Source organism: Pan troglodytes, chromosome 10 (genome assembly GCF_028858775.2).
Source record: "Pan troglodytes isolate AG18354 chromosome 10, NHGRI_mPanTro3-v2.0_pri, whole genome shotgun sequence".
Lineage (NCBI taxonomy): Eukaryota > Metazoa > Chordata > Mammalia > Primates > Hominidae > Pan > Pan troglodytes.
In genome coordinates, this window is record NC_072408.2 from 78,346,834 (window position 1) to 78,491,012 (window position 144,179).

The following is a 144,179-nucleotide window of genomic DNA, read 5'->3' on the forward strand; positions in this document are numbered from 1 at the left end:
CCATCACCCAGGTACTGAGGAGAATACCCAATAGTTAGTTTTTTAACCCTTGTCCCCCTCCTGAGAGGTGGGATTTTTAAGCGGTGATTAAATCATGAGGGCTCTTCCCTCATGAAGAGATAAATGCTGTTTATTTGGCCCCCTTCTGGGCTCTCTCTCACACTCTTGTGCTTTCTTGCCCTTCTGCCTTCTGCCATGGGATGACAGAGAAAGAAAGTCCTTACTAGATGTGGCCCCTCAATCTTGAACTTCCCAGCCTCCAGAACCATAAGCCCAATAAACTTGCATTGTTTATAAATTACCCAGCCTGTGGTGTTCTGTTATAGCAACATAAAATGAACCAATACACCTGGGTTCCAATCCCAACTCCAACTTTCAAAAGTTGTGTGATCCTGGCAAGTTTCTTTAGTTCCCTTTCTTCAGAGTGCTCATCAGTAAAATGGAGTTGATAAAATCATATTATACTGTATCTGTCAGCAAAGTTCACTTTCCAATTGCTATTGGCTGCATGTTTGTGTCCCTCCAAAATTCATGTGATAAGGATATCCTTATCCCTGAGGTCATGGAATTAGGAGGTGGGGCCTTTAGGGACATGATTAGGTCATGAGGGCATAACCCTCATCAATGGGATTAGTGCTCTTTTAAAAGAGACCCCAGATAGACAGCCCTTCCACCAAATAAGAACACAGATAGAAGGTACCATCTATGAAGAGTGGGCCCTTAGCAGACACCAAATCTGCCAGCTTGGACTTCCCAACCTCCAGAACTGTGAGAAATAAATGTTGTTCATAAGCCACCTAGTTTATGGTATTTTTGGTATAGCATCTTGAATGAACTAAGACACAAATTAACTATAAAAATAAAAAAAAAGTAATATAGGTCATGGAGCTATATTAATTATAGGAAAGGTTTTATTTTCATTGGAGGAATATGCTGTTCCTGTATACCTGATACTTATCTAACTTCTCAAATTTTACATCTCCATTTCATAGTAAGAAAATGATCTTGCTTGATGTTCTGGTTAAAACTTGCTAACAACTGAGAGGTTTATTGGAAGCAACAACGAGGAGGTGACCCACAAAAAAGAAAAAGAAAAACTTGTACTTTTTACCCAAGACTTTTGTCCTAAGAAGAGCAGAATTGGCCCTCTGGGGGTACAGATGGCCTTTGATCTAAAGTGGACCAAATGTCATTTCTTCAGATTAACATAATTTTATTTGCCAACATAACTTTATTTCTCAATGGCAAAATAAGAATTCCTGATATGTTGTTTTGTTACAATTAGATAAAGATTGTTTAGCTGATTTTACACTCTGCAATCTCTGGAATATTCAGAGATTTTTCTCTGAATACCTTTGTAATAGAAGGAAAATTTAAATATTTTTAATGTATGACTGGAGCTATCTATCCCAGCCAAATTTCAGTGGAGATTGACGACTCTTCTATACAATTTATTTTTCTAATTTTAAGAGTTTATGGACCATACGATGTACAGTGTGTTGGGCTGGTTATGTGCTTGGTTAAGTATGGAGAATTGCAGAGAGTAAAGCTGCACACAGCTGATTAAGAAGCATCAGGATAAAGAGAAATGGATGCAAGCCTATTGATAAAAGGAGTTATCCCAGCATTTGGTTATACACATCATTCATTGCTTCTTTGGCTCTAGACCAAAAAAAAAATGAGTTTTGACATGGGAAAGTCAGTAAGCCTAGTAGATATGGCCTGTTTCAAAGAGTTAGTTTGACCACTCTCCAGCAAAACATCTTTCCCCAATTTTGATACAATTATGAATTAAAGAACTGATAAGACTACTCTTCATTAATTTTTTTGAAATGTAAAGGCAGTCGCAACTGAATAGGTATTCTTTGCTTTCATACTCCCCTATTTCCCCCATCCAAGCAAGATTAAAATCCATTTCTGATTGGATCAGTAGCCCTAGAAGTAATGTGAATATGGGTGTGAGATCTGCAAGTCACTCATTGTTTCACTCCCTCCTCTCCATAGAGACTGAAGAGGCTCCCAGCTGTATAAGCTGCACCTGGAGCTATTGAAGAGTCTGGTTGCACAAAGCAAAGTGCTTTTCCCATCACTGTAGTAGCCAGGCTCCAAGACAACCTCCCAGTGATCTTCACTCACTGGTATTCACACCATTGTATAATCCCCTCCCATATTGTATTAGGTAGGTTTGGTCTGTGTGACTAATAGCATATGGCAGAAGTGACAGTATGTTGATATGGTTAGGTTTTGTGTCCCCACCCAAATCTCATCTTGAATCATAATCCCCATAATTCCATGTCAAGGAGAAGATCAGGTAGAGGTAATTGAATCATGGGGGCCATTTCCTCCATGCTGTTCTCGTGAGAGTGAGTTTTCACAAGATCTGATGTTTTTATAAGGGGCTCTTCCTCCTTTGCTCAGCACTTCTCCTTCCTGTCGCCTTGTGAAGAAGGTGCCTTGCTTCCCCTTCTCCATCTGCCATGATTGTAAGTTTCCTGAGGCTTCCCCAACCATGCTGAACTGTGAGTCAATTAAACCTCTTTCCTTTATACATCACCCTGTCTCAGACAGGTCTTTATAGCAGTGTGAAAATGGATTAATACATATGTCATTTCCAGGATTAGGTTATCAGACCAAAACTTCTGTTTTTTTCTCTCTCTCTCTCTTAGCCCACTAAGTCTGAGGGAAGCTAGTTGTCCTGCCATGAAACCACTCAAGCAGCCTAGGGAGACATTTATACGGTGACATCTATATGGTGACAAACTGAGGCCTGAAAACAACTGTATGAGCAAGCTTGGAAATAGATCCTTCAGCCCCAGTGGAGCCTCAGATGACTGACTGAAGCCCCAGCCTATAGCTTGATTCAACTTCATAAGTGACCCTTAGCCAAATCACGCAGCTAAGCACAGACACTGTGATATGTGTTTGTTACTTTAGGTTGGTAAGTTTTGGGATAGTTATGCAGCAATAGATAACTAATACAATCTTCCTGTGAGTAAGCAAGGAGTTATAGTTCACTTAAATTTCAAGAGCACTTCAATATTTAAAACTTGGGAAGCCAGAAGTATTCCTTAGCATCAGTTTTGGAGTAAAGAGCATTGGTAAGGATGAAATTTAGTGGTTAGTTTTGTGTTTCTGAAACCTGGCAGGCACACACCGCATAATGCAACAGTAAGCCTAAAGAAAACTATGTAACTTGTTGCTACTGTATCACAGACATTAAGACAGATGTCCCAGTGATTTGGGACCACATTTCTTTATTCTTTTGTATTTTAAACAATGGAAATCCATGCATTTCTCTCTGGCCTGGAGCAGTGCTTCTCAAATTTTAATGTGCACGAGATCACCTTGGGATCTTATTAAAATGCAGATTCTGATTCAGTGGGTCTGGGTAGGGCCTGAGACTCTGCATTTCTAACAAGCTTCCAGATGACCCTGATGCTGTAGATCCAGAACCACACTGAGCGGCAAAGGCTTAGATCACTATAATCTTTTTAGCACATTCCCTACACCAGGGAAGCTCCAACTGAAAAAGCCGTATTTTCTTTTCATCTCTCTGCAAGTGCCATCCCATCCATCAATACTAGTTTCCAAACCTTTATTGTAACTTTCTTTTGCCAAATAAAGGTTCAAACTCAATTATTCCACTTTTTGTCTCTACTTGTTCTTCTTCCTCTAGTGAAGTTTTATCAAGCAATGAGACCCCACCACTAATAAGTCATTTTTTTCCTTTTTTTTATTTTTTGACAGAGTCTTGCTCTGTCACTCAGGCTGGACTGCAGTGTCACAATCTTGGCTCACTTCAATTTCCGCCTCCTGGGTTCAAGCAATTCTCCCACCTCACCCTCCTGAGTAGGTGGGACTACAGGCGCAAGCTGCCATGCCCGGCTAATTTTTGTATTTTTAGTAGAGACAAGTTATGCAGCAATAGATAACTAATACGATCTTCCTGTGAGTAAGCAAGGAGTTACAGTTCACCATGTTGGTCAGGCTGGTCTCGAACTCTTGATCTCAAGTGATCTGCCCACTTCAGCCTCCCAAAGTGCTGAGATTTACAGGCATGAGTCACTGCACCTGTCCATCCTTTTCTTATTATTATGAAACACTACCCTAACCCACATTTCCAAGCTTTCTATCCTCAAATACCTTCTACTATCTCACATTTCTTATGGCTAAGCCCTTTACTAGTATGCTCTTATTTTATCCTGACAACTTCAAGTGAAATAAGCACTAGTAGTAATCCCATCTTAAAAATGAAGAAATGTTGACTTAAGAGTTAAGTGAACTTTCTGCTGATTATACAGCCAAGTTTTCTATCCAAGAAAAATCCAAAAAGAATTTAAGCACTATGGCTATATTCATTTCCCTCCTGCAACTTCTCAGCCCTACCCCCTACCTATCTAAATATGCAATTCTCTCGCTTTCATACCTCTCAACTTAGATCACAATTCATACAATTGTAAGAACTCATACCATCTTTTGTCCTCATTGTCCAATGACTTAATCAGTGATGTTACATTCTGCAGGCATACACCCACAAATGTGTAAATTTAGTGTTTTCAGAGGACAAGAACCTATACTGAGTCTCAGAAGCTCAATTTTTAGTTTTTAAATTTTTCTTAGAGACAAAGTCTCATGTTACCCAGGCTAGAGTTCAGTGGCTATTTACAGATGTGATCATGGCACACTGCCTCCTTGAACTGGGCTCAAGTGATCCTCCCACCTTAGCCTCCCGAGTAGCTGGGACTACAGGTGTGAGATGCTGTGCAGAGCCAGGTCAGTTTTTCAAATGGGCAGAAGAGGTAGTCAGTGAGAATGAAAAATTTGAATGCCTGAAGAATTCATGTTATCTGATTTCAGACACAACGAATCCTGCTATTACCAAGAATATGTCTTTCCTCACCTCTTGGCTCTGCTTTCCTCTTGGGCCTCACTTCCAGTGGGCTCTTAACAGTGCTGTGTCAAGGCAACTACCCCACTGTTCCAGGCTTACATTCCCCTAACTTAGTGTAGCTTAGTAACAAAAAGAAAGCGCCTCTTTCTCAATAATTCCCTCAAAGTTCTCAGGATTGCTTCTCAGTGGACCAATTTTACTCTAGGGGATTTTTAGGTTGCAAATTAAGGGCATGCACTCGGAAGTCAACTTCCTGGGTTTGTCATTTACTATCTTTGTGACCTGGCTAAGTTAATTTCTCATGACTCAGTTTACATTTGTAAAATGGAGATTACAGCAATATCTCATAGGGTTGTTGTGAAAATGTAAATAAATATTCCTTGAGCACTTACAATGGTGTGACAGACTAACATCTCAACAAAGTGTTGTTATTAAATGACCATTTATTAAGTTTCCAGACCAGCTAGGTCTGGGAAATGTGCTTTCAGCTTCCCTATTCCAAACTCAAGATTATAGAGTAGAATTAGAGAACTAGAAGAGATTTTAGAGGTTCACTATTTAAAACTTTTTTAGACCTCCAAACAAGCTAGGTTGAAGCCACTAACTTCACTTTATAGTCTGTTTACTCCACTTGATGGTAGTGTGGCAGATATTTAGTTGTTCCTCAGATACGTATTCCCTTTCATACTTGAATTTATGCAGTCCACATAGCTACTCGAAATAAAGACTACATTTCCCAGCCTCCCTGCAGTGGCCATGTGTCTATGTTCTGAACAATCGGACAAAAGCAAATGTGGCATGTTCAGCTTCTGAGTCCTCCTAAGAAGAGAGGCGGGTCATGCTTCCCTTCATTTTTCCTTCCTGCTAAACAGAATGTGAACAAAAAAGCTTGGGTGTGGAGCAGCCATCTAGAATCATCAGGACCACCAGCCCACGTGGTGCTGTTGTGCAATTTAGAAAAACACCAACCCTCCCCATAGAACTTGGGTTCTTAATGGTCCCTTTGTGTGAATTTTAAAAAGGCCACCCTTCCTCCATGCCGACTCAACGAGTGCCTTCAGGTGCTTGATGAGTTGATCATGGGATTAATTTCATCCCCTGCTATTTCAGTCTTTTGGCCATGTATCCTTGTACAGGACATGACTTAACACAACCATAGGTAGCACCCCTTTTGGGAAAGGAGGTCACACAGGACAAACAGATAGGTGTCTAGGTCTCTGTTACAGCGGAGTATCATACAGTCAGCCCTGGTCCACCCTACTTAAACTTTTAAGCCACTGCTATTTTCATCTGTCAATCCTAATATAGAAAGGGTCATTCACACTGAATTGTAAGCCTTGGATTTTACAACTGGCTATTTTGACTCACATCCTTTCCTCCCCACCCCCAAATTAGATATTACTTTTATTTAGAACAGCATTAATCACCAAGTGAACACTACCAATGACCCCTTGTTCTGCATTCTGTGATTTTTCACCACTGGGCCACAGCTTCAGCCAAATTTGGTCTAATTATGGTAAAATTGTGGTTTAAAAAATCCAGCAATTCTTTTCTCTTAAAAGTATGTTCCTGGAGGATTATCTTATATGCAAACTCTATGCAAGTCCTCTTGCCTGGTTAGGTCATTTTATGACTGCTGCCTACAAAATAAGTAAACTTAATTGGTCAATATTCTCATGTCCTTTTATAGGCAACTCCAAAAAAGTGTGGAAAGTGGCTTGGATTATCAAGATACTCTCTACACTTAAATTCTGAGTACTGAACTAAGGGGTAGTTTTTAATCCTCTATTTCACCACAAAGGGAATCCAGCCAACATGCTGAGAATCCTCAGAACTGAAAACAGAAGCAGACTAAATTTTGATTCCTTTTGACTTTAAAACCTAAAGACCATGTTTTTAAAGAGATGAGGTCTCTCCATATTGCCCAGGATGGTCTCAAACTCTTAAACTTGAGATCCTCCTAACTTGGCCTCCCAAAGTCCTAGGATTATAGGCATGAGCCACCAAGCCTGTCTCAAGACCATCTCTTAACTGATATTTTTATCTGTTATTTTGGTAATGCCAGGAATGAGCCACTGAATTTAGACAGCAACTTTTTTTTTTTTAATAGAAACATGGTCTCGCTATGTTGCCCAGGCTGCTCTCAAGCAATCCTCCTGTCTTGGCCTCCCAAAGTGCAGGTATTACAGGCCTGAGCCACGGTACCTGGCCTAGACTACAATTTTCTGTTGTCTCTCTTACAAACAGCAACTAATTCATGCTTGAGCATTCGTAGAGTTATATGCTCTTCATCAAGTGACAGCAATGAAATTCTGTCCAGGGCTGGGCATGGTACCTCACATCTGTAATCCCAATACTTTGGGAGGCCTATGCAGGTAGACTGCTTGAGGTCAGGAGTTCAAGACCAGCCTAGCCAATATAGTGAAACCCTGTCTCTACAAAAAAAAAAAAAAAAAAAAAAAAAAAGCCAAGCACGATACTGTGTGCCTGTGATCCCAGCTACTCATGAGGCTGAGGTGGGAGGATCACTTGAGCCCAGGAGGTCGGGGCTGCAGTGAGCAATGACTGCACCATTGCACTCCAACCTGGGTAAGAGACCCTGTCTCAAAACAAAAAACAAAAACAAAAAAAAGAAAAGAAATTAGGTCCAGAGGAAGCAAACTATTATTTTGTAGCATCTCTGCTTTCAAAATTTTGGAACACGATTCCAAACTCAAAATACTTCTTTTTTTTTTTTTTAAGGGTAATTCCTATTATTTGATCTCAACACCCCTGAGGTAAGTACACATATTCCCCATTTTGATGCAGAAAGAGAGACGGGGGCAGTGAAATGGCCTGTCACAATTACATAGCTAGTTTATGGTAGAGCTGAATCTAATACCCAGATCTTTTAAATACACGCTTTTTCATCACTCACATTGGTTCACACTTCTCAATTTCCTGAAACTATTTCTTTGTAGCTCCATTTCAACCAGTATGAAATGCCAAATCTATCTCCTGGCAATCTCATAAATTTCACTGTATGATGTGCCAAGTTAAGTGTTTGTTTTGGCCTTGGCAGCAGATGCCCTGATTATGTCCACTAATGCAAACAGCTCACCAGTCTATCACTCTTCCTAATTGATTCAGCTCCTTTACACCGTTGGCTATCATTCTCTTTCATATGGCTTACTTTCGCTAAGTAAGAACTTTTGCAAGATTTAAGCTGCTTGATCAACCAAACATTATAAACCTACCTTTGATTTCAGCAGACTTGATAATCAGTCTTGAGGCTTTCAGATTCCCAAAAGGCAAATGTATATACTTTTTAAGAAAGGCTATGCAGGCCGGGCGCGGTGGCTCACGCCTGTAATCCCAGCACTTTGGGAGGCCGAGGCGGGCGGATCACGAGGTCAGGAGATCGAGACCATCCTGGCTAACACGGTGAAACCCCGTCTCTACTAAAAATACAAAAAATTAGCCGGGCGTGGTAGCGGGCGCCTGTAGTCCCAGCTACTCGGGAGGCTGAGGCAGGAGAATGGCGTGAACCCGGGAGGCGGAGCTTGCAGTGAGCCGAGATCGCGCCACTGCACTCCAGCCTGGGCGACAGAGCGAGACTCCGTCTCAAAAAAAAAAAAAAAAAAAGAAAGGCTATGCAAATAGTTTTCATGTTTTATTTAAAATTTTACTTAATTCATAGAAGATGGCCCTTGAAAAGTCATATTTGTTTATAGATTGGATAGTCTTCAAAATTTATTAGTCTTGCATAAAATAGTCATGTTATTCTAAGGTAATTGAAATACAATTAACTCACATATTCTTAACATTCTATTCACTGTTTTGTATTGTTTTGTTCTTAAACTGGAGGGAAAATTCAGATCCATCACAGCACCCACCACTTAAGAGTCATATTGGCTTCAGATATTCTGGCACCTCTGTGTTCTTGATCAAACTAGGAAGCACACATTCCTCTAAGCTTAAAACTTTTTTGTTATTGTTGTTACTCAACAGAGTCATTTTATTCCTGGCTTTAATTAGCTTTACATTGGTTGCAAACATCTCTGGTATTGGGTCAAATAGAAAAATCACTTTAAAGCAGTGAAGACACTTTGGGCCATCTTTTTTTTTTGAGACGGAGTCTCGCTCTGTCGCCCAGGCTGGAGTGCAGTGGCACTATCTCAGCTCACTGCAAGGTCCCCCTCCCGGGTTCACGCCATTCTCCTGCCTCAGCCTCCTGAGCAGCTGGGACTAGAGGCGCCCACCACCACGCCCAGCTAATTTTTTGTATTTTTAGTAGAGATGGGGTTTCACCGTGTTAGCCAGGATGGTCTCCATCTCCTGACCTCATGATCCACCCGCCTCGGCCTCCCAAAGTGCTGGGATTACAGGTGTGAGCCACAGCCCCTGGCCCACTGTGGGCCATCTTTGGGTAGTTCTGTGTAAACAGAAAAATAACCATGACTCTTAAAATATAATGGATCAACACCATAGGAAAGGTTAAAAAAAATTAATGGAAAACCATGTAGACTGGAATTGAAATAGTGCTCTGCAAGTTGTAGATAATAAATGTTGAAAGTAACATTTTATTCATGCATTACCCAAGAAGTTAGAGAGAGAGAGGGAAAAAAGGAAAAGCTAGTAGCAGCAGCTGCAATTACAATCAGACTTTGGATATCAAGGCGTTTAAACTGGGTCTTCTAATAGGATTACTCCTAGTCAGTCATGCTCATGTGGATTTTGAAGCACAGGGTGCCCCCAAAGGCACTCTCCTCTGAACAGTTAGGCTGCTATGGAGTTTTACACATCTGTTACCATGTTTAATGAATTTTCAGTTGTGAATGAATTTGGAAAGTTAAAGCTTTTCAGAACGTTTTTAAAAAATGCACAGGTTTCCAAATGTACAGATAGAAGTGACACAATTTTTGAAAATATTATTGAGCTCAACTTTTCCTCCATTTTATCCCTTAGCCCAATGATTCACTTCCATTCAGGGAGCCTTTCCCAACTTCTAACTCAAGTTAGGATAGATACCCTTTGAAGATGCTTCCTTGGCATACGTTCCTCTTCTGTTAGAATGTAAAAGGGGATCCCTTTACTCTTCTCTGTATTGAGATTGCCTAGCACAGAGCTCAAATGGATTCTGAAATGAAAAAATGCCTGATTCTCTTCATGAGGCCTCTGAAAAACATGTTGTGGGGTCCCTCTTGTGAAGGTCACCAAATGAGAAGTGGAGACAAACTCCATATCCATTTTACCATTTGTGGAAGACAGAGGCAAGTTTCCATTATCTACCTCAAAGACATCAGAAAAAATTGAAAAATCTTTTCACATTTATCATAATCTAAATCAAGTAGTACTGAAAAAGTAGTGAGGAAGGTTATGTGAATGATGGTGGAAGATGGGAATGAGGACAGGATGGAACAGCACGTAGAAAGATGGAACACCTGTAGAAAGAGAGCATTCTGGTGGCATATGGAATAAACCCCTCTATCCCCCAAAAAGACGAAAGAAAGAAAAAGCTCTTTTTCAGCTTGACTCTAACACCTGCATTAAGAAGCATCACAGCTTGGAAAGATACAGTCCTAATTTTGAACAAAAAAGAAACAATATCAGAAATGTTAATCAGAACTTGCCTTTTCTTGACCAGCTCTTGTTCAAAATGTTCTGTATAATAATTACTGTTAATATGCACTGAAGGGCAATGATACACCTGCAGGCATAATCCTCAAACCTGAAAGGTCATTAAAATTGTATTTCCCCATTCTTCCCTCACATTAATGTTAACATAGACATGAAAGCAGACTTGAGGAAATTACGACTTATCTGTGAACACATGACAGCTTTAACCAAGAATATTGGCCCTGCTTTGTATTCTAGCCACATGTTCCTACTTTTTCAACAACCTTGAAAAATAAATATTTGAACTACAATCTTCAATAAAGTCCCTCTACATTTGTTGTCAGTCTTAATCACTTTTTTCTTGTCTGCTTAGTGCCTTTAGCTCTTAGATGTTGCACCTGGAGATTCTTGCTTACTTTATGATGTAGGTTTATACACCCTTTAATTGAAAGCAAACCGCCTTAGATAATAGAGTGAAAAACAATGTTACAAGGTCCACTTTCCGTTAAAAGGTAAATAGAAATATTAGGCTGTTCTCTAAAATGAACAAAAACACATAAAAATACATCATAATCTACCACTCCATTTCCTTTATCAGAGATAAAATCCCACAGCCTAAAAAGGCCTCTTTTGTGTGCATGTTTTGTCCCCCAGCAGGGGTGGCGGATACAAGGGACTGCAGTTCTCAATGACTAGTCTTTTCTCTGTCCAAAAGAAAGACTTTAGTCACACAGTATGTGAAATCTTTTTATATTCATGTTTCTACAATAACCATAAAAACTTTAACCCAAATTTGTTTAATACTTTAATTATCATGTACTGAAAGTACTTCATTAAAAAAAAAAAGTAAAACTGATAATGGAAGGATGACAGGAACATACACCTCACCCTTAAGCAGTGTGTGTGATTTTTTTTTTACGTGAAGGTTAAAGTTGAGTTTATAAACTGACAGGAAAAGATATCAGAATTTATCTTTAAGGCAATATCATTTGTATAAGGTACCTTTAAATAGCAATATGACAATGGATCAAAGAGGAAACAGGGCCTATTCCTACATGACTGTGCGGAACATGTGAATGGCCATCCCTAGAGTTGTTAGTGTACAGCCTCCATGGACGGACCCTGTGACTGCATGCACTGAGTGGAGTTCTACATACACCAATGCAAAGAACTCATTAAAAAAAACACAGAGACAAAATAGTTACTGCTGATGGAAATATTAATGCAACAAAAGTTCAGGCTTAGCACTGTCTCCTAAAAACTTCTGAGACATTTCAGTTAACATAAAAACTGTTACACTATGTATGGAGGCACACACTGGAAATATTTTACTAAGTACCCAACAACTGTTTTCAAAAAATCAGAGGAGGAAAAGCTTTCAAAGTTATATAAAGTTAAATGCATACAGTGAGTAGATATCTATTCCTCTGGGATTACTATCTTCCACCCACATTTTTTTTGGTTTTAGGGAAAAACTAGTAAGCCTCCAGCTTTCTTTTTGATTAAATGAAAGACACTAGACAAATGGATTCCATTCTTGGCCCCATCAAACAGCACTTACTAGCCAAATCGCCCTGTCTGGTAGGCACAGAATAGGGACTCAAAATATGGTTCTATTTCTAGTGAGCATTATACAAATGTAAACATGTACAAGTTTCCTAGTATTTCATGGGGTTGCTGCTCTGCCTCTAACAGTTCAAGCACATGTAGTTCTAAGATCAGATTTGTGCCAGTGTGCGTTGTGTCATTAACATTTTTCCCGCCAAGGTTAAAACAACCAAATATAAACTGAAAACAAAATAAAAAGCAAGGTCTCCTTTGCATTCAATCACACTGATATTCAACATAAGATGGCATGTCACTAGGCAAATCATTCAAACTACAGTTGGGAGGCACTTTCTAAACACTGAGAATTTGAGAACAAGGAATTTAATGGTAGTGCAAACCTCTCTGTTCACTGTCCTCACAACAGTATCCATCTTCTCATGAATTAAAAAGTCATTAAATTTTTTTTTTAATGGGAAAGCAGTTTCAAGATAAAAAAGTATTGCTATAAGTTATGGTGAATATCCGTATCTCCGACTTCAACCCTTTCCCACCAGTGTGAAAAGTGAATAAAGACAGCAAGAGTTTTTAGAAAGTTAACTTATATTAAAAAAGTATATAAACAATTTTAATACTACAAAGTAGTATTTCAATACAAAGCAGTTCAAATATTAACTGTTCTTTAAACTGTTAAACTTTATTATAAATTAAAATTTCTTTACAAAAAAATTGCACATAATATTTGACCACTCTTAGGTTCTGATGCACTGGCATTTGCAATAGTTTCTTTAATCTTCAAGTTAAACAGTCTCGGCAAGGAGTCCAGAACGTAGAAAGGGTAATAAACAACCCTGATAGAGCATTCAAGTGCAACTAGCAGACTTGTGGCCATGGCAGTTACACTTTCCTTAAGATGGACTGCTATAGTTTTAAATCCTGAAATGAAGAATCTCAAAAAAATTTAAAAAGGAAAAACTAAAAGGGACTGCCTGCTTTTTTACTGTAAACACAGCCCTGGATATTAAATCCCAAACAGGAATCTCTCAGGCATCAGAGAGTGTCAAGTGAATCAGGAATAACACAAAATAAAGGAATGGGGGAGAAAATAAAAAAAAACAAAGCAAAATTAAAATAAATGTCAGTCACTTTGAGGAACTATACTTACGTATATGATGTTATGAGAATCTGGCAGGGCCTAGAAGCAGGCCAAACAGGAAGTTCATTTATCCAACCGAAGAGGATCATGTTCATTGCTTCCGGTTTTGAGGACAGGATATTGTAGGGAACTTGATATGATCAATAACGCTTGTCTGCCTTACACAGACCTTAGCCAGGGATCAGCCTAATCTTGAAGAATCATTCAAATAATTTTGGCAATTATTATAAGGACTTAGAACTGACTGCACCCAGTGTTCAGTGATTCTTGCTTTCTGTTTTGTTACTGTTTAAATTTAAGAGCTCATTTAGGCTGACTCCAATCTCTTGGCACTTGGAAACTAGTTTTCTCAGGTTATCAGTTTTACCTCCTTCTGATGCTTCAAACAAGAGTTGCTGTAAAAGACAGGGAAGCATAGAAGTAAGACTTAGCTAGAGTTTGAGCATTACCACATCAATGGATATGGCACATGCAGAAAATTTACAGGAAAACATCGAGATAAAATAAAAGATAAAAAGCATTACATCTTTCCACAGTGATGCACAAAGAGGTAACTTCTGTAAGGCTCTCTGATATAAACGGTGGACCTGTAAGATAGATATACACACAATTCCATCAGAAAATATAATGAAAAACACCTTCATAATTCCATCTGTTTAAAGAATGGTAATTCACAATAACATCTGAGACAAAATGGTTATGCTGAGGTTTTGGAGTTTCCGAATATTTGGTGCTCTTAAAATGTTAACTACTTTTGTTTCCCCACTTGGTTCTTAGTGTGCATGAAATGTTAACTTCTGTGCTTTAATTCTTTTAAATTGAGAAGTCAACAAAAGAGACAGAAAAACTTTTTAAAAGTGACCCATCTGAGATTCAACCATGGCTTACCTCTCTTTGTCCCTTTAGAACAATCTCAGCAGCAATGGCTCTAAGAGAAAAAAAAAAAAAAAGAAATATAGAAAAAGGAAAAGAAAAATTTATATATCTTTGAACAAAATGAAACACCACCACTGGCAGAATACTGACTGTGGGAATCTGAGTACAAAACTTCCTGAAAGTTAACAGGCTAAACTTCCAAGGAGGAAAACCTATAGTGAAAAGAAAAATTCAACAATTTTTATCAACTTTACAAGAAAAAAGCAGACCAGTGTTTTGAACATAAATAACGTTCACAGGAGAAAAAAAAACAACAACAACAACAACAACAAAAAAAACACCTCATAATTACTAGTCAAAAATACCTAGCACTAACATCTTTAAAAGAAAGAAGAAATCAGACTACAATAGGGTAGACACACCACCATTTCAAGAGGTGGTCTTAAAATGTCTGTAGCAGATTTGTTTGATAACAGTACTGTTACCTAAATGTTGTCCTTCAAAGAAAATTAAAAGTCTACGCTTTTTGCTTTTAGAGGCTATTCTTAATGAGTACTCACTCTCATTAAACCTCAGTAAATGCTAAAAACAAATCTAAATTAAGAATAGCAATCTGTCCAGGAAAAAAAAAAAAAAAAATATATATATATATATATATATATAGATGTCATTTCAGATTTACCTGTCTGGAGCAAACCTTATAAATAAAAGCAATAGCTATAAAAACATGTACATGATTGTTGCATTACATTTTCCAGGTGGCCAGGCATGTTGGGATATTATATGTAAACATCTTGGCTTGAAGTTTCAGAATCTGAACATTGCTTTCTTCCCATTCGTGTTGAAGTAACCTGTAAAGTACATTCAGGAAAATGAACAAAGCATTGCAAGTGTAACGAACCCCAAATGTGCTCTATGAGCACAATGACGAAGTATAAATTTTGATTAGTTAAATTCCATCAAGACTACCCAGCAAATATTTTAGAATGCCTCTTACAAAAATTACCCTGGGACAGGAATGTGCAAACTACGAAGAGGTCAAGTCAAGATCTATGCTCATCTTACCAAACTACACTAAGGTCCATGTATTTCTATAGGACATGAAAGCATTCCCGCCAAATAACAGTCCCTGTTTCCCACCCCAATTTTTTTTTTAAAGTAATGGCTTGATAGTAATGCAATTTCCTGGTATTTTTCTTTCTTAGAGTATGATCAATCTTGAATGTTTCTTGAACTAAAATGCATGTATAGTAACTATAAAAGTTCTTTATTCTCCTGGAAAAAAAGAACAGGGATGACCAGAGGAAATAAGTATCAAAACACAGATGTAGGGATTTACCAACAAAATAAACATGTAAACTACCTATATTCTAAAATGCCTATCACAATAGAAAATCATGTCAAAATATGACATTTTCTATTTCACGTTTTATCAAAGGTGTTTCATAATTAACATTTCTGTAATGAGCTTCTACAGATTGGCAGGCTTGCTAAGAAAACTGTAAAATACTACCATTATGTTTGTCTCAACCTTAGTTTTTAAACTTTTATACGATTTTCCCCACATACATGCTAAATGAAATGTAAATCCTTTAAAACATAAGGGAACATTTCATAAATATTTTAGGCATCTTATGATCCATAAAACATTAAGATACAACTGATGCAGTGGGAATGACTGCAAACGTGGAAGCCAGTGCATTAGCATGCAGGGTACCTTTTTGAATTAAAAAGCATAATTCTTGCGGATGAAAGTGGATTTGCTGTATCAGAGCAGAGAAACTACAAAGAAAGGCTGAGAAATCTCGTTCTGATTGAATATATGAAATCCCTAATCAGTGCTTCAAAAATGTGGTGTGAGGGCTCAAGGTCAGGAATCTACATTTTAAATGAGCATCCCAGGAGATTCTAATGTTTGCCAATATTTGAGAGCAACTGACCTAGGTGAAAATATGAAAACATCTTAAATAATATTCCCTTGCCATGGAAAACAAGCTTACTGCTTATAATGCACATGCTAAGGACAGATGGTGTGTGTTTAGGGAACACAGATGAACTTTACTTGAATGGAATTATTTGCCCCTTTGTAACCTGAAGTTTTCTGAAGCGACCAGAATTTTTACACTGACTTTTGAATGAATAGCTAAATATTGGCTTAACAACTCTGAAATTAAGCAGTATATATTCATGAGGACATAGTGGAACAACAGACTATTTTTATCAAGTTTTCAAGAATAATCTTATATAAAGAGCCTATTCCATTAGGCAGAGGACCAAAAGAATGTTAAGTTTTTCTTACCTCAATGCAAGTCCAGAATTAGCTGGCATAATTGAACAAAACCGTTCCAAGGTTTTGGAATGCTGGGTCTTTGGAACACAGCTCAAATAAAAGAAAATAACCTGTAAAGGTTGAGGGGGGCGAAAAATGAATGCAACCAAAATGTGAAATCCAATTACCTATGTGTTTTAACACGAAAACCAAAATGGTCTTTAAGATATGAATGTATAAATTATAATAATGTATGATGTGAGTTACAGTTCCTACCATTAATTTTATTAGTGACTTTCCAAATATGAATTAGGAAATATGGTCTAGTGATGAGAGCCATGGGCAGAACACTGACAAGAAGCCAGGAGTCTGGGTTTTCATTCCTGAGTCTACCTTTACTTGCTGTATAGCTCGGCAAGTCATAGGGCTAATAATACCTGCCACATCTTGCTCATGGAATGCCCGTGTGTAAATGACTTAATGTCCATAAAGTGGTTTGAGATCCTGGGATAAAGAATGGCATAGAAGTACAAAGCATAATAATTGGTTATCCTGATTAGCAACAAAACCACCCCACCAAAAATAAATAAATAAAACATATATATGTTTTAGTCTACAATGAGCTTTAGCAAGGAGCTTTTTAGCCTATAACGCACTGAATAAAAGTGGTGTCTGAAAAAAATTTTTTAAAAAGATAATCACAAAACTATATCATTAATTAGATTCTACTTTTAGAATTATAAGCAGCACCTAATTTTAAACTTTCTTATGCCTTGTGTATAGCTATATTTGCTCGACAAAATATTAACAAAGAGAGCAGCTACAATGTATAAGTCCATTCTTATTTATTTTGAAGTTACTAAATTTTTCATTCAGTAGAATTTTCAACTACTCAAGCAAAACATTACAGGTATTACAATAGAATCTTTCATTTGACGTGTTTTTTCATTAATATGTATTACACCTTAATATCCCTTCAATTTTGCTTCAAATGTTAAATTTTCATAACCATAACATAATTAATGCACATTTTAATTGTGCCTTAAAGGGCTCTATTGCTAGACTCTGAATAGATAAATAAGAAACATAGTCAAGAATAATAGTGAATGTTAAGAAAGTAGTCCTAGGAAAAGCTCTCTTGATATAAAACAGGAGTTTTGCTATCATTTTTAAAGTCTCTTTGTTTTACACAAATATCTAAAGAAAAAATTTTGAGTTCTTACCCGATTATGAAATTCATAGTTGGACCAGTAATCAGCACTGCTAAAAGGAATGGGGTATCGGGCAGGGACTGTAACCAAACATCTATTCACTAAATCAGTAAAAAATTTGAATTCTTGAACTTTGTTTCTGGATCCAGCAGCTCTATTATTCGCAAAGACAAGATAACTGCCAAAAGAAAAATATTATAATTTAGAATAACTAAGACAATAGTTCTCTCACCAAGAAAGCTGGTCACCCCTTTCCCGATCATACCCCTTTATCCCCAAATCCCATTCTTATCAAGAAAACCTAAACTTACTCCATCCATATCTTCTGTACTATATCACATCTCATAGCCACCCCTAATGCTGCCTCATATGCCTCCACTGTTTCTTTAATACTTGATTGAAGAGGATGACAAAGGCTGTTTAAAAAATGAAGGAAAACATATGTCTATCATTCATTTCCATCAGGTGAAGGAATGACAAAGTATTTTAAACATTACAGATGTTATTACAATAGAATCCTTCTTTTGACCTTTCTTCTCTAGTATATACTAAACCTTAGCATCTCTTCAATTGTGCTTCAATGACTTTAACATCAAGTTAATTATAACAAACACAGTGTAATTCAGTAATAAATAGCAAATGCAGGCCTAGTATGCAATATCTCTCCACAGTGGATGTCTCACCAGTAAATCAGCCACAAATAAGGAACTTGGTGGTTAAACATATCATCATCAAAATTCCCTTTACATAAACGAGATGGAATGTCAATTGGTCCTGGAATATTTAAGAGATACCTGAAAAAAAAAAAATCCAAATATTGTTTTAAATTACACCTACCCACACATGAATTACACACATATTTTTTAAAATCGTTAGCTTCACTTAAATTTCATTGAAATATTTTTTTAGAAAGCAATAGACTTTCTTTTCATAGGTATACCATACCTCTTTGGTCACATCTCTAGGATTACACATTACTCAAAATGCTTTTTTTTGTTTGTTTGTTTGTTTGTTTTTGAGACAGAGTCTCGCTCTGTCACCCAGGCTGGAGTGCAGTGGCATGATCTCAGCTCATTGCAACCTCCACCTCCCAGGTTCAAGTGATTCTCATGTCTCAGCTTCCTGAGTAGCTGGGACTTACAGGCATGCATCACCACACCCAGCTAATTTTTGTATTTGTAATAGAGATGGTGTTTCACCATGTTGGCCAGGTTGGTCTTGAACTCCTGGACTCAAGTAATTCTCCTGCCTCAACCTCCCAAAGTGCTGGGATTACAGGCAAGAGCTGCTGCGCCTGGCCACAGTTTTATTATTTTATACCTATATGAAAAACTCTCCTCCTAAAATGAATTTTTTATTCTATCCCCAAGATTAAACAAAACACCATAATCCTCTAATTAAACCTAGTTTAAAAAGAACAAATGAGTCTACCAAGTATCTGAAATTTTCCAATGAAATCTGTACTTTCTTGTTAAAAAAAAGATTTACAAGGCCTGGGGCTGTGGCTCACACCTGTAATCCCAGCACTTTGGGAGGCTGAGGCCGGTGGTTCACTTAAGGTCAGGAGTTCAAGATCAGCCTGGCTAACAACTTGGGTGAAACCCCAAGATCTCTACAAAAAAATACAAAAATTAGTCAGGTGTGGTGATGCACACCTGCAGTCCCAGCTACTCCCGGGCTGAGGTGGAAGAATAGCTTGAACTCAGGAGGCAGAGGTTACAGTGAGCTGAGATCACACCATTGTGCTCCAGCCCATGTTATAAAGTGAGACCCTTTCTTAAAAAAAAAGATTTACTAAACCTTATATCTGAAAGTAATCTCTCTCACATACAGCCATACACACATACAACCCATTTAAGTTTAATTTTAGACATGATATCAAAGTGTATTCTATAACACATTAGCCTGTAAGGTACCTGTCAAAAGATCTATGATCAAATAAGGTTGGGAAATACTACAAATTATAGCCCCTTCTTGAAAAGCCACAATACTTACTAGGATTATAAGTCAATCCCAGTGTCTCTAAGAAGTCAATCAGTATAGAATTCTACTTGACTAAGTCCATCTTCCTTCCAATGTACTTTAATTTGTGTGTATGATACTTACCACCATCTTTAAGAACAATGTTTTTAAAGGAAATACATTGATCGCAAAAATGACAATCTAGTATAACTATTTATCTTAAATTTTTAAATAATTGCAAGGGAACAAGTCTTAATGAATTAGACGGGCTGTATGGGGGGCAAACACAAGAAAGAGAAGAAATAGAACATCTAGAAGTTAGGTTATCATCCTGACTTTGCCAAGACAAGCTACATCACCATGAGTTAATCCCTTAACTTCCTCACTGAAAACTGAGATGGTCAGAAGAGATGACTTCAAATCTAATCTACTTAAGACTATAATCCCTAGTTTAACTTTACTAAAGTAAATGAAATCCCTAAATTAATTTTTCTGGCTATCTACTTAATCTTCAAATTGACTTGAAACACATGAAAATTACCCTATCTAGTTCTTTCTGCCTGCCATCTTTATACTAAATGTCACATAGAGAGTTGACAGAATTCAACTCCAGGTAAAAATTGTAGTGCTAAGCATTTTGCTTAACAATTTCTACTCATGAAATTTTAAAAGTATTTTGAACCAATTAAGAGCAGATTTCTCCTATTAATAAACGTTGACAACTTATGAATTTAAAAAACGTATATCAATATACAATAAGTATGGCAATGCCAAAAATTGTCTCATCTATCGTCATTCTCCTAATATCTGATGAAAAAGACTCTCTAACAGAAATGCACAATCTTTGTGTAACCAAGAGTTTCACTATTGTCTAAATAAGCTATAAACAGGATACCTTTTTCTCTTAATTCTCAGTGAATTATGACTATTTGCACAAAGGAATTTAATAAAGATGACTTAGTAATGAGAATATATTTGGAGACAACTCATTTTCAAATTTTTACTGATGCTTATTTATTCTGCCTAATTAAGCTGGCATCAAGAAGATCTGAAGATCTTTCATTAGTTACCAAGGCAGAAATTGGTAGCATTTTCTTTTAAACTAAACCAATTATCTCTGTGCCCAAGACCAGAACCAGCAAGTCTCTAAAGAGTTTGGTTCAGCCTTGAATTAGTCCTTTGCCTGAGCTTGAGATGTTAAAGCAAACTAATTTAAACGAGGAAGAAACTGAGTATGGAGAAGCTGAAAAATCTCTAAATCCCTTATGGAAGTTTAATTATTTTCTATTAATTTGCATTTAAAATTATTTCATTTGTAATTATTTGTAAATATTAATCTGGATGTAACAGAGCAGAAAGAAGGGCCCTTTGGGAAGGGCACTAAAATCGCTATGGCAATAAACTGGCTACCATAAGAGGACATATATAAAGACTCAAGTCTGGGAGGGAATAGTGTCCCCAAATCTTAAATAAAACTGCCATGTTCACAAGTTCTAGGGTGGACCGGGCGCAGTGGCTCACACCTGTAATCCTAGCACTTTGGGAGGCCAAGGCAGGCGGATTGCCTGAGCTCAGGAGTTCGAGACCATCCTGGGTAACACGGTGAAACCTGTCACTACTAAAATATAAAAAAATTAGCCGGGCGTGGGGGTGTGCGCCTGTAATCCCAGCTACTCAGGAGGCTGAGGCAGAAGAATTGCTTGAACCTGGGAGACGGAGGTTGCAATGAGGTGAGATCGCACCACTGCACCCCAGCCTGGGAGACAGAGCAAGATTCCGTTCTCTTAAAATAAAATTAAAAAAACAAAACAAAACAAAAAACAAGTTCTAGGTTGGATAGATCACTTACTTAACAAAATTTGGGCTTTAAGATTCTATTTTCGCTCATCTGTATTTTCTACAAGAAATTTTTTGGGGAGATATTCAGCTTAGGTCTTTCTTCTCTTGTTCTTCCTAATACAAAATAATAGAGTATGTTGTGATAAAATATTTTCCTTTTGATGCTGTTTTACTTATGATCGGCAAACCATGCCTATTTTTGTAAACAGTTATACTGGAACACAGTCATAACCATTCACTTGCATTTCATCTATGGCTGGTTTCTCAATAAAGCAACATAGTAGAGTAGTGGTAATAGACTACATGGCCTGCTAACCTAAAATATTTACTTTCTGGCTCTTAAGAAAAAAGTTTGCTAACCCCATAAAGAGATGAGGAGGACAAAGGAAAGATAATTTTAAGAGCCTCCCCCCCAAAAATCATTATTCAAAATCTGCCATGACCTCTTACTGTTGGAATAGGAACTCTCAGGAAAGACAGCAAGCACAGCTCTATATGAGCTATTAAGAAATTAATGGTTGAGAAAAGAATCCTCTGAAACGTCTTACTCCATAACATTTCAGAGGCTAGAGCAGTTCTCTTCAGAATTAAAAAAAGAAAAAGGCGTATTATTTATATTCACTTTGATGACCTATCAAATAAATGAAAATACATTTTGTAAAAAATCATTGAGATTGCCTTGGGATAATTAAGTGCTATAATATTAAGTACTAAAATTAACAACAATAACGATAAAGTAAAAGAATGAGTTACTATGGTGTTAATATATGCCTTACTTTGTACAGTGTGTTTAATCCACAGAATGTTAAAGAATTTTCCATCTTGCCTCCATTTTTATTGTTCTATTTATTCTGTTTCGAGTATTCTGTTAAGTGGGTATTCAAGTACTAAAAAGTCAGTCTAAAATGTCATCATATAAGAAAAAAACTGTAATCTTTCTACTGAACTGTGCTCTCTCTCATTCCTCTACAAACTAAGAATTCTACAACTTACCGAAACAGATCCAAGTTATTATACTTCTCAAACCCCGGTTTAAAGAAGGATGCAATAAATTTCCGCAAAAATGGAAGAAGATTATCGCCTCGATTCTATTTTAAAAAGAGGGAGGGGGATATATATCAGGCTTACAATGTTTAATTAAAATGTCACAAGGGAGAAAAAAAGCCTTAAAAAAGTACTCATTAGATTAAGTTTCTTGGGTGGGTAAGGGGCGGAGGGGATAAGTTTGAGACACACTCAGAAAACTTTTATTATATTTTACTCTCTGAATTAAGTTCAACTAATAATTAAACAGCTTAACTTCTAGTATTACCATAGGCTCATATTTCATCCACCAATTATGTATTAGCCATCTAGCACCGTGGTAGGCGTTGGGCTGCAAATATGAGTAAACATGTTCCTTGCCTTCAAGAAGTTTAGTATAGTATATATTAAAGCAGCTAGGAATAAAATTACAAAGCACTGTAGTAAGTGCTATGGCAAAGAGAGAAGGAACACCTAACACTGCTTGCAAAGGGTAAAAGGACCAGGAAACACTTCCTGGTGAGGCCAATAGCAAAATTTGAAACATAAAAGCATCATATTTAAGAATTATGCATCATTTTTACCTGTAAGATGAAGAATTTGCACATATGATAAAAAACCTCTGCATTCTGAGGATTTTTTTCAAATGCAGTAAGCCACACTGCTCTGGCTTTGTCATGCTGATTTGTTTGCAAATATAATGCAACAAGGGCTTCCAGCAACTGGCAGTTAATAGGACATGATTCCAATAAAGATTTACAAAGCTCCATTGCAGCCTCATACCTTAACAAAAAAGAAAAAAAAAGGCTAAAGACATGAAAAGATCACTTTTTAATATAAGGTTAGCTGCTTGGCAATTAAGTTGTACCTCTCCAGGAGTTGGTGCAGAGCAATCATGTTTGTGTAAAGTGGAAGGCAGGCCTCTATTCTTTCCTCAACAGCAAGGCTCTCATCTGTGCAAGCTTTCACTGCATCTACCCAAAAACATCATAACAACATGAATCACGTCAATCATAAAAATAAAATATTTGACTGTGTTACTTCAACTCTGAGAGACCAATGGGAAAAGATGACCCCTCCCTTTGATTACCCATCCATCATCTTATTCACCTTTACTGAGCTGGCTTTTACTCAAAAGGAAGTAATTCAAGTAATCTCCAAAATCCTAAAATTCAATTCCTTACCCTCAACTTTCCTGGTAAGAATAAAGCCATCCCATATGAGCTTTTGCATCTATCAGTGTTTTCATTTAAACAAGTATCTCTGCAATTATCCTAAATTCTTTAAAATCCATCTCAACAACAAAAAAATTACAGAATAAATTATCTTTTCATCTTTCCCTGACCACTGCAAAGGAGGTCTTGCTCTGCTGCCCCACAGCCATTTGAATGTCTCTCCAAACTAGATCCTTTCCTTACTCCATCAAAACACACTTTTCCCCTTGTAAAGAGTTCTTTCTTGATCTTTTTGCCACTTATTAAACGGTACAATGTTTTACTTTGCCCAGCTGTGACCATTTCCTCCTTACCCAATGGTACCACAGCTTCCCAGATCTGTGGAGTTTAAAAGTGAATGCAATCACTTTGAAACTGTCCTCTTGAAGTTCATTCATAAGGACTCATATCTAACCAAACATAAAAGCTCACCTCTACCTTCATTTTATTTAACATTTGACAGTGTTCTTTCCCTTCTTTTTAATTTCTTCTTGCCTCTGCTTCCAATATTGTTTAAATTTCCTCTTAGTCCCATTTTAATGACTCTACTCTCCCTTTCACTCCTTACTGTTATGCTCTTAAATCTCATTTCCTCAGAAAAAATATCTCATAGCCTCAACTACTGCATAATTTACTTGAAAAGCACATTATAAAAACTGTAAAGCACCCTGTAACACAGTAACTTCTATGTGAATAACACTCAAATCCACTTATGTATTGATAATTGTCCAATTAAGGTCCACTTCCTTTTTTTTTTTTTTTTTTGAAATGGAGTCTTGCTCTGTTGCCCAGGCTGGAGTGCAGTGGCACGACCTTGGCTCACTGCAACCTCTGCCTCCTGGGTTCAGGCAATTATCCTGCCTCAGCCTCCCGAGTAGTTGGGATTACAGGCACACACCACCATGCCCGACTAGTTTTTGTATTTTTAGTAGAGACGGGGTTTCACCACGTTGGCCAGGCTGGTCTCAAACTCCTGACCTCAAGTGATCCACATGCCTCAGCAGATTATCAAGTGCTGGGATTACAGATGTGAGGCACCGCGCACGGCCAAGGTCCACTTCCTTATTTCCTACCGCCAACAATCATTTCCACTTGAATGACCAATTACAATCACAAATACTACTCCTACCATCAAAATCAGTCTTCCCAACTTACCAGTTTTCTATTAATGACACTTTCCTTTTCCCAGTCTCAAAACCCTGAAATCTTTGTTTACTCCTCCTCCTCTTCCCTGACATTTAATCTTCAACCCCCCTGCCTCACCCCCACGTATTTCCATGTGATAACTTAAAATATCTCTAATATCCTCCTTACCAGAATACTTTTCTTGTACTTCAGTTACTGCCATCAGCTTCTGGTTGGTTTTCCTACCATTGGTATAATTTCTCTTCAAGCACATTCTCTTTCTTAAAGAACCTCTACTGCCATCAAGTCTACCACATTTTCAAGATTCTTGACAATCAAGTATCATTCTACTTATCAAGCTTAATCACTACTATTGTCCAGCACAGAATTCTCAGTCTGATAAGACCTATCCCTTTTCCCAATCTCACTTCAAATCCATTGCATAAATTCCCTTCTACCTGTTGCTTTTTGTTTATTTAACTCCCCTAACAGTAATGTCCTTTCTTTTCTCTCCTTCCTTCACAGGGTATTTAATAAGCACTTAATAATTTGCCAGACATCCTTACAGGCCCTTAGGAGTAAAATGATAAATAAGACAAGGGTCCACCCCATCTCTGACGAGACCCACTTTGTCATACTGATAGCCATGCTTCGACATCTAGCTCCAGGTCCCCATTCTTCTATGAAGACTTCCTTGATCATGCCAATCTATAATAATCTCTTCCCTTTGGGTTCATGGCCTGTATCAAATAATTCTATAAATCACAGATCCTAGTCTCTTTTTTTTTTCTTTTTTTTAGAGACTGAGTCTCACTCTGTTATCCAGGCTGAAGTACAATGGCATGATCTCAGCTCACTGCAACCTTCGCCTCCTGGGCTCAAGCGATTCTCATGCCTCAGCCTCCCGAGTAGCTGGGAATACAGGCGTGAATCACCACGCCCGGCTAAATTTTGTATTTTTAGTAGAGATGGGGATTCATCATGTTGGCCAGACTGGTCTCGAACTCCTGACCTCAGGCGATCCGCGCACCTTGGCCTCCTTGGCTGGGATTACAGGCGTGAGCCACTGTGCCCGGCCCTAGTCTCTTTTACGTAGCATACAATTTAGACTATATACTAACACACAGTTATATGGCCTTGTATGTTTAATAATTATGACAAATGTATAGATTTTATCTTCTGACTAGGCTATATACTTCCTTCAGGAAGAGGCTTTATAACTTGTAATGTGTTCCACAATAGTCGTATCATTTAATATAGAGAAGCAACCAAACTCACTAACTGATGGAGAAAATATTAATTGGTTGAAAAGATAGAAATCTTTAAACTTCCACCTTAATGGACTGCTAAAAAAAAAAAAAGTACCTAGTTCTCTGATTTAATCAATTCATCAAACTTACATAATTTATTTTCTCTACACATTTAACAGATATCCTTTGCCACAATCAGAAAGACAAACAATGTAATATCATGCAGTTATTGGTTTTCAAAGATGCCAGTGTCCATCTTCTCTGATTCAATAGTTAATTTGCCTAATAAATTGTGAAACTAAAACTTGCAATAGAGATACAAATTTATTCCACTTAATTACAGAGAATCACAATAATGGGTAGTTAATGTTCTAAACACTGATGTTATAACAGTTGATATTACAATTTATAAACTTTATACTTACCTTCAAAAACTGCTAACAACATGTCAGGATTAGTCTTTACATCTTGAACAGCTTGCCATGGCATTACAAATGATTCAGTGTTAACAATTCTTGAAGGATTATCATTAGATGGATCATAAAATTTTGAAGGGAGAATGTTGAATTCAATAAGATGTATGTAGGCCAACCATGCCAAACATCGATCACTGGTTTTAAGGTATTCAGCTACTATTCCATCATTAGCAGATTTCAATGCATTCTAGGCAAAATTTAAAATTTTTTGATAAAAAAATTAGAGATGTCAGTACCAGATTAACATAATTTTTACTATGCTAAAGTTTATGAAATAATAAAAAGGTCACATTTATTCGTACATTTTAAGTGTCCTGATACTTAAAATCTAATAAGACAAAGACAAAACAGTAAAAAGAAAAAAAATCTTTTAAACCACACCCATATAGATTATTTTCATCAGACTGATTTTTTTCCTTTATGGCTTGAATCTTTAAGTTTATCTGCGGATACTTAACATAAAATATTTTCATTGAAAACTTATAAAAACTCTAAAGATATTACACCCATCAGGCAAATGAGGAAATAAAGTCATAAACTTACCCAATGTCACATGACTTACTAGTAAGTGGAAAAACAAGGATTCAAATCCAAATCTTGTGCTTTCAACCATTAAATAATGCTATGGATAACGGTGTAGACCTTTTAAACTTTTTCTGCAAAATGCAATTAAATGCTGTACCAAGTGCTTACCTGTAAAATTGCCAGTGCACTTTGGCATCTTCCAGTAAATATGTGCAGCTGAACTCTAAACAAAAGAGCCTCTAAAAGCTGAAAGGACAAAATATTGGATGTTTCCTGCGTGGCTGCTCCCATCAGAAACTCCAACATTCTCTCACATACGTAATCCTTTTCTTCAAAGGTACTTTCTAGGTGTAGAAACTGCCCAAAGGGCCTTTATATTATTAATGTTGCCTTTCAGGAATAAACCAAAACTATAGACTTTTCACATTTCATTAAGAAACCATCTCATAGTAAATCTTCAACTTCTGCAAAAAGGATTATTGTAAAAATGTATAACTCCATCTTCTAGTACTACAACGTAGACTCCCTCTTCTATCACATATCGAAAAGTGGAATCAGATGAAAACTAAAACAATACAGATATACTCTTAGAGATATCACTGAAGCAATTTCATTTCTCTTTTCCCTGACTTAAAAGGTAAATCGCAGCAAGATCATGATGAATATCCAAAAGTACACATTTATTATCACATACAATTTGTGTTGCTTAGGTGTGTGACTGTATAAAAGTTTTGAGAATAGATTTGTATTAGAAATGTGCTGGACGCGGTGGCTCATGCCTGTAATCCCAGCACTTAGGGAGGCCAAGGTGGGTGGATCACGTGAGTTTGAGACCAGCCTGGCCAATATGGTGAAACCCCATCTGTACTAAAAATACAAAATTTAGCCAGGCACGGTGGTGCATGCCTGTAGTCCCAGCTACTTGGGAGGCTGAGGCAGGAGGACCGCTTCAACCCAGGAGACGGAGGTTGCAGTGAGCCAACATCACACCATTGCACTCCAGCCTGGGTGACAGAGCGAGACTCCGTCTCAAAAAAGATTTAAAAAGAAAGAAAGGAAATGCATGACAAAACACATTAAAGACCAAGCAATTTCAAAGAAAAATATTACATCTTTTGAATATTCCACACCCTATAAAATCTTGTAGTGATAACAGCATTCACTTAGGTACAATGCTCTAGGTTAAAAAAAAAAAAAAAAAATCAAGCATGCTTTACTATCCAAATCTGTTCACTACCTGAGTTCAAAGAGTAAGAAATAGAGTAGCAAGTTTATTAAGCGGTATCATGTTATCCAAATCTATTTGGTTCACAACCTCAGTTGGTAAGTAAATGACAGATTTGACAGCAATAGATTTATTTAAAAATTTATCTGAAACTAATGGCTCCCAAGTTCAGGTGATAAAAGTTCAGGTGAATATTTATTTTATTTCTCAAGTGGATCAATTATAATTTTAAGTCTGGGTAAAAAACATCCCATTCTTGGCTGGGCATGGTGGCTCACATCTATAGTCCCAGCACTTCAGGAGGCCCAGGCAGGAGGATTGCATGAGCCCAAGAGTTCAAGACCAGCCTGGGCAACAGAGCAAAAACCCATCTCTACAAAAAATCTAAAAACTATCCAGGCATGGTAGCACGCATGTGTGGCCCCAGCTATTCAGGAGGCTGAGTCCACGAGGACTTGGGTCCAGGAGGTAGAGGCTGCAGTGAGTCACGACTGCACTACTGCACTCCAGCCTGGGTGACATAGAGAGACCCTGCCTCAAAAACTGACAGCCAAAAAAACCATCTCATTCTCTTGGAGAAAGAGGAAGAGGCCATTTTTTCTCAATCAAATGTTTTTAGCTTGGCAATTTTAGATATTAGTGTGAATTACAGACTGGGATTATTTCTATAAGCAATGGAAACAAATAATAAAAAGACAAAAATGTTTCCTGGCAGTCATTATAATTTTATAGAGGCAATTTAAGATAAATTTAAAAGAAACAATTTTTTCAGGTGTTTTGCAAAAGCTACACTTAACTTTGCCCAAACTAAAACTGTGTAAAAATAGGTAAGTGTGAAATTTTTAATAATTTTACATTTTTTCTTTACCAATAAAGTTAACAACAACAACAACAAAAATCACCTCTTCACTAAATATTTTCTTCTTGCTTAGTCTAAATTCTGATCCAGAAGTGGCTTTGTGGTTACTAGAAACTGAAAGTAAGGTTATTATGTCTACATTCAGATAAAGCATATGCTCTATTAAGCTACTTATCAATTTTTAAGATGATCCAAATAATTATACACACACACACACACACACACACACACACGTACGTTATCTTTTCTACTCACAGTCCAAAAGCTTTGATAATCTGGAGCATATTCAACAGCTGTTTCACACATTTCCTGCACCTCGTCCTTGGTTCCTCTTTTTGAGAACAATCTGAGGTAATGGCACCAAATTTCTGGATTGTCTTTGTTATTTTCCAATGCTCGCGCCAGAACATTTAAAGCAGAATCCAAGGATTCTGAGCACTCCCTGTATATATAAAAGAAAAGGTGGAAGTGCTTTTTAGAACCTGCTTGAAAATTTAAATAGGGCTAATCCAATGAGTCAATTTTAAAATTCCATTTTCTACGAGAATTTACCAAGAAGTCAGGATCACTTATGAAAAGGGGTACTAGATTTAAGATTTTAAATCACATGCCTAAAAGTTTCTGATTTTCCACAGACCCAACAATTTTTTTAAGTGAATGTTCAGTAAGCATTTACCACAGATAAAAGTACAGTGTTATAAAACCACTAAGATTATCAACTTCAAATGTGCTTTATGTCCATATTCAGCAATACCTTTTATGATTTACACCATTTGGGAATGCGAAAAGTTAAACAACTCTCTCTCAAGGCCAGCTACTGCAAGTACAAAATATCAAAGCTTTCAGTATAATAGTTCTTTTCAACGGTCAAGGGCTTGCTATCTCTTGGAGAAGATAATTCTTTCTCATGATCCTATTCATAAAATAATGTATGGTTCTTTTGGCCTTCACTCAGTAAATGAGTCAGAAAAGAAAACACTGTAACTTACCCCATTAACATGGAAATGACACACAGGAAAGTTAAATAAGCAACACATCCAGGCATGTGTGGGTTTATTAGCACTCTGCAGCACTGCCTTATTTAAAAGCTTTAAGATAGTCAAATATTTCAAAGAAATGTGTAAAAAAAAAAAAAACCCTTGAATTATTGTAACTATAAAGTTATAATTATGAAAAGATTATTCTTGGCTTATTTCTACTACCAAGAAGTTAGAAGATGCCATTTGCAATACAAACTATTGGTTGTATAAGTTATTACCATTTACCTTATTTAAATACATATAATTTAATATGACACAGAGACAGAAAGAAAATTCACCATAATTTGGAGGTTCTCAGATAAGCTTTAAATATCCTTACAAATTAACAAAATTTAACCTGTTCCACCATTATTTTATCATAATTTTATTAACAAACTATGACTACTATGATTTTTTAAAAAAACAATCAACCATTCCACTAGTCAGAATTTACTGTTTTAACTAATCCTACTTTGAAATAAGAGCCTACTGGAGTAAAAAACTTTAGTATAATTTATTACCCATACACTGAGCCATGCACACAAACTCAAGATCTAATCTTAAACTTGTCTAATAGCTTTTAAACAATAAAATGCTTTTGTCTTTGTCAAAAAACAAAGACTCCATTGATACTAGGAAAGAAACCTGACTGATTATCATAGGTAAAAAAACCTCAAACATAAAAATATAAATGTGCAACTGTTTACACAAAGATTTGAAGTTGACCTACCCCTCATTTTGATTCAAGTACTTGTACGCAAGCTTGAGCCAAAGTTGTACATGAGAAGGATTTTCAAGCACGCTTGCTTCTAAATTAGCGATGTCATCAGTCTCATTTGTAAAGTATCTGACATCATCTGGAGTGACAACTGTATCCAGAGCTGGAACATTTATTTGGTTCTCTGGCTGGAAAGCTATTTAAAAAAAAAGTATTATTAGCTTCACATTTTCTTTAGTCCACAGATGCAAGAAAAAGAAAACAATTTGTCTCGTCTTTAAAGTAACTTAAAAACCTAAAGATTCTAATGACATGTACTAGCTCACAGCTTTAAGGTAGAGCTATGACATAATTTATCACCCAAACCAGGACCCTTCTGAGTGGAAAGAGGTGCTACTAAAAATTACACCAGAACAAAAGGAGTAATTAGGACTCTGCTATTTTAAGGCTAAGTGACATTACCTTTTCAGTCCACTTAACAGTAACTATGATTCAACTGCTTTTTCATTATTATCAAATGAATTCACATTTGTTAAACTGCAAATTATAATTAAGAAATTAAAAGTCATAATTTATAAAGATTATTCTACTATATCTAAACTAGAAAAACAGTGTTACGTTAGTGTAAATAAGTACATAATAGCATACATCTCTTGGATACTTGCTAATTCACAAATAATGCAAACTTGAAATTAGAAAGTAAAATGTGCCTAACATACAGGCACTCATTCATACATTATTTTGTTCATTAGTTCATTCATCATTTGTTCATTCTCATCTTTTGAGCCTTCTGCATGTCAGAAAACATATTCAAAGATGAAGTAAAATAGAACACCTGCCCTTAAGGAGGACACAGGCTAGGCAGTGGTTCTCAAACGGGAGCTACCTTCCCCACCAACTAATGTATGTTTGGAAATATCTGAAGCAGTCATAATTATTAACTAAGCAGTGCTCCTTGCATTTACTGGAGAGGAGCCATGAACACAAATATCCCGCAATTTCAGAGGCAATCCTGCACAGTGAATTAACTGTACTGTCTAAAAACCCAATGGCATCGTTTTTAAAAAAAATTTTTTTTTAACCAGGCAGGCTGATACACCAAAGGATTAGCAAAGTGTTAAATAAAGATGGAACACCACAATTTAATAATTCTGGATCTCAAATTACATAACTTCTTACCATACTTAATTGGTCCTGTAGACTGTTCCTCATCACTACTGAAGCTATTATCTGAAATAGGTTTTCTCCAAAACTTTGGCTTCCACTTTCTTTTATCTTTGTAGGTTGTAAATGGAGGAGCTAAAGTAGATAGGAGAAGATTGTTAATTGATATAACTAGTTTTGTTTTTGTTTTAACATTTTGAAGGATACTCAAATAATATTTGAAAAGAACTACATTCACTCCATCTTAGAAATGATATGTATTTTTTTTTTTTTTTTTGAGATGGAAGTCTCACTCTGTCACCCAGGCTGGAGTGCAGTGAGTGCAGTGGCGCGATCTCAGCTCACTGCAATCTCTGCCTCTCGGGTTCAAGTGATTCTCCTGCCTCAGCCTCCCGAGTAGCTGAGGCTGCAGGCACACGCCACCACCACCCGGCTAATTTTTCTATTTTTAGTAGAGACGGGGTTTCACCATGTTGGCCAGGCTGGTCTCGAACTCCTAACCTCAAGTGATCAGCCCACCTCAGCCTCCCAAAGTGCTGGGATTACAGGCGTGAGCCACCGCACCCAGCCTGAAATGATATGTATTATATTAAGAACATAATACCAACAAAATTTCTGTCATACAGAAACTAAAAAGTCCTTTTCAGAAAGAGATACAGTACACACACACACACACACACACACACACACTTATATATGTACTTACTATGACCTTTACTTTCATTGATATTGCTAACAAGGAGAACAGCCATCTGGTCCATTGACATTCGATCTTTGTTTACTCCAAAAAGTTTCTCAACATATTTTTCTGAAATAAGAGCAATGCAATCTTCATGATAAATATCAATTACAGAGACTAGGATAATTAAAATGTATGACGTGAACTAGTTTAAGAATTAAAGGCGATTATATGGTACTAGTCAATAACACCTATGGCATTTGAAAGGGCAAAGCCTGTATTATCTTAACTACTATGGCAAATCCTACCACATCATATACCCCATTTGGGATTAAAAAAAAAAAAGTAGTTCCTAAAATGAACTAAGTAATTAAGTTAAAGTCCCAAATTGGGAGCAATAAAATAGATTCAGTGACATTACAATCACTCTGGGCTGTGATAACACCAAATTTAGTAATTATTATTTTCTTTACTTCCAAAAGATTTGTAGCTTGAGGTTTATTACTTGGCACCAAATCTGAGAAAAAGCTTAATAATATTTGCTCACAAGTGTATGAAGTCTTATTTCATTATAGAATTGGAAACAACAGCCATTGTAATTTCCAGCCTTCCTCTGTTTTTTGAAAACAGTAAGTAAAAACAGGGTCCTATGTTAAAATCAATAGCAAAGTTTCTATACAAATAGCTTAATATTTTCTTTTAAATAAATGGAACTAAATATTTAAATGAGCTCTGTCCAAAGAACTTTCTGAAATGTTGGAAATGTCTTAAATCTGTGCTGTCCTACTGGCATGCACTTGCCACATGTGGCCATTGGGTACTTGAAATGTGGCTAGTATAACAGAGGAAGTAAATTTTTACCGTAATTATACTGGATACAGCAAATCTAGATAAAGTATTATGGGTAAATATACTGAATTATAGTAAGTATTTTACAATGTCAACAACTAATATAGAATTTTTAAGTTGCCCAAATTCAATTTTCATTTGGGAGAGAATAGGAAGTCTTTAAAAACCTGCTGAAGCAGTAATTTCTTCATTAGTACTTGTCTCTGCACAACCAATCAAAGACAGATTATATGACAGAATGTCCTGGAATAACTGTTTTCGGCTAAGTGTATAGTCTTGTATATGCTGCCTAAGATAAAAAAAAACACAGAAAAGATAATCATGTACATATCAAAGTTAAGCAAACAAGACCATTTTCCAAATTACAAAATGTTCACAAAAACTACTCACCATTGACAATCATCATCATTACATGTTCCTGTTAAATCAAAACGGCAGAAACACTGATCCGGTTCAATCATATTACTGTATGATACTGAGCTCAGGGGAAGTTTTTCCTTGGTTCGATAATATGGACTAAATCTAAGATGAAGAGAGTGAACAGGTATATTATGCCCAACAAACATTCCTCAGAAAACTAAGAAAACTTTAGTTTTTCTTTCTCAAGTTAAAATTTCCATGCTTACTATTTATGAGCTATTTATCTAATTAAATTAATGCCAAAATTAATTCGAGAAAAGACCCAGAATATCAAGTGATAGAAACAAGCTGCTTTTATACCAAGAACATAAAATAGTTTAAACAGAAAAAAAACCTTGTATTCTAAAAGTAGTTTCTCACCACATAATAAAATACTATATAATACCGGTATTTCTTACACACATTACCAGCCAAGACAAGAAAATCTGGAAAAAGTCTATATTACCTGGAAGGTGCTTTACAATTTTAAGATAAAAACATGCAACCCTTTAACATTCTCACAACTTTTAAAAGTCTAAAAACTTTGGGGGACCCACAAAGTTAATCATATGAAAATGTCTAAATAAATTTTATGAAGGCTGGCCAATGCACTTCTTAGACTGAATAACAGTAAAATTAAAAATCAAAAATTAAAAAAAACCTCTAAGATTCCAATTATTTTTCCTAAAATTCCTAACAAACAGAAATCCAAAATTCTCCACACTTCTACCAATAGCCAGAAACTGGAATTTGATACGAACTGATAAATCCAAGAGTGTGGTTTGAGCCCAATGGCAGGACACTTAATTTTTATGTTCCTTAAAAGGGTAAGTCTGGTTATCAATAGCAATGATTCAATTGCTTTTTCATTATCATCAAATATTCAAGATAAAATATTAAAAACCAAACAGAAATCCTGAAATTCAAGCTTATTGAATCTTTCTTTTATACCTGTAGGACTTAAAAACTAGAAGAGGACTATGGTAGGGTCTAAAAGGACATGGCTTCACTTCCATTGTTTTACTTTGTGCTGTGACAAAATCCACATCTACAGAAATCTCCTGCAAAAGAAAATAATAATTCTGTAAGGCAAATAAGGCTGGGGTGAATTCCAGATTTTAAAGAAAATATGAAATGTTCAGTTACCTGACCATGCAAAACCTTCTCTGTAATGCCTGTGGTGGTTTTTAAAATCAGCTGTTTTAGGCTGTCAGCTTTTGAATACAATTTTTGCAATTCACCAATTTTTAACCCTAGAAAAAGTTCTGGTTTTTCTACAGTATTTTTATTAAGTTTGTTTATGCATTCTTTGTTAGCAGTATCAGTGTGCTTAAGGTTAGGTTTAGTAAAATAATTGGATTCTAAAAAAGATCTTCTTCGCTCTCTGCTTGAACCAGACAAAATTTCATCATCAACATCATTTTCTTCAGTGTCCAGGGTTAATTTATCTTGTGTCAGATCATGAAGTGAGGGTTGAGGTAAAGAAAATTCGGGTTCCTCTTCCACAACTGGAGAGATATTTTGTTGTTCCTTTGCTTTAAGGGCACGGGCTTCTTTTAATTTTTGAATTTTCAGGGCATATTCATATTCCAGCTTTTGTAACCGTCTTTTCTCCATAGCAATTAGTTCTGCTGAATGCTTTCTTGGACTTGATACTGGAGAACTGTCCAGTCTCATCATTTTGTTTGGCTAAGGGAGAAAAATGATACACATATTTTACATCACTGTGATTTTATAAACAATTTTTGGTAAGATAATTGTGCTATCCCCACCATACAATGCCAACATTATAAAACTAAATCAATATGGAGAATAAAACAGAGTTTAACATAAGTAGCCAAAAGTTTTGCTAGTTAATCTATGACTTATGAAAAAAACAAAGTCAAGACAAAATAATAAAGTAGACATCCAAAAATGTGGATGTCATTTAAAAACAAAGCTTTAATCTTAATCTCTTGGAATTTACAGCAAAGAGTTACTTTATGTATACATCTTACCCTTAAAACTATCATAAAAACTTTCTGCTTTCCAAAAGTAAAATATTTCTATAAAACCCTCACCCCAAAGCGATCTTGTTCCAGTTTACGTTTTCCTATTTCTTTACTGGCCACTGCCTTTGCCCGAGCAAGCTCTTCTCCATATTTTAGAGTCAAAGCTTTCTTAATTGTAACACGCTGTTGAACTCTGTGAATCTGAAAAATATAGAATAATCCTGAAAATGTAAATGAAAACCTTAAAACAGGAAATTTCTTCTTCTCAAACACCGCGGCTTTTGAGCATTCAACTAAAAATAAAAATATTCCAATATTATTTCTCAACAAGAAACTATAGGTTATGCATATTTTGCTGGCTTTAGTATACAGTGGTTTGTCTTACAGAAAATTTGGCCTATAAAAATGTGTAGTAAACAGGAGACTATAGTATTTTAAAATAATTACTTGTTCCTGAAGCTTCTTCAAAAACATTCTGTTAACATTAAGAATTTTTTCAGTTGCTTGAAGCTGTTCTGTAAGTTTTGTAATCTTTGCTTCAGCATTTCTAACAGATTCTTTCTTCTTAGCTTCTTGTTGCACTAAATTCTTTAAAACAGATTCATCTTTCATCAAGAGAATCCTAAACGAGAAATAACAAAATTCTTGTTAATGTTTCCCTACAAGAGCAGACTGTCAGAATAAAAAATTTTTCAAAGTAATAACACAATTTTTAAAAATGCATCTACGAGACACAGATAAAAATGTAAAGGGATGAATATTTTTATATTCATCACACAGGTATTTAAATTAACATTGCTACACTGATAATAGTAACTATGAGACTGATCTTTTAAAAAAAAATTTAAGCCTGAGGTAACGCGAATTACTGTTGAAAACTTGTAGTAAATATTCAACATTGGGCCAGGCACAGTGGGAATGCATTTCCCTAGTTCAAGCGATTCTCCCGCCTCAGCCTCCCAAGTAGCTGGGATTACAGGCATGCACCACCATACCCAGCTAATTTTTTTGTATTTTTAGTAGAGACAGGGTTTCACCATGTTGGCCAGGCTGGTCTCAAACTCCTGATCTCAAGTGATCCACCCACCTCGGCCTCTCAAATTGCTATGATTATAGGCGTGAGCCACCGCGCCTGGCCGGTATTTTTATTTAAACATTAATTTCATTACTTTATGTAAATGTAGTATCATTCAACAAAATGATAGACTTCTACATTCTACAAAGTTTAAGTGAGAAAATGTATAATCTTATAGTACGCTTATTAATAACATACACCACAAAAATGTATTTCTCTACCACAGGAACAATTAGATATGTGAAGATAACAAGGCTCACCTATGTTTTTTCAGTTTTGATTCTGCATCTGTAACCTGCTTAGTAACCATTGCTATCCTGCCAATACCATCAATTTCCACATCAGAGTTTGCTGGGGATGATGAACTTGTCTTCAGCTGATCTGATTTAATCAAACGCTGTTTCTCACGGCTAAAATTATCAAAAAGGATATATGCATTACACCCAAGAATAAACTTAAACTATTTTTAAAATGTATTCTATTTCATGCAGTAACAATATTAATCACACCGACTAATAATAAAGATGATGACCAATATGCAAGACCCAAGTCAGCATTCAAAGTTGATAGTGGAGTCCTTCTCTTTGAGTGTTTTCATCTTTTTTCTAAGCTGGTTATGTCCTAGCACATCACTCTATTCAAGTGTATGTATGACCATCCAGCACCATCTTCTGTGTGAGTTATAAAACATTAACTCTGTATCTTGGATAAAACTACCATCACTCATTTCCCAGTGCCAAGAAACTCCATAAGAGAAGTTTTGAAAACATCACATACTGTTAATGTTAATTACATAAAATTACACTTACTTGGCAATCTCTTCCTTTAACAATCTATATTCAATCTTCTTTTCTTCAGGCAAAGCCTCCGGTGTTCGCAAAGGATCATTTTCTTTTTCAGATTTTGGAGGTACTTTCGGTTTTGAAGCTTGCTAAAAAAAAAAAAAAACATTTGAAGTCAACTAGATCATCAGCTTTCCAAAATTCCATACTAAGATTTATATTTTACATTGCAACCCAGTGTATACTGAATTTATTTAGAAATACCTGAATGTCATCATTTTCTATTCTTTTTTCTAAAACAATGTTGGTTGATAACTACTAAATTGTATACACCACCAAGTAGTGAAGATCTACAGTCTGAAAATCATTGAATTAAATCACAGCTAAACAACTACTGAAATAGGGAAAAAAACAATAAAAGTTGTACTTAGAGAATACATTTTAATAAAAACTGTTTTCTGGTAACACAACACAACTCTAAAACAACAGTCTCCTTACTACACAGAACAATTATCTAACCAATTTTACTATTTTGAAAAAGGAAATACTTAATAGGAAACACAAATAATGGAAACTTTTAATAGTAAAATCAATCTACATTGATACATGCTTCATTATATAAAGTCCTAATAGCACAAATACTTAAAATATTTCCACAAATCAATGTTATTAAAAATCTATAACTTTATGGTTTAATTTTCAGGAAAAAATAAACTTTACTGATCATCAAAAGGTCATCTTTCTTTCCACCTTTAATTATTGCACTTACCTCAGCAGTTCGTCTTGCTTCTTTAATCATGGACTCTAATCCACCAAAAACACTATTTGTTGACTTGGAAGCCTCTCCATCAGATTCACTATCATCTGAATCATTTAGTGTTACAACCACTGATTTATGCTTTGGAAGCTGCAAAGACAATATATTTATTACTCGTGATAACAAAAGGATGTCATTTAACCTTGTTCAATTTCAATCCACAAAAATAATGGGCTCCAAGTAGACAGTCTATGGCTCCTTCTAGGGTTGTATTACATAATCCACTGAGTCGACCAATACTGGTTATATGACTGAGACATAAAATGTTGTATATTCTTTAAGACTTTCTATTCTATAATTAGTCTCATTAAAATTTTATTTTCACTAACTTTCTATTATAAAGAACCACAATGCAATTTAAATTAACTCTTTTAAAACCAAAGAAAAATTTTGTTAATTTTACATAATAATTATCAAAATTCTGTACTTTGTGGTTACATATAGAGGGTAAATTGCCAAAACTGGCTTACCTAACAGGAAAGATTTCAACTTGTCTTTGTTCTATTTATTTTACTTTGAAGCCATTAGAAAACAAGGTAGAAACAAACTATCATTTCAACCTCCTTAATAAACATCATAAATAATTTCTTCCATCATAGTGTAGTCATTGGTTGGAAAACATACACAAAGTATACAAAGAGATGGGAGAAATAAAAAACATGCAATTTGTTAAAATTTTGACTCCAAAAAGATAGAAAATCTGAATGAGCCCATTTCTACAGAAAAAAAGCTGAAGAAATGTCAGAGGAAAGTACACCACTCTGATGAAAACAATACCTCCCCCAACACACTATCACCAAACTCTACCAGTTTTCAAGTGAAGGTGTTGCTCTCATTTTATCATTAATAAATTAAAAAATAAATTTTAAAAATGTGTATTCATATGTGAATATATGTGTGTATATAAATAAACCAAGGGGTAGAAAACAGGACAGCTAAACTTCTTAGAAATTTATCATAACTGTTTGAATAAAAGTAGCATTAAATTTTTGTTTTTACCGAGATCACAGTTCGTGGAAGACGGGGTCCTCTGTGAAACTTTGGATTCTGTATCCTAGGCTGAGACACTGTGTTAATACTGACTATTGATAGATTGCTTCTTGGCACAGGATGTGAATTGTTCAGAACTGGAGGTGAAGGTGGGTCACTATTACTGGATGTTTCCTACATAAGGAAGAGAAAGACATTAAACATTCCTAAATAAAAATAAATTTCTGCCACCTTTAAAAATCTTGAGCATGTTAGAATTATCCCCACTTTGCTGAAAAGCCCAATGATGCCCAAGTAACCAGAAAAAAGTAGGACTACCGTAAAGCTAAGCTCAAGAGCACCACCTAGAGGTTTAGGTACCTAAATTACCTCTGGCTTAAAAGCTCTTTTATTTGCTAGAGATTTAAGTAGTTCTTCTCGAAGCAGCATTTCTTCCTCCTCTTCCTCATCTGCAAAAGGTGGTTTTGGAGGCTGTTCTGGATCTTCAGGTGGGAGAGGTGGTAATGGTGGTAGAGGAGGTAGAGGTTCAAGAGAAACACACAAGCCTTCCACATAAGGCTGGCTCAAAGGTGGCAGAGACTATTTTTTTAAAAAAGAAAGAATTACAATGCAAATTTTATCAACTCAAATGCTTCTCTCTGCAGCAATATTAAACTAGAAAAAAATAAACTTTATATTATTATTTTAGCTGTAAATATAGTAAGCTAAGTATATGTTAACCTCAAAACAAACCAGAAATCAATAGCCAACCATGAAAAAGTGTTATTTTTACAATTTTAAAAAAAATCAACAATATTTGAAACATTTATTAACTTCAAGGAAAATTACAGAAACTTCTCTGTTCCCATTCTTATGTCCATTTAGCATTCTAGAAGATATAGATATCAAACTATACAGGGTCCTTCCTTCTAGATGACTACCTGAAAGCAAGTAGAGGTACTGAAACCCAAGACATAATATTTCAGTAAAAAATAAAAATTAGAAACCAAGGGATTCTGTGAATAATAGTCCAGAGTACTTTAATCATTAATTAAGTATCAAGAAGAATCACCACTACTCTCTTAAAATGGCTTCTTAAAGAATATCTATAAAGGAAACTAATTTTACACAAATCCCTAAATTTGGGTATGTATTTGCATCAAAGATCTTCCACTATTTCCCTTGGCATTTAGTTCATTTATTCATTCCCAAAAAGAAAACATTACAACGAAGAAAGTGCTGTTTTCTCTCTCACTATCGGCTCTAATATTCCCCTCACCATATATGTACTAGAAAGACACTAGACGTCTTTCCTGAAACGGAAAGGTTCCCTCTTACACCGACTGAGAGATACTCAATTTGATCTCTAGGTACTCTCAATCTAAAAATAATGTCAAAACTTTTAATGTGTGATTCCTCTACTTTCTTTTTTTCCTTTTCCTTTTATTGTTTTTATTTTTTTGTTTTATTTTTAGTGGGAGGACTGGAGATGGGGGGAAAAGAAATTAACTTCATAGAAAATGCTTTTCTTTTGCTGGATTTTCAAGTTAAAAATAACCATTTTTATGAAAAGAGGAGAAAGGAGAGTATTAATTTTTAGAAGCATCCTAATGCATGTAAATTCCAATTCCCTAAAAAAGAGACAGTCCAAAACAGTAGATAACTTCTGTTTTTGAATAAATTTTCTGAGTAGCTACTATCTGAGAGTAAAGTCAAGAAGGAAACATGATAGGTACCGAAAAGTCAACATGAAATTAAAAATTAGATATGAAAAAAATCTACCAAATGGATAGCTTGCTGGTATAATCAACTGTTTATTCTACGTATTTCATTGCTATTAATTCTGGTAAGCAATTCTGTTTTTTTAAGCCCTCTTCAAACCTAACCATTCGTTTTTAAAAACAAATTAGAAAAGACAAGACAAAATAATTTTCTTAGAAATCAATTCTGACTTACAGAAACCTGAGGTGGTGGAGGCAAAGAAAGAGATGGTGCTGGAGAAAAATATCCCAATGAACATTCAGAGAAAAATGGCGGTTGCACTGGTGAAGGAGCTGTAAAAAAATTTTTTGTTAAGAGTTTAATAACAGAAATACTTCATCAGGAATATATTAAGTTTATGTTATGTTTGAAGAAATACATCTAGGTGGAGTGCAAATTAGATTTTATCAACCTCTGATAAAATCTTTAAACCCCTCATGAGTCCACCTCCAGCCATTTAAAATTGTCATATCATCATAAAGTCAGCCATTCACTTTAAACTAATAATTAGTCCCTCAAAACTCTCACTTTGTTCCACTTTTAACCTAATGATGAGAGCAGGGAATAGAGCAGGAAAAGACAGAAACATACTTTGAAAAAACAAACAAACAAAAAACACAAGCATATTTTTTAAGAAATAATGAAACAAAAAATTCCCTTAAATTCTGCCAAAGTGCCCTAGCCAAAGGAAAACAATGATGTGGTGACTTCATTATTCCCTTCTTGTGGAGCAAAAGAAAGTTGAGGACATGGACCATATAAGCTGTGTTGAAAGTAAATAAAACTAGGAATGAGAAGAATTACTTAGTGTATTTAGTCAATAAGGTGCACATTTTTTCACATTTTAATTTTGAAATAATTACAATTGATGCATCTCAGCATTTTTCTTCCTTGGTAGCAGATAAAAATAATTGTGTATTTTATCTTCAATGACTTGTTAGGCTCACTGAAATACAGCAGTTTCAAAGACTACTCTTACTACCCTACCCACTAACTATATAATCAGAGAAAATCTAACATTTCTTCTTTATCCCAGTTGTCTCACAAGTCAATACATTATTATCCACATGCCTTATATGGGGTTGACTTGAGTCCCAAATGAGATAATCTGAATATACACTAATCTTTGGAACATTTTACATAGCGCTGCAGATGTGGCTGCTGTGTCACATTTGTGTTATTAGGTGGCAGAGAGAAGAGAGGCTATGTCTATGCTCAGTGTTCTGCCCCATGAACATTTGAATGTTTAATAGTCAGACACTTGATGGTGCTATTGTTTTATGGACTTGGCATGTTTTCCCTTCCTAGTATCTGGGAGAGAGGGTGGACCTAGTGAGTGCAGTGATCTCCGAGGAAAGCCCTCCAGGCTGCACTATCCTCATCCAGATTTAACCAGCCCTGACTCACTGCCAGGTGCCAGGAGAGGCTTCTGAGGACTTTCTGACCTTTGTGTTGGGTCAGCCACTAGGGGGTCTGAAAGGACAGTGGGAAGGTAGAGGGTGCCCTCAGCAAGAGTAGCCTTCATTCATGAATTTTAGAAACTAGTGGTAGGAAAGATGAAGTCCATTATGTGCTGGTTCATGCTACCCACCATGTCAGGATCATCCAGGAGGACAAAGAACTAGGAAAGTGTTTGCTGGTGTTTGATTCAGTTAATAGTATTAACAGTAGCCACTTTTACTATGCTCTTGATTCTGTGTCAAGCTTTCTTGTTATTTATTTTTGAGACAGAGTCTCACTCAGTGCCCAGGCTAGAGTGCAGTTTTATTGTGCTCTTGATTCTGTGTCAAGCTTTCTTGTTATTTATGTATTTATTTTTGAGACAGAGTGTCGCTCAGTGCCCAGGCTAGAGTGCAGTGGCACCATCTCAGCTCACTACAACCTCCACCTCCCAGGTTCAAGCGATTCTCCTGCCTCAGGCTCCTGAGTAGATGGGACTACAGGGGTGAGCCACCACTACTGGCTAATTTTTGTATTTTTAGTAGAGGCGAGGTTTCACCATGTTGGCCAGGCTGGTTTCGAACTGCTGACCTCAGGTGATCCTCCTGCCTCGGCCTCCCAAAAGTTCTGGGATTACAGGTGTGAGTCACCGTGCCCAGCCATTCTTGTTTTTTAACACAGGAAAGAAGTTGACAGAACTTGTGACTGGCTTACAGTGTGAGCACTGGCCAGAAAGACCAGGTGGACTGGCCCCAGCCCAGATCAAGATGCAGAGGCCAAGATGTGGGCCTTGCCCTGTGCCAGAAGGCTGGTTGGAACAGAGGTGCAGATATAGGCTCCACCTGCTCTGGGACCACCAGTGGTGCTCAAGGTATTTGCAGCCTCAGAGCTTGGCTTTCCACAAGTCCACCCACCCCCAAGGCCATGCAGCTGCAGTTTCTGCTCTGCTTTCATTACAGGGAACGGGCAGGCTGGCACTGGGATGCCCACTGCCTCTGGCCTCTCTACCTTGGTGGCACTGTGTGCTCCAGCTGGCCAGGGGCAGCTGCCGGGACCACCCCATCATTTTAGTATTCTGATTTTTAAGTTGTTCTGCCATTGTGGTATCCTAGTGAAAAAAAATAAATAACCTTCTGGCAATTTCTGAACTGCCTGAAACCTCAGATCCTAAACTAGTTTTTTACTGTATTTGAATTCTCTTGGTTTTTTTTTTCCCCCGCCCGGCGAAAAACTCTATATGGAAAACATTCTTTTTTAATACAAGATAAAGTGAATTAAAAGATGTTTTTAATGCACATTTCTTCAAATATAATATGTCTGTGTTGGCAAAATTTGAGAAAAAAATTGATCTTGAATGGAAAAAAATACATATATATAAATATCCGCAGTTAACATGGCCAAAAATTAAAATTTGACAAAGCCGCGTAGAGAGTATGTTCTCTATATGTTTCACAAAATCATTTAAAAAGCATAGATTATAAAGTTATTTTATAGAAATAAAGTATTAATAATATTGTCAATACTTGGGAATTATAATGAATCATCTCCAAGAATCTGAAAATAAGAAAATTAAAGATTGACCAAAGCAAGTTAAATTGTGTTATCAAAACATAATATAATGTAAGACTATCAAACACCAGCTTAAAGTAACAACCTGAAAAATGAGCATTTTGGTAAACACTAGCCAAATACATATTTTGTTTTGTCTCTAGTCTAGATACACCAAAGTAGGATTCCAGTTTTGATTTGGTCTCACTATGTGACTATAGAGAGAAATACACTGATCATGTGTTCTTCCAAATTCTCCAGTTCCTGGAATGCCAACTGCGTTCTGTTATCTGCCTCAGTCTTAAGTGTTTTAAATTATTTGTGAAGGAATAGGTCTCTCACAGCCAATCACCCCTGAACATCAACAAAATCAAGTCTCTGGCCCTCAAAGATAAGTCAGATTCTAGACTATGCAACCTAAAGGAGAGTTACAGCCCTGACCAGTTCTAACCAGCCTTTCCTGAGATGCCACTAGTACTATCACTTTCTGTCTCAAAATTTCTACAAATTATCGTACTAGAAAGAGACAGGAAGCCAAATAGCAAAAAAGGAATTTTGTTCTTTGACTAAAGCAGAAAGTATCTTGGATATAAAGATCAAGAGTTTGTTTTTTCAAAGAGTAGTGTTCTCATCTTTCCCATTCTTCACTTTTTATTTTTTGAGACAGAATCTTGCTCTGTCACTCAGGCGGGAGTGCAGTGGTACGACGTCAGCTCACTGCAACCTCCACCTTCCAGGTTCAAGAAATTCTCATGCCTTAGCCTCCCAAGAAGCTGGGATTAAAGGCACATGCCACCACACCCAGCGAATTTTTGTATTTTTAGTAGAGACAGGGTTTCACCACGTCAGCCAGGCTGGTCTCCAACTCCTGGCCTCAAGCAATCTGCCCACCTCAGCATCCCAAAGTACTGGGATTACAGGCATGAGCCACTGCACCCGGCCCAATCTTCACTTTCTAGAGCAAACAGTTAACAGAGTTTAAACAATGTCTTATTTATTTATTTTTTAATTTAAAGGCTATCTAGAAACACTCGGAAATAAAGGTTAATATTACTTATTTGAGGTTTGCTCTCTAAGTATTTACAACAACAAATAATGTCTATCGCCATACAGTTCATCAGCAAATCTCACTTTCATTACACATTTCTTTCAAGGTTTTGAGTACCATAATGACTATTCTCTATTTAATACATGTAAATACACAAAGGTTTCAAGTTTTGGCTCATACCTGGAGAATTGGTTTCACTATCTGTATCCATAGCAACTTCTTCATAGTTATCATACTGATAAATGCCTCCTCCACTATCAGTAGGTTGCTTATCTAAGGATCGCCTCAGGTCAGGATCTGAAGACTAAGTATACAACACTTTTTTAGTTTCAAAGCATTTTCTGTCTTGGGTTACAAATCACAAAAGAACTGATAGTTATCTTCTATGGAAGAGTATCAAAAATCATGGTGATTCAGTTAGATGTGCCTATCACATCTTTGGGAAATTCAATTTAAATGATAGCTACACTGGTTGACATTTTATAACTGTATAATCAGATAGAAAATGGAATTTCCAAAGTACGAGCTATACAGACGAAATCCCCCATTGTTAGCTGAGCCACTAAATAATTAGCTCTTCCTGTATAAAATGACACCAAACTCTTGTACACTTATGACTTCTGTATGATTAAGAAACTAGAGGAATACAAAAACAAGTTTTATGTCATCACGACTACATACAGAATATTTCCCCAAAAATTCAAAAACATTTTAATTATAAATAAATTAATGATACCTGAAAGCTATAAATTCTGGGTAAATGTGTTTATCTATTGTATGTTGTTTTCTTGTCTACTTCTTACTATGTTTCACTCAGAGACAGTTTATAATAAACTAAAAACTCACAAAATCTCTCGAGAAGGAGGTAAAGAATAATGTGCAAATAATACCATATTTATCTCTAGAAAAAGATTCTATTGGCCTGGCGCGGTGGCTCATGCGGTCGGGAGTTCAAGACCAGCCTGGCCAACATGGTGAAACCCCGTCTCTACTAAAAATACAAAAAAATTAGCCAGGCATGGTGGTGGGTGCCTGTAATCCCAGCTACTCGGGAGACTGGGGCAGGAGAATTGCTTGAACCTGGGAGGTGGAGGTTGCAGTGAGCCGAAACATGCCATTGCACTCCAGCCTGGGCAACAAGAGTAAGACTCCGTCTCAAAAAAAAAAAAAAATTTCAAAGTATAAATATTTACAATATTCCTTGCTTAAGCAAACCTAACTCCAATTAACGAATTTACTCTTTAATATCCCTCTACTCTTCATTAATACATTCTCAAGTATATTCTTTTTGGGCTTTTTTCTTCTTTTTGGGTGGAGAGGGTAAAAGAAGGGAGGGAGAGAGAAAAAGACAAGACGACAAGTATATTTATATACATAGTAAATGTTCAACAAATGTTTGACCACTAAATACAAAATAGCCACATGCACTAAGGTTATTACTATATCATGATTTAACATTTATTAAAATAGTCCATACTAGTCATGACACACTTCTCAATCTACATTACTAAACAATGAAAAACTAATGAAATTCTACCCCTGTACTTAAGAAACAGCCATTTTCAGAATAAGTTTTCACCACAATTTAGTAATCCTACTTTCATCTAAACAGAAAATCGTAAAAAACCTAAAAGCAGTCTCTGCTAATAATAATTTTAGCCTTCTTCTTCCAATATCTACAACTATAAAAGATGCTTTCCCAATTATAACCTACCTTCCTTTTTTCCAAGAGTTACTTATAAAATAAACTTCCTTATTTGACAGAATCTATGAAATATGACTTTAAGGAAACTTAGAGTAACGTTTTGATTTTATATTTTTGCATTTCTTACTTTACTTCTTGATCTCCTCTTGCCACCAACCAATTTCATGAATCGATTGTACTGTTCTTCCTGATTTGAGAGATCTCGAATTTTTCTGATTTCTTCCTCTCTTTTCCTTCTCTCTTCTTCTTCAGCTTGTTTCCGCTGATCCTCTTCTTTCTGTCTTTCCTGTTCTTTTTGTTGTTGTAGTTTCTTCCATGCCTTTGTTTGCTGCTTCCTCAATGCTTGTTTAGCTTTAAATAAAAAACACATAAACATTAGCATCTGTTAGGAGATAAAAGAAAAATAAGAGTCTTAAAAAATATTTTCATTATTGATTAATCAGTGATGATGCTCCTAAGTTGTTTATATAAGATTGTCTTCCATTTTAGGGCCCTGTAATTCCCCAAACTCAAAACTCTGAATTAAAATCTCAAAACTATACTTACACATAAATTCAACTAAAAGAATTTAACAGGCAGTGGCTCACGCCTGTAATCCCAGCACTTTGGGAGGCTGAGGCGAGTGGATCACCTGACGTCAGGAGTTTGAGACCAGTTAGCCCAACACGGCGAAACCCCGTCTCTACTGAAAATACAAAAAATTAGCCAGGCATGGTGGTGGGCGCCTGTAATCCCAGCTACTTGGGAGGCTGAGGCAGGAGAATTGCCTGAACCTGGGAGGTGGAGGTTGCAGTAAGCAAAGATCACGCCACTGTACTCCAGCCTGGGCGACAAGAGCAAAACTCTGTCTCAAAAAACAAAAGAAAACAAAACAAAACAAAAACACAAGAATTTAATAAAAATGATCACCTGTAGTGCTAACTTTTTTGGCCGAATGTGTTTTTGTACTTGTTTTAACTTTTTGCTGTACAGTTTTCGTCTTAGTCAACTTTTCTTTGCTTTCTTTCATCACCTGCTGTTCTTTTTGTTGCCATTTTTTACTGGCTGACTGAAGAGCCAAAAGGCGAAGCTGTAATTCAGATAGTTCCTCTTCATCTTCACCAAGTTTCTTTAAAGCAAAAAGAAAGAGCTAAAATTTTTTAATTCTATTATTTAGCTTACACATTTCATCAAGTCAAATCCTTTATAAGATAAAAATTTGAAGTGTGAAGGCAAATATGACAAGGCAAATACAGATAAAATAAGTAAACTAATTTACTTCCCACAGCCTGAGACTCTAATGTAATTCCTAAAATACGAATAGAAGATGAGTCTGCAGAAGGTATGTGTATATATGTAATGTAGGGTTGGTAAGGCGGTACAACTGATAGAACACGATAATGCAAAAAAGAAAAGAGTTAGTAGCTAACATTTAAAAGGGCTTCCCAAACCGGAAAGAGTAAAAGTCTGATGGCAGCAAACGCAATGAAGAAATCAAGACCCAGGAGAGGTAAGGAAAGAAGAAGGAAGTGGTTCCCTGATCATGTGATTTGCTGGCCTCACCAGTAATAGAGAACAACAGACACACTGAATGTCAAGATTCAAACTTACAAATTTTCTTTTATGTGTATATTTTTTAATTCTTTAAATTACTATTGAAGGGAAAAATCTATAGAGATTTGCTTACAGCTGACTGTTATGTGTTCTAAGGCTACAGATATTTATCTGAATATTTTATATATTTTGAACAGACAAGACTTTTCTTCAGGAAAGCTAAAACAGGACAATAATGTTAAAAGCAGATGTCTGAGAACTTTTTTCCAATTGAAATAACTTTTGCATTTCACTTTCGAAATAGTTTAAAAAATTAATCTATTCTCCCCATTATAGCAAAAATAGAACTGAAAAATGTCAGGCTCCCTAGAGGTTTTTAATTAGAGTCCATGGACTTTAATAAGGGGTGGGAGGATAGCTTTGGCTTCCCCACCCCTGAAGTTAAACACAAACTCTGTTTTTTCTTTATGTATGTGCACGGAAGGGAAAGGAAGAGTCAAAAAAGATTCCAAAAGATTAAGGCCCACTTATCTAATAACTTTTTCTTATAGGTAAATTGTAATTATATTTTCTCTTAAAATCCAACTAAATTCTTTCTATTGTTAAACATAAAGAAAATAGTGGATACTAACTAATGATTTCACCTGAATATGAACTACTATAAGCCCTAAACTACTGTCATACACTTCAGTACTTCAGTTTAACCAAACCAAGACAGTTACCTTTTCCACTGTTGGTAAGTACATGTAAGCAATAATTTTAAAATTATTATGGTTCTTTTTTAAATTCTACGTCACTTAAACATATCAAATTCTATTACCTAGTACTGAAATTCTAGAGCTGTGCTGTTCAATATGGTAGCAATGAGCCACATGTGGCTATCTGAATTTAAATCAACCAAAACTGAATTTAAAAATTTGTACCTAAGCCACACTAATCACTTTTCAAGTTCTTCATAGCCACATGTAGCTAACAGCTACTATATTGGAGAATTCAGCTATAAAACATTTCCATTATTGTAGAAAATTCTATTAAACAGTACTCATGTAGAGAGTTTAACTAAAATAAAGCTATTCTCACTGTTCCATTGAGACAAAGTCTTTTTGTTTTCTTCTGTTTTAAATTATTTAATTTTTTTCAACTTGGGATCTCACTATGTTGCCCAGGCTGGTCTCAAACTCCTGAGCTAAAGTGATCAAACTACCTCAGCCTTCCAGAGTGCTGGGATTACAGGCATAAGCCACCACGCCCAGTGACACTTTTGATTACTTTTTGCAACTACTCTCTTTGGAATGAAAGAAACCACTGATTCTGTCACCCACCTATATGCTACGTGAGGTAGCTACTTGAACAGCAAGAGCACAGAGCAAAGCTCGTTAGTTCCCACTAGTCAGACAAGCTCATTATATTACTTGCTCTGACACTTAATTCCTATGTAACTTTAGGCAAGTCACTTAATCTACTCAAATGACTCTTACTTCATCTACAAAATGTATATAATGTCAACTTGATTCATAGGGTTATTGTGAGGGTATTAAAAAATGTGTATGTGTACGTTATATTATCATTTCTAAATTCAGGGCCATCTTTTTCCTAAAGCTCCTAGACTATTTAAATCATTTCAATTTATGCAAAAAAACAAACTGAAATCTCAAAAGAAAAAAACTACAGATATTTCAGATCTCTAATTCAACAAATTGAAAAGGCTTGGGTTATTGAGTGCCTGTTATACGTCAAACACAGTGCTTGAGGCTTCTGTGTTTCATTCTACTGAAACCTCACAACAACCCAGATAACAGAAGACATTAAGTTCAGTTTGTAGAAAAGAATATAGAAGCAAGCAAAGGCTAAATAGTTTATACAACGTCACTCAGTTAACAAGAAATGGAGGTAGAATTTGACACCAGGTGAAGGTCTACCTTACTCCAAAAGCTTACCCACACAGGATAACACACAAAAAATGGAGAAAATATCTGGATCAAAATTAAAGGTTTCAAAAAACAAATGATTAAAAAAAAGATCCCGTATGAATATATATAACACTTTAATTAAACATAATTTGCAGAACCCAGGGAAAAGAGACTGCAAGATGTCGATCCAGAATTTCTTTAAGGCTTATGTCCAAATGGAGTTATAGGAATGATGAAAGAAAATAAGTGAAAGTAAGATAGACTTCCCTTACAAAAGAACAAAATAAAGCAATGCAAAAATGGGTCTTACAGAGATGATAGTCTCACAAAGCAGTATCTTACCTTTTCAGACAGAATATCTGAGGTACTAATTCTTCTTGTTAAATTTTGTTCTTTATCTTGTAATCCTTTAAAATAAAATAATATCTTTTGAATAATCCAAAAGATAGCCACAATCTAAAATAAAATAATCCTATATAATATCTGGTAATTATTTTAAAAGATATCATTAAAGGGTCTCATTTTCTCAATCTCTCAACCAAAAGGAAATACCATTAAAGAGAATGAAAATCTGAACAAACTCTTATCAGCCTCATTCCTGAAAGTTATAAGGCAAAATGATTCAAAATATTAAAATAAAGCCACACTTTTAATAAAATGACTTCTGAACTAGAAATAGTCACTTCAAATGAGAAGAGAATTTATAAAGCATAGAAACAAGCAGCAACACTTAATTACCAAGTGGATTATCCACACTGATAGAATATAATGATGACTAAATTAATCCAGTCCTCTAAATTGGAATGAATGCAATGTTTACAGACTGTATTGGATTTGTGCATTAGAGAATTGGTCATTTACCTAGAAAAGCATCAGTAGAGGCAGCTTAAGTATCAATAAAATTAAGTCCATCCATACATTTTTTCCAGATATCTAGCCTTGGGCCCAGATGACTGATGAAATAATGTACAAAATCTTACATTTATATATTACCTAATCTACAACAGCTTTAAACATCACATAATAAAGTTACAGAATATCTACAATCCTGTTGAGATACTTTTGTAGCTAAAACAGATTATGTTAAAAACTCAGAAATCTTTCCTTAAGATGACAAAACTGAAATTGCAAAGCTAGGATTTAAACTAGATCTTAATTTTAAGTCTAGTGTTTTTACCATAACACCACACCTGTCAATGTTCCAAACATCCTAATTTGACTGCTCAAGTGAACCAAAGAATACGTGACTTATTCAATAAATAAATGACTAATCTAGCATCTAAATCAATGTAAATAGAAGGCAATGATCAAATTTCAAGACAAATGAGTTCTGTTGAAAGGCTTAGTCTATAAATGTGATTTTGTTGCAACATGACTGATACATTAGAAAATAATTCGAGCAGCCAGGCACAGTGGCTTATGCCTGCAATCCCAGTGCTTTGGGAGGCCGAGGCGGGTGGATCACCTGAGGTCAGGAGTTCAAGACCAGCCTGGGCAACATGGCAAAACTCTGTCTCTACTGAAAATACAAAAAATTAGCCAGGCATGGTGGTGCACGCCTGTAGTCCCAGCTACTCGGAAGGCTGAGGCAGGAGAATCGCTTGGACCCGGGAGGTGGAGGTTGCAGTGAGCTGAGATTGTACCACTGTACTCCATCCTGGGTAACAGAGCAAGACTCTTGTCTCAAAAAAAAAAAAAAAAGAAAAGAAAAGAAAAGAATTTGAGCATAACACAAATTTATATTTACTTATGTGTGATTTGTCTCAGAGAAACACTAAGAATGCAGAAAACTGCACCCAAGTGATCTGAGCCATGTAGGAATACACAAACAACATATACTTCAAACATCTATCAAATACCCAAGTTCATTGCGTGTGTTATAAGCCACAGCCATCCACATCTGGTATTACAATTTACTGTCTGATTTCAGGTAACACTCCTTGTTTTACTTCATAATAACTCATAAGTAGCAAATATTCCACTTCCACAGGTGTACTTCAGGTCTATTTTATGGAATGCTGACATGTTTACTTTAATATTTCACACTTTTTTTCTCCATTTCACATGCAAAGCTGTGCTATCATTTTTCATTTATTCCTATCTTTTTTTTATATGCCACGGACAAAGTTTTTGAGTGTTGTTCCTCTAACCCCATTTTCTCCACACAACCTATTGTTTTTATTGCATAATTTTGCAGTGTGGTAATTTTGGGAAATGCATATGTCCCACTGTAGCAAAAATGATCACGCTTTTAAAAACAACAGAATAGTAATAACTATTACACAAAAATAAACAGGGAAACATTAAACACTAAATTATTCTCCTACATGAGAAACTTATGAGTTTCATTAAGTCATGAGAAATCTACTGGTTGATTAGGATCTCACTTGTCTATAAAAAATGGCAGCACCTCCCTTTAACGTAGCATAGAGGCAAGTATCTATTAACATAGCAGGTATCTTACGACTACATTGCTACCTTAAAAATAAATACAATAGGCTGGGTGTGGTGGCTCATGCCTATAATCCCAGCACTTTGGGAGGCCAAGGCGGGTGGATCACGAGGTCAGGAGATCGAGACCATCCTGGCTAACATGGTGAAACCCTGTCTCTACCAAATATACAAAAAATTAGCCAGGCGTGGTGGCAGGCACCTGTAGTCCCAGCTACTCGGGAGGCCAAGGCAGCATAATGGTGTGAACCTGGGAGGTGGAGCCTGCCGTGAGCCAAGATCACGCCACTGCACTCCAGCCTGGGCAACACAGTGAGAGTCAGGAGAATGGTGTGAACCTGGGAGGTGGAGCTTGCAGTGAGCTGAGATCACACCACTGCACTCCAGCCTGGGCAACAGAGCGAGTCCGTCTCAAAAAAAAAAATTAATAAATACAATAAATTCAATAAATACAAATTTCAGACAATAAATATAACTTTACACAAAGATTATAAATGCAGGTTTAAACTGATCAAATGGGTAGCTAGACATTGTTCTACCACTGTCATAGGTCTGTACAATAAAATTATCTCAAGTTTTACTCAAAACCTCCAAAATGAACACTGTTCTTGTCACACAGTATTTAAAATATTACCAACTGAAAGTCTAATGTGAGCTAAAGTCACCAGCACACAGGTAGTAGTTAAAACCATAATAATGAGAATATCCCTAGAAAATGGGACACTGAGGACATGACGAATTAAGAAATTACACAGGAAAAGTAATTATTTAAAACAAACAAAAGACAGAAAACAAAAATCAGAAACTTATTTTTAAAATCCATTGCAGAAATCCCAAAATTTCAAGGGAAGAAACATATCACTGAATATAGTAGAGATGTCTACCCCCAATAGAATATTCTCAGCAATGCAGCCAGAGTGATGCCTTAAAAATATAAAAAAGATTATGTCAGTCCTTTGCTCAAAACCCTGTAAGAGCTCCCCATTTCATTAGGAATAAAAAAACAAAGTTCTTACAAGGCTCTGTCTATAAGATCTGCCCCCTCCTGCCATCTCTAATCCCTTCTCTCCCATTATTCATTCCCCTCACTCTCCTGTATTAGCACAGGACTCCTTGTTATTCCCCAAACATGTCAGGCATCTTTCTGTATTATGGTCATTTCTCTAGTTCAGCGATGCCCAAACTTCAGCATGTAGCAGAATCAACAGAAGGGCTGGTTAAATAGAGATTGCTAGGCCCCATTTGCAGAGCTCCCAGTTCAATAGATCTAAGGTAGAGACTGAGAATTTGTGTTCTATCAAGTTCCCAGATAACGCAGTCCCCAGGAACCACACTTTGAAAATCACTGCTCTAGTTAATCCTTTTGCATAGAAGCCTCTTCCACCAGATATCCATTTGGCTATGCCTTTACTGTCTTCAAAGTCTTTCTTTAAATCTCACCTTCAAATACACAACATGCTGACCACCCTATTAGTGCTGCAACCTGTATCCTCAATATCCCTTTCCTACCTACCCTGCTATACTTTTTCTCTTTCCTAACAGTTAATTTACACATCATGTTTACTGTTTTGCCTTCTAAAATGTAAGCCCATGAAAACATAAGTGACTATTTTGTTCACCAATTTATTTCCAAGAGCCTGGAATAAAGTGCTCAACTAATTTTTGAATAAATGGAAGAATGAAATAAAAAACATCCACTAAAATTTGCAATTAGGTCACAGAAAACTACCATGAGTAGTTTCAGTATTGTGATGGGGGTAGAAAAGCAAACTGTATTGGGCTAATAAGGCAATGAGAAGTAAAGTCAAAAGCTGGTACAGACTAGACCTCTCAGAAGTCTTATTGAAAAGAGGAAGAATACTTGACATAATTTAAGAGAGAATGTAGGATGAGGTGGAAGAGGATTTCCATTTTTGGATGGAAAAGTCAAATATATTAAGAACACCCTAAGGAGACAATGGTTCAAGATAAAGCAGAATAAATAAAGCAAGGTCCCAGAGAAGGCAGAAGTTAGAGCCAGGAGAACAAGTTAAAACAAAATGGCCATGAACAAGACAGTCATTACCCTCAGGGTGAAAGAACTGAAGTGAAAACTGATATGGATTACAAACAAGTTTATGGTCAGAAAGTGAAAAGCTGGAATTGAGTGTGATCACCTCCAATAAGAAGCAAGCTTGTATACGGACAATAATAAAGGTTGAGTAAAAGGCCTGCAAAAATTATGAAGGTATAGAAGAGTTGTCAAGAGATATGGAAAAAAGGCTCACCAATAACATAAGTTTGACAGTAGAGTCTTGCTGAGGATTGGTGGGGAAATACACATGTAGAAACACTTATATATATAATTTACTGATTCAGATGACATTTTAGCTTCTTTGATTTTCCTCCAATCACTCTTCCATACTGATGCCAGTTATTTTTCCAAAACACACATCTGATCACATCATTTTCTTGCTTAAAAATATTTAATAGCCCACCCAACGTTTAAAAGACAAAATTCAAATTCTTTAGCAAAATATTAAAGGCCTTCCCAATCCAACACTAACCTGTCCTTTTATAATTTTATGTCCAACCACTCACCAAAAAAATACCGTTATCTCTCACACTGCATACATATTTGATTAATCTCAATGCCCTTAAAAAGCCCTCTGTGCCTGTCTACTCATTTGATTCCTTCTGACTTCCCCAGTGGAAAAGATTCATCTTTCCAGATGTATATCAAACATTTACATCTCTATGAAACCTTTCTAAATCCAGGTGAGGATATTTAATCCTTCCCGTGTTACTCCAGGCTTTCACACATAACTCATATTATACTCCATGATAGAGATTTGTGTCTTTTCTATCCCTCTGTGTTATACTTCTCAAAACTGCTTGTGTAGAATCATAGTACTAAATTGAAGAGGGGAAAGAAAGGCATCTCCCTGAGAATGTGCAACCCAAAATAATCATCACTTAGGTCTGCAACCAAATTCACACCATATGGACAGCCAGTGAGGGTTGAACTGATTCCAAGGCTGAAGTCTTTAGCAAATTCTCTCTGGGGAATGCATCTTTGTCCCAGGTCTCAAAAACTTCCCACCACTAAAATTCAAAAAAAAAAAAATGACCACCTCATATTACAACAAAACAAAATCACTAAATGTTCAAGAAAAGAAAGTACCAAAAATGAGTAATAACAAAACAAACATCAGAAATCAAACCCCCAAAGACCTGAGATACTGAAAATTAGCAGGGATAGGAGATAAAACAAAACAGACCTATGGTTAATTTGTTTAAAGAAACAAAGATAAAGCTGAAAATATAAGCAGGGAGAAGAAAAGTGGAAAGAATGATCAAAGTGATTTGAAAACAAAACAAAAATGAAATAGTAAAACAAAAACTGTAATTGAAATTTAAAACTCAGTAAGTGGGCTTAAGGCAAATCGAATACAGCAGAAGAGAGAATCAGTAAAACGAAAGATGTATCAGAGGAAATTTTCCAGAATTTGTCAATTACAAAGTGACAGAAACTTAGAGAAATGAAGAGACATGAAAGATAAAGTATGATGACTTAACATAACATACATCTACACAGAGTTCCAAAAAAGAGAGAGAATGGGATAATATTCTAAGAGATAATGATCATTTTTTCAGAACCACTGCAAGATCCAATCCAGATTCAAGAAACAACAAATTCCAAGCTGGATACATAAAAAGAAATCTACAATCAGCACATCACACAGTTCAACTACAGAATATCAAAGACAAAAAGGATCTTTAAAACAACCAAAGAAAAAAGATTATCTTCAAATTGGAAACCATTAAGACTGATAGATGAGTTTTGAAAATCAACAATGGAAGCCAGAAAATATTGTCAGTAAGAATATAATTAGGGGCTGGGTGTGGTGGCTCATGCCTGTAATCCCAGCACTTTGGGAGGCCAAGGCAGGCGGATCACTTCAGGCCAGGAGTTTGAGACCAGACTGGCCAACATGGCGAAACCCCAGCTCTACTAAATACAAAAATTAGCCAGGCGCAATGGCATGTACCATAGTCCCAGCTACTCAGGAAGCTGAGGCATGAGAATCACTTGAACCCAGGAGGCGGAGGTTGCAATGAGCCAAGATAGTGCCACTGCACTCCAGCCTGGATGACAGGGAAAGACTTTGTCTCAAAAACAAACAAACAAAAAGCATATAATTAAACAACCTAGAATTCTAAACCCAGGGAAAATATCTTTTAAAAAGAGTAAACGGAAATCGTTTTCCACCCAGCAAAAACACATTAAAAAAAAAAAGTCTAAAGAATGTATTTAAGCACAGAGCATGGTGGCTCACACCTGTAATCCCAGCATTTTAGGAGGCTAAGGCAAGAGGATCACTTGAGCCCAGGAGTTTGAGACCAGCCTAGACAACATACTGAGACCCCATCTCTACAGAAATTTTTAAAACATAGCCGGGCATGGTAGTACATGCCTGTGCTCCCAGCAACTCAGAAGGCTGAGGTGGGAGGATCACCTGAGCCCAGGAGGTCAAGGCTGCACTGAGTCATGATCATACTCCTGCACTCCAGCCTGGGCAACACAGTGAGATCTTATCTAAAACACACACACACAGAGAATATATTTATACATATATAATTCCAGACATGATACAAAGAGTGAACCAAGAAAGTGCTAAATATATAGGCAAAGCTAAGCAAATATCATTCTTTGTATTTCGGGGAAAGAGTAAGGTTCTTGATTAACTTTAAACACTGGTAGGAATATAAGACCAGAAATTTAGTATCCAACTTCCAAACTAGCAAATGAAAAAAAATTGTGTGAAGAAAAATAAGAGCCTAAAAAGAAAAAAAAGAAGAAGAAATAAAACCAAATGTCAATAATCATAAAAAATGTGAGTAGACTATATGTTCAAGCTAAAGGACAAAGATTGTCATACTGAATTATAAATTAAAACCAGCTCTATACTATGTACAAGTAATATCCGAGACATGAGGATACAGAAAGACTGAAAGAGTGGGAAATTATATAAAGAGAAAGATGATGTGGCTATTAATAGAAGACAAAATAGTCTTTTAGGCAAAAACATCAGAGATAAAGTCACTACATAATGACTCAATTACCCACCTTCAAAGTATTTAAAGCAAAAAGTAAAAATCACAAATCCATCATCATACTGGCAAATTTTAACAAACTCCTCTTAGTAACTGATCAAGCATATCAAAAAATAAAAAAAGTGAACAACACAAAAAGCTCAAGTAATCTATAAATTCATTTCAAACATACACAGAACTCTTACAAAAAACTGATTACATACTAGACAATAAAGGAAGTCTCCAAGTATTTCAAAAGATTGGTTATCATAGCAATCTTATTTTCTGACAGTATGATTGACTTAGATATCAATAAAAAATACTGCTAGACAACCTACATGTTTAGAAGAAACATACTTCCAAGCAGCCTACAAGTCAATGAAAAATAAAAATTAGAAAATATTCAGAATGAATGAAAAAAGTTAAATAACCCAACTTGAGACAGAACTAAAGTCAAACTTTATGGCCTAAAATGATCTTAATAGGAGAGAGGCTGAAAACTGAGTTTAAAAACTTATGTACTTATTTCAGGGGAAATTAAAGAAGAGAGCAGGGAAAAAAAAGGTACAACTTATAAATACTACAGATAAAAAAGTAAAGGATTCTTAAGAACAATTTTTATAACTTCTGTAACTTACAGGAAATAGACACATTACAAAAAATATAGAGTTTACATAAACTGCCTTAACAGAAATAGAAAACACAAAGTTAGATTAAAACTTTCTCAGAAAAAAACTCCACCCAGGCCCAGACACTTTTATCAGCAAGATCTACCAAGTATCTCAGAATGTTTCCAATCTTAAACTATTACAGAGAATAAAGATGAAAACAGCCCCAACTAATTTGAGTATTATAACCTTACACTAAAAACTGTCAAGGAAAAAGAGGGGGGGGAAATTACAGGCTCTGAACACATAAAAAATTCTAAACAAAACACTAGCAAACCTTCATTTGTAATAGCCGAAAGTTGGAAAAACCCAAACATAATTGGGAAATGGATGAACTACAGTATGATGGGATACACAGAACTACTGACATATACAATTACATGAATGAATTTCAAACACATTATGCTCAATGAAAGAAGCTATAATGAAAGGCAATATACTGTATGATTCCATTAGTGTGACAGTCTGGAAAAGGCAAAACTATAGGGACAGATCAGTGGTTACCAGGTGAACTAAGGGCTGAGGGACGGGATAACTACAAAGACACTTGGAGAAACTGTTTGAGGTTGATGAAAGAATTCTGTATCTTAATGGTAGCTGGTGATGGTTACCCACTGTCTACATTTGTCAAAACCTGAAGAACTACACACTTATACATTTATAATGTTAAAAGATAAATTTTACTGTATATAAATTATATCTTAATAAAGAGGAAAAGAAAAAACAAGCCAAATCCATGATTTTAAAATGGTATATCATAAACTGTATTAAACGCAAGCATACAAGGGTGGTTTAATACTAGAAATAAATTATATAATTCATTACACTAACAAATTAAAATAAATTAGATGCTCATCCCAATAATGAAGAAAACAGATTTTGTAAACTTCAACATCCATTCATGCTGAAAATTTCAAACCAGGAATAGGAGTAAAACCCTCCTTTACCCAATAAGGGATACCTACAAAAAAATTAACATCATATTTAATGGTAAATGTCAAAACCATTTTCTTTAAATTAGGAAACAAAGGTGTCCACTATTATCACTTATGTATAACACTCTATTATAGAGGCCAGAATGTCAGGCAAAAAATAAATAAATAAATAAAGACTAAAAGTAAACAAAATCAGTAATTATTCAATGATATGAATGTCTACATAGAAAGTACAAAAGAATTTACAGATAATTACAATCATTTCAATGAAGTACACTGCCAAAACAAGTAGTTACTACTTTAGAGGAAGAAGAGTCATTACTAACTGAAATATTTAATTCCATTACCTTGACTAGAATCAGTAGTGTCGGATTTCAGGGAAAGTGGTTTTGCTCCATCTTTAACTTTTTTCAAACGGTTCTTATCTCCTGGTAAAGTCAATTTTTGCCTGAGTGGTTTTAATTCAAATGCCTGAAAAGTTTTGACTTGTGTTTTCTCCTCAGGAGCTACTTCTTTACTTGAATCCTTTGTAATACTGACATTATCCGTGCTAGTTTGGTCCTCGAAGTTCAATGTTTTAGGATCTTCCTGCACATTCTCTTCTTTGCTACTCAATGCTAGTTTTTCATCCTTATTGATGCATTCTAGTTCCAACTGTATTTGTTTATACTTTAAAAGCAAATCTTCAAAAGTTTCTTCCACACAGTTTTCATTTTTTGATGAATAATTTTGTTTTCTTGATGGAGACCTTCCAAAACTTTTGGCTGAACAGCATATTAAGGAAACCAGTTTCCAAAAATTTTCCACAGTTAAATTTAACAAAAAAACTTAGATTATAGATGAATTTTCTCCCTTTTTAATTTTTCAAGAAAAATGAATCGATATTTTTAAATTACTAAATTCCATTTAATGTATGTGCAGCTAATGCCCACTTTCATTATGTGCCCATATTTGAATTTAATAAGTACCATATAAACAGTCCACTTACAAAATCACTAGTGTCATAATTACCAGTAGTATCCACAGACAGTCCACCTAGTTAGGTTATAGCATCATTCCTTCTGTGCCAGGAAAGTCCATAATTAGCTGTATGTTAGAGATTATTTTCTGAAGGAAGAGGGGAGAAACTGAATGCTTTGTCACAGATGCGGATAGTTTACACTTCAGGGGGCCAGGCGCAGTGGCTCACGCCTGTAATCCCAGCACTTTGGGAGGCCGAGGCAGGAGGATCACTTGAGGTCAGGAGTTCGAGACCAGCCTGGCCAACACGGTGAAACCCCCATCTCTACTAAAAATAAAAAAATTAGCCAGGCGTGGTGGTGCAGGCCTGTAGTCCCAGGTACTTGAGACGCTGAGGCAAGAGAATTGCTTGAACTCAGGAGGCGGAGGTTGCAGGGAGCCAAGATCACACCACTGCACTCCAGCCTGGGCAACAGAGGGAGACCTCATCTCAAAAAAAAGAAAAAAAAAAAAAAACACTTTAAAATAGTACTCAAAATATATCTATTTTTCTCCTACAGACAAGGGAAAATGTTATGAAAATAATCTGAAGCAACCGTTCTTACTTTCTTCTCTAACACAGTGATACACAAAAGGTAACTTCTTCCTTAGAAACAGCTACAAAATTTCAAACTACAATTTTTATTCGAAACAATTCATACACGAGAATTGTTATACCTCATTTTTCCAGGCCAGATATTAGCAAGAGAAAAGACAGTATCTCCTGTGGTTTTAATACATCATTTATAGATTTGTTTTTTTTTTTTTTTTTTTTTTTTTTTGAGACAGAGTCTCGCTCTGTCAGCCAGGCTGGAGTGCAGTGGTGCGATCTCGGCTCACTGCAACCTCCGTCTCCCAGGCTCAAGCAATTCTCCTGTCTCAGCCTCCTGAGTAGCTTGGATTACAGGTGCGTGCCACCATGCCCAGCTAATTTTTGTATTTTTAGTAGAGATGGAGTTTCACCATGTTGGCAAGGCTGGTCTTGAAATCCTGACCTCAGGTAATCCGCCCACCTTGACCTCCCAAAGTGCCGGGATTACAGGTGTGAGCCACTGCACCCAGCCTATAGATTATTTTCAGTTGGCTAGGATGTAAAATACAGTACCCCAAATACGGTTCTTCTGTTTAAACTCCTCACAGGACAAGCAGCAGAAAAGGTTTTTAAACTCTCCTGATGACCAGTTCTAAAAATGAGAATTACCATCATCTAAGAAACAAAAATAAGCAATAAGTAAATCTGAAAATCTTAACAGTTCTACAGCAAAACTGTTCTAGTAAATCTCTGGTTCTCTGATCTCTTTAAAGCCAAGTATCCTGAAAGAAAACTAGTTTCTCTGTACCCTTCTTACCAAATGGAATCTGGTTTCTGTCCCATTAATCTAGAGAGACTGCTGTGGCTAAGTTTCCCTATCAATGTTTTCAAACTTTATTTTTTTTTACCTGACCCCTCTGAGAATCTGACACCATAAACCACTCCTCTCTTGGCTTCCATAACTCCGCATCTCCCTTTGTTTCCCTATTTGTGTTTTGTCTTTTAAGTCTCCATTGAGTCTTTTCTCTCTAACTTGTGAAATAATGGTGCTCTTCAGGGAGCACTACTTAGCCTCTTTCTCATTTTGAGCATTCTAATGCACCTCCACAGTTTTACCTACCACAGGAGAGTTTACCCTGGTGATAAGATATTTCTCTTATCTCCTACAAGCCATCCTTCATACTGCTGCTGCCAGAGTAATCTTTCTACAATACAAATATAAGATCATTCCCCTTGTTTAAATTTCCCTAATAAAAAAGTCCAAAATCCTGAGAATAAATATAATCTGACCTGTGCTTTCCTTTCCAAACTTACTTTTTCCTTGTTCATCACAATTTTTGCATAGCTTTGTGTCTAAGTTTGTCTGTTCTTCAACTTAACCCCAATTCAAGTGTCACCTCTGTGAAGCCTGAGTTTCTCACTCTCCCTTCCCCTCTTACGCACTCTTTGTATGTAAGTTCTGTAATTATCTGCATTTACATCTTACTTTTCACTGGAGCCATTTAAAGGCACAACTGCAATTAAAAAAAAAAGAAAAGAAAGGGAAATGATTAAATATACTAACAAAAATGCTAAATAGAAAAATAAGGAAAAGCAATTGAGTTACAACTATAACTGACTAATCTCCTTCAAGGCTAAAGAAAATCTATCCCTATCTATACAGAATCCTAAGATCAAACCAACACTTAACCAGATTTAATTTTAAGCTTGTCAAGATACAATTTCTAACTGAACCTTGGTTTAAACAAAAAGAAGTGCTATTCAACCTTTTCAGCTGCAGCTGAAAATGGAATGACTTTTTACTGATGAGAGACACTAGCCTAATTATGTTAGCTCTCCTCAGATTTGAAAGTTTAAAAGAGTAGTCATTCAAGGGAGACATGCTAAGATGTACTGACAAAGTGTCTATCATTAAGAAAAATTAAGGGTGAAAATAAGAACTGCAATTGAATCTAGTTTATTCTATTTTCTTTAAAGTTGCAACTAGCATATCTTAGTTATTACAGTGAAAGGAGTTATGGCAAAAATAGAAATAAACCCTATACTCAGGCTACTTTACTTCTAAATTACAGAAATATGCTACAGAGTAACCTGCATTCTTTCTTTATACAGTATTTGTAAAATAAAAAAGGTATTATTATAATCACATAGTGGAAATATGAATTAAACTGAGTACAACCTTGATATTAAATAAATTTGAATGAAGTGTTGTAACAAATATTTTGTTTGCTCACATTATATAAAAGTAGCTGGGAACTACGTTTTCCTTCTCAAATTCTTAAAAAGAACACCACCTCTAGGATGGATTACTGATACTTCATAGGGAAAACAATGAGCAGGACATCAAAACAAGCATCCTTTTAAGTGCAGCATCTGTGAAAAGAAAAACAACAAGATATCTTATTTATGACAAGTTACTACGGAAATCAAAGTCACACAAGCAGACTGGATATTTTCTGGTACTTTTTTTTTTTTTTTGCAACATCATATGCCAGTTTACTAATAAAAACATGCAAGCTTACCAATTAATAAAGGTCTATGGTAGAGGCCCAAAATAGTATTGAATAAACACGCAGAAAGAGGACAAAAGGAGAAAGCCCACTCACCTCCCCCTTTTCTAATACAGAATAAAAATTTTAAGAAAAACCTTTGAGCTCCCATAGTACTTTTTTATATACATACTTCAGTTTCAACTTTTTATACTAAACTGCAACTACTTATTTTCATTTGTTTCCCTAATACAAACTACAGGTTTCATCTTTGTACCTTTAAAAAACACATATAAACTGGTGGCTCTCGCCTATAAATCCCAGCACTTTGGGAGTCTAAGGAAGGAGGATTTCTTGAAGCTACAAGTTCAAGATCAGCCTGGGCAACATAGCAAGACCTCGTCTCTCCAAAAAAAAATTTTTTTAAATAAATTTAATAAAAATTTTTTTTAATTAAAAAAATTTAAAAACCATCCACATTGGCTGGGCACGGTGGCTCATGCCTGTAATCCCAGCACTTTGGGAGGCCGAGGCGGGCGGATCACGGAGTCAGGAGATCGAGACCATCCTGGCTAACATGATGAAACCCCGTCTCTACTAAAAATATAAAAAATTAGCCGGGCGTGGTGGCGGGCGCCTGTAGTCCCAGCTACTCGGGAGACTGAGGCAGAATGGCGTGAACCCGGGAGGCGGAGCTTGCAGTGAGCCGAGATCACACCACTGCACTCCAGCCTGGGCGACAGAGCGAGACTATGTCTCAAAAATAAATAAATAAATAAATAAAAACCATACACATATATATGCTTAAATAGCCTTTCTGGCTTTTGGATTCAAAATAGACCACAAATCCATGGATTAAGAAACACCGTGGGCAGAGGTTTTCTAACCTTCTTGGAAGAACCATTTGCTGGCTTTTAAAAAGTTAAATATCTATATAATTTTCCTTTTTTTTTTTTTTTTGAAACGGAGTCTCGCTTTACCGCCCAGGATGGAGTGCAGTGGTGCAATCTCTGCTCACTACAACTCTGCCTCCCGAGTTCAAGCGGTTCTCCTGCCTCAGCCTCCCGGGTAGCTGGAAATACAAGCACCCAACACCACGCCTGGCTAACTTTTTTATTTTTAGTAGAGACAAGGTTTCACCATGTTGGCCAAGCTGGTCTGGAACTCCTGATTTCAAGTGATCCACCACCTCGGCCTCTCAAAGTGTTGGGATTACAGGCGTGAGCCACCACGCCTGGCGCCTACATGATTTTCTCCGAAACAATCCTGAAATGCTCCTAACCCAACTTTTGGTTGCAGAAGTAAGGTTTTTCAGGGAACTAGAATCAGAAGCTGCTGTTTCTCACCTAAATGTACATTCCTTGCCCCTTTTACATCATGACATTTGAGAAAGACCTATTCTGGACCTAAGTGTTCTATAAAAGTAATTCTGATTGTCTTCCAAATAACTGTCATTACTTTTAAGTTTCATATATAACGAAATTAAAAATCATCACACTATGGGAATTACAACCAGTAATGAAAGTCTTTAAACAATTTTTGCAATGATCACAGATTAAGTCAAGATAGTGTTTTACGAACCCATTATAAAACAGGAAACCTTCGGATGATTGATTCCTCTGTATAAATGCTGAGTAAACTCAGTAATGTTTAAAACTGAGAATAAGGTTAGAAGTAGCAAAAATCTGGAATGTTACTATTTCCTTTCTCAACTTACCCGTAATCTCCACTCTCGCATACACATTCCTCCACTCTAACGTATTAAAATAAAAATGCTGATAAGTTTATCTTTCTCTCTCTGGCCCTCATTTAGCCAGCACAAAGTTACACAATGTGCAAAAGTGAACACAGATAGAAACGTAAAGGAGGTAAAGTGTTCCAAAAGGATCAAATGAATCAAAAAGCTCTGAAACAGACTTGGTAAAGACACCAGAGTTTTTTTTTTTTACCCCTCCCCGCCCCCCCACACTTTAAAAGGCAGCAACCGGAATAAATCAAGATAAAAACAGAATCACAAAAATAGTGCAGGACTGTGCAGATTGAAACTTTACAATTTTCAACGTCAAACTGCAATATGATAAAGCAACAATATTACTTAAACTGTTTATGAATATTTTTTCTCTAACAATCTAAGTCAACTTCATATAAAATACAAAGTTTCTGTACCAGCAAAAATACAAATGCTAATGAAACTTGGGCTTCTAAGGTATTATTACAAATCAGACTTAACTGTCTTAGATTTCATAAGCTTAACCCAATCCACAGCACGTTAATATACCCAATGAAGCAGTCTTAAGAATAACGCTATAGTGTGACACACGGGGAATTACCAAAGAACAACTTAAAGTATACTGACACAGGGAGAAATAAGCGGTTCTGATGATTCAAAGTTATACTCTTCTCACAGACCTAGTAATGACGCTAAAGGGAACTTTAGTGACACACCCAGCGCCGACCGCCACGTTAAGGATACAGCTCTTCCGAGGTGGAGAGGGCTCTCGCCAGCTCTGACTGCTGCTGAACCCGGATCCTGCTCCTCCTCCCAGAGGAGGTCTGCACCCCGGCTTGCCTCCTCGCTCACCCACTCCTCGCCCCCGACTCCAGCGACTCCCACCCCGGTAAGGCCTGCCTCGAAAGCGGAAACGGTCCAAGGCGAGGTGGCTCCGCTCCCAGAAAGACGGCCGGGGACTGCTTTCGGACAGTGAGCTCGAAGGCATCCGTACAGAAGGCGGATGAGACCGGAACGGTTCTTTGGGTCGGTAGCTGCTGGGTCCCCTGAGGTGGCCCCGCTCAGACGCGTGCCGCGAGCGTGAGAAATTCCTCAGCTGCTGCTGAGAAGAGGACGATGACGAGGAAGAGCCACCGCCTCCGCCAGATCCACCGCCCCGGGCCGAGTGAGGAGGCCTTCGCCGCGGATAGGGTAACAGCCCGCCGCCGCTGCTGCTGCTGCTGCTCCGACTCCGTATCTGGCTGTTATTATCGTCGTCACTGATTTCCCCATCTTCAAGCTCCCCTTCTTCCTTCGGCGAGAGGCCACTGGAGGCCGGGGCCGGAGTATCTGCGGTCGCCATCCGGGGAGCAGCGCCTTCCACACAACCTTAGCCCTCCGTCCGGGGATCCGCCCGACAATTGCCTCGTTTCCCTTCTTTCCTAACGGACCGGGTCGGTGCGGTCTTACCCTACTCGGACACCTAGCGGCCTCTGCTCCCCAACTTCCCCGCACCCCAGCACCCCAGCTCTCTCTCGCCGGACCGTCGCAACCCAGTTCCCTTTCCTAGCGCCCCCTTGCTCCTCAGCGATCGCGGTTCTTCCGCCTCGCGAGAAAGGGACTCTGGTAGCGGCTGTACCCGAAACGTCACTTCCTGCGACACGCAGGAAACAAAGGCTCCCAGTTCACGCGATAATAAGACCAACTCGATACTCACTAGGATTTGTAGTCTTTCGTCTTTCTTCGGGTTTACTCTTCCGGTCTAGGGTCACACCCACCGCAGGGTCTGGCTTGGTACAGCTGGGTGCATGCAGAAGTAGGTGGAGCTGCTGTTGCAGGCTTGAGAGAGTTTTATTGTAAAACTCTTGTAATTTATAGTAATCGGAGGGGAAAACACCTCTTCCTTTTAATTGCTCTGAGGACCGCTGCCAAAGAAACGCAGTAGATCCGCTCCCTCTTGGGGGCGGGGAGAAAGAACGGGTTGTGTCCGCCATGTTGGTGAAGTCAAGCGAAGGCGACTAGAGCTCCAGGAGGGCCAGTTCTGTGGGCTCTAGTCGGCCATATTAATAAAGAGAAAGGGAAGGCTGACCGTCCTTCGCCTCCGCCCCCACATACACACCCCTTCTTCCCACTCCGCTCTCACGACTAAGCTCTCACGATTAAGGCACGCCTGCCTCGATTGTCCAGCCTCTGCCAGAAGAAAGCTTAGCAGCGCCTCAGTAGAGACCTAAGGGCGCTGAATGAGTGGGAAAGGGAAATGCCGACCAATTGCGCCGCGGCGGGCTGTGCCACTACCTACAACAAGCACATTAACATCAGCTTCCACAGGTAACCTGGGCAGGGAGTGGGGGTGACGGAAACTGGAGTTCCTATTGTGGCTATCGCTTGTGTGGAAGGAACAGGAGGATTCTGCTAATACTAATAACTTTCCCAGCTGGTAGCGGGGAAGCATCGTATGTCCTTTGTGTTTCTCAAATCTGCCCAATTGTTCTCTGCTTTCGGGGAAGCTTTACTCATTTTCTAAAAGAAATCCAAGTACTGTTTGGTCATTACCCCTTAGTAAAAAAAGGAACAGGAGGATATCGTAATTTTCTACTGTTTTATTCCTCTGTTAGACCGGGTCTTGACATGAATGACGCCGTAAGGGAGAAAGAGATCTTCCCATTCAATCAGCAATCACCGTAAAAGCCTGCTGTGTTCCCGTTAAAATTAGGAAATTCTCACTAGATGAATTGACATGGGAGGCATTTAGATTTCTAATAGTCACATAGTAATTCTGCGGAGGAATTGAGTCATCTTTGAAAGCCATGGAATTAAGCGATGTTAATTAAAGTGCAAAAGATAACCTTTCTGTTCTTACTAGAATAGAGTAATAAAAAGAACCTAGGTTTTCTTTTGTTTGCTGGAAGAAAAATCAAAATTCTTTAGTTCTGTCAAACCAGAACTCTTGAAAGCACTTTGAACAATGCCTGGAAAATAACAGGTACTCTGTAAATGTTTACCTTCTCTGCAAGTGCCTGCCACTTGCCCGAAGAAAAGACACATTAAAAAGTTAAGTGACACCAGTCCTGATTTTATATATTTTATATACCTAACAACGTATATGTTAGTATGTAGAAATTATATCCTTGACCTTTTTCGCTACCTCACTATTACGAACTGTACTTTTATTAAAAGCTGCCACTTAAAAAAAATCTTGTGATGTTTCTGTTTTTAAACTAGTTCATGCATATGTAGTGCTTTGTTCATTCATCCATCAAATATGTACGGAGTTCCTAATTACCTGACATTGTGCTAAGGATCCAGAAAGTTCTAACCCTCCTGGAGTTTAGAATTTAATGGTGGAGAAAGACATAAATAATTAAGTGCCACAGAAGAAACATTCAGAGACCTAACTTAGTCTTGGAAAGTCAAAGAACACTTTTTCAAAGGATGTGACATTTCAAATGAGACCAAAGGATGACAGATTGGGTCCTGTGTGCTACTTAAGTATTTTCTGTTTTATCCTAAGAGTACTTGAGAAGCCATGGAGGGTTTAAAAAAGAATGGCACGATTAGATTTGCATATTGAAAAGTCCTCTGGCTGCAGTGTAGAGAATCGTAGTGTTACTGAAAGTGCTGGTCAAGCATCATCGGGAATGAACTTGATGAGAAAGGAACTTATTACGGAATATTAATTTACCTATTTTTTTCCTTCACAGGGAAATCTTGCTACAATGTCAACTAAACTAAACCCTTTACTCAGTTGCTGGCACAATCAGCATTGAATTAGGGAATGTGTGAGCTGACAGAGAAAAACTAGTTAGGAAGCTGTAGTAAATAAAACAAGGAAAGTCCACCCAATTTTCTAGACTAGGGTGATATTAGAGTAGAAATGGAGAGGAGGGGACAGATTGGAGAAATGTTCAAGGAGAAACTACTGAATTTAGTAATTTGATTGGATAGATGAGAGAGGGGAGTCCAGACACCAATAACAATGTTTAACCCAGTGTGGTGGCTCACACCTGTAATTCCAGCACTTCGAGAGGCCAGGGCGGGCTGATCACTTGAGCCCAGGAGTTTGAGACCAGCCTAGGCAACATGGTGAAACCTCGTCTCTACAAAAAAAATACAAAAAATCAGCTGGCCCTGGTGACGCATGCCTGTAGTCCCAGCTACTCCGGAGGCTGAGGTGGGAGGACTACCTGAACTGGGGAAGTTAAGGCTGCACTGAGCCATAATCATGCCACTGTACTCCAGCCTGGGCAATACAGTGAGACCCTGTCTCAAGAAAAAACAAAAAACAAAACAAAAGAGATGGATGGTGGTACAATAACATGCATAAAATTTGCCTACTATGAATTTAACATTTTCATGTGTAACCTCAGAAATTTAGGTCTTAAAATAGTATTCATTATAATAAAAATACATTCCTATTTTGTAAATACAAACAAGGTTTAATTGATTCACTCCTTTTCTACTGGGACATTAGTAGACTTTTTTTTCTTTTTCTTTTTCTTTTTGAGACAGAGTCTCATTCTGTCACCCAGGCTGGAATGCAATGGTGCGATCTTCGCTCACTGCAACCTCCACCTCCTGGGTTCCAGCAATTCTCCTGCCTCAGCCTCCCGAATAGCTGGGACTACAGGCATGCCCACATGCCTGGCTAATTTTTATATTTTTTAGAAGAGATGGGGTTTCACCATATTGGCCAGGCTGGTCTCGAACTCCTGACCTTGTGATCCACCTGCCTCGGCCTCCCAAAGTGTTGGGATTACAGGCGTAAGCCACCACGCCTGGCCATTAGTAGACTTCTGTATCTCTATGTGCAAGTTATTTTGCCTAAACTTACTGTCTCTATCTTTCTTACCTCTTAGCCAACTCAAGTCTTAAGTCTCCCCAGTAATCTTCTGAAATTGCTCTTGCTAACATGACCTTTATGTCTCTCTACATTCATTTTTCATGGTATGTGATAATTTCCTCCATGAAATACTCTCTATGACACTAATTTTATGATTATCTTCTGACTTTTTTGGCCTGTCTTCAATCTCTTTTGCTACTCTTCTCTCTACTCCTTAAGCCAGGTCTTCACATTCATATCAGAATAATTTCAGCTGTTCTGTGGTCTCAGCATCTACTTGTTGATGCCTCCCAAATCAGTATCTCCAGTCCATCTCTGTCTAATGAGTTCCAGACCTATAGGCCAAGTGTCTACTCAGTATTTCTCTGGTCTCCTTTTAGTTACCCAGATTCATTATCTATATTAACAAACTGCCCTTCCCCAAACTTACCCCCACTTCCTGTACTCTGCTTCTCAGTAAATGAAGATCTACCCATCTGGAAACTTGGAAGTCTTCCTCCCTTGACTTCTCACCATTACCCCTTGATTAGATTATTACAGTAGGCTCTTAACTGGCTCACTGCTTCCATCCATGCACTCCTAGGCACTCTTCTATAATCAATAGTATGTTGCTAAATATTTAATAAATGTTCTCTAGGGAGGGGGAAAAGCCCTGATTTGTAGTGTTTCCCCACCTTCTGTGATGTAAATACTACTACCAAGTCTAGTTTCAAGCTATCAATATGACATCACTGATTATGGAGTTGGAAAGAGATGTGCAGTTTCACACTATTTTAGTATTTCCACCATACAGATAACAACAGACAACCTTAAGGGTAAAGGTAACAGTAAAATCACTAGGAAATTTGGGGGTTTTGGTATTTATTACCTTTCATTTTAATTTATTTAATTGCAACTTTATATTAGTTTAATTTTAATAATGGCTGTGTTTAACAACTGGCTTACAGATTTTCTGTTAACAATCAGCTCTCACAATTCAGCCTTTTAATGGCTTACCATTGCCATTTTGGATAAGGTGGATAAGGTTCAAAATTACTCTTTGACTTAGAAGGCCCTCCAGCATTGTTTCATAACACTATTCTCTGTCCCCAAGATATTCTTAACACTCTACTGTCCCACCCTAACTTCTCTAGCTGATTCCTATAATTTTTAAGGCCTCCTGACTAGACTAGCTCTTCCTGTTTTACGGTTCCACACAACCCTGTACTTATGCTTTTATAAGACTCATCGACACTTGTAGTTACTTTTATTATAATAATAAATAGCATTTAATATTTAGCATGTACTGTGCACTGGCCTAAGCATTTACTGACATTTTTTCATTTAATCCTTATGACCACACTAGGTGCCATTCTTATCCCCACTTTATATATGATAAAAAGGAGACCTTAAAAGGTTAACTTGCCTAAAGTCACCCAGATATTATGCAAAGGAGCCAGGATTGGTGCCCTGGTTTGAGTCCAGAGACAGTGGCCACTCTATTCTATTGCATCCAGTTATTTGATTCCCTACCTTCCCCATTACAGTATACGCTCATGGAAGAGAAGTCCTATGTCTATTTTGTTTCCTACTGTGTCTTCAGTGCCTAGGACAGTGCTTGGAATGTATGAGGCATTCAACTAATTATTGAAGATGCACACAGAATAGCACTGTTTAAACTACTGAGTGATTTTCCAAAACATCAAATATTTATAAGAGCCTGGTTCTATTACTGTCTAGATAAGAATATATCCTGTTACCATCATCTTAATTTTATTGTATTTATGTGAGGATTTATTATTAAATTAAGGTGAACTTAAATTTAGCTTATGGGCTATATCTCCCACCCTTTGAATGTGCTGAGAAAAATCCAAACAACACATCCAAAACATGATCAAGGTTAGTGCTGTACAAAAACATTACACCAAAATTAAATATAAAATCATTGATTATTCATATTCTGTTTCAGCACAGAAAATCTAAAGACTAGTAGTGCCGAGTTAACCCTATTAGTTCATTCATTCATTGATTCAGAAAAGTTCATTGAGTGCTTAACAGATACTATGCTAGATACTATGCTAGACCCAGGGACAAAGCAGTGAAAAACACAGCTCCTACCCTAGAGAAACTTACAGTCCAGTGGGAAAGATAGAAAAGTAAACAAAAAACTGTGCTATCAGTGCTATAGCGACATCTAACCCAGTCCTCTGATCATGGAAAACTTCCTTAATAAGATAGGATTCCTAAACAGTCTTAAGTAGAATTTGGTCAACTTAAGATTTGATTCAAGGCATTGATTTCCTAATTAAGGAGCTAGTTTTAAAAAGAGCTTTAAAAGAGAGAATTAAGGACCTGAAAAATAATATCTGAAAGACAGTCTTATAGTGGAAGAGTCTTATACAAATAATAATACAATGATAGTACTTATTTATTCTGAGTCTCTATTGAGGCCCTGACAAGAAGAAATGTGTTTAAAGCCTGATTTTTAGCTTAGCCTTTAGGAAATATTTCCAAACCATCAAATACTGGGACAGAGATCTTTGAAATGAGACTAGATTGTCATTAAGAGGTGAGACTAGGCAGAGGAAATAAGTTATCAGAAAATTATTCAGCCAGCTGCGGTGGCTCATGCCTGTAATCCTAGCACTTTGGGAGGCCGAGGCAGGTGGATCACCTGAGGTCAAGAGTTCAAGACCAGCCTGGCCAACATGGGAAACACCGTCTCTACTAAAAATATAGAAAAAAAATTAGCCAGGTGTGGCGGGCTCCTGTAATCCTAGCTACTCAGGAGGCTGAGGCAGGAGAATCTCTTGAACCTGGGAGGCAGAGGTTGCAGTGAGCTGAGATCCTGCCACTGCACTCCAGCCTCGGCAACAAGAGCGAAACTCCGTCCCCAAAAAAAAACAACTCTATTTTCTTGTAAAATAGAAAAAATGCATATGTGAATTGTGGAGTGATATACAGATGTTAGTATCTTCAGATCAGGGTACGTATAGGGTTGAGGGGGATGGGGACAGAAGATGGGAGAGTGTTGACTGTAAATCCAGACATTCACTTCTTTGTGCCCCTCATTGCTGGTAGTGTTAGCCAACCTAGTATATGCGATATACCCAAAGCTGTTACCTAATGAGGCTGCATTTGGGTCTTCTGAACCACATGATCTTCTAACTTGGATTCTGTGGTTCTTTATAAACACTAGTCATTTCATAATTAATATTTAAAGGATAATGTAGTCAAACTAAAGAGTTTTACACAAACTTACTACATGTCAATGTTGATTCTTATATTTCCAAGTTACCAGTAGAATTCTTAGAGACAGCCCCCTATATTTGTCTCTTCCTTAATAGGTACACACTGGATGCATATCAGTGTACAGTTGACCCTTGAACAATGCAGGGTTTAGGGGTGCAGAAGCTCCCTCACCACACAGTTGAAAATCGGAGTATGACTTTTGATTCCCCAAAAATTCAACTAATAGCCTTAACCAATAACGTAAACAATCAACACATATTTTTTATGTTATATGTGTTCTATACAGTATTCTTAGAATAAAGTAAGCCAGAGAAAAGAAAATGTTATTAAGAAAATCCTGCCGGGCATGGTGGCTCACCCCTGTAATCCCAACATTTTGGGAGGCCGAAGCAGGTGGGTCACCTGAGGTCAGGAGTTCAAGACCAGACTGGCCAACATGGTGAAACCCCGTCTCTATTAAAAATACAAAAATTAAGCGTGCGTGGTGGCAGGCGCCTGTAATCCCAGCTACTCAGGAGGCCGAGGCAGGAGAATCACTTAAACCTGGGAGGTGGAGGTTGCAGGGAGCCAAGATGGCACCATTCACTGCAGCCTGGGCAACAAGAGCAAAACTGTCTCAAAAAAAAAAAAAAAATTAAGAGAAAATATATTTACTATTGATTACGTGGAAGTGGATCACTATAAAGGTCTTCATCCTTGTCATCTTCACATTGAGTAGGCTGAGGAGGAGGAGGAAGAAGGGGGTTGGTTTTGCTGCCTCAGGCATGGCAAAGGTGAAAGAGGTGGAAGGGGAGGCAGGAAAGGCAGGCACGCTCAGTCTAACTTTATGGAAATACATCATAATTTCTGTCTTACTCTTTTTCATTTCTCTAAAAATGGTTCTATATTGCACCAATCCTTCTTCCCTGTTTGCTTTAGTTTCAGTGACCCTATTATAGAAGGGTCCATGTCATAAAAGAAGTCAAAAGCAGTCTTGAATAATCAGAACCCTTCTGCCAGATTTTCTAATGTCAATTTTTCTGGCATTGCTGCTTCTACAACTTCTTCCTCATCATCTGGCAGTGTTCAGAAGCACTCAACTCCATCAAGCTGTCTTCTGTTAATTCCTCTGGTGTGGTGTCTTAAATCAGCTCTTGAATTTCTTTAAGATCCATATCTTGAAACCTGTCACTGCCCATCTTTTTTGCCATATCAACAATCTCATTCATGATTTCCCTTATCAGCTCTGTCACAAAGACTGTGAGGTCATGCACAACATACACACACACTTTTCTTTAGCAGGAATTTATTGTTTTGGGCTTGGTTTCTTTCACCACTTTTTCTGTAACAATTTTCAATGGTGCAGTCCTTGTATACTTTCATGATGTTTTCTATCTTTGTTGGGGTTTTCTTCCATAGCGTTGGCAGTCCTTTCCATAGAGTACCATGTGTAATGATCCTTAAAACTTCTGACCCTCTGATCTAGAAGTTGAATTAAAGACATTGAGTTTGAGGACAAATAGACCACTTTGACACCTTCTGTGTTGGACTGGATCTTGGTGGCCAGGGGCATTGTCCAAAATGGAAAGAACTTTGAAAGGCAGTACCTTACTGGCAGCGTACTTCCTAAATTCAATGGAACCAATCCAGAAAAAGGGTTGTCATTGTCCCAGCCTTCTCATTTTACAACAAAAAGACTGGCAGCTGGTGTTTATCTTTCCTTTTCAAGGCTCAGGGTTTAGCAGGTTTGTAGATAAGGGCAGAACTGATATAAACCCAACTGCATTTATACAAAACAGTGTTAGCCTATCCCTTCTTGCCTTAAGTCTTGATGTTTGCTTCTCTTCCTTACTAATACATATCCTTTGTAAAGGGCACTTTTGCCTGCATCAAAAACCTGTTCAGACAGCCTTTCTCTTGAATGATCTTAATGGCATCTGGGAACATCTGCAGCCTCTTGGTCAGCAGAAGCTGTTTCTCTGTTATCTTGACATTTTTTAAGCCAAACCTCTTTCTAAAATTATCAAACATCCTCTGATGGCATTAAATTTGCAGCTTCAGATCATTCACCTTCCTTTTGTTTTATCATATAACAACCTCACTTTTTCTCCAGAGTTCTGTATAAACTCTAATATGATTTTTCCAAAAAAAATTTCTTTCTAAAAAAAAACTACCTCTAGTCCTGGAATACAGATATGGCTTTCTTACAGCAATTGTATACTCACATAAAAGCTGCATTTCCAATACAGAATAGAAAGATATTTCACAAAAAGTGCAAGGTTTTTGTACCTGCTGGCACAGCTGTAGCAACAGCTTGATGATTTTTTTTTTTTTTACAATGGTCCTGGATTTATTTATTTTGAAATGGCAGGCAACAACAGCTGTAGACCTAAATCTATGTGGCATATATATATATCTCAAGCGATTCAACTTTTTCTTGTATTGTCATGACTCTGCTTCTTAGAGCACATCCATCATCACTAATGGCACTTCATATGGGTATCATGGTATTATTTAAGGTTTATGGTATTGCACTAAATACAATGAAAAATATGCAAGAACTGCGAGAGATCACTTTCTGCCATGATACACAACTTACTGGAGAGACGAATTGCTTAGACAGAGATAATTAGCATCACATGGCACTTTAAGTGGGTACTCACAGCACTTATTGAGCTCACTACAATAGAAGATAGCTATGAAATTATTACAGTAGTACAGTATGTACTACAGTTGGTTTTATGCAGTTATTATTATACTGCATCTTTGCATTTGTTTACATTCTTCTGGACTGAATGATGCCATGTATGGTCCCTGTAAATTTTGATAATTTTAACTTTTAAAAATCTGTTTATATTTCATGGTAGTAAATGACAAAATAGACTAGTATGTGTATATTTCATGGTAGTAAATGATAAAATAGACTGGTATCTACATATATTTTATGTATTAATGACATACCTGTTTCTTAATTTTTTTGATGTTTCCAGGCTACATGGTTTGTCTGCAAGTTTTTTCCAATTGTTTCAAATTCAAATATATTTATTGAAAAAAATACACATATAATTGGACCTGTGTAGTTCAAACCTATGTTGTTAAAGGGTCAACTGTACTTTATATTTGAAATATGAAAGGAAAAACATTGCTACAAAGCATTTTACCTTTTTGTAAGTTTACTTTCTGCTGCACTACATAATTAAAGAGTTGACTTTTTAAAAATATTTGCTGTTTACATACAGTATATTATTACTCTGTATTTGTATTAATTTAGCAAATTTTGTTGAATCCCTACTGTTTGCAAAGCATTGTGCTAAGTGTCAAAGATAAATACATAACAAGATATAATGATCCCTGTCCTCAAGAAATTTATAATCTTTATGTCACTGGAAATTAAAATGGAAAAATTACAAAACAATGTGGTAAGTGTCTTAATGATGGGACATAGAGGAAATAGTACCAGAATCTGCCTAGGCTTTCCTTGACAAAATTTAATCTTTAGATATCTGATTTTTCTTGACTACATATATCAGCAGCAGATTAAAGCATGGTGAAATTACTCCCGCTTATAATTGTTCTACTTAAACTTGATCTAAATCAGTTTAGTCATGTTTTATTTACTGCCCAGATTAAGGGCTAATTGGGAAGAAATGTCTCTTTTTAAAAGCCCTGAAAAATAAACGACTCAAGTCAGTTTTTGACTAAGTTTTTCAAACTTATAAAACATTACCATGAATTGGTTTCTGTTCCAGTGTCTGGATATTGTGAGTTTAAAATTTTTTAGGTAAATGGGACACACTTTTAATCATCTTCGAAATTTCTTTTAATCATTTAGGTGCAGCCAGAATTATGATAGTTGGAATTTGAGTTGCTTTTTTTTTTTTTTAAGGTTTCCTTTGGATCCTAAAAGAAGAAAAGAATGGGTTCGCCTGGTTAGGCGCAAAAATTTTGTGCCAGGAAAACACACTTTTCTTTGTTCAAAGCACTTTGAAGCCTCCTGTTTTGACCTAACAGGACAAACTCGACGACTTAAAATGGATGCTGTTCCAACCATTTTTGATTTTTGTACCCATATAAAGTCTATGGTAGGTAATGTTACTCTCCTTTTGTTAAAACCATTTTTAGAACTCATTCCTTTTTGTTTATGCAGTTATTAACTGAAATTCATTTATAGTGATATGCCTCAAAAAAGTTGCAGACCTTCCTCTTGTACAGTAAAGGTACAGGCTAGAATCAGAGTTTGGGTCTCCTGACTCCAATATTCTTTCCCCAATCCAAATTGTTTTACTATATTGGAATTTTACATTATTACCCATTATTATTAATAATTGCACCATTGGTAAAACTGAAAAATCATATGAGTAATGAAACCTCCAGCATCACTGTGCTCTGATTTTAAAATGACATACAAATAACATGTGCAAAGTACTTTAAGAGCACACAGCCAGAATTAAACCAAAGAATGTAAGTTCAGAGGGAGGCAGGCATGACAGAAATCTTCAGAGAGCTTGGGCATTCAGGGTGGGCTTTTGAAGCCTTGGGAGTTTAAAATAGAGGAAAGGGACCTTGGCTTTGCACAGAATAATTACAGTTGCATAATGAGAACAAAAACGAGTGGGTTGAGGGGCGAGTAGGAAATGTTAGCAAGTGATATTTAAAGGAAAGAATGAAGAAAAAATGAAGCAAAAAAAGTAAATTAAAAAAAATGAAAGAAGAAAGGTATAAGATGAATGAATTAAAACAATGTTTTATCTAGTTAGGGAAGATCTGACCAGAGAGGAAAACCTAGCTGGGAAAGACAGGGTCACCAAGAGTAAGAAAGGGTAAAATGAACACAAATAGTTTAGCTTTGAAAGGGAGGACAAACATGTTTTCCTCTGAGGAAAAACTACTGTTTCTCTTGTTTGTAACAGTTAAACTTTTAAATGTATATGAGTTATTATCTGAATGGGAGACGAGGTTGTGGTAAGCTAATTACCACTGATGTTAGAAAAGCTCCAGGAGGACAAGAACTTAGTCTTTTTCACACGTGAATCCTCAGCACCTCAAACAGTGCCTGGGTCATAGTATATACTCAAATACTTACTGAATTTGAAATACACCTTATTTTTGACATTTTGATAATTTATTTATTTAATAAATACAACTAAACTTTCCATTATGCCAGAATCTAAGCTCAGTGCTAGAGATACAAAGATCAAAAAAGAGTTCCTGTCAATTCCCTAGGCAGAGGGACTAACTGTAGGTTTCATGAGGATAGGAACCACGTCATCTTATTTGTTCAGTGTTGTGTCCCCAGGAATGCATAATATGTGTTTCAATAAATGTTTAATGAATTAAAGACACAGACTTATGAGGATATGATATAATCTGGAAACTCTCAGTGGCTTAGTATTGCTGGAGTATAAATCAAGATGGTAAATTGCAGAATGGGGTGAGATCCTAAATTGTATAGTATGCCATCTAAAGATTTATTTTTCCTTTAGATAATAGATAGGCAAAGAATAATTTGGCCAGAATGGAAAAGTCAAATATTCTAGAAAAATTATTCTATGGCAGAATGTGGATTAATGAGGATCAAAATGAAGTGGAGAGATCAATAAAGAATAATATAGTCAGAACAGATATGATACGGGCCCAGTGTAAGTAGTGACATTAAGAATGACAGTGTTCAGCCTTATTGTGGAACAGAGAAAGGAAAAAAAAGAATGACGGAGAGGAGAGGATTCATGGTAGGAATATTTAGTGGGTAGAATTAATAGGACTTGATGACCATTTGAATGAAAGAGATAAAAGCAAAAAAAGTCTCCTGAGTTTGGCAAATGTTCCTAGCCAGATTTTAAATCCTTGAAGATATAACCATCAAAAATTAATAGGTAAATCTGTTTAGAAGCTTGGTACTTAAGAATACATTTCTAAAGATCCTTCAGTTTTCATTAAATAGGACCCTGGGTCTAAAATATTCATCAAATTGAGAAAAGGGTATTTAATTAAAAGGGGATCAAATTAATATCATAAATAATATCTACATATATTCTAAATTGACCTTAGTAAATTGCAAAGGATCTTTAAAGTCCCTATAGAATCATAGTCAATAATTTGGAAGAAACCTTGGACGTCCATTGTCTATTTCCAAATCAGTGTTTGAATCTCTCTGGATATGGGACAAAAAGAAATAGGTGACTAGAGTTAATTCAACCAGTTAAAAAACTTAATCTTGGATTACATGAGATGGCTGCTGCTATTTCCTATTAAAGTTTTAAAATTGACTTTTAAAAGAGCAGTTTAAATACTGTTATCCAAAACTGGACACTATGTGCTTATTTGTGATATTTCATAATTTATGTTCAACCCTCTAATTTTGTTCGGCTCAGAAACTCAAGTCAAGGAATCTTTTGAAGAAAAACAACAGTTGTTCCCCAGCTGGACCATCTAATTTAAAATCAAACATTAGTAGTCAGCAAGTACTACTTGAACACAGCTATGCCTTTAGGAATCCTATGGAGGCAAAAAAGAGGATCATTAAACTGGAAAAAGAAATAGCAAGCTTAAGAAGAAAAATGAAAACTTGCCTACAAAAGGAACGCAGAGCAACTCGAAGATGGATCAAAGCCACGTGTTTGGTAAAGAATTTAGAAGCAAATAGTGTATTACCTAAAGGTACATCAGAACACATGTTACCAACTGCCTTAAGCAGTCTTCCTTTGGAAGATTTTAAGATCCTTGAACAAGATCAACAAGATAAAACACTGCTAAGTCTAAATCTAAAACAGACCAAGAGTACCTTCATTTAAATTTAGCTTGCACAGAGCTTAATGCCTATCCTTCATTCTTTTCAGAAGTAAAGATAATTATGGCACTTATGCCAAAATTCATTATTTAATAAAGTTTTACTTGAAGTAACATTACTGCATAATTTGTGAAGACTTGATTACAAAAGAATAAAAAACTTCATATGGAAATTTTATTTGAAAATGAGTGGAAGTGCCTTACATTAGAATTACGGACTTAAAAATTTTGCTAATAAATTGTATGTTTGAAAGGTGTTTTTTGTTTTTGTCTTTTTAAACTACTGTTAAAAGAACAGCTTATGATAAGTAATATGTTTAACTTACATTAGAGAAGAATTTTTTCCTGTACCAAAGTTGGCATATTGCATTCTAAATAAGATGCTAAATAAGAGTTAACCAACATTCAACATGACCTTAAAACTGCTGGCTTTTGTATTAATTAAATTATAATTGGCACTGTGATTTGAAAAATGTATAGAAAAAAAGGTACAGGGCAAGTTTTTAAATTAAAACTTTCTATATTTTGTTTTACCAGTAAAAGTGAGCTTATCATGGCCTCTCTCATAAGAATATTAGATTTTAAAATAGGTTGTAAAATATTTTGAAAATATTTGAATGTGAAGTACCATTGAGTCATCCAAACTAGGTAAGGCCTCAAGTACTTTAAACTAGTAAAATCTAGTAGCTGATAATATTCACCTAAGTAAGTGTTGTGAAATAATTCAGAGTTCAGGACCTAGCTTAGATAAATGTATACTACTCTTTTTCTCATAATAAAAATCTTACATTTCCAACTTCAAAATTGGTGCTTCCATATTTGTTGATAAGCAGAACTCCTAAGGTTTTTTGTTTTCTTTTTAACTACTTTCCAAATGCATACTATACCTCAGAAATAGTATATCAATATAGTGGGCTTTTTTTTTCCTCTTCATAAACCCACAGTAAAATTTAATCACAGGAAACTACTTATATCTTCACACTTTGTATTGATAACTTAAAATGGCATCAGTTTATCTTAGACATCAGCTTGCTTTTTATCTCCTTTTTTAGTGAGTGAAATAGAGCAACTAGCATGCCTGTGTTCCCAGCTACTTGGGAGGCTAAGGTGGGAAGATCAATTGAACCTAGGAGGTTGAGGCTATAGTGAGCTGTGATTGCACGACTGCACTCCAGCCTGGGCAATGGAGTGAGACTCCTGTCTCTAAAACAGCAACAACAAAAATAAAGCAACCATAGTGCATAAGGGAAATTAAATGTTCCCTATAGAAATATGTGTATGTCTGTGATAGTGGTATGCAAATGCTAATTATTTTACAAAATAAAAGTTCAGAACTATTCTTATCATTGCCACTTGAACAATTAAAGGGTTTGCTTTATTTCACTAATGTTTAATAGGAACCCTTTGCTTCAGTTTTGTTGAAATCATGTAAAAATTTGTTAATAGAGAATCAAGTTATTTAACTCAACTTATTTAATTCAAGCTTGTGATACTAACATACAAAGGTAGCATAAACCAAGTCATAAATTGCTGTAATCTTTCCTGTAAAGTAATAGCTACTTCATGATTTTTTTAAAAATTCCATTTTTTTGCTATTTAGGATTGCATTTGCTTGGCTCCTAGTAACAATTCTTTTACAGTATTAGCACTCTCTTTACTAAGGAATGCCTCCCAAGGAAATGCAAAGGTAGGAAAAGTCTCTTAGAATGCCCATGAGGTATTTAAAACAGATATTTATGAAAATCTTTTTGTGAATGTTATAAGTCTTGCTAGTTATTTTATCTTTATCTTAAGTATTAGATGTAGTTCCTTGGAATTGTCATTACATATTTATTTTTTTCTAGTATGGTTTCAAATAACTTTTTGCCAACATATAATCATCATCAAACATTCACTGACCATATCTATTTTATAACTCAAAATAAGTTGGACAAATAATCATTTTAATAAAAACTATTTTTTCCAAGTATAACCACTGTCATGTGGTTCACCCTTCACCCCAGATACAAAACACTTATTTATGTAGCCCAGTTCCCATCTACAGTAATACCTTGAAACCTTAATAAATTTTAAAAATCATAAAAATAAAATATTGTAAAATACAACAACTTTTGGACAAGGTTACTTCATCTTCATTCATTATTACCTGACAGTATTAAACTACTACTCAATAATTTTAGAGTAAACTTTTCTGTGTTTTCTCCGTCATTTTCATTGTACTGTCCTGACAACATGCTCCAAACTCTTTGCATCAAATTGTTTTATTAACATACATTTGTCTACCTTAAAACTAGCTTTATTCACAGAGAAAAACCTAAAAGGAGTCTATTAAAATGCTGCTTTCAGTTTGATAGTTTTTTTTTTAATCACTCTGACCATAAACTAACTGAAATTATAATGGTTTTTTTTCCCTCTCCCGGTCACAACACAGATCTTCTGTTCATTTGTTCTCTGTCTACTGGGCACCAACCTCTACAAAGAACCAGCCAAAGGCTAGGTACTTGATATAAAAAGGAATATGACATTATTTTCTGCCCTCAAGTTGCTCTATCTCCTGAAAGAAACAAGTAATATTTATAATACAATGTGATAAATGCTACAAAAGAAATAGCTGTAAAGTCCTTTGGTAAATGCTGTTGAATTGGAATTCAGTAAGAACTATAAACTGTAGACCTTTTTATAATCAAATGCTTTTGTCTTGAAACAAAACAGATTCCTCCTTATATTGACTTAGCAAAGGAGGTACAAGGACATTGGCATTTGACCTGAATTACGGTATTTTATTGAATGAGCTATAAGACAACATTTTTACCCTTTAAAATGAACACTGAACAAATGTGTTGTTAATGGTATCTTTGTTAAAAGGAAAACATAGCTATAAATAAAATACTACATCGAAATCCAGCACTGGAGTCATTTGAAATTTGATATTTTGTGTAAAATAACAAACCTATTAACACAGATTTTTAAAATAACTCAGAATCGTATAAAGCACTTTGGTACTTATTTGTTCTCTTTTCCCTTACATTCTGTGTGGTAGGTGGTATTATCTCTGATTTACACATGAAGACATCCTTGTTAATGCAATTTATTTATTCATTCGGGCATTTACTGTGTGCCAACTTGCACAAGGAATAGAAATGTCTGTGATCTAGATAGTTCTAGATTGAACATAGATTTTCTGCCAACAAATCCTCTCTGCTGTTCACATTATCCTTTGTTTAACATATGAACCAGGTTACTAAAATAGGATAAATCATGTGTCTTAAAATATGAAAATAGTAAAGTCTTTGAGGTCACTTGATCTTTTCTAAGTAGACTTTATAATATTGTGTTTTATCTCATTTCTCAATATTAGAATACGGGTAGATTTTAATTTTGCAATAATATAGGAAATGGTTCATCTTTGTACCAAAATATTGGATTCTTCTGATATTTAGACAGTTGGAAACTTTCTAAAATTGAGGATTTTATAGTGTATACTAAATTAATTGCATATTCAAAAAAATGTATTCTGAGTATGGTGATATTAAACATTTTTCCCCAAGGAAATTACTGTCATGCCTGTTATTTCTAAAAAATGTACATAAATATTTCTGTGAAAGTTCTTTTACATTGACCCCCTGAAAGACTTCTGTGAAGTCCTTCTCCCTAAACTGAAGCAAATGGTAGAACAAAGATAATGTAAAGCCTTGAAGAGAAATTATTTTCATTTTTGTTGCTCACATTATATCTAAATGTACATTATAGTTTATTTGCACTGTTTCAGATAATAGGCAATCTAGACAAGATATATGAAGGGCTATGAAAATGGTAACAGTCTATCTCTATCCTGACCATAATTTGAGGCTCACACAAAAATTTATTTGCAGGCTAGGTACAGGAGTTCATGCCTGTAATCCCAGCATGTTGTGGGGCTAAGGCAGGTGGATCACTTAAGGCCAGGAGTTTAAGACCAGCCTGGGCAACTTAGCGAGACACCCATCTCTACAAAAATAATGAAATAAAAATTAGCCAGGCACAGAGGCATGTGGCTGTAGTCCCCTAGCTACTCAGGAGGCTGAGGCAGAAGGACTGCTTGAGCCCAGGAGTTCAAGGCTGCAGTGAACTCTGATCGCACCACTGCACTTCATCCTGGGCAACAGAGTGCAACCCTGTCTCTTTAAAAAAAAAAAAAAAAAAAAAAAAAAAAAAAAGCATACATTATCAAAGCACTATCTTACTAACAAAAGGGAAAGATTGTGATATTTTATTAATTTCTTCTGATTAAAATATTGTTTTGGGCCGGGCGCGGTGGCTCACGCCTGTAATCCCAGCACTTTGGGAGGCCAAGGTGGGCGGATCACAAGGTCAGGAGTTCCAGACCAGCCTGGCCAACATAGTGAAACTCCGTCTCTGCTAAAAAAAAAAATAGAAAAAATAAGCCAGGCATGGTGGTGGGTGCCTGTAATCCCAGCTACTCGGGAGGCGGAGGCAGGAGAATCGCTTGAACCAGGGAGGCAGAGGTTGCAGTGAGCCGAAATTGTGCCATTGCACTCCAGCCCGGGCAATAGTGTGAGACTGTCTAAAAAAAAAAAAAAAAAAAAAAAAAAAAAAAAAAAATTGTTTCGAATACTGTAATTCAAAAAATGCTATCTTTTTTATTTTTATTTTTATTTTTTTGAGATGGATTTTCGCTCTGGTTGCCCAGGCTGGAGTGCAATGGCGCAATCTCGGCTCACCACAACCTCCACCTCCCGGGTTCAAGTGATTCTCCTGCCTCAGCCTCCTGAGTAGCAGGGATCACAGGCATGTGCCACCATGCCCAGCTAATTTTGTATTTTTAGTAGAGACATGGTTTCTCCATGTTGATCAGGCTGGTCTGGAACTCCCAACCTCAGGTGATCCGCCCGTCTTGGCCTCCCAAAGTGCTGGGATTATAGGTGTGAGCCACCGTACCCAGCCCAAAAAATACTATCTTAACACTCACTAAGAGACACTGATCAAACTAGGATGTGCCAGACAGACATGGTGTCCGTCCTCAAGGTTACTGGAAAACAGTATTCCATTTCTTTATTCCTGCCCTCATTGCTCCCCACCCTCTCCCTAAGGCCCTTTTAGAATGAGCTCAATCTAATACAACAAATCCATCTTCAAATTGCTCCCTAGTCTTTTAAAATCTATACTATAAACATTTAAAAAACAAAATATTCGGGTTTAATGTCAAGAAGGCACATACTGGTTGGATGCAGTGGCTCACACCTGTAATCCCAACACTTTGGAAGGCCAAGGCAAGAGGATCACTTACAGCCAGGAGTTTGGGACCAGTCTGGACAACACAGTGAGACCTCACCTCTATTTTTATATTAAAAATTTTTTAAAAGAGGTGTCTATTTCTCAGATGAATTTTCAGTTTAATAAATTATTTAGCAAACACTCCAAAATGTGTTATTTCTAACTCTTCTCCATTCTCTTGAACTTCCTATTTTCATGTTCTTTTTAACCACCAAACAAACCTTTACAAATTGCCCTTGTTTAGCTTAGTCACTGAGCAAACTCTTTGTCATCTTTCAATTCTTACCTTGGATGCTCCCCTCTCTTGTGTGACACCATCCCTAAACATACCAGAGTGACATAAGTGCTTTTCTCCTTGAGTCCTGTTTATATATGACTTGGATAAAGTCATCATCTTTTTATAATGTAATTGTCTACATGTCCATTTTCATCTGCTATGCTCCTTCACCACACATACACATGTGGTGTATGTGTGTTGGCACTCAAATCACTCAAATATTCGCACATTTCAGAAAATCTAAACCAATCCCTTTGAATTAGATTCAAAGGGATTGTAAATAAAATCTGATAATTTCCTATCACACAGTAAGTGCTTTTTGACATTAGGATAATTTTTGTGATTGGTATTGAATATAAATGTCTATCGTAGAAAAATCCAAACTTTATATCAAAGAGCACTTAACCATAAATGGGTATTTATATTGTGAAATTTAAAGATCAGCGCAACAATGAACTTTCAGTTTATTCTATGATTGCTATAGTAAGTCTCAAACTGCATGTTTTCTACAGGAAATAAATCTGATGAAGACAATTAACTGTTGGAACCATTTAAACAAATGTGTTTGTTTCTTAACTTCTTAGAGTCATTAATAATACACTCTAACTATCCCATGTAGAGACAACATTTCTCAACCTTAAATTTGATCACAGGTATCTTTTGAGTGGTAGGGATGCCTACTAATAACAAAGAATAACTACTATTAAGTTAAAAAATATAGTTTAGGAAATGCCTAACCAGAAATTTTCCATTGCCAGAAAATGGCTTCCAAAGTAAATAGAAAAACAAAGACTTTGTTGAAATTTTTAAGATTGATAGTCTATAAAAATTGTAACAGTAAAATTGTGATTTTTTAAAAGTATACAAGAGCCCCTCCCACTCCCTTTATCCTTGGAGATACATTCCAACACCCTCAGTGGATGCTTGAAACCCTGGAAAATACCAAACCCTATATATACTATTTTTTTCCAATTCCTATATACCTATGATAAAGCTTAATGTATAAATTAGGCACCGTAAGAGATTAGGAGGACTACCTAATAATAAAATAGAACAATTATAACAATATATTGTAATAGAACTAAAATAAGGGCACTGTGATACTGCAACAGTCCATCTGATAACTGCAATGGCTCCTAAGTGACTAACAAGAGAGTAATGTCTATTGCATGGATATGCTAGATAAACGGAGGATTCACGTCCCAGGTGGGATGGAGCTGGATGGCATGAGATTTCATCATGCTACGTTGGCATGCAATTTAAAACTTATGAATATTTCTGGAATTTTCTTTTTAATATTTTCGGATTGTTACCGGTGGAAGGTGTCCAGGTTCTTGGTGTTTTGAACAAAGAACTGGACAAAACACACAAGCAAAGCAAGGAAAGAATGAAGCAACAAAAGCAGAGATTTACTGAAAACAAAAGTACGCGCCACAGGGTGGGAACCATCTGAGCATAGGGGCTCAAGGGCCTCCTTACAGAATTTTCTAGGGTTTAAATACCCTCTAGAGGTTTCCCATTGGTTACTTGGTGTACACCTTATGTAAATGTAAATGAAGTACTAGCGCACAATCGGTCTGATTGGTTGTGAAAAACAACCAATTAGAGGCTGAAGCAAAGTTAACAAAGTTACACTCCTATGCAAACGTCTGATTGGTTGCAGAAAGCTACCAAGCAGAGATACTTTCAATTTTCTATCTGCCACGCAAAAAAAAGAGGGGTTTGCAAAGGGCGTAGCTTCGGGTCCTTTTGTTACTTAGGTGTGGGAAGTTGGGGTTTTCCTTTTGATTTAGCTCTAGGAAGTCAGCATTAATCGGCCTTAGGTTCCCTGCCTCAATAGGAGACCCTATTCTCCTGCCTCAAGATCATGTTTAACCCTTGGTAACTGAAACTGCCTATTGCATATAAGAACTACTGTATTTTAATTATATTAATTCCTCTAAATTATTTTGGTCTTAAGCTATAATAACTTTTATGGAGAAAAACATCTATAATTGGTCACTGAAAAAAATAGAAGGGAAAATATTCATCTAAAGGGTCAGTTCACTGACACTACTATTTAATATGCATTTTTTAGCCAGATCTAATAGTCATGAGAAAATCATCCCTGACATCCAGGGAGTGACCTGACACAGCTACACCACAGTGTTGGGAGATAGCTTGACATTCACAACTAGGCTATGATTTTCCTATCGAACACCAACTAATCAGAGAGGGTCACTCTGTGACTGTGGTGAAGCAAGGCAAAAAAAAGAAAAAAAAAAGACTAGTTTATAATTTTGTCTAAGCAGAGACAAAAACAATGCGACTGTGCAAACCACAAAACATTAGCTTTCATTATTAATAATTTTACCCAGTAGTCTGGTAACATTGATACTGGCCAGTCAGCTTGGTGAAATAATCCAAACATTTACCTATGCAGAACAGACTAAAACAAAAATAAAGTAGGCACATAATAAATTTCAGCATAAAGACCATATATGTATATTATCTAGTACAGGAAGCCCACTACTATTTAGTCCTACTTCACAGATTTGATTCTTAGTTAACTACTTAATTAGATGTCTTACCAAAGAAAATGACAAGCTGTCTTGGCATGTATTTTGAAATTTAAAATAATGTGAGCTTTTTTAAAGTAACTACTCTTGGGGATTAAAACACAATTGCATACTGTGTCTGAAATGGATTTGGCTCCTCTTCTTACACTGTCAGCAATTAACTGAAAAAATTGATAAATATTATGTAATTATCAGTTAGTTACTGTTAACCCAGGCAAACAAGTTAATTTCACATAAAACATGAAATCAGGCCGGGCGCTGTAGCTCACGCCATTAAACCCAGCACTTTGGGAGGCCGAGGTGGGTGGATCCCCTGAGGTCAGGAGTTCGAGACCAGCCGGGCCAACATGGCAAAACCCCGTCTCTACTAAAAATATAAAAATTAGCCGGGCGTGGTTGTGGCGCCTGTAATCCCAGCTACTCCGGAGGCTGGAGCAGGAGAATCGCTTAGAACCTGGGAGGCGGTGGTTGCAGTAAGCAGAGATCGTGCCACTGCACTCCAGCCTGGGCGGCAGAGAGAGACACTGTCTCGAAAAAAAAAAAGAAAAGAAAAGAAAAGAAATCAGCCACGATTCAGATTTTTAATGCTAACAAGACGTTTTGCTTTCTAAATGCACACACCTTAAATATAAGGGGTGTGAGGACAGATATTTCCACAATCTAAGTGGTGTTATGACAATAATTACGAGAGCTCAGTAATAGAAACTATGTTTAACTTTACCTCGCTAGCAGCCAGGAGTCTAGCACATTATAGGTACTAAACAATGTTGTTTAGTACCTATAATGTGGTTTCGGAGAAGCAGTGCAAACGCAGCCGGCCAGGATGCCAGCAGTGCCTGCCCACGTGAGCTAGGCGACATCCCCCTAAGCGGCTGCGGCGCATGCCCACAGCGGGCGAGGCGCTAGAGGCGGAGGCGCCGGGAGGCGCGGGCTTTGCTCCTGGGGTCTCGGCCTTGGCCGGCTGGACCTGACCCTAGGGCGGCTTGCGCAGCTGTCGGGACGTGACTGCGTTCAGCCGCGTCGGGCGTGCTTTCCAGACTTGCCCAAGTTCGGGTGCCCTAGCTGCCCCTTTGCAGCCGCTGGCCTACCCCGCCCGCGGGTGAGAAGGTTGCGACGGGAGGTGGGTGGAACTCGCCAGCGCCGGGACCGCGGATTGGGTGCTTCGGCTTTCTCTTTTCCCCGTGGGCTCCGGCGTGATGCGCTGAAGCGGCCGGCAGCCGGCGGCTGGCCCTCACCGTCGGCCGGGTTGCCCTCTGCTTTTGCGGTGAGGCGTTGACCACGCCCATATGAATTGGAGCTCTCCGCCAGTAGGAGTTTCCGGAAGGAGTTTGAATTTTTGTGATTTTTATGCTTGTTTGGTCGGTGGAATATGTTGGGATTTATGTTTGCCTCTGAACAAGTGTCTTGCTCACATCGTAAATGACTTTCTCTCCGAAACGCTAAATATTCTCTCCCGCAGGAGCTCATATCCTTATTTTCCATGACAGATCTTAACGACAATATATGCAAAAGATATATAAAGATGATAACTAATATAGTTATACTGAGCCTGATCATTTGCATTTCGTTAGCTTTCTGGATTATATCAATGACTGCAAGCACCTATTATGGTAAGTCTGAGTGTTCTAAGTTGTTTCTCTGTAATCTAGTCAGAGGAAATTAAAACCATACCATTGTGAAATCCAAAACTCATATCCTCTGAATGGTTATGAATGGTTGTGTTTACTTAACTTCCATAGCCTGATTTAACTTACTAACATGATAGTATAAACAATGCCTCTAATAAATGCTTGTTGTGATAATTCGAGTTATACCTATTTCTTTTTTTTTTTTAATTTTTATTTTGTATAAGATAGGGGTCCCTCTGTGTTGCTAGGCTGGTCTCAAACCCCTAGGCTCAAGTGATCCTCCCACCTGTGTCTCCCAAAGTGCTGGCAATACAGGCCACCACTTCTGGACTAGTTACACCTATTTCAAAATGTCTTTATATTTTATGTAACTATTCCATCTGTCTTGGTAAAAGATAAGTGAGGCGAATATAGCTTTGTAAAGCAATTACAGTGATGCTTTTAATTTTGAATAAGAGTATTAGTAATGGGCCAGGCGCGGTGGCTCACGCCTGTTATCCCAGCACTTTGGGAGGCCGAGGCGGGCAAATAACCTGAGGTCGGGAGTTCAAGACCAGCCTGGCCAACATGGTGAAACCCCAGCTCTACTAAAACTAGAAAAAAGCTGTAATCCCAGCTACTCGGGAGATTGAGGCAGGAGAATCACTTGAACCCTGGAGGCGGAGGTTGCAGTGAACCAAGATTGAGCCACTGCACTCCAGCCTGGGCCACAGAGCGAGAATCCGTCTCAAAAAAAAAAAAAGTAGTAATGTAGTTTATCAGTTTCACATGTTCTGTAAAAATAATAAGAATTAAAAACGGTATACTATTTACATTTGGAGAGCTGAAGGACTTATCTGCCATTTGGTTGCTTCAAAAGAATAGACTCCTTTTAAAGCCTAAAGCTACATTGCTTAAATATAAGGTACTCTGGACTCAGATCTTTAAAGTTTTAAAGGTGCTTTAGAGCGTAAGCCTCCGTTTACACAAACTTCCTTCTCCTATGAAAACAAAATACTGGTCAGTTTACAACAAGGGAAAAATGAAAAGGAGAATGAGAATGCTTGTATCGTAAGGGATTGCCATTTCAGATTGTAGGCTTTTTGCAAAGAGACATGTGAATAGTTGGAAAGGGTTCTCCAGGCTACAGAAGCTCTCAGTGCAGTTCGTTCATAATGATTCACAGTGGGGCATCAGAGTTTTAGGGGAGGGGTGTAAGAAAAGATTCTTGTTAGTGACAGTATTTACTATGACTTGAACTAAATAGAATAAATCAGGATTTGTAAACTGAAATATCCCTCTGGGGCCAGTCACCTAATGCAAATGAATCTGTGTACGTTTTTGTGTATTAGACCTGTGGTAATAGTTTTCATTTCCAGAAATAGGATATTTCTCATCTTTTGTTGAATGCTTGGGCCCTCTTTGTCTTTCATTTCCCCTTTATTTTTCTGAGACGGAGTTTCGCTCTTTTTGCCCAGGCTGGAGTACAGTGGCACGATCTCAGCTCACTGCAACCTCTGCCTTCTGGTTTCTCCTGCCTCAGCCTCCCAAGTAGCTGGGATTACAGGTGCCTGCCACCATGCCTGGCTAGTTTTTGTATTTGTAGTAGAGACAGGGTTTCATCATGTTGGCCAGGCTGGGTCTCGAACTCCTGACCTCAGGATCCTCCTGCCTTGGCCTCCCAAAGTGCTGGGATTACAGGCATGAGCCACTGCGCCCGGCCCATTTTCTCATTTTTGATAGAAACATAGATACAAGCAGTGGTTCACAGTTTTCTTTACCATAAGGAAATCACTTTGCCTTGGCGTTTAGGAGCCTATCAGGAGTGGTGGGAACTTTAAATGGGAAAGCCATGGCCTGTTTAAAGGAGGGCACCTCTCTTTACCTTCAGTCAATTCTGCCATGTTGGCCAGAACTTCCCAATTTTAAAACAGAAGCCAAGAATCTGGATTTTTATATGATATCTCCTAATCTTTAAATATTGACTAAAATTATTTGAAAACACTCTGCTAGCCAAACATCTGTGAGCTGGATGCAGCCTCTGGAATAATCAATTTCTAACCATTGAATGAGGTGTCTGTCCTCTGACAGGCAGAGAGGAGTAAGATCCTGTTACAAAAAGAGTTCGTTCTAGGTAGTCCTTGAAATTTAATACGTGCCCCCTTTAAAAAAAATGAACCAGAGGTTCATTTTAAATATCTAGATATCCATTATTATCATAAATAGCAGTAAAAGGTTTTCAAAACTTGGACATAACCTATTTGGCCATTCTCCAGTAAGACTGTTTCTCTGAAAATATGCATGCATGTCTCAACATAAATACAGTCATGCTCCGCCTAACAATGTTTTCGTCAATGACAGACCACACATACAACATGTTCCCATAAGATTATAATACCATATTTTTACTCTACTTTTTCTATGTTTAGATACACAAATACGTTATAATTGCCTGTAGTATTCAGTACAGTAACATGCTTTACAGGTTTCTAGCCTAGGACCAATAGGCTATAGCATATAGCTTAAGTGTGTAGTAGGCTCTACCATCTAGGTGTGTGTAAGTACAGTCTGACGTTTGCATAACCATGAAATCACCTAAGGATGCATTTCTCAGAACATATCCCTATCTTTAAGTGATGCATGACTATATATTTCTTTGGTGACTTCATCTTGGTGTTTGTACTTATGACAGTATTTTAGTCCAAAAGCAGTAACGGAAGTTTACTGCCAAAACTAACCTGTGCAGACTTCACACAATTTGTGCTCCACCTTTATAATTTTTCAGGTAACTTACGACCTATTTCTCCGTGGCGTTGGCTGTTTTCTGTTGTTGTTCCTGTTCTGATCGTCTCTAATGGCCTTAAAAAGAAAAGTCTAGATCACAGTGGGGCTCTAGGAGGTATGTTTTTATTTTGAATGTTTACGGTAACTACTAAGTGCTTGCTTATATAATTTAAATTTATGTTTTCTAAATTCTGAATATATGAGACTGACTACAAATCACAGTTATATATTTTAGACAATGATAAAGTTACATCTTGCTCAGCATTCCTATTGTCAAAATTTCAGAAACTAAAGTACACTTTTAGTGTAACATACAAATTAAACTCTGTGATTGATACAAAGTAGATTAATAGGATAGATGAACCTTGACTATTCTGCTCCTTTAGTTTGATTAGTCCTCTACCAGCAGAAACACTGGCGCACTCCTCCTAGATGTAAAATGGAGCATTTGGAGAGAATAACTTTTGGAAATTGCTGTTAGTAATCTCAAAACAGAGCAGTCCAAACTTAGTGTTCTGGATTAATTTTCCAAAACTGAGTTGAGAACAGGATAGGTATTCATTCTTTTAGCAATTTTTTTTTTTTCCCGAGACAGTCTTGCTCTGTTGCCCAGGCTGGAGTGCAGTGGCATGATCGGCTCACTGCAACCTCCTCCTCCTGGATTCAAGCGATTCTTGTGCCTCAGCCTCTGAGTAGAGACTACAGGCGTGTGCCACCATGCCCGGCTAATTTTTTCTGGTATTTTTATTAGAGACAGGGTTTCGCCATGTTGACCAGGCCGGTCTCGAGCTCCTGGCCTCAAGTGATCACCTGCCTGGGCCTCCCAAAGTGCTGGGATTACAGGTATGAGCCACCATGCCTGACCCCTCTTTTAGCAAATTTTTATTGAACACTTACTAGTATGTACTACTGTTCTAAAAACTTGGGATAGATCTGTAAACAAAAAGAACATGGTGTCAGTTCTCATGGAACTTATATTCTTTAGGGCAGATAGATAATAAATAAAATATATAAAACTGTTCAGGTCATGATGAAGTTTATGAGAAAAATGAAAAGATAATTGTAAAGTGTGTACGTTGGAAGATGTAGTGCATTCTTCTGTAAATGGTGTCAGGTGCTTTTCTCTACGGAGGTCATTTTGCACTGGTATCTGAAGAAGCTAGCAATGAGATCTGACAGAATCATGTTCCAGGCTGACAGAATAACAAGTGCAAAAGTCCAGATATTTTAGAGGCTTATTTGAGAGTAAGAATAATAAGGCTCATTTGACTAGAAAATAGTAACGATAGGAAAAGAAGTGAGAGATAAAATTGAATAAACTCTAGCAATGTGCTCTCATGGTCCTATGGTTTTGTCAGTTTTGCAAAGGTCAAAACTTTTGTACTCTTTTTCTTAAAGAGGGAACCCCAAATTATATAAACTTTGGGCTCCACAAGGCCTGGATCTCCCCCTTATTTCATTTTTAGGGCATAGAGAGAATTAAATGCGATAATTTAAAGTCCTTACCTCATTGCCTGGACACATAGCCAACATTTATTCAGTGCTTGTAACTATTATTATTAGTCAGAGTTCTTCAAAATCATGCCAATTCTCTTCATAATTAAGAAATACTGTTTAAGTTATATTGTGAGATTTCTTTTCCTTTTGTGGGGTAATTGAGAATTAAAGTTAACTAGACATACTGATATTTTTATATGAATTTTATTTTACCATATAATCAATAAGTATTAGGAGTGGTTATATTTTATCTATTTAACAAATGCTTATGTCACACTTTCTATGTACCAGCCACTGCTGTTAGCACTTTGGTAGTATTAAATCATTTATAACATAATTTGAACAATCTCTGCTTAAATATAATAACATGGACTTATGCTTTGCCCAAAAAAGTTCTTTCTGGGCTGGTCGCGGTGGCTCACACCTGTAATCCCAGCACTTTGGGAAGCCAAGGCAGAAGGATCACTTGAGTCCAGGAGTTTGAGACCAGCCTGGACAGCATAATGAGACTTCACCTCTACAAAAAAAAAAAAAAAAAAAAATTAGCCTGGCGTGGTAGTGCACACCTGTAGTCCCAACTACACAGGAGGCTGATCGTGCCACTTCAGTCAGCTTGGGCAACAGAGTGAGACCCTGTGTCAAAAAGAAAAAAAAAAAAAAGCTCTCAGATATCATTGCCTTGGAATTTATTATTCTTATAGGAAAAAAGGTCAAGTCCTTCTTGAAATTCTGTCTTCCTTGGGCTTCTGTGCTGTATATTGTCCTGCTTCTCTGACTTTTACGATCTCTACTGTTGTTTCTTTCCTGCTGCTAGAAGAGCTGCCTTCTAGCCCTTGGACATCTACTCCTCTCCTATGTTGATTAGAATTAAAAGATATGAAACCTAACACTGCCACCTGTTATCAGTGCAAACTTGGGCATGCTGCCTAACTCCTAGGAGACTCACTTTCTTAATCTCTTATGAAATACCTCCAATAGTAATATCTTATGGACTTATTGGTAAAGCTCAAACAAGATATTATATGAGGCAACACATCTTTGTAAACTATACAAAAATGTTCATTGTTAGTGATTATGTAATTTCAACCATATTTTTATACGTGAATGACTATTAAATTGGCATTGCCACAAACATTTCTTTCTTACTCCGTACCTCTGCTCACGTTACTTCTCCCCCTCAACCTCTCTCCTACCTCATTATATATGCTGATTATTATTATTATTATCATCTGCATTAATAGAGAAGTATATAGAGAGGTTTGAAGGATGAAGAGACAGTTCCGGGCAGAAAACAATGAAAAGTGCAGAAAACTGAAACTAACACTTGCAGAATAAAATTAAATGAAGTATTCTCACTTAAAAAGTTTCTGGTTCTAGGCTTCTTAGTGCTTAATGAAGTATTCTTATTGAATAGGATTCAAATCTCATGAAGTCATTTATTTGCTGCCAGCCCTTAGAGTTGGAAATGATCAAATGTAGTAGTAGATGGAAGCGTGTCCTTAACTTACTTTCAGTAGTAACTGATAGTTCTAAAGTCAGGTAGCAAAAATATAATATGCATGTTTCTAAAAATTATCCTGGTGCTATAACATGCCACTTGATCTGCTTGAGCATAAAGGAAATCTGCTAGATTATAAACTCCTTGAGGACAAAGAGTATCTTATGCTTCTGTGGCCCATGTTTCTTTGAATAGTGCTAGATACATAATAGATGATTAGGAATAGATGTAGTCTGATTTTTAAAAACCTTTGCTTTTTTCCTAATTATTTCATTCTATGAACTGTTTATCTTTTCTTCTTTTTTTGTAAAAAAAAAAAAATTATGGCCAGGTATGGTGGCTCACACCTGTAATCCCAGCACTTAGGGAGGCCAAAGCAGGCAGATCACTTGAGCCCAGGAGTTTGAGACCAGCCTAGGCAACGTGGTGAAACCTCGTCTCTACTAAAAATACAAATATTAGCCAGGCATGGTGACAGGTGCCTGTAATCCCAGGTACTTGGGAGGCTGAGGCAGGAGAACTGCTTGAACCCAGGAGGCAGAGGCTGCAGTGAGCTGAGATCATGCTGCTGCACTCAAGCCTGGGTGACAGAGCGAGACCCTGTCCCAAAAAAAAATTTTTTTTTTAGAGGCAGGGTCTCGCTCTATCACCCAGGCTGTAGTGCAGTGATGCAACCATAGCTTAGTGCAGCCTTGAATTCCTGGGCTCGAGCAGTTTGCCTGCCTCAGCTTCCTGGGTAGTAGCGACTACAGGCACGCGCCGCCACACCCAGCTTTTCTTACTGTTTGGAACTTTTTGTTTCCTTAAGGATAAAAAAAAATCTAATGCTGATTTAAAGTATATCATAGTAGTTGGGAATATTATCCTAGAGTATGACTGCAAGTCACTTAAACTCTCAGTGTTGTACTTGTCCTGTCTATAAAATGTGAAGGAATAATGGTATCTATAGCAATGAATTATCATGAAGTGTTATCCATGTAAAATGCTTAGCACAGTACTTGGCATACAAATATTTTATAGATGTTAGTTATTATTACTGTTTTCCTTCCACTACTGCTATTCACAGTGATATAGTTTGACCATGTCTCCACCCAAATCTCATCTTGAATTGTAGCTCCCATAATTCCCACATGTCAAGGGAGGGACCTGGTAGGAGGTAATTGAATCATGGGACAGGTCTTTCCCGTGCTGTTCTCGTGATAGTGAATAAGTCTCACGAGAGCTGATGGTTTTGTAAAGGGGAGTTCACCTACACAAGCCTCCTTGCCTGCCGCTATGTAAGATGTGACTTTGCTCCTCATTTGCCTTTGGCCATGATTGTGAGGCCTCCCCAGCCATGTGGAACTGTGAGCCAGTTGAACCTCTTTTCTTTATAAATTACCCAGTTTCAGGTTTGTTTTTATTAGCAGCGTGACAGCAGACTAATTCACACAGTTATAAGAAATTTTACTTTGCTACATCATGACTTTAGTGTGTCTAGGATTTAGAAGTAAGAGTTACAGAACTTCCTCAGGATCTGGGTATTTAGAACCATTCATGACAGAAACATATACCTCAGTGTTAAGAGGATTAGGCAGGGGTTCAGTCACAGTCAGTCTCTAAGCTGCACACTGAAGTGGAGGGCTCTGGTCTCTTGGAGAGAGAGCGAGCATTGCCAGAATAAGGAGAGGGTCACATGAGGGGGATTTGTGGCAAAGTGTTTATGGAAGAGCACAGCAAGAGGGGGTGTTGTCAGAAAGGCCACTGGTGGTGCTCTGTGTGGTTTCACAAGGGTGGCCTGACCTCTTTTTGGTCACTATACTTTGGGTCTGGTTTCAGTCTTTCTGAAGTAGAAGCGTCACTCTGTCATGTACCCAGAGTTGATTAGAGCCTAGAAAACTGGTTGAGTGTTGCTCATTGTCATAAACGATTGCTATATGAGCCAGAATGCCACTTTATTAATCAGATAGAAGAACTACCAGGCAGAAGAACACAAACATCACTGTTCAGGCATGCCCTATTCTTGTAGTCAGGCCACTTGAGAAGTCAGATTATAATTAGAAGGCTGCTTTGGTGAGTACAAAGTCCGAGAAACAGTTATGCAAATCCACAAATCAAAGGTTCCCCTCCCTTGGACATGGTTCAAGAAGTCTGCCAACCTCTGGTTCTTTTGGCCTTCACTTTCTACATTTTGGGCTAGCCAAGTAAATTATTATAGAATATGTATGAAGCAATAGGTGAGCTTTGAGTTTATTAAATTACTATGAAATTCCAGTCCTGCCTTTCTCTTTTATGCCTCCTGGAGATTACCCAGGTCACCCTGGTTGGAATTTGGGGTATAACTCTAATCCCATTGTCAGAAATTTGTAGACAGTGTCATTTTACTCCCCCGATGCTATCTGTTAGGTACAGAATTTACCTGTTTTAGGCTCAGAAGGCAACCATAGTCCTCAAGTCTTCAAATTATTTGGGAGTACCCTATTGTCATATATATGAACCCCTTATCAATGATATTTAGAGATCTGCAGGATGGAGAGGTGGAAAAGATATGAACAGGAGATAGCAGTTACTAATCTAAAATGTAGACATAGGTAGGAGTTGCCAAAAGTTCCAAGCTATCTTTACACTGCATGAAAGAAACCATTCCCTCAAAGCTTGTCTTGTTCATTTCCTCAATCTGAAGCTGTCACCAACATGAACATTGATTGCTTCATGTGGTATTTTAAGGTGGCTGAAGTAAAAAGGATATAGATGCCATTTGTAACATCTCAGTGTAGGTTGTGTAGGGCTCTTCTACCTTGGGTTTGTTTAGAGACGGTGGAACAAATTGTTAACAGTGAATATTCATGAAGAGGAGGAGGGGAGACACTTTGACTTTCAGTTTGTATATTTCCATGTGTTTTGACTTTCCCCTTCAGTAGTTGCATACAACTTTTGTAATGTTTTAAAAATCAGTTGAAAAAACTTAAAGGTTGGATAACAATATTGTAATATTTATCATTATTATTGTTGAGCTTTTGCCACTGGAACTGTTGCTGTTATTAGTATCCATGATATTAGGTAACACTTATTAAGGACCTCTTACATCCTGGATAATATAATAAGCATATTACAAAAATTATCCCTGACTTTTTACAGCAAGCCGGTAAAGTCAGAATTCTGATTATTCTCATTTCACCAATGCAAAATTGAGACTTAAGGAGGTTAGGTAACTTATCCTAATCTTGAAGAGGTAAGTGAAGGAGCCAAAGTTTGAACTCTAGACTGTTCAACTCCAGAGCCGAAGCACTTTGTTATTATTAATACTTCATATCAAGTTACCCTGTTTCTGTACTCTCGATTAAAAGGTACCAAAGTTAAATACCAGTAATTGAGTATCTCTGGAAGGGTCAATGAGTAACTATCTCATTGGTTATGATATCTGAACTTTGAGCTAAGCAATGGAAAGGGTTATTATAGAAAAAGAAGGCCAGGTGCTGTGGCTCACTCCTGCAATACCAGCACTTTAGGAGGCCAATGCTGGGCAGATTGCTTGAGCCCAGGAGTTTGAGACCAGCCTGGGCAATATAGTGAGACCCCATCTCTATTTCTAATTTTTTTAAATTAAGATAATTTTAAAAATATTATCTAAAATATTATCTTACATTCATATGGCATTGCTTGAAAGGAGATTAAAATATGGTAAAAAAATGTGTACTCAAAATGGCATTCAGTTTACTGCTTGCTAAGAACTTAATTGGTAAAATGCAAATTGCTAGAAATGTACATTTCAGGTTATAATATAAAAATAATGGAAAAAATCCATTCTTTTTTCACAGCATTGATGTATGAATTGAATATAATTCTGTGTTTATATATGTTTCTTTCAGGGCTAGTCGTTGGATTTATCCTAACCATTGCAAATTTCAGCTTTTTTACCTCTTTGCTGATGTTTTTCTTGTCTTCTTCGAAACTCACTAAATGGAAGGGAGAAGTGAAGAAGCGTCTAGATTCAGAATATAAGGAAGGTAAAATTATGTTTGATATCATTCAAAATAGTAAACTTCATTTAATCCTAACATAAGGTTTGTTTTTGTTTTTGTTTTTGTTTTGAGACGGAGTCTCGCTCTGTTGCCCAGGCTGGAGTGCAGTGGCGCAATCTCGGCTCACTGTAAGCTCTGCCTCCCGGGTTCACACCATTCTCCTGGCTCAGCCTCCTGAGTAGCTGGGACTACAGGCGCCTGCAACCATGCCTGGCTAATTTTTTCGTATTTCTAGTAGAGACGGGGTTTCACCGTATTAGCCAGGATGGTCGCGATCTCCTGACCTCGTGATCCGCCTGCCTCGGCCTCCCAAAGTGCTGAGATTACAAGCGTGAGCCACTGTGCCCAGCCAACATAAGCTTTTAATCAGAATGTTGTTTAAACTGTCAAAACACATCAATTTTATATGAGAATTCCTTTAGTAGCCAAATTGAGTTTATAATTTATTTCACAACAATGGGAAATAACAGCAGAATTTTAGAAGCACTAGAGTCTATCATAATTTTTCCAGATTTGTTAATAACAGTATAAAATCTGGGCAAATGTACCATAACACTTTTACTGTTTTTAATTTTTTTTTGTTGTTTTTCTTTTCTTGAACTTTAAAACATAAACACCTATAACTGCATGGTTTTTCTTCTAAGGAGGAAGCATTTGTTTGTCCTTTTCATCTGTTTGTTTCCAGGTGGGCAAAGGAATTGGGTTCAGGTGTTCTGTAATGGAGCTGTACCCACAGAACTGGCCCTGCTGTACATGATAGAAAATGGCCCCGGGGAAATCCCAGTCGATTTTTCCAAGCAGTACTCCGCTTCCTGGATGTGTTTGTCTCTCTTGGCTGCACTGGCCTGCTCTGCTGGAGACACATGGGCTTCAGAAGTTGGCCCAGTTCTGAGTAAAAGTCCTCCAAGACTGATAACAACCTGGGAGAAAGTTCCAGTTGGTGAGTTTTTTCTTCTTTTTGACCCATTGGTAGACACAGTTGGTGAGTCTTGATTTGAGATTCTTTAAAAAAACCGAAAAACCTCTTGATGTAATGTATTTTAGAGCCTTTTAAGAACTTTATTTAGTCTCTTTAAATAATAATTGGAAAATTTCTGTCAACTATTAAATTGGTAATAATAAATAATATTTGCAGGAAATGTTAGCAAGACCTAGATAAGCAATACAGGAACATAGAGATTGATTTGCAAACATATCAGTAGGGAAGGAAAAGAGAGGGAACAATAGAATATTTATTGAGGGCCTGTTAGGATATCAGTGCTTTAAGATATATCTCAATTCTCCATTATCAACATTATCAACAACTACATAGGTTGAGCATCTCAAATCTGAAAATCCAAAATCCAAAATGCTCCAAAATCTCAAACTTTTTGAACACTGACATGATGCTCACAGGAAATGTTCATTGGAACATTTCAGATTTATGATTTTCAGATTCGGGATGTTCAACTGTTAAGTCTATATAATGCAAATATTCCAAACTCTGAAAAAATTTGAAATCCAAAACACTTCTGGTCTCAAGCAATTCGAGTAAAGAGAATACTCAACCTATACTGCTTCTTTTTGTCCTCTGATGCTTCTCTTCCTCTTCGTCCCCTTCTTTTCTTTCTACCCATCCTATCCCCCATCATCACCTTCTCCTCCTTTTTTTCTCCTCTTCTTCATCATCATTGTAACAGCTAGCATATTTTAGATACCTACTACAGAGCACTATTCTAACTGCTTTACACAGATTGCCACTTAGTACTCCTAATAATCATATAAATTGGTGCTTTTATTATTTATATCTTATAAAGAAACTAAAGCACAAAGAAGTTAGATAAATTAACTACAGTCACATGGCTTAAGAGTAGCAGAATTGGGCCTGGCAAGGTGGCTCACGCCTGTCATCCCAACTACTAGAGAGGCTGAGGTGGGAGGATCACTTGAGCCTGGAGTTGGAGGCTGCAGTAGGCTATGATCACACCATTGTACTCTAGCCTGGTTGATAGAGCAAAACCTTGTCTCTGAAAAGAGAGAGAGAGAGAGAGAGAGAGAAGCAGAACCAAGATTGAAACCAGGCAGTCTGGCTTCATTGAACCATTCTGCTTCATTGCTTAAAATGTCAAGAGTTACCGAGGAGAAAATACTGTTTTCTAAATAGCTACAGTCTTTAGATTGCATTAAAGAGAATGCTTTCTTTAAATCAGTCTTGATTAGATAGGTACCTTGCTGTCCTTGCCTTTATGTGTTTGCTGATTATTAACCGGATGATTTTCTGCATGTTTCTTCTTCAGGTACCAATGGAGGAGTTACAGTGGTGGGCCTTGTCTCCAGTCTCCTTGGTGGTACCTTTGTGGGCATTGCATACTTCCTCACACAGCTGATTTCTGTGAATGATTTAGACATTTCTGCCCCGCAGTGGCCAATTATTGCATTTGGTGGTTTAGCTGGATTACTAGGATCAATTGTGGACTCATACTTAGGGGCTACAATGCAGTATACTGGTGAGAAAATCCCTTCATTCTTGCAACTTATTGGTGTGTTAAAGAAATAGGGAAAAGAAAGAAAAAAATGTTAACAATGAAAATAAATCCAAAGACACAGGGTGTTGAGGGACTAGAAATGATAGGGCAAAGTCTCTTTCACAATTTTGGTTTTCTTATTCTTTTGTATTAAATTAATTGAAAGAGAATTAGTCCCACGCAGCAATGATTAGAAGCCGTGTGGGGAAGATACAATAGTGCAGAGAACAGACGTTTTTGTGTGAGCCATTACCTAATCCCAGAAAAGCAAGACGTTTGGGATCAGATCATTTTAATACAATTCCTTCCATTCATTTTCCTATTCCATTTGAGGAGTAATTGTACAAATCTGACTGTACACGCGACCTACTTTCTTACTGAGGTATCATGCTTGCTATTCTTGCCCCTGAGTTTTTTGCTTCATTAAGATATATGGTCGATGTCTGGGCACGGTGGCTCACATCTATAATCCCAGCACTTTGGGAGGCCAAGGGGGGCAGATCACTGGAGGTCAGGAGTTCGAAACTAGCCTGGCCAACATGGTGAAACCCCATCTCTACTGAAAATACAAAAATTGTCTGGCATAGTGGCGCCTGCCTATAATCCCAGCTACTTGGGAGGCTGAGGCAGGAGAATTGCATGAACCTGGGAGGCGGAGATTGCAGTGAGCCGAGATCATGCCACTGCACTATAGCCTGGGCAACAGAGCAAGACTCCATCTCAAAAAAAAAGAAAAAAGATATATGGTAGAGTGGTAGATATTTTTCTCAAAATTTTCTGTGCTTTGTTTCTAAGGCTCTCCCATCCTATCAGTGTACTCACATATTCTGTTAGGTGTGTATTTGCTCCACACTCTCATCAACCATGTTTCTCCTTTGATTGACATCAGGAAGAGGTTGGAAGGCTAGAGAAGGGTTCTCTCAGTATAGTCCTCCCAGCACTCTTCATGCCTCAGAAAATCTATGTGCCCTTCCTCCCCCTCCCCATCAGTCAGAATATTTGTTCTCCATTTTGTTAGTCTCATTTAGATTTTAAGGACGAAGTAATCTGATCTTAATTCTCACTAAAGGGTCAATAACTCTACACGCACACACAGACAGTAAACATGTTTTTTAAAGAGTGTAGGTTTTATTCTAAATTGGGTTCTAACTGGGGAAGTTCCTGATTGCATTGAGTGGGTTGAAAAGAAATGCATGCAGTAGGGGAGATTTTGTAAATCTTCGTGTGCCTCCTTTGTGCCAGCCCCATGCTCAACCCTGCGTTTACAGTACTGTGGCCACAGACATGATCCCTACTCCCAAGGACGTCATAGATCAGTCTTGGAGGGGAACCACTGGGAAGGCAGGCCCAACCTGCCAGTTTCATGCCCTCTCTGCTTTTCATGTTCTCTCTTCCACTTCTGAAGCAATTCCAGAGGTATTGACAGAAAATTACTGAGAACCCATTTATTCAAAGAGGCCATTTGTAATCAAGGGTCCTATGTCTCTCATCATATAAATGATCCATTAAAGTCATTTAGCAAGTCACTTAGAACCTTTCAAAGATTGTCTCCTTTGGAGGAAAAAGCCTATTTTGTTCTTTTTTTAAAATCAGGTACATGTACCCTAGAACTTAAAGTATAATAAAAAAAAGAAAAAAAAAGAAAGAAAAGAAAAAAAATCAAGTCATTTGGGTTTTCTATCTCACTTGCTTCTTTTTCCATTCCAGGGTTGGATGAAAGCACTGGCATGGTGGTCAACAGCCCAACAAATAAGGCAAAGCACATAGCAGGGAAACCCATTCTTGATAACAACGCAGTGAATCTGTTTTCTTCTGTTTTTATTGCCCTCTTGCTCCCAACTGCTGCTTGGGGTTTTTGGCCCAGGGGGTGAACTTTATTTCATTTCCACAGGTTGAAACTGGTGAGTCCAGCTAAATTTGCAATTCCAACTTTCATCCTAAGAATAATAACTGTAATGGCAAAGCAGAAATGCCAGTTCCTCCTGTATTCCATTGAGATGGGATTTCACATTTTCCTCTCATCAACTCCCCTGTAACAGCTAGCGTCTTTCTAGTGAAAGAGAAGAATTCCTAGAACTTATGCATTTTTTTTCTGCTGAATGGAAGTCTTGAGCAATGAAGCTATATTGTCCCTACATATTACTATATATTGAACTGAAAGTTCTTACATAATCAATGTCAAGTTTTGTCTTATTTTGTTTTGTTTGTTTAAACCAGTGTAGGAAATAAAAGTGATGATATTTAAAATAGTTCTCAGTTGAAGCAGAGAAATGCCACTGTGCTAGTTGCCCAAATGTTGTGTCTATTTTAAATTGTTTAAGCTGATGTGTATGGGAGCCTAAACAAGTGTAGTATCCTGAACTTCTCCCATTAATTGCTATTCACAATTGGGAAAAGTGTGGAGATTGGTTCCTAGTGAGTTTTGCGGCCTACTCCACATTTGTTCTTCCTTCCTCAGGGTTAGTGATGAAAAAAAGTAAATATCTTTTTCATATGTCCATTAGAATGTATGAAAAAAATCATTTTAACTAAAAGCAAAAGAATTTTATCTTATATCTAAAAAATGTATAACTTACTATATGTTTCAGTTGCTCTCTGAACAAAAATTATCTTCAATTTAATATGTGGAATGTGTTTTCTAGCTTTCTTTGAATTATGTATGGCAACCTGGTTTAGCACTGGCATCCTGAACAGTTAAGAGTCACTGGGAAATTATTGTATTTCTTTATAAATTTACTATCATATCAATTGCTGGAAAATGCTATGATTTTTCTATTATTACCTTCTAAGTTGTATTCTCTCTTACACTGTAGCCTCAACTAAGGCAATTCTGCTGTTTGTTCTTCACTATGATTTACTGTGTGCCAAAGGAGTTTTGACAGGATACAGAGTATTTTACTAAAAGTATTTTTAAATGTTTCTCATGTGATTTCTGTACCTTCTTCCTCCTGCCCCTTTTGCTTTTTTAAAGAAACTGGGGAAGGATTTATGAATACACCACCACCAGAGTGGATAATGCTTAGAATTCTTTATTGGTGGCCATACTATGGTGATGATCTAGAACTGACTTACTTCAGGACAGAAGAAAAAACAATCACACCCTTAACCTTTAAGCCAGTCAGATCAGAGGGTTGCAACAATTGGGTTAAACTTTGGGTATACATTGGAAGCACCAGGGCATGTTTGCTTTTTTTGTTTATGTGTTTGTTTTTTGAGACAGAGTCTCACACTGTGGCCCAGGCTGGACTCCAGCACAGTGGCATGATCTCAGCTCCGCCTCCTGGGTTCACGTGATTCTCATGCCTCAGCCTCCCAAGTAGCTGGGATCACAGGCGTGCACCATCACACCCGGCTAATTTTTGTATTTTCAGTAGAGACAGGGTTTCGCCACGTTGGCTAGGCTGGTCTCGAACTCCTGACCTCAAGTGATTTGCCCATCTCAGCCTCCCAAAGATCTATTACAAGATGTGAGCCACTGTGCCCAGCCACCAGGGCATGTTTTTAAAAAAGTACTGATGTCTGGGTTTCACACTGCAAAATTCTGATTTATCTGATCTAAGGTACAGCCTGGATATTGAGACTTTTTAAAGCTCTGACTGTACATTGAATCATCATGTAAGGAGTTTTTAAAACATTGTTGCCAGGGCCCCTTTCTAGACCAAGTCAGTCAGAATGTTGGACAATGAGGCCCATGCGTGGGTATTTTTACAAAGCTCTCTGGGAGATTCTAATGCTTAACCAAATTGAGAAGCACTGAATAAGAATACCCTGGGCCGGGCGCACTGGCTCATGCCTGTAATCCCAGCATTTTGGAAGGCCGAGGTGGGTGGATCACTTGAGGTCAGGAGTTCGAGACCAGCCTGGCCAACATGGTGAAACACCGTCTCTACTAAAAATACAAAAAATTAGGTGTGGTGGCGCGTGCCTGTATTCCTAGCCACTCAGGAGGCTGAGGCGGGAGAATCGCTGGAACCTGGGAGGTGGAGGTTGCAGTGAGCCATGATTGCACCACTCTACTCCAGCCTGGGCAACAGAGGGAGACTCCATCTCAAAAAAAAAAAAAAAAAAAAAAGAGTATTCTAAGCACTAGAACTACATAAGAATGTCCTAAAGCACTGTATCTAAGCACTTGAAAAGAATGGGACTTTTCAGTTTTAGGGAGATAACTATTAGCAACCACACAATATGTTATCTTTATGGATGAATAACTTCTGGTAATGACACAGTGTCTTACAGCTACATCACTTATAAAATCATGTGTCAGTTTTCACACAGCCTGCACATCGTTCTGACATGCCCTTTTTTTTCCCTGGAGATTTATCCTCATGACATACAAGGGGACAAAAATATTTATTGGGACTGTCTTTGAATTTAGCAGAATCACTGTATCATTAACAGTTTGGGGAAGTACTGCTTTGCAATCCTTTATTTGAAAACTTAGGTCTAGTTGTGTTTTGCATCAAAATTTTTGAGTTATTCAAAAACTAATAGGATCTGTGTAAAATATTTCACTCAAAACTACTAAAAAAAGTCTGGGATGGCAGCTCATTATCAAATATACTCCTATTTTTGTGGTGATTTATGAACATCCCCACTAAGTATAACTAAAGATCATAAAGAGCCTCAGATCAAGTTTGGTCAGGTTTTGTCACCAAGCTTTGTAAATAAACTGGTTTTCATAGCTTTTTGGAGATGAGAATTGAGGATAAGAAATTGTGTCTCTGTCCTTTGTTTGTTTGTTAAGTCTTACATGGATTTTACTGTAACATCTTTTGAATTGGATATTTAACTAATTCAACATATTTTTCCTCTTTGCAGAATGGGCAGTTCATGTTAAAATCACTCTTCATGGAAAGAGCTCTATGTAACAGTATAATAAAACTGCCTACCTAGCAGCATAAAGGTGTACTGTTTCTTATCATACTGTTCCATGATAGAAGAGAGCAGATATATGTGGCTTGGGGCAGCTCCTGAAGAAGACTTCCAGGAGTAGCATGTTGAAAACTCATTAAATGGAGCCACCAAGAGACCAAAGAATTGATACAGCGGGTCATTCTATTATTAGCTTTTCTCATTACTTGAGTTATCTGTTTCTCATATATATCTTTCCTGTTTCTAGCTGCTGTACACATAGGATGCTGCCTGCAGAAATAGCAGCCCCGCCCCAATTAGATAAAGGACTAGTGTAGAGAAAAAGCATGTGAAATGATGTTTTAAACTTTGCCGCATACCTGTGATATGAACAGCTGCTGCCTGTTAGGCACAGTGGGTATACTAGGGCCCAATCATCTGATCTTCCTGAAGTTTTATCTAATGTTCCCAGTGCTATCACAATGAGAATGATCTATACTAGCCACCAGATCTCAGGTGAATTGTGGTGTGCTTTAAAAATGAAAACACAGCCGGACGAGGTGGCTTATGCCTGTAATCCTAATACTTTGGGAGGCCGAGGCGGGCAGACCACGAGGTCAGGAGTTCAAGACCAGCCTGGCCAACACAGTGAAACCCCGTCTCTTAGCTGGGCATGGTGGCGCATGCCTGTAGTCCCAGCTATTCAGGAGGCTGAGGCGTGAGAATCACTTGAACCCAGGAGGCAGAGGTTTCAGTGAGCAGAGAGCGTGCCACCGCACTCCAGCCTGGGTGACAGAGCGAGACTCCATCTTGAAAAAAAAAGGAAAACACAATTATGTGGCTTAATTATTTAATCTCCTTTATGGAGTATCTGTTTTTATAAGTCCAAGTGGTTCTTGATATTTTTAAAATACTTAAGCATTCAATATGTATTCATTGAATTAAGTTGTTTGACTCTAATCATTGTTTCTTTTAAGAATGACTGGAAGGTGATAATCAGCACCATATTCCTGGAGGAAAATACAAAATGAAAAACCAGTTTGGCTACCTGAATTTCTGAGAACTGGAATGTTTCCAGCATTTTTCAATCATGCAAAACAATATTAATGGTTTTGAAACTAATGAGCCAGGAAATTATTGAAGAAGTGAAGGAGTGGCAGGGCGAGGCTTGAAATTATTTTCCCTGACAAGACTTAACTCTCCATTTATCATAACTGCCCTCTTCAAAAAAAAAATTTTTTTTTTGTAGATCTAATCGTGAATCTAGACAAGATTTATTTTTATTTATTTTTTGTTTTTTTGAGACAGGGTCTTACCCTATTGCCCAGGCTGGAGTGCAGTGGCACAATCATAGCTCACTGCAGCTTCAACTTCCTCAGCTCAAGTCATCCTCCTGCCTCAGCCCCCAAGTAGCTGGGACTACAGACTTGCACTACTACACCCGGCTACTTTTTTTTTTTATTTTAATTTTTTGTAGAGATGAATCCAGACTATGTCCTATGTTGTCCATAATGGGTTTGAACTCCTGAGCGCAAGTGATCTTCTCACCTCAGCCTCCCAAAGTGTGAGATTACAGGTGCAAGCCACCACACCCAGCCAAAAATTTATTTTATAAATATGGCAACTCTTTTTTAAGTTTGGATTTTTAAATTTTTATTAATATTAAATAATACACTGACTATTCCTTTTTAAAAATTACAACATTAGGCCAGATGTGGTAGCTCATGTTTATGATCCCAGCACTTTGGGAAGCCAAGGTGGGAGAATCACCTAAGGCCAGGAGTTTGAGACCAGCCTGGGCAGCACAGCAAGACCCCGTCTCTACAAAAAATAAAAAATTAGCCAAATGTGGTGTGTACACCTGTAGTCCCAGCCACTCAGGAAGCTGAGGTGGGAGGATTGTTTGAGCATGGGAGTTGGAGGCTACAGGGAGCCATAATTGTGCCACTGCACTCCAACCTGGGTGACAGAAACTCTGTCTCAATTTAAAAAGTAATAATAAAAATAAATAAAAATTACAACATTAGACATAAAGCTAAAATTTTTTTATTTTTTTTAGAAGGAATCTCGCTCTGTGGCCAGGCTGGAGTGCAGTGGTACAACCTTGGCTCACTGCAGCTTCCGCCTCCTGGGTTCAAGTGATTCCCCTGCCTCAGCTTCCTGAGTAGCTGGGACTACAGGCGTGCACCACCACGCCCAGTATTCTTTTGCCCCCCACTATCTCCTCAGCAACTCTGAGCTCCTCCTATCTTCCCCAAGCTAATTACTGATATAAATTTGGGATATGGGCCAGGCACAGTGGCTCATGCCTATAATCCCAGCACTTTAGATGGTTGAAGCAGGAGGATTGCATGAGGCCAGTAGTTTGAGACCAGCCTGGTCAACATAGTAAGAGCCCCATCGCTACAAAAAAATTTTAAAATTAGCCAGGTGTAGTGGTGTGTGCCTGTAGTCCCAGCTACCCAGGAGGCTAAGGCAAGAGGATTGCTTAAGCCCAGGAGTTCAAGGCAGCAGTGAGCTATGATTGTACCCCTGTACTCCAATCTGGGCAGCAGAGTGAGACCCTATCTTTAAAAAATAAAAATAAATAAATTTGCAATATTTTGTACATAATTTGTTTAAGTGTGTTTTAACACATTTTAAACTCAATGAAATTGTTATAATTAGTATTGTCTTTTTGCTGCTTCAAGTCAGGTGCTTACATCCTAGAAAAATCTAGGAAGAAGGCCGGGCACGGTGGCTCATGCCTGTAATCCTAGCACTTTGGAAGTCCGGGGCAGGCAGATCACTTGAGGTCAAGAGTTCGAGACCAGCCTGGCCAACATGGTGAAACCCCTTCTCTACTAAAAAATACAAAAATTAGCCGGGTGTAGTGGTACATGCCTGTAGTCCCAGCTACTCAGTTGGCTGGCTGAGGCACGAGAATCACTTGAACCCAGGAGGCAAAGGTTGCAGTGAGTTGAGATTGCACCACTGTACTCCAGTCTGGGCAACAGAGTAAGACTCCATCTCAGAAATAAAATAAAATAAAAATCTAGGAAGAAAGATTAGAAGGATGTACACCAAAATATTCTTGTTATCTGAGATAATTACAGATGTATTTAATGCTATTAAAAATACACATACAAAACTAATTTTAGGTTTTTTCTAAAGTCTGTAATCAAATCTGTTTTTTCTATGAATCAAAAACATGCTCAAAGTAAACAAAATAATCTCTGGGAATCACCCTTCTTTCCCTTCCACCCCCTCCTCATTATTTCAAATCTTATTTCTTCTCTTTATAAACTACTTTATTAACAATGAACTGAAAGAGTAAAATGGAATTTTAGTATAACATAAAAGTAACAGTGGATACTCAAGGGAATTTTTTGATACCTTTAAGACGGGATATTTCCCTTGACCTCTTCACAGGACTTGTGAAGGGGTAGCTCATTTACTCAGCCCAAAGCTCTGAACCCCTCAAGAAGCGGAAGCACACAGGTGAGCAGGTGCAGGAGCCGGGGCGAACAAATGCTGGAACCATCTGGTCACTCCTCTCTGGTAGGATCAAGCTTTGAGCAGGCCTCGCAGCAGAGTCCAAGCATGTTACAATGCTCTTTTAGCTCTGCCTTCCGGGAGGGGGTGTCTGTGACCCCCAGAGCCCCAGAGGGCATGTGTTACAATCAGTGCTCTTTTAGCGTTTGCTGTCCGCAGATGGCTAAGTGTTCACCACCTCAGTGGAGGGTGAGGGTCACAGCCTTTTATACTCTTCCCTCTTGGTACTCAAGTTCTTGTCTGTCATCCAGGAAGAATCAGGTCACAAGAACCAGTTGAAGGGTGGTGTATGCGGATAATTGTATTGAGCGATGGAAGTGGCTCTCAGTGGGAAGGGGAGCTGGAGAGGGATGGAGTGAGCAGATAATCTTCCCCTGGAGTTTGGCCATGCCTGGCCAAACTCTTCTCTGACGTCCTGCCATCAAGCCATCCCTCTGAAGTCAAGCTGCTTTTCTCCAGCTGCTTCTCTTCTCTCCTCCTCTGCCGCTCTGCTCTGCTCTCCTGCCAGTGGAGCTTGGGGGTTTTATGGGTACAGGGTAGGGGGTGGGGCAGGCCAGGGTGGTTTTGGAAAAGGCAACATTTGGGTGGGAAAACAGGGATGTGAAGTTCTCATTTAAGGCCTCCGGTCCAAGCTTGAGGGTGGAGCCCTCACCAGGGACCACACCCTTTTCTACCTAGTATTTCCCTGCTTCCTGTTTGTATCACCTTCACTTTCAGATTCTTGTTGGAATTAATGTAAGTATCACATATCTTCTTGCCCATGTAGCGAATCTGGTATGAGACTGGGGTTTTGGCAAATTTTTCAAATTCTTCTGATCTTGTTTAGCTATTTGCATTTGGAATAATACGTGGCAAACACCTTATTGCATGACAAGATTCTCAACACATTGTCATAGAATTCTAGAATAAAGAACCTTGAGGAACCTTTTTACCTCATTGCCCAGACTTGAAGCTAAAAAATACATATACTATCTCATATGGGTGAGTATAATCTTATCCAACTCTTGAATGCTTCCTTTCCTTTATATACCCATCCATTATGGCTGGAATTCTTTTCTACTCCCTTACTGATCCTTCAAAAACCAGCTCAATAACACTTCCTCTGAGAAGCTTTTCCAGCGTGTAAGAATTTTCTCTTTCCATTAAAAATTATTTGAACATATTTCTAATGGCTGGGCAATCCAGCTTAGAGATCACCATACTTTCATTTGTTATTTGAGGGCATTTAGTTTTTTATTCTATATGTGTTATAATAAATAGCATAGTGATGACTGGTTTATGGAAAAGTCTTGGACTACCTTGTGTAATTGTTGCATCAAAGGCTATTGTTAAGCATTACTTAATTGCTCTTTGGAAAGATTTCAGCAGTTTCTAATAACTCAGTGTATGAGCGTACTGGTCTCACTGCAGCTTCAGCAGCACTGAATATTATTGCTTCCTTAATCTTTGCCATTTAGATTAAAAAATGGTGTCCTGTTTTTAATTTCTAAGAAATGGATCTTGAAGGAGGACACAGAAAACTGCACAGTCTATGTAGTCTTCCAAAGGAAAAGCATTTTGGAATAATAATAGTAGTAGTTTACGCTGTGCCGGGTACTGTTTTAAACACTTTTCATACATTAACTTACTTGATTCTCACAACAACCATATGAGGTAAGTACATTATTCATTTTTGTACCAATAACAAAACTGAGCTCAAAAAGGTTAAGTAAGAAAGCATAGGTGATAGACACTCAGATTAACTAAAGATAGAAGAAAATACTGAGCAGTTGGGGAATTATTATTTGTGTTGTAATAGCAAAACTATAGCTTGTTCAACCAGCACTGAGATTTTCCAAAAGAAGAAAAAAAATCCAGTGGGTAATTGTGCTAATGGGACAGGAGAATTGAGAGAATTGAACTATTCCCATTCAGCAGCCCCTCTAATTGCCCTCTGACTGAAGTTTTTGTTTTTTCTAAAGCAAGGTGAAAAAGTTACTTCCAGAGTAGTAGAAGATATCTGCAGCATGTAGGTCCAACAAGGGATTCATATGCAGAGTATAAAACAAACACCTGCAAATTAATAAGAAAAGACCCATCAACTCAATAGAAAAATGAGGAAAACACTTAAACAGTCACTTCATAAAAGAGGATATCCAAATGGCCAATAAACATCTGAAAAGGTGCTTAACATCTTTAGTCATCAGGGAAATGCAAATTAAAACCACACTGGATACCCCACCTACCAGAATAGCTAAAGTGAAAAACAATAGAAAATACTAAATTGTTGAGGAGATGCAGTTCAAATAGAACTCTTGTACTGCTACAGGGAATATGTTTAGTACAACCACTTTGTAAAAGTGTTTAGCAGTATCTGCTAAAGTTGAACACATACACTTTGACCCATTGATCTCATGCCGAGGGCGTATTCTCAAACGAAATACCCATACCAGTTCTCTTCCTCAGTTTTCACAATGTCATTTTTGCTGCAGTTATTGATCATAAAAGTCACAAGGCCAGGAAGACTCAAGGTATAAGAAAATATTCCACCTCTTGATGGAAGCAGTAGCAAAGTTAGGTGCAGAGGGGAAAGGTGGCAGAGAGGTATGATGGATTGAGGGTTCTTATTCTAACACTATACCACGTTCTTGCTTTCTCAGCCCCTGGGTATCTATCCTCTTCTGGTAGGCAGTCTCACCTCTCCGGCAGTGATCTTGGCCAAGATTTAAGACAACCTCATGATAGGGTTTCACCGGGTCATCCACATGCTCCATGGGAAAAATCCCTTGCTTTGACAGTCCCTGAGAGTGCTAGTCGATCTCAGTGTAGCAGCACCTTTCTGGTTCACCATCAGAGAGGCAAGCATTTTTGTGTTTTCTGGAATCCCTGGCCATGAGTCAGCCCCCAGGGTAACAGTCCGTTTAATTTTCTCAGGCATGAGTCAGGCACCAGTCATCTCTGTCTCCAACTAAAGGAAACACTCTTCAAAGATACACTTAATGCCCCGTCACTAGGCCTGATGTTGGAAGGCGGCAATCTCCCACTCCTCCCCAGGTTGGAGATTTACAGCCTGACTACCACTCCCTCTAAAGAAACTCTTCCCTACTCTTACAAAAGCTTTTTCCTCTCAGATTCCATTTTATGATCCTTACCTGGCTAAGGAGTCTATAAGTTGTGCAACACCGTGTAGACTTGTGTCTAAACCATTCTTTTTATAAGTTCTACATAGAGAGATGTATGTCTCACCCTCAGTTCAGTTTCCCATTGTCTGTTATACCACTTCTCAAGCAAAACTAGGCAATTAGAGTCATTGCTATCCTAAAACCCCATTTGTTAGCAGTGTACACATATGATGTGTGGCTAATGTGTAGCAAAACACTATACACTAGTGTATATGTATGATAATAGAGGATATGACAAAGTTCAGTGAGACCTCTCTACCTGACTGCTTGGTGACTGAATTGTAAAGGGGCATGACGTGTGAGGGGTGACTGCAACTAGAAATTAGGTGGAGGGAGTTGTGTGAAATGAAGCTAGAGAGGTATGATGAGATCCATTTGTAAAGGCCCTAATACTAGTATAATCCTGGGGCAAAAAACAAATCTATTAGTCTTCCTGTAAGGAAAAGTACTGTAATTTCTATTCCACCACATTGTTGATATTAAATGAGTTAATATATGTGAAAATCCTTTGGAGAAACCATGTATAGTATACAGTAAGGGTCCCCTCAAAATGTCCATGTTCCAATCCTCAAAAATGGTAAATATTTGCCTTCCATGGCAAAGAGGACTTGCAGACATGATTAAGGTTAAGAACTTTTAAATGGGGAGATTAACCTGGATTATCCAAGTGGACCCAACCTAATCATGAGTCCTTCAAAGCGGAGGACCAGTCAGCAAGATAGTGGACTAAGAAGCTACAGGCCCTCCTTCTCCCACAGAGTCACCAAGTTAATAGCAGTATACCGACCAGAATACCTCTGTGGGGATGCTAAAGTTCAGTTGAGAAGCTACAGCACCAAAGTTATTGTAAAACTAAGAAGGGGGCTGGGTGCGCCAAAGTTATTGTAAAACTAAGAAGGGGGCTGGGTGCGGTGGCTTACGCCTATAACCCCAGCCATTGGGAGGACAAGGCAGGCCGATCACCTGAAGTCAGGAGTTCGAGACCGGCCTGGCCAACATGGCAAAACCCCATCTTTACTAAAAATATTAAAAAATTAGTCAGGCATGGTGGCAGACACCTGTAGTCCCAGCTACTTTGGAGGCTGAGGCATGAGAATTGCTTGAACCCAGGAGGCAGAGGTTGCAGTGAGCCAAGATCGTGCCACTGCACCCCAGCCTAGTCAACAGAGCGAGACTCCATCTCAAAACAAAACAAAACCAAAACCAAAAAGGGAGTACCAGCAAAAGGGATAGGAAAAGAAGGACATTATATAGTGATGGAGAAGTCAATGCTCTAAGAAAATATAACAATTATTAATATTTATGCACCAAACCTCAGAGCACTTAAATACATGAAGTAAACTTTGACAGAATTGGAGATAGAATTAGATAGCCACATAATAGTAGGAGACTTCAATACCCCACTTAAAAAAAAAATGGAGAGAACAACCAGCAGAAGATCAATAAGGAAATAAAGAAATTAAACAACACGGTAGATCAATTGGACCTAAAAGATATATACAAAGCACCCCACCCTAACAACAGTAGAATATACATTTTTTTCTAGGGCGCATAAAACGGTCTCCAGATAAACCATGTGTTAGACCACAAAACAAGTCTTAACAAATTCAAGAAAATGGACATCACAATGGATTAAACTGGAAAGCAATAGCACAAAGAATACGGAAAAATCTACAAATATGTAGAAATTAAACAACATACTACTTTTGACCAATAGGTCAAAGAAGAAGTCACAAAGAAAATTGGGAAATACCTTGAGACAAATTAGAATGGAAACAATATTTCAAAACTTATGAGATGCAACAAAAGCAGCACTAAGAGAAGTTTATAGCTATAAATGTGTACATTAAAAAAGAGGATCTCAAATCAACAACCTAACTTTACATCTTAGGAAACTAGAAAAAGATGAACAAACTAAATCCAAAGCTAGCAGAAGATAATAAAATTAGAGTAGAGAGAAATTAGAGAACAGAAAAACAGTTGGAGAAAATCAACAAAACTAAGAGTAGCTTTTTGAAAGGATCAATAAAATTGACAACCCTTAGCTAGATTAACTTAAAAAAAGAGAGAAGACTGAAATAACTAAATATAAATGAAAGAAGAGATGGTACAATTAATGCCGAAGAGATAAAAAGAGAATAGTATAAGTGAATACTATGAACAATTGTACAGCAACAAATTGGATAATCTAGAAGGAATGGATGAATTCCTAGAAATATACAACCCACCAAAATTGAATCATGAAGAAATAGAAAATCTGAGCAGACCAATAACAAATAAGAAGATTGAGTCAATAATCAAAAACCTCCCAACAAAGAAAAGTCCAGGACCAGATGACTTCACTGGAGAATTCTACCAAACATGTAAAGACTAATTAACATTTATTTTCCTCAAAGTCTTCCAAAAAATTGAAGAGGAGGAAACACTTCTAAGCTTAATCTATGAGGCTATCATGACCCTGATACCACAGTGAAAGACACTACAAGAAAAGAAAACTACACACCAATATCCCTGATAAATAGTGGTGCAAAAATCTTCCACAAAATACTAGCAAACAGAATTCAATAGCACATGAAACAGATTATACAGCACGACCAAATAAGATTTATTCTGGACTGCAAGGATGGTTCAGCTGGTGAAACTCAGTCAGTGTAATACACCACATTTACAAAATGAAGAGCAAAAGCCACACAATCATTTCAATGGATGTAGAAAACACATTTGACAAGATTCAACACCCTTTCATAATAAAACACTCAACAAACCAGGGATAGAAGTAAACTACTTCAACTATTAAAGGCGATTTATGCAAAGTCTACAGCTAACATACTCAATGGTGAAAGACTGAAAGCTTTTCCTCTAAAATCAGGAAGAAGGCCAAGATGCCCACTCTGGCCACTTCTATTCAACATAGTATTAGAATTTCTAGCCAGAGCCATTAGACAAGAAAAAGAAATAAAAGTATCCAGATTGGAAAGAAAGAAGTGAAACTACCTCCGTTGGCAGTTAACATGATCTTATATGTAGAAAACCATAAAGATTTCACACAAAAAAAACTATTAGAATTAATAAATGAAGTCACCAAGTTGCAAGATACAAAATCAACACAAAAATTAGTTGCATTTCTGTACATTATCAATAAACAATCTGAAAAGGAAATTAAGAAAAATGCAATTTATAATAGCATCAAAAAGAATAAAATACTTAGGAATAAACCTAACCAAGGAGGTAAAACACTTGTATGCTGAAAATTATAAAACATTGCTGAAAGAAATGAGAGAAGACACAAATAAATTAAAAGACCTCTTGTGTTCATGGATTGGAAGACAATATTGTTAAGATGTTCATACTACCCAAAGCAATCTGCAGATTCAGTACAATCCGTATCAGAATTCCAGTGGGGGCCAGACACAGTGCCTCATGCCTGTAACCCCAGCTCTTTGGGAGGCCAAAGCGGGTGGATCTCTTGAGCCCAGGAGTTTGAGACCAACATAGGCGACATGGTGAAACTCATTTCTACAAAAATTAGCTGGGTATGGTGGCATACTCCTGTAGCCCCAGCTACTCAGGAGACTAAGCTGGGAGGATCTATTGAGCCTGGGAGGTTGAGGCTGCAGTGAACCATGATTCCACCACTACACTCAAGCCGGGGCAACACATCAAGACCCTGTCTCAAAAAAAGGAAAAAAATTCCAATGACATTTGTTGCAAAATAGAAAAATTCACCCTAAAATTCATATGGAATCTCAAGGGACCCTAAATGGCTAAAACAATTTTGAAAAAGAGTAACAAAATTGGATGACTCACATTTTCTTATTTCAAAAATTATTACAATGAGACAGTAATCAAACTGATGTGTTCTGTCATAAAGACAGATAAATAGACCAAGGGAATAGAATAGAGAGCCCAGAAATAAATTATCTTACATATGGGCAAATGACGTTCAACAAAGGTACCAATAATAGACAATGCCAAAGGATAGTTTCTTCAACAAATGATATTGGAATACTGGTTATCTGCATGTAAAAGAATGAAATTGGATCCTTACCTTACGCTGTATACAAAAATTAACTCAAAGTGGGTTAAAGACATTAACATAAGATCTTGGCTGAGTGCAGTGGCTCACTCCTGTAATCCCAGCACTTTGGGAGGCCAAGAAGGGTGGATCGCTTGAGTCCAAGAGGTTGAGACCAGCCTGGGAAACATTACAAAACCCTGTCTCTAGAAAAAGTACAAAAAATTAGCTGGACATGATGGCGTGCACCTGTGGTCCCAGCTCCTCAGAAGACTGAGATGGAAGGATCTCTCGAGTCCAGGAACAGAGGTTGCAGTGAGCCAAGATCATGCCACTGGCTGCACTCCAGCCTGGGTGACAGAGCAAGACCCCATCTGAAAAAAAAAGAAAAAAGCCCATTAACATAAGATCTAAAACTTTAAAACTCCTAGAAGAAAACACAGGAGAAAGCTTCATGACATTTGACTTTGCAATGATGTTTTGGATATGACAACAAAAGCACAGGCAAGAAAAGCAAAAATAGACAAATGAGACTACCTTAAATTTAAAAATTGTCGTGCATCAAAGAATACAATCAGAGTGAAAGATACCGTATAGAATGGGGAAAATAATTGCAAATCATATCTCTGATAAGGAGCTAATATTTAGAATATAAAGAACTACAACTCAACAACTGAAAAATTTAAAAATCCAATTAAAATATAGGCACAGAACTTGAATAGATGTTTCTCCAAAGATGATATACAAATATATAAGCATATGAAAATGCACTCAACATCACTAATTTTTAGAGAAATGCAAATCAAAACCACACAAAGACGTCACCCACACCCATTAGGATGACAACTCAAAAAAAAAAAAAAAAGAAAATAACAAGTGTGGTCAAGTATGTGGAGAAATGAAACCTGTGCACTGTATTGGGATGTGAAACAGTGTGACCACTATAGAAAACAGTTTAGAGGTTCCCCAAAAAATTAAAAATAGAACTACCATATGATCTAGTGATTCCACTTCTGGATGTATATCCAAAAGAATTGAAAGCAGGGTCCCAAAGAGATAGCAGGGTCTCAATCCCATGCTCATGGCATTGCTATTCACTACCCTCAAGAGATGGAAGCAACCCAAATGTCCCTCATGGATGAATGAATAAATAAAATGTGTTATATACATACAGTGAAATATTATTCAGCCTTAAAAAGGAAGGAAATTGTGTCACATTCTACAACATGGATGAAGCTTCATTGAGTACATTATGCTTAATGAAATAAGCCAGTCACAAAAAGATAAATGCTATATGATTCTGCTTATATGAGGTATCTAAAATTCATAGAAACGGAAAGTAGAATGGTGGTTACCAGGAGATAAGGGGAAGGGGGAAAACAGATGTTTAATGGGTACAAAGTTTCAGACTGAGGGGTGAAAAATTTCTAGAGATCCGTTTCACAGGAATGTGAATATACTTAACACTATTGAACTGTGCAATTAAAAATGGTTCAGATTGTAAATTTTATGTTTTTTACCACAATTCAAATAAAATAGGTAAATACAAAAGAGAACTCTTCCTAACTATGGTCAAAGAAAGTGATGCAACTACAGAGGAGTCAGAGAGATGCTGGTTTTGAAGACGGAGGCAGGAGATTATGAACCAAGGAACATGGGTGGGCTCTAGAAGCTGGAAAAGGCCAAGAAATGTGTTCTTCCTTATAGCTTCCAGAAAGGATCACAGTGCTGCTAACAGCTTGATTTTAGGAATTCCGACTTACAACACTAAGATAATAAATTTTTGTTGTTTTCAGCCACTAAATTTGTGGTAATTTGTTACAGCAGCCACAGAAAACTAATACACCATGTCAGCTTTGAGTGGCAGAGTAATGAAGCACAGACTCTGGAGCTCAACTGCTTAGGTTCAAATGCTAGCTCTGCCACTCTCTAGCTTTGTGAACCTGTTTGCTTAACCTCTCTGTGTCTCAGGTTCCTCATCCATAAATTGTTTTTTTTTTTTTCGTGGGATGGGGGGCAGGTCGGTGATGGAGTCTCACTCTGTCGCCAGGCTGGAGTGCAGTGGCACCATCTCGGCTCACTGCAATCTCCGCCTCATGGATTCAAGCCATTCTCCTGCCTCAGCCTCCTGAGTAGCTGGGATTACAGGTGCACGCCACCACACCCAGCTAATTTTTGTATTTTTAGAAGAGATGGGGTTTCACCGTGTTGGCCAGGATGCTCTCGATCTCCTGACCTCATGATCCACCCACCTTGGCCTCCCAAAGTGCTGGGATTACAGGCATGAGCCACCGCGTCTGGCCTGTTTTTGTTGTTGTTGTTGTTTTATGAGACGGAGTCTCACTCTGTCGTCCAGGCTGGAGTACCATGGCGCAATCTTGGCTCACTGCAACCTCTGCCTCCCGAGTTCAAGCAATTCTCCTGCTCAGCCTCCCGAGTAGCTGGGATTATAGGTGCCCACCACCATGCCCAGCTAATTTTTGTATTTTTAGCAGAGACAGGGTTTCACCATGTTGGTCAGGCTGGTCTTGAACTCCTGACCTCAGGTGATCCACCCACCTCGGCCTCTGAAAGTGCTGGGATTACAGGCGTAAGACCACGTCTGGCACATAAATTGGGGTTATTAATAGTACTTCATGAAGTAGTTGGGAGGATCAAGGCAGTTAAGTCACCTGAGGTACCTAGTACAGTTTCTAGTAGACAGTAAGTAGCCAATACGTTTTACCATTACTATACTATTCAACATGACTAAAGTGTCATACAACTGCAAGGTACTTCTGTTCCTTTTACATTTATTGTTGTTACTATTCTGTGAAAAAAGATGAGTCCCAATCTGATATGCATAAAGTGTTTGTGTAATTCATTTCGCAAAAAGTAAGAAGGATATTTTTTTTACACCAAGCTATATTAATCAAACCTCATTCTTAAACTTTTGGGGTCATTTTTCTCCTAATGAGATAAGGCATACTGATAGGCACAAGGCTCACTATGCTTCTTTAGCCTTTTCAATATTTATTCTCCTAACGTGCCTCATGTATTCAGGCCATCTAGACTATTACCGGTTCCAGGATATACTCTGTGCTTTCTAATATCACCACATTGTTCTGCACATTCTTTTTAGAGGGCTCTTGGTTCTGTACCGGCAGAAAGTTCACTGGCGTCTGTGAGAATGTATATGTACTTCTGCATTTAGAATTAGATCCTGGAGTGATTCAGGAATGGTAAACTAACCTGTGTGCCAGTTTACAAATTCCTTTCCTCTCATTTAATTTTCACCTCCACCCCGACCTCCAAATGCCCGTAGAGCCCTTAAGGGAAGAAACAGGAGGTATTACAAAAAAGTAGGAGATCCTCTCTGAATGTCTAGATCACTGTGTTGCCTGCTCAGCTTCCCTCTGGTAGAAACGGGGAAAAGTCAACTGACTTGAGAGGACACATGGTCTCTGAGCCATCTTTGTGCCATGATTGCTGTCCCATTTTTCCCTAAGAGCTGAATGGATTTCACCATTTTTTACGTAAGTAATATGACATTTTGGAGAGTTGGGCTGTCGGAGGATTTTTTCACTACCCACCTATCAGAAGTGGGTTAAGAAGCCACTTTTGGCTTCTCAATTATAATTAAGATTGTTAAGGTGACTTGACCCTGTTGGTGTGTAATTAATAATGCAGCCTTCACAAGATATAAATGCTCTTTTAATTAGCATGGTAAAACAAAAGGGAAGATACACTCTTACACAAAGGAATAAGAAGCTTATTACACAAAACAGTTTGGGTTTTGTTTTGGGTTTTTTTTTTACTTTTCATTTGGAATGTTTAAACATATACAAACAGATTAATATAATATACCAACTTCAACCATTATGGGCATGCTGCCATTCTTGTTTATCTAGACCACCACTCATTCCCAGTCCCAGCTAGATTTTTTTTATGGTCCTATTTTTCTGAGGTGAATGTTTCCACATTGAAATACACACATATTTTTAACTGTGCAACTTTGACAAATGATATGCCTATGTGAAGCACTCCCCTGTCAAGATATAGAACATTTCCATCATCCCAGAAATTCCCTTGTGTCATTTCCTATCAATCCCTCCTCTTTTCAGAGGCAAGACCATAGTTTTGCCTGTTCTAGAACAACATACAAATGGAATTATGTAGGATGTACTCTGTTGTGTCTGGCTTTTATCACTATAATATCAGAGATTTCTGTGCATGGTGGCATGTATAAGTAATTCATGGCTTCCCGTTGCTGAAATGTATTCTATTGTATGATGTCATCCACAACCTCCAGGATGGCTCCTTTTTAGTCCCCTCCCATATTGAATGGGGGACTAAATATTGGTCTGTGTTACCAATAGGACATAGATGAAATGACGGTGTGTGACCTCTGAGGCTAGGCCATAAAAGACATTGCCGCTTCCACCTGCTTTCCCTGGGATCACTCATATTGGGGAAGGCCAGTCACCGTGTCATGGGGGCACTAAAGCAATCAGCAGAGAGGCCCATATGGGGAGAAACTGAGGTCTCTTGCCAACAACCAGCACTGTGTATAATAGATCTCCAGTCATTGTCAAGCTTCCAGCCTGGCCAAAATGTTAACTGCATCCTCATGAGGGACTTCAAGCCAGAAACACCCAACAAAGCTGCTCCTGAATTCATGACCTACAGAAACTATGTTCATGAGAAATATGGGTCTGCAGTTCTTCTTTCTTATAATTAGGCATTAGGGAAATGCTGACCTTATAAAGTAGTGATAGAAAGTGTTCCCTCTGCTTCTGTTTTCTGTAACAGTTTGTAAAGAACTGGTATCTTTTGTTCCTTAAATCTTTGGTAGACTTCACCAATGAAACCATCTAAGCCTGGTAATTTCTGTTTGGAAGGTTATTAATTATTGATTCAATTTTTAAAATAGAAAGCCCTGTTCCGATTATCTCTTTTTCCTTGTGTGAGTTTTAGTAGATTGTGTCTATGCAATAACGGGCAATGGCCAGGTCAAGGGTGGAACAGGACACAACCAGCAGAAAAGCCCTGAGGCAGGAAAGAGCTTGGCATGTTAAAGTAAGGGAAAAGTGGCTCTTTTATCTGGACCCTAGTGAGCCATAGTGAGAGTGAGACAAGGAGGTGGGAGCATCAGGCAGAAAGAGACTAGACCGATGAGCTTTGCCTTGTCAGAATTTAGGACTCTATCTTACGGCAATGGGAAATCACTGACACCTTTTACAAATCTCCTTGAATCTGAGATGTAGCCACATTCTGAAGTCCTCATTCTCTTTAAGACCTTCATTCTGCAAAGCCAAAAAATCTGTCTGGGGAAATTCAGCAATGACTAATACGCGAGTAGATCAACAGGCAAACATTGATTTTTTTTTTTTTTTTTTTGGCACAGGTATTAAAGCAGTTGTTCTCAATGTTGGCCTCAAAGTGGAATCACCTGGGGAGTTTTGAAAGCTCCTACTTCCTTGAAACCCTAATTTTAGAGACTTGATCTAACTTGTCTGAGATAAGGTAGGAGGATTTCTAAATGCTTCTCAGTGATTCATATGTGGAGCCAAGGTTGAGAACCATTAGCAGGGAAGCTAGAATGCTCACAGTTTTAATAATTTGTATTCTACCATGTATGCATTCATTTTCAGAAACAAGTTTTAACAATAGTCAATATGTTTGCCAGGAACTATACTTAGTGCTTCAAAAAGGTAGACTTTTTAAATTGTCGTGACAACCCCTCAAGAATTTTCTTACATACAATTAAATTTTTTTAATCTTATTTTCCCCCATTGGATAGATAAGGAAACTGAGATATAGAATTTGAATAATTTGCCCAAGGCTTCATCAGTAATAAACAGAAGAGCTGGCATTTGAACTCAGGAAGTACGGCTCCTAAGTCCTCTTTTGCATCTACTGTTCCCAAACCTCTATTTATGGAGTCAAAATGAAGATGACAACCTGCCTGCTTTCTACATTGCCAGCACAAAGAAAGAGAACTGCTTCTTGTAATTCAGGTCCTCCAAAAACCAGACCCAAGCCCAACGGGAAAAAGTCATAAAATAATAATCTCCACCAAAAGGGAAGAAATTTTATATTTATATATTTTTAAACCACATAATGAAATTCAAGTGCTATAAAGAAAAATTACTAGAAATATAAAAAATATTAATCCCCAATTAAATATATTGGTAGGTAAGTTGAAAAAGAAGTAGGTCACTGTAGTGGCCTAGAAGGTAAAGTAGAAGAACTCTCCCAAGGCATACAGCAAAAAAAAGTGATAGGGAAATTAGGAGGGAAAAGATAAGCAACTGGAGGAAAAGTCAAGAGGTCTAATATATAAAATATAGGCATTCTAGATACACAAAAGAAACATTGCAGGAGGGCTAAATACCTAATTTTATAAATTAAAAGAGCTCCCAGAAATCCAAGATAGACTAAATTGATGAAAAATGATATATATAAAATCAGGTAAAATTCCTGAACTTTGAAAAGCAAATATTATTTGCTACCATTTAGAAAGAAAAAGTTGTCAAAAAAGAAAAAGAATCAGACTTGCATTGTACTTTGTTGGAAACTTGAAAGCAGTAGAATATCATCTTTAGAGAAAAGGCAAGATTCTCTACCTAGCTATGCTATGTGAAGTATATCCTAAGCCCCCTGACTGACTGAATGGACCCCTCTTGGCCAAGGAGAACCCAGAAAAACTAAAAGTTAAATTTCTAGGCCATGACAAGACAGGAAGTCAGTCACACCTCAGTATACCCCTTTGTTCATTAACTGTTACCAGATCTTTTCTTTCTTTCTTTTTCTTTCTTTTTTTTTTTTTTGAGACGGAGTCTCGCTTTGTTGCTATGCTGGAGTACAGTGGCATGATCTCAGCTCACTGCAACCTCCGCCTCCCGGGTTCAAGTGATTCTCCTGCCTCAGCCTCCCAAGTAGCTGGGTAGCTGGGACCACAGGCGTGCGCCACCATGCCCAGCTAATTTTTTTTTTTTTTTTAATTTAGTAAAGATGGGGTTTCACCATGTTGGCCAGGATGGTCTTGATCTCTTGACCTCATGATCCACCCATCTTGGCCTCCCAAAGTGCTGGGATTACAGGCGTAAGCCACCACGCCCAGCCCTGGATCTTTTCTTAAGAGTTAAACAGAAAGCAGCCTTGGCAAACAAAGAATGGAAAACCCTTCCACTGACTTCAGCTTCAACCACCACCTGACACTATGGCCAGACTCCCCTCCCTTTTGCAGTTGACACATGGCAGCTTACCAGTTTCACAAAGTGTTCCTTCCTGATAAATAACCACTGACCATGGGCTGTTTCTGGCCGGTTTACAGCGGCTATCCACACAGCACCTCTGTGTCCTAAGTTTCACATTTCGATGTATAGAGCCTAATTTTAGTGCATTTTAACATTAAGTCTCCACCCCAAAGTGAACATGAAACATATGTAACATGTATGTTTGCTTACCATGCATGACCGCAACCCCCCTTCATGAATATTTATAGTTTCTCCTTTAGCCTGTTAAATATGTGTTTAGCCAACCCATTTAGCATAAAACTCCTGTCCCACCCTACCTCCCTCAAAGTGTCTGCTTTTGGTCTTAGCTGGAGGCTCTGCTTCCCAGCCTACAGGTTGCAGCCTTACTCAAGAAATAAAGTTCTCCTTTCCAGATTTATAGATCTCATGTTTTTTAGGTTGACAGATATAATTAATCTGTCAAAGGAAAAAAAGGTCTTTGAGAATGTGCAATAATTCAGAGGGTCACTCACATGACTCATCTGAGAAAGATATTAAAGAAAAGACAACAATTTATTTTGAGGTGTACAAGCACCTCAAAATAGTGAGAAGAGAGAAAAAACAGAATGAGCAAAAATACACCCTGCCATCTATGTGCATAGTTATATGTAAATGAATAAGAATATACTGGGTGTATTAGTCTGTTCTCACACTGCTATAAAGAACTACCTGAGGCCGGATGCAGTGGCTCACACCTGTAATCCCAGCACTTTGGGAGGCCAAGGCAGGCAGATCACCTGAGGTCAGGAGTTCAAGACCAGCCTGGCCAACATGCTGAAACCCTGTCTCTACTAAAAAATACAAAAAAAATTAGCCAGGCATGGTGACGGGCACCTATAATCCCAGCTACTTGGGAGGCAGGAGAATCGCTTGAATACAGGAGGCGGAGGTTACAGTGAGCCGAGATGGTGCCATTGCACTCCGGTCTGGGCGACAAGGCGCGATTCTGTCTCAAAAAAAAAAAGTAAATATAAAAGCTGTTCAAAAGATTAAAATGATAAAGTTAACAAGATAATAGGCAAAATATCTCAAGCAAATGCAAACAAGAAAGCAGAAATGACACCAATAATATAAGAGTAAGTGGAATTTAAGATCAAAAGCACTAAACAGGATAAAGATTGACATTATGTACTTTTTAAAAGGCACAATATGGCCAGGCGCGGTGGCTCATGCCTGTAATCCCAACACTTTGGGAGGCCAACGCAGGCAGATCACTTGAGGTTGGGAGTTTTGAGACCAGCCTGGCCAACATGGTGAAATCCTGTCTCTACTAAAAATCCAAAAATTAGCCAGGCACTGTGGCATGTGCTTTTAATCCCAGCTACTCAGGATCTTGAGGCAGCAGAATTGCTTGAACCCAGGAGGTAGAGGTTACAGTGAGCCGAGATTGCACCACTGCACTCCAGCCTGGGTGACAGAGGGAGACTCTGTCTCAAAAATAAATAAAAAAAATAAAAAATAAAAGGTACAATTTATGAAAAAGGTATAATTTTATTGTACTTATTTTATTTATTTTTTTAGAGACTGGGTTTCACTCTGTCACCCATGCTGGTGTGCACTGGCATCATCATAGCTCATTGCAACCTTGAACTCTTAAACTCGTGATCCTCCTGCCCCAGCCTCCCAAGTAGCTAAGACTACAGGCATGTGACACCATGCCCAACTAATTTTTAATTTTTTTTTTTTTTTTTTTTGTAGAGACAGGAGCTTGCTATGTTGACCAGGTTGGTCTTGAACTCCTGGCCTCAATCAATCCTCCTGCCTTGGCCTCCTGAAGTGTTAGCATTATAGACATAAGCCACCATACCTGGCCTGAAAAAGGTAGAATTTTTAAATTCTATACACCAAACATCATGCTGGTAAATTATGTAAAGCAAAAACATTAGAAATGCATAATATAGAGAAGTATTTAGTGGAAGACATAAATATATTTCTGTTAGAATTGATCAATTCTAGGGGAACTACACAATAAATTACCTTGCTTTAATAGCTACATTTAGAATCTGTTATTACTCTAACAGACAATATTCTCTCTTTTTTTGTATGTCCTTAGAACATTTACATACACCATGTATTTTCTCATGAAGAACATTTTTTAAAAAAATAACAAATTTTAAAAAGTAGAGATACTAGTAACTACCTTCTCAGATAATAACACAATAAAAATTAGAGGAAAACCAAAGGAAGTTATAAGCTATTTTGGATGCAGTGAAAAGAAGACTGCATACCAAAACTTATAGGACATTTGAAAGCTGAATCCAGAGTGAAATGTTCGCCATTAAATAAATTTATTATTAAATAAGAAAAACAAAAAGGAACTAATTTTTTATCTTAAAAATTAAAAATTAACAAAGTATACTGAGACACGAGGATTTTAAAAAATAATCTAGTAGCCAAAATCAGTGAAACAGAGAACAAACAAAAAGAATAGAAAGTGTGCGTAATTAAATAAGCTGGTTCTTTGAAAACAAAATAAATAAACTCATGTGTCTAATAAAGTAAAATGGATACAGCAAAAATAGACACAATTAGGCATGAAAAAGAAGACATACTACATATTCAGCAAAGAGGAAAATAATTATGAGGCTACAAGGAGACTTCAAAAAGTTTATGGAAAAAATGGATTAAAAGATAAAAATAAGCAGGAGGCTCACTTGAGGCCAGGAGTTTAAGATCAGCTTGGGCAACAAAGAGAAACCTTGTCTCTACAAAAAGAAAAAAGATAAAAATAAAAATTACAAACTTTATTTCTCAACATGAGTTCCATCAAGTCCAAGCCAGTTTTGTAAGCAATAATACCAGCCATTTAGTCCATCCCTAAAGAACTGAGGGTCCTGGGAATTTAACCATGTTGATGCAGGCTTTTTTACATTATTTACTTAAGGAAAATGGGTGCCCTTTACAGACTTTTTAAGATAAGGATACAAAAATAAGTAAGAAGGAGCCACATCAGGACTGTAAGGTGGATGCCTAATGATTTCCCATCAAAACTTTCACAAAATTGCCCTTATTTGATGAAAGGAATGAGCAGGAGCATTATTGTGGTGGAGAAAGACTTTGGTAAACCTTTTCCAGACGTTTTTTCTGCCAAAACTTTAACTAACTTTCTCAAAACACTATCATTATAAGCAGATGTTATTGTTCTTTGGCACTCCAGAAAGCCAACAAGCAAAATTCCTTGAGTGTTTCAAAAAACTGATGCCATGACCTCTGCTCTTGATTACTCCACTTTTGCTTTGACTGGACCACTTCCACCGCTTGGTAGCCATTGCTTTGATTGTGTTTTGTCTTCAGGAGTGTACTGGCAGAGCCATGTTTCATCTCTAGTTACAATTCCTTGAAGAAGTACGTCAGAATCTTGATCCCACTTGTTTAAAATTTTCATTGAAAGCTCTGCTCTTGTTTGCACCTCTGCTCTTGTTTGCAACTGATCTGGTGCGACAGTTTTGGCACTCATGAAATGGAAAGTTCGCTCAACTTTTCAGTCAGAATTGCGTAAACTGAACCAATTGAGATGTCTATGGTATTGGCTATTGTTTGTGCTGTTATTCATCAGTCCTGTTCAGTTAAGGCACAAACATGATTAGTCTTTTCCTCAAAAATTGGATGATCTTCCACTGTAGACTTCATCTTCAATATCATTTCTTCCCATCTTAAAAAAGCTATCCATTTGTAAACTGCTGATTTCTTTGGGGCATTGTCCTCATATACTTTTTGGAAAGCATCAGTGATTTCACCATTCTTCCACTCAAGCTTCCCCATAAATTTGATGTTTGTTCTTGCTTAAATTTTAGGAGAATTCGTGTTGCTTTGATTGGGGCTCTTTTCAACCTGATGTTGTATCTTTCTTAGTGCCTCAAATTAGATCCTGTTCAGACATGTTATAACAAGTTAGTACAAGTTTGCTTCGGTGGAAACAAATTTTGGAATTTGTGCATAGTTTTTTTTTTGTAATATGCATTTTTTAATGAATCTTTTGAAGTCTTACTACCGCCAATTTTACAGCAACAAATTTGAAAGCCTTAAGCAAATGAATAATTTTTTAGTAAAATATGTTACCAAAAATTGGTACTCTGTAAAAAATTGCAATCTTTACAAAAGAGATAGTGCTATGGACTAAATTGTGTCCCCTAAAAATTCATATATTGAAGCCCTAATCCCCAATATTTGGAAATAGGGCCTATAAGGAGGGAATTGAGAGTGGGACCCTAATATGATAGGGTTGATGCCTTATAAGAAAAGGGGGCTTGGCTCGGTGGCTCACGCCTGTAATCCCAGCACTTTGGGAGGCCGAGGCAGGCAGATCACAAGGTCAAGAGATCGAGACCATCCTGCCTAATATGGTGAAACCCTATCTCTACTAAAACTACAAAAATTAGCTGGGTGTTGTGGTGCACCCCTGTAATCCCAGCTAATTGGGAGGCTGAGGCAGAAGAATCACTTGAACCCGAGAGGCAGAGGTTGCAGTGAGCCGAGATCACACCACTGCACTCCAGCCTGGCAACAGAGTGAGACTCCATCTCAAAAAAAAAAAAAAAAAAGAACAAAGGAAAAAAGAAAAGGAAGAGTCATCAGAGCTCTCTCTTGCTTTCTGCCATGTGAGGACACAGTGAGAAGACAGTCATCTACACGAGAGTCCTCGCCAGGAATTGAACCAACTGGCACTTTGATCTAGGACATTCCAGTCTCCAGAACTCTGAGAAATACCTTTCTGTTGTTCAAGCCACCCAGTCTGCAGTATTTTGTTATGATAGCGCAATCAGATTTAGATGATGTTTAGATGAGACTGAACTTTAGACTTTAGAAATCATGCTGGAGTGAGTTAATACCTTTGCAGCTGTTGGAATGGACTGAACATATTCTGCATGTAATAAGGGAATGAATGTTGGGGGTTAGGGGTGGAGTGCTATGAGCTGGTTTGTTTCCCCAAAATCCATATGTTGAAGCCCTAACCCCTAATGTGACTATATTTGGAGACAGGGCCTAAAAGGAGGTAATTAAGGTTAAATAAGGTAATAAGGGCAGAGACCTAATCCAATAGGACTGGTGACTTATTAAAAGAAGAGACACCAGAGCTGTCTCTCTCTACTATGTGAGGACACAGTGAAAAGGTGGCCATCTATAAGCCAGGGCTCAGGTGATCCTGCCACCTCAGCCTGCTGGGTAGCTGGGACTACAGATACCTGCCACCATGCCTGGCTAAATTATTATTATTTTAGAGACAGAGTCTCACTGTCACCCAGGCTGGAGTGCAGTGACATGGTCACAGCTTACTGCAACCTTGACCTTCCAGGCTCAAGCCATCCTCCCACCTCAGCCTCCTGAGTAGCTGGGACTACAGGTGCACACCACCACCCCTAGCTAACTTTTAATTTTTTTGCAGAGACATGGTCTCCCTGTATTGCACATAATGGTCTTGAACTCCTGGGCTCAAGCAATCCTCCCACCTCAGCCTCCTGAGTAGCTGGGACTACAGGTGCACACCACCATCCCTAGCTAACTTTTAATTTTTTTGTAGAGACATGGTCTCCCTATATTGCACATAATGGTCTTGAACTCCTGGGCTCAAGCAATCCTCCCACCTCAGCCTCCTGAGTAGCTGGGACTACAGGTGCACACCACCATCCCTAGCTAACTTTTAATTTTTTTGTAGAGACATGGTCTCCCTATATTGCACATAATGGTCTTGAACTCCTGGGCTCAAGCAATCCTCCCACCTTGGCCTCCCAAAGTACTGGGATTATAGGCATGAGCCACCATGCCCAGTATGAAGATGATAAAATAAAATCTACCACTTGAAAAAGGCTCTGGTACCAGAGCCTTTGACAACTTTTAAAGAACAGATAATTGCTTTTTTTTAAGGTATTACTTAGATTGTAACACTTCCCAATTTATTTTAGGATGTCAGAATAAATTGAAAATCCATTTTCTAAATAAAAGTAAAAACTGTAGTCTGGTATTAAAAAAAAATTCAAGCAAGATTTGTTTCAGGAATGCAATAATGTTTGAACATCAGGAAATCTACCAACATAATCCATTACTATAACAATTAAAAGAGAGAAAAATATACAGTGAGATCAACAAATGCCAAAATATTTATTTGACTAAATTACTAGCCATCCGTATTAAGCCATTCTTGCATTGCTATAAAGAAATATCTGAGACTGGGAAATTTATAAGAAAACAGGTTTAATTGGCTCACAGTGCTACAGACTGTACAGGACACATAGTGCAGGCATCTGCTTCTGGGGAGGCTTCAGGAAGCTTTGACTCATGGCGGAAGGCAAAGCAGGAGCTTGCATGTCACATAGTGAAAACAGGAGCAAGAGAGGGAGTGGGTGGGGAGGTGTTACACACTCAAACAAGCAGATCTCCCAAGAACTCACGATCCCCGAGGATAGCACCAAGCCATGAGGGATCTGCCCCCATGACCCAAACATTTCCCCCCAGGCCCCACCTCCAACATGGGGGATTATAATTCAGTGTGAGATTTGGTGGGGACATATATTCAAACTAGATCACCATTCTAACAAAAATTCTAAGTGAATAAAAATAGAAGGAAACTACCTAAATATAACAAAGACCATTTAGCAAACTACAGTGGCAAATAGTTTTTTAAATGGCAGGCCAAGTAAACAATTTACGTTCAAATCAGAAACTAGGCATAGAATCATGTTTTCACCATCTTTATTTAACACCGTCTTAGAAGTTTTCATGAATACAATAAGATGAGAAAATGGAAGAACTGGCAGAAAAATTTTAAAAGAACAGTTTAAATGATCTCTTTTTGCTGATAACGTTATATACCTAGAAAACCTAAGAAAGCCAGTAAAATACTTGTAGGGTTAACAAGATAAATTGGTAAGGTGGCTATATATCAAAGCAATATACTAAATTCAATAGGTTTTTCAATTTTCTGGCAATAAGCACCTAGAAATAAAAAATGAGAAAAAATATTCCATTCATAATAATGGAAAAACCATATAAAGTGCTTCAGAATAAATTGAAAAAAAAAAAACTATGAAAAGAAAAAGAAAATTTTATTGACAGCCATAATTTAAGAACATTAGACCTGAGAAAGGGGAAGATAAATTATATGTTTGGATGAGAAAACATAACAGAATAAAAATGGCAGTCTTTTCAAAAGTTATTTATTAAGAGTTGTCATCCAGTTATGTTTGTTCTAGAAAAGGATAACAATAGCTGTAACATTTATATGAAAGGTGAAATGCTACAGAATAGCCAAAAAATATAAGAAATAAGAACAATGAGGGCCGGGCACAGTGGCTCATGCCTGTAATCCCAGCACTTTGGGAGGCCGAGGTGGGTGGATCATGAGGTCAGGAGACTGAGACCATCCTGGCTAACACGGTGAAACCCCGTCTCTACTAAAAATACAAAAAAATTAGCCAGGCATGGTGGCGGGTGCCTGCAGTCCCAGCTACTCAGGAGGCTGAGGCAGGAAAATTGCTTGAACCTGGGAGGTGGAAGTTGCAGTGAGCCAAGATCGTGCCACTGCACTCCAGCCTGGGCAACAGAGCGAGACTCCATCTCAAAAAAAAAAAAAAAAAATCAATTAAGTGGTATTTGCCTTATTATATTTTAAACATTTGATACAAATACTATATCAAATCAATATGATATTACAGTAGGAAAACACAAAGTCAATAACCTATACAGAGAATGTCCCCCTCTCTCTATATGAATTTAATACGTAAAAAAGGCTGGGCACAGTGGCTCACGCCTGTAATCCCAGCACTTTGGGAGCCTGAGATGGGCAGATCACTTGAGGTCAGGAGTTCAAGACGAGCCTGGCCAACATGGCAAAACGCTGTCTCTACTAAAAATACAAAAATTAGCCAGGTGCGGTTTTATGTGCCTGTAATCCCAGCTACTCAGGAGGCTGAGGCAGAAGAATCACTTGAACCTGGGAGGCGGAGGTTGCAGTGAGCTGAGATGGCACCACTGAACTCCAGTGTCGGTGACAGAGCAAAACTCTGTCTCAAAAAAATAATAAATAATAAAAATATATAAAGAAGATGATAGTTTACCTGGAGAGAGGGTGGATTATTTTTTAAATGGCATGGCACAACTGGTTGCCCATCTGGAATAAAATACATTTAAACCAGTTATTTACCATATTGAAATATAATTTGTAGATAGAATATGATAGAACATTTTTTTCTAGATATTTCAAGAAAATAAAATACCGTATTTACGATTTAGGAGGGGAGAGACTTTCTTAACTACAAATGAAAACTCTGAAACCATACAAGAAATGGTAAACATATTTGAATTTAAAGAAACAAAAATAGGCCAGGGGTGGTGGCTCACACATGTAATTCTAGCACCTTGGGAGGCCAGCCTGGGCAACAGACACAGTCTCTAAAAAAATATATAAGAAATTAGCCAGGCATGCTGGCACAGCCTGTAGTCCCACCTACTAGGGAGGCTGACATGGGAAGATTGCTTTTGCTCAGGAGGTTGAGACTGGTGAGCTGCGATCACATCAATGCACTCCAGCCTGGATGACAGAGTGACACTCTGTCTCAAATAAACAGATAGCTAGATAGCTAGATAGATAGATAGATTATAGATTGATAGATGATAGATGACAAAAATAAAAATAAAAAACAAAAAATCCCCTCAATGGTCAAAATTCCAAATCAGCCAGTCAATTTCTACAATATGCTACATACAGTTGGCAAAATCTACTGGAATTTTGACTGAGATTGTGTTTTATCTATGTAGCAATTTTCAAATAATTGACATCTTAACAATATTTCGTCTTTTAATCCATAAACATTGTATGTCTCACTGTTTAAGTTTTTGTTGTCTCTCAGAAATACCTAGTAGTTTTCAGTGAAAAGGTTGTTCCAAGGTGAACAGGTCTATGCAAACCTATCCCCAAAGTCAGAATGTTATAAAGTTTCAGTGCCGCAAAAGAAATCGCACTCGAATGTAAAATTTTCTTTTTACTTCACAGCAAGGCAAGGTACTTCTATAGCAGGGTGCGCCCTTACAGATGGAGGAATGGTGAGCACACACTTGGACAAGGGAGGGGAAGGGTTTCCTATCCCTGACGCACGTGGCCCCTGCTGCTATATTGTTCCCCTATTGGCTAGGGTTAGACTGCACAGGCTAAACTAATTCCGATTGGCTAATTTAAAGAGAGCGAGGGGGTGAGTGGTTTGGTGGGAAAAATGGTTATGACAGGATGAGTCAGGGTGGAGCAGGTAATCGGAATGAGTCAGGGTGGAGCAGGTAATCGAAAAAGGTTGCTTTACCAGGAAGTTAAGTTTAAAAGCAGAAGGCAAAGAATTGAACATACTGACATATTGATTCTTCGAAAATAAATTTAGAACTTATATCTAACAAGAAGAAGCTAAGAGGCCAAAGAAAGAGGCTGATGTATCCAGTTTTTCAGAAAGGAACATTTCATAGAGACTTATGAACAGAAGCCATGTCCATGTCTTGGGCGGTAGGGAGAAAAGATAGTGTCTGGCATCATTACTCCCACCACCCAGGACTTACATACCATAGGAAAAGCGTGACTCAGAAGGATGTGTGGGACAACTGAAGTATGATAACATTGTTACGGAATTTCTGGGAAGGGAAGAGCGTGGTCCTTTAAATGATGAAGGGAGGAAGGGAGGAAGGAAAGTTCTGGGTAGTGTAGGGCAAGGTCCCTGACTAGGGCTCCACCCCCATGGACCTAGCTAAGGACAGGCACTCCTGCCTTGGAGCCCAAATGTTGCATTTCCCAAGTCTATCTTGGCCCACCATGCCCCCAGTCCTGTGGCTATAAAAACCCGAGATCCTAGCAGGCACACCCACAAGCTGCTGGATGTGGAGAGGAGCAGATCTGTGGAAGAAGACACAAGCGGCTGGATAAGGGCTGGCTTGCCGGCAGGCCATCGACCAACCAGACGAAGTGGAGTTTGGCCCAGGAAGTCGGAAAAGAGCCAGACCGCTCAGCGGCCCAACTCCAGGGGAAAACCATCCCCCTTCTTGCTCCCCCATCGGTGGAGAGCTACTTCCACTCAATAAAACTTTGCACTCATTCTCCAAGCTCACGTGTGATCCTATTATTCCACTGCACCAAGGCAAGAACCCAGGATACAGAAAGCCATCTGTCTTTGCGACAAAGTAGAGGGTATAACTGAGCTGTTTAACACAAGCCGCCAGTAGATGGCAAACTAAAAGAGCACCCTGTAAAACACGCCCACAGGGGCTCCGGCTGCAAACATTCACCTTTAGACACTGCCGTGGGATTGGAACCCCATAGCCTGCCAGTCTGTATGCTCCCCTAGAGGTCTGAGCAGCGGGGCACTGAAGAAGTGAGCCAAACCCGCATCGCACACCCTGTGAGGGGGACAAAGGAACCTTTCCGTTCCAACATCAAGGTTGTTTTGACCCAAGGGCAAGATTTACAGTAAGTACATGCTGTTACACAAGGAACAATAGATAAACTCGAAATGGTAGAGGTCTTCCCAGAATAGGAGTTAATCAGAAGTCAACATGGTGGATTAGCATCCAAGATGGAGTTGCTTTGGCCTCCACAAAGATCTTGCTCATATTTTGTTAAATGTGTCTTACGTATTTTATTTTTTTGGATGCTATTATAAATGAGATTGTGGGCAGACACACTAGCTCACACCTGTAATCCCAGCACTTTGGGAGGATGAGGCAGGAGGATCTCTTGAGGCCAGGAATTTGAAACCAGCCTGGGCAACAAGACAGACCCCATCTCTCCAAAAAAAAAAAAAAAAAAAAAAAAGAGAGAGAGAGGCCTGTGCCAGCGGCTCACACCTGTAATTTCACAACTTTGGGAGGCCAAAGTGGGAGAATCAGTTGAGCCCAGAACAACATAGACCAGCCTGGACAACATAGGGAAACTCCATCGCTACAAAAAATAAAAATAAATTAGCCGGGCATGGTGGGATGCACTTGTGATCCCAACTACTTGGGAGGCTGAGGTGGGAAGGTCACTTGAGTTTGGGAGGTTGAGGCTGCAGTGAGTTATGATTGTGCCACTGCATTCCAGCCTGGGCAACATAGTGAGAGCCTATCTCAAAAAAAAAAAAAAAAAGAAATAAAATAAAAAACAAAAAAGGGCCTGGGTGCAGTGGTTCTTGTCTGTAATCTCAGCACTTTGGGAGGTCGAGGTGGGAGAATCACTTGAGCCCAGGAGTTCAAGAGCAGCCTGGACAACATGGCAAAACCCTGTCTCTACTAAAAGCACAAACATTAGTCTGCCATGTTGGCGAGCACCTGTAGCCCTAGCTACTCGGGGGCTGAGGCAGGAGGATCGCTTGAGCCTGGGAGGCAGAGATTACAGTGAGCTGAGATTGTGTCACTGCACTCCAGCCTGGGTGACAGAGCGAGACCCTGTTTCCAAAAAAAAAAAAAAAAAAAAAAAAAAGAGAGAGAGAGACAGAAACTGTTTTCTAATTTTGATTTCCAAATGTTGCTATTATAAAGAAATACAACTGATTTTGTTTTGTTTCGTTTTGTTTTTTGGAGACGGAATCTCGCTCTGTCGCCCAGGCTGGAGTGCAATGGCGCGATCTCGGCTCACCGCAACCTCCGCCTCCCAGGTTCAAGCGATTCTCCTGCCTCGGCCTCCCGAGTAAATGGGACTACCGGTGCAAGTTGCCACGCCCGGCTAACTTTTTTTTAAAAATATTTTTAGTAGAGTTGGGGTTTCACCGTGTTGTCCAGGCTAGTTTCAAACTCCTGAGCTCAGGCAATCCGCCCGCCTCGGCCTCCCAAAGTGCTAGGATTACAGGCGTGGGCAACCACGCCCGGCCTACAACTGATTTTTTAACGTTAAAAATCTTACATTTTGTCCCAGCTACTCGGGAGGCTGAGGCTGAGGCAGAAGAATGGCGTGAACCCGGGAGGTGGAGCTTGCAGTGAGCCGAGATCGCGCCACTGCACTCCAGCCTGGGCGACAGAACCAGACTCTGTCTCAAAAAACAAAACAAAACAAAACAAAACAAAACAAAACAAAACTTATATTTTGTGACTTGCTAACTTCAGTTTGTGGTTCTACTAGCTTTTTTATAGATTCCTTAGGATTTCCTACATCAACTATCGTATCTTCTATGAGTAAAGAGAATTTTACATCTTTTCAATCTTTTTGCCTTTTATTTCTTCTTATTGGTGTATTAAAATGTCTAGGACCTTCGGTATAATGTTGAATAGAAGCGGTGAGAGCAGACAGCCTTGCTTTGTTCCTGATCTTAAAGGGAAAATGTTCATTCTTTGACCATTATCATATTAGCTGTAGTTTTTCACAGATGTTCTTTAACAGATTGAAAAAGTCCCTTCTATTCATAGCTTGCTCAGAGTTTTAATCATGAGTGTGTGTTGAATTTTGTTTTTTTCTGAATCTATTGAAATAATCATATTGTTTTCCTCCTTTATTCTGTTAGTATAGTGAGTTGCATTCTTTGATTTTTGTTATTGTTGTTGTTAAATCTATTCTGGATTACTGGGATAAACTCCACTTAATCACAGCGTATCATCCTTTTATATATTACTGGATTTAATTTGCCAATTTAAAAAATCACTCTTGTGTCTAGAGTTATGAGGGATATTGACCAGCAGGGTTTTCTTTTTCTTGTAATTTCTGCCTAATTTTCGTTTTAGGGTAATGCTGGCATCATAAAATCAGTTGCAGCCAGGCATGGTGGCTCACACCTGTAACCCCAGCACTTTGGGAGGCCAGGGTTGGAGGAACCCTGGAGCCCAAGTGTTTGAGACCAGCCTGGGCAACATAGGGAGATCCCATCTCAACAAAAAAATAGAGAAAATTTGCTGGGTGTGGTGGCAAATGCCTGTAGTCCCAGCTACTTGGGAGGCTGAAGTGAGAGGAAAACGAGCCCAGGAGGTCAAGACTACAGTGAGATGCGATCATGCTACTGCACTGCAGCCTGGGTGACAGATTGAGACTCTGACTCAAAAACATAAAAAATAAAAATACAAAACATAATAAAATGAATTGAAAATGTTCCTTTGTCCTTAATCCTCTGAAAAACTTTGTGTAGGATTGGTATTATTTCTTCCATTAAATATTTGGTAAAATTCACCAGTGAAGTCATCTGGCTCTGACACTTTCTTTGCTTAAAATTTATAAATCATAAATTCATTTTATTTAATAGCTATAGTGCTATTCACATTTTCTATTTTTTTGAGTCAGTTAAAGGAATTTTAAAATTCCTGTCTTTACAGGAATTTTTCCACTTCATGTAGGCATTAATTCACATGAGATTTTCTTTCATGGATTTTATATCCATAAGATCTGTCATGATATCCCCTCTTTTATTTCTCATATTAATAATTTGAGTTTTCTTTCTTTTTATTCTTGCCAGGTTTATCAGTTGTTTTAATATTTTCAAAGAGGCAACTTTTGGCATTGTGAGTTTTCTCTACTTGTCTGTTTTGCTACAAATAATTATCTTTTAAAGAGATTAAAATATGAGGAATAAATTTAATGTTTCTTTCTCAAAGATTTCCCATTCCAGGTACTCTTCATTCCTTTGCACAGATCCACATTTTCATAATTTTTCTTCTGCCTAGAGAGCTTTCTTATAGTGCACATTTACTTGCAATGAATTTTGTCAGCTTTCATTGATCTGAAAAGTTACTTTAACTTCATTTTTAAATTTTTAAATTTATTTTTTAATAAACCTACATCACTCAACAGTACTCTCATCCAAGTACTAACTAGGCCCAACCATGCTTAGCTTCCAGGATTGGACATGACTTCATTTTTGAAAGACATTTTCACTGGTAGATAATTACTGGTTGAATATTTTTTCTTTTAGCACTTTAAAGATACCATTTGATTGTTTTCTCGTCTGCATAACTTCTCATGAGAAAATTGTTACTTTTTAAAAAATCTTTGTTCCTTTGGCTACTTTTCTCTTCCACTGGTTTTCAACAATTTGAAACTGATTTCCTTTTATGGAGCTTTCTGTATACTGCTTCTACTTTGGGTCTGTTGACTTCTTTGGATCTCTGGATTGACAGTTTTTATCAAATTTAGAAAGTACTTGACCATCTTTCAAATATTTTTGCTCACCTATCTTTTGCTAGGATTTCATTTGCATATACGTTAGACCACTTGATATTGCCCCTTGGCTCAATTCACTTATGTTTGGTCTTTTTTCTGTATACTTCATTTTGCATAGTTTCTATTGTTCTTACCCAAGTTCACTGATTGTTTCCTCTGCAATGTTTAATGGGCTCTTAATCCCATCCGGTTATTTTTCATTTAATAAATTATATTTTTATCTCTAAAAATTTTATTAACATATTTTATGTCTTCCATTTCTCTCCTCCTTATGTTCACATTTTCCTTTAATTCACTCGTGTATTTTTTAAATTTATAGTAGCTGTTTTAATGTTTTTGCTCGCCAATTACATCACTTCTGTCGTTTCTTGTCCCATTTCTATTGACTAATTTTTATCCAGTTATGGATCATATTTTCTGCTTCTTTGCAGGCTGAGCCATTTTTTGTTAGATGCTGGACATTGTGAACTTTACATTGTGAAGTACTGAATTTTTGTATCCTTTTAAAGAGTTTTGATTTTTGTTCTGATGTTCACTTTAATACACCTGAGGATCAGTTTGAACCATTTGAGGCTTTGTATTAAGCTTGTTATGGTGGGTCCAGAGAAGACTGTACTTGGCTGTTTGTCCACACTCCTAAGGCCTGACTCTTCTGAGGGCTGTACCTAATGCCCTGTCTATGACAAGGCCTCTCCAATCCAACTGGTGGGAACACAAATTATTCTGTGTATGAATGCTGGTAATTATTTTGCTCATTCCTTTCCGGTGTCTACTTCCAAAATTCCTTTCAGTCGCGTGCAAATCAGTACTTAGTCAAATATTTTATGAAACCCCTCTACAGTTCTGCAGAAGTCTGTCTCTACTCAATGCCCTACCCTCTAGTTCTCTGTCTCACAATTCTAGCAGCCTAATCTCCCCGAACTGTGATTTCTGTCTTCATGAGTTTTTTGTAATATTCCTTTAAAGTTATTGTAGTATTCCTATGGAGTATGCAACTTTATTCTGGAAGGTAATTAAGTGACTTTTGGATCAACTTCATCTTTTCAAGGTTTGATTTTACGTGTTTTAAGGTAAGTAGAGGTAGCCTTTACTGTAGAACTAGTTTAGCTCTACTATTAAGCTGAAACCCTCTGGGATCTCTACTCAATGGCCCATTTATTCAATGAGGTCTCTCTACTTTCTCTGATGGGCACTAAAATGATCCCCAGGCTTTTGGGAGTTCTAAAAATTTTCTACATTACAGCACCTCTGTAAATGTTCATTCCACAGCATTTGTTCTTTGCCCAGCCTCATGGAGTTTCACCCTTCAGGCACACAGATTTGAATTTAGTCTCAAAGACTCAAGGGAGGAAACCCTATGCAGATTTCTGGAGTTCTTTTTCTAGCTCCTTTCTCTCCTATTTACTGTCCCACAAATTTCAGCTGCTTCGGAACCCCTGAACTTCAATTACTATCATCCCATCTTAATGAGACCTTCCTACACTGTGGTTAGAAATTGTCCCCAGACAGAAAGCCGGTGCAGTTAAAATGCTCATCTAGATTATTTCCCTTCACTCAAAGATCACAGTCCTGTGCTGCCTGTTGTCCATTTGTTTAATTCCACCCTCTCCACCCTGTTTCTTGTTGTCTACAGTAGGAGGGAGGGGAGTCCCAGAGTAGTTACTTCTTTAAGCATGAAAGCAAAAGTCTAGCTTTGACTTAATAATCAAACTGATTCTTTGTAGCAGTCCCTGAAATTCTTGAACTTACAGAGTCAGTGATTGAAAATGGTTGATGAAAGTTCTTTTGCTTTTGAACATGAAAGAAAGCGCATGAGGATGGAGGCAGTAAGATGCTATATTAATGCTGTCAAGCCCATAGTTCATGGCAATAGTCTTTCTAATGAAAATCATGCCGGGGGTATTATTATAAGGCCATAATATCAATTTATTTATTTATTTGTTAATTGAAAAATTAACATATTTAATTTCCCTTTTTCCACAGAGCATCATAAGGGGTCCTATTGGGGAAGAGAAGAATCGTTGAGTTTCAGCCAAGCTTTATCTCCTTATTGAATCATAAAAAATAATACAGCTGGCCTGGCGCAGTGGCTTATGCCTATAATCCCAGCACTTTGGGAGGCCAAAGCGGGTGGATCACTTGAGGTCAGGAGTTTGAGACCAGCCTGGCCCACATGGTAAAATGCTGTTGCTACTAAAAATACAAAAATTACCCAGGTGTGATGGCGGGGGCCTGTAATCCCAGCTACTTGAGGGGCTGAAGCAGGAGAATTGCTTGAACCCAGGAGGTGGAGGTTGCAGTGAGCTGAGATTGTGCCACTGCACTCCAGCCAGAGCAACAGAACGAAACTCCGTCTCAAAAAATAATAATAATATAGCTCATAAAATCTATGCCTGGAGAGATTTTCGTGTTTGCTGCTGTAAAAGTGACAACAAATAATATACCCATTATTAATAAATGGTTTTCAATTATTTATTGATTTAACAAACTATTTTTTAATGCCTACAGTGTGCCAGGCACTATAGTAGGCACTGGACATACAAATATAAAGAAGAAACAGCATCTGATGTCAGGGAGCTTATGACACAGTGAACAGTCCAGCTCCTTGTCTTAGTCCACCTGTGCTGCTATCACAATATAACACAGATTGGGTAATTTATAAAGAGCTGGACTTATTTCCCACAGTTCTGGTGGCTGGGAAGTCCAAGATCAAGGTTCTGTGTCTGGTGAGGGCATTTTCCTCATAGATGGCACCATCTAGGTGTCATCACATGTCAGAAAGGATGGAAGGGCAAAAGGGGGATGAACACTATGTCCTTTCACATGGTGGAAAAAGTGAGAAGAGTGAATCCATTTTCTCAAGTCTTCTTCTAAAGGCCCTATCCCATCCATTAGGGTTCTGCCCTCATGACTTAATCACTTCTTACAGGACTCCATCTTTTAGTATCACATTGCCGATTAAGTTTCAACATAAGAATTTTAAGGGGCCCATTTAGACCATAATACTTCTGAACATTTCATTATGATACATTATATAACTGCAAAAATAAGAATGTATATAGGGCATTACGGGAACACAGAGAAGAAATATCTAATGCAGTTTAGAGGAGAGAAATTTGTAAAGTCAAATACAGCAGAAAATGCCAGAGGAATAACTAAGAAATGTCTATTGGATTTGGCAATATGAAGATTATTGTTAATTATATCAGAATAGTACTATGGGAGCAGATGGCATGGTTAAGAAGTGAATAAAGTAGAGACAATGCATGAAGACATCCTTCTTGAAATGTGGATTAGAAATGGAAGAAGAGGCCGGGCGCGGTGGCTCAAGCCTGTAATCCTAGCACTTTGGGAGGCCGAGGCAGGCGGATCACTTGAGGTCAGGAGTTCGAGACCAGCCTGGCCAACATGGTGAATCTCATCTCTACTACAAATATAAAAATTAGCCAGGCATGGTGATGCGTGCCTGATATCCCAGCTACTCAGAGGCTGAGGCAGGAGAATCACTTGAACCTAGGAGGCGGAGGTTGCAGTGAGCTGAGATTGTGCCACTGCACTGCACTCCAGCCTGGGCGACAGAGACTCCATCTAAAAAATAAATAAATAAATAAAAGAAGAAGAAGAAGAAATGGAAGAAACCCCGTTAAAGGTGGTGAAGAAATATAGTGTGGGATTAATACCTGAAGCCCTAGTGCTTGCATTTGGAAACTGCTCTAATGTTTCTTAGTGTGATCTTGATCCAGTTACTTAAGCCTCTCTGTCACTTGGTTTTCTTTTCTTTTTCTTTTTAGATGGAGTCTCGGTTTGTTGCCAGGCTGGAGTGCAGTGGCGCGATCTCAGCTCACTGCAACCTCCACATCCCAGGTTCGAACATTCTCCTGCCTCAGCCTCCCTCCGAGTAGCTGGGACTAAGGTGCGCACCACCACGCCCAGCTAATTTTTGTATTTTTAGTAGAGACAGCGTTTCACTAGGTTGGCCAGGGTGGTCTCGATCTCTTGACCTCATGATCCACCTGCCTCTGCCTCCCAAAGTGCTGGGATTACAGGCGTGAGCCACCGTGCCTGGCTGTCACTTGGTTTTCTTAATCTGTAAATTGGGACAATACTAATAATGCTCATAAAATTGTTATTAGGATTAAATTAGTTAATACATGTAAAAAGAAGTCTAGTACATGGAAAATTCTGAATAATTGCAACCATTGCCATTATTATGAAGTAGGAGAATTGAAAGTTGAGGGAGAATATATCTATCAATCTAGTTTTTAGTAATCAAGAAGGCAAAGTCATCTACTGACAGTACCTGTTAATGGGCTTAATTTGGACTGGGAATACCAATTAAAAGACAGAGATTGTCAGACCAGATTAAAAAGCAAGGCTCAACTATATGCTTTCTATAAGAAACCCATAGACATAGATTAAAAGTAGAAGGATAGCTAGGCATGGTGGCTCACGCCTGTAATACCAGCACTTTGGGAGGCCGAGGCGGGCAGATCACGAGGTCAAGAGATTGAGACCATCCTGGCCAACATGGTGAAACCCCGTCTCTACTAAAAATACAAAAATTAGCTGGGTGTGGTGGCGCATGCTGTAGTCCCAGCTACTCGGGAGGCTGAGGCAGGAGAATCCCTTGAACCTGGGAGGCAGAGGTTGCAGTGAGCCAAGATCGTGCAATTGCACTCCAGCCCGGCGACAGAGCGAGGCTCCATCTCAAACAAACAAAAGTAGAAGGATAGAAAAAAATATACCCCGCGAACAACAATGAAAAGAATGCTATAATATCTATATTAATATCAAACACAGTAGACTTCGAAACAAGGAATAATATCAAGAATAAATAGGTACATTACATAATAATAGAGGGATTAATTTTCCAAGAAGACAGAAATCCAAAATGTGGATGCACCTAAAAATAGAGTTTCAAATATGTGAAACAAAAACTAATAGAACTGTTGGCCAGGCATGGTGGCTCACACCTGAAATACCAGCACTTTGGGAAGCCAAGGCAGGCGGATCACTTGAGCTCAGGAGTTCAAGACCAGTCTGGGCAACAAAGTGAGACCCCCATCTCTATAAAGAATACAAAAATTAGCTGGGCATGGTGGTGCATACC

The 144,179-nt window shown here is 37.8% G+C and overlaps 3 protein-coding genes and 1 non-coding gene across 8 annotated transcripts; 3 read left to right on the forward strand and 1 right to left on the reverse strand.

Moving 5' to 3' along the window:
• Positions 1-12,705: 12,705 nt before the first annotated feature.
• Positions 12,706-66,984, reverse strand: ZFC3H1 (zinc finger C3H1-type containing). Of its 2 annotated transcripts, XM_509222.6 has the most exons (35): positions 66,075-66,984; positions 59,929-60,345; positions 50,794-50,858; positions 47,918-48,116; positions 47,136-47,359; positions 45,484-45,607; positions 41,463-41,560; positions 39,897-40,106; positions 39,537-39,701; positions 38,490-38,627; positions 37,748-37,869; positions 37,199-37,348; positions 36,311-36,485; positions 35,933-36,064; positions 35,019-35,561; positions 34,824-34,933; positions 33,864-33,995; positions 33,641-33,762; positions 32,652-32,753; positions 31,961-32,080; positions 30,794-30,977; positions 29,300-29,486; positions 27,129-27,317; positions 26,385-26,622; positions 23,239-23,344; positions 22,955-23,153; positions 22,341-22,435; positions 18,230-18,340; positions 17,858-17,962; positions 17,559-17,724; positions 16,366-16,466; positions 14,816-14,917; positions 14,079-14,118; positions 13,715-13,777; positions 12,706-13,585 (listed from the first exon to the last, which is right to left on the reverse strand). In XM_509222.6, exons 1-35 carry the CDS (start codon positions 66,670-66,672, stop codon positions 13,448-13,450), a joined length of 5,970 nt encoding a protein of 1,989 aa, XP_509222.2. In that variant the 5' UTR covers positions 66,673-66,984; the 3' UTR covers positions 12,706-13,447. The 2 variants fall into 2 exon arrangements, 1 of the variants encoding a protein (XP_509222.2); XR_010148079.1 differs by lacking the exon at positions 23,239-23,344.
• On the forward strand, positions 42,401-42,529 carry LOC112205151 (small nucleolar RNA SNORA17). Its single transcript, XR_002939003.1, has one exon. It is a non-coding gene; the product is annotated as a small nucleolar RNA SNORA17 (small nucleolar RNA).
• THAP2 (THAP domain containing 2) lies at positions 66,982-83,697 on the forward strand. Its single transcript, XM_003313864.5, has 3 exons — positions 66,982-67,637; positions 77,246-77,441; positions 79,731-83,697. Exons 1-3 carry the CDS (start codon positions 67,567-67,569, stop codon positions 80,148-80,150), a joined length of 687 nt encoding a protein of 228 aa, XP_003313912.1. The 5' UTR covers positions 66,982-67,566; the 3' UTR covers positions 80,151-83,697.
• A 5,385-nt stretch (positions 83,698-89,082) lies between these two features.
• TMEM19 (transmembrane protein 19) lies at positions 89,083-105,064 on the forward strand. Of its 4 annotated transcripts, none has more exons than XM_009425846.5 (7): positions 89,083-89,353; positions 89,714-89,864; positions 92,647-92,760; positions 99,489-99,626; positions 100,327-100,581; positions 101,918-102,127; positions 103,853-105,064. In XM_009425846.5, the coding sequence occupies exons 2-7, from the start codon at positions 89,735-89,737 to the stop codon at positions 104,014-104,016; spliced, it is 1,011 nt and encodes a 336-aa protein (XP_009424121.3). In that variant the 5' UTR covers positions 89,083-89,353; positions 89,714-89,734; the 3' UTR covers positions 104,017-105,064. The 4 variants fall into 4 exon arrangements, with proteins under 4 accessions (XP_009424121.3, XP_063641977.1, XP_009424119.3 ...); XM_063785907.1 differs by having other exon boundaries at positions 89,125-89,374; positions 89,742-89,864; XM_009425844.5 differs by having other exon boundaries at positions 89,129-89,374.
• Positions 105,065-144,179: the final 39,115 nt, after the last annotated feature.

What these genes read in the sequence shown, in the direction of transcription:
- ZFC3H1 (XM_509222.6), bottom strand. Translation starts at nt 66,672, where the DNA reads ATGGCGACCGCAGATACTCCGGCCCCGGCCTCCAGTGGCCTCTCGCCG. An exon ending in GTACAGAAGATATGGATGGA is followed by an intron (nt 17,725 to 17,857) that starts GTAAGTTTAGGT and finishes TTCTTTTGGCAG; the next exon opens with TTATCTTGTCTTTGCGAATA. An exon ending in AATTCTGGACTTGCATTGAG is followed by an intron (nt 14,918 to 16,365) that starts GTAAGAAAAACT and finishes TGTACTTTACAG; the next exon opens with GTTACTTCAACACGAATGGG.
- TMEM19 (XM_009425846.5), top strand. Translation starts at nt 89,735, where the DNA reads ATGACAGATCTTAACGACAATATATGCAAAAGATATATAAAGATGATA. An exon ending in AGATTCAGAATATAAGGAAG is followed by an intron (nt 99,627 to 100,326) that starts GTAAAATTATGT and finishes GTTTGTTTCCAG; the next exon opens with GTGGGCAAAGGAATTGGGTT. An exon ending in GGCTACAATGCAGTATACTG is followed by an intron (nt 102,128 to 103,852) that starts GTGAGAAAATCC and finishes TTTCCATTCCAG; the next exon opens with GGTTGGATGAAAGCACTGGC.
- THAP2 (XM_003313864.5), top strand. Translation starts at nt 67,567, where the DNA reads ATGCCGACCAATTGCGCCGCGGCGGGCTGTGCCACTACCTACAACAAG. An exon ending in ATTAACATCAGCTTCCACAG is followed by an intron (nt 67,638 to 77,245) that starts GTAACCTGGGCA and finishes TTTTTTTTTAAG; the next exon opens with GTTTCCTTTGGATCCTAAAA. An exon ending in GTACCCATATAAAGTCTATG is followed by an intron (nt 77,442 to 79,730) that starts GTAGGTAATGTT and finishes TGTTCGGCTCAG; the next exon opens with AAACTCAAGTCAAGGAATCT.